This window comes from Coffea arabica, chromosome 9c (assembly GCF_036785885.1).
Source record: "Coffea arabica cultivar ET-39 chromosome 9c, Coffea Arabica ET-39 HiFi, whole genome shotgun sequence".
Taxonomy (NCBI): domain Eukaryota; kingdom Viridiplantae; phylum Streptophyta; class Magnoliopsida; order Gentianales; family Rubiaceae; genus Coffea; species Coffea arabica.
In genome coordinates this window covers 37,509,694-37,640,470 of record NC_092326.1, presented here as the reverse complement: position 1 = coordinate 37,640,470, position 130,777 = coordinate 37,509,694, and the positions used below count along the sequence as shown (strand labels likewise).

Sequence of the window (130,777 nt, the reverse complement as noted above, 5' to 3'; positions counted from 1 at the left end):
CTGGTGTTTGATGCCTACATCAAAGTTGTAGACCTATGTCTTAGCTTCGAAATGCCATCAAATTCACCTCGATCCGATATATCTAGCTACAGTTATGACCAAAACACCAAAGGATGACAAATCTGCCACTTATAATTTCTTCTTTAAACTGGTTTCCAGCTTTGATATCCATGCTGATAAGTTTATTATTTGATTTGTTTGGTTGGTTTTATGGCCTTGAATAGATGTATGTTGTTGGTTATCACTTGTGGTTGGATTGGAGGTTTGTTGGCTTGTGAATCCAAGTTGTACTTGGATGGGAAAAGTAAGAAAATAGGGGAAATGCTGCCCAAATTTTCGCTCGAAAATAAGCGAGTGAACTTGAAACTTGAGCGACGATTTGAGGTCGAAGTGAAGTTGGATTGTCTATGGTATTCAAGTTTCCGTTAGTAGAGTTATAAGCTGAAATTTTGCCAAAACTTGTATCTTTTAAAAGGTGAAAGTAGTGACCATTAGAAAGACGTTTTCCTCGTCTTTTAGACCAAGTTCTGAACTTAAATGTTTTAATTGCTTCTTTATCTAAACCAAACGAGCGAGCATGAATTTTCTAGAGTGTGATAAGTGAAATGAATATTACTTCAACGAGTTTCATTTATTTGCTTTTCTTTAAGCGAAATTCCTAAATTTCGAATCCTAGTTGATTTCAAGCTCTTAAATGATATTCCAAGGAATTGCACCTGAGCGTGATCTTGAAAAGCACTAAGTCTTTGGTGAGTGTTTTCAGGTGCATGATTGAACTTGATATTTAAACGAAATACTTGACTTGTTTGAACAGGTAACGATGTACTTTATCGCACTTGTCCTAATGTGATTTATTACTGTTTACTGGCTATGATTGACTTGATATACATGTGTACAACTTGAATACTACCTGAGATCTTGTACTTGACTTGTAAGTGTTGAGCGGTAGCATGTATCACACTTCATTCGAGTGGGAGGTCCCTCTCATCCCGCCTCACTACTTGGATCTACACCCTATTGGTTAGTTAGTCGAATTGAACCAGTAAAGGCTTGGTCGAGAAGACTGGCGAACCATAGGTACTACTGTTTATTGTTTATTGTATAATCCTTTGAATTAGGTCCACTGGATTCGGTACATTCGAGTATTACCACTACTCTTATTTTGGATTTCGGACCTGATCGGGGTTGATTGGTGGATGAAAATTGGTGTAAAGTGGAGATCTACGGTCATGGTTTTGCTTCTTCAAATGTTGACGGAGTGTCAACGGGTTCAGATCAAATAATGCAACGGAAATTTGGCTCTTGAGAGCCATTTGTATCCTTTTACTTGGAATTGTTGGATATCTAATGATTTATTAATTTGAATTATTATTGCCTACTTTTATGAACTCTTATACACGTTATTTTGATATTTTAAGTTTTACATAATGAACAACTTGCTGCATGGGTCTGCATGAAGTTTTAGAATCTCACTGAATTTTGGCTCACTTTATTCCGTTAAATTTGTTTTCCTTACAAGGGGTACGAGTGAGGGCGTGAGGCTGGTACAGGCTAGCATTGTCTAACTTTTAAATTTTTGCGATTGTACTCGCATTAGTGCTCGATTAGGGTAGAATGTATCTGGAATGTTAAATATTTTGAGATATTTGGGAATGTATGAGCCTTGGAGTTTAACTTAAGCATCAATGTAAATTTTAAGTTTGGAACTGTTTTTTTTTTCCTTTCGAAGTTATAACTTGTTTTCTTGAAGTGAGTGAGTAAGTCCTGACGAGAGTTGGGCAGGCGGTCTGCTAAACTTTGAGGTATTCTCTAGGGAGAGATGGGGTTGTCACAGATTCGACCCACACCTTCAACTATTTTTCGACCCTTTTCCACCCAGCATATCAGCGGGTCAACGGGTATCTGCCCTGCGGTACTTATCATTTAATTTTTTTAAAATAAAATTTATACTAATTTAATTTTGTATTTTACATATTCATCTAAGATTTAATAAAACTTTCTTCTCAAAAAAAAAGGAAGTCTCACACCAAGAAATAAATATTTAAAGAGAATACAAGAAAAGGGAAAAAATTAAAAGAATTCAAAATCACTAAAAATTTGAAATAAGTAGTACTTTTTTAATTATATATTCCATATTAATTAAACTCTTTTCTAAAAAACATAGGATCATGATCTCCATAAATGAATCTTGTAAACAAACTATAGTCTCCTATATTTGTAATGTAATTTATTCAATGAAATTGTTTATTTAGTTCTAAAAGTATTATTTTATAGTATGTGTATAAAAATATAAAAATAAAAAATATATATGCAAGACGAGTCGGACACCCACGAGTTTTTAATTATGTAATCCTAACTCATCTCGCATCTAAGCAGGTACCCGACTATCTTTCGATCCAGTTAAATAATACAGATTGGGTATCCAAATTTTTGGATCGAATCAGGTATGGTGAATTTTCGGATTAGTGGGTATTTTGGCCCACCCCTAGGTTCTGTTGCCTATACACTATTATGGTGAATCTTTATATGCCAATCAAATTTGTTCATACAATTAGTTCTTACTATGTATTGTTCCAATTTTGTTGGATGTACACTAAGGGACATTGTTTGATTTATTTGCCATTCAAATGAGAGGATTGTTTGATTAAAAGATTAAGGTGGCAACTTTTTTTTGATATTGATACATGGTACCAAACCATCAATCACTCTAACAATTAAGTGTCACCTGTGCTATGCAAAACCAAACCTCAATCTCAATGGAGTTTGGTTAGTTTCCAATCTTTTTGGTTTGTTTTGAACCTCATTGTAAATGGGTGGAACTAGTTTTTTTTTTGGCCTTTTGAATTTTTTTCAACACAGGAGGGGTAGGACTTAAGAAGCTGAAAGGAAACAAGGAAATTTTTATCCAAAACTTTTAATTTTTAGAATCTTAATATTAACCACTAAACCAAGAATGGAATAGTTTAGTTGTATATTATACATTCTTTTTTGAAAATTCAATTACCGGAACACAAAAATTTGGACCATATTCAAATGTCTTATAGAAAAAAATCAAAGAAAAGCAGAATTTTTTAATCTAATGTTTAGTGATAGGTCCTAATTTATTGCTAAATTTATAATTATTTTCCCTTGATTTTAGCCAAATATTATTTTAATTTTAAGATTCTACTTATATTTGGTTAATGGTGCAAATTGTAGGAAAAAGAGCAAAACATGACAAAAATGGACAATTTCCAGCTAATTTGGTGATGGCACATTCAAGTCCAGATTCTCGAGATTTATTGCACGTGGGTGGCTTCCAAAAATGCATCAAGTAGCTGGCTACAAATTAGGAAACTAGTGGGCCACTCCCAAGAAAAAGGAAAGCTGAAGAAGTTGACTTGTAATAGGGCTTTTTTTTTAGAAGTTGATTGGTATTAGGATACCAATCAATTAGGAGTCAAAGTAGGAAGATATCGTGGGACATTAATTCATCAATTGTGGTGGCTGCAAACGGAATAGCATAGCATTCTTGTCTTTCACTTTTCCTTTTAGGCGACTTTTGGGGAGACAACAATTATAAGCTTCGAATAGCTTTTCTGCATGGCTTGTTCTTCATCAATGGAGAACTAATTTCTTATTTCTAGTCAAGGGACAACTGAAGATTTGGTTCAATAATAACTGTAAGATCTAAATTATTTTAACTGTTTTCATCATTTATTGGTATTTGTATGTTTTCTACTTTTAATTGTTATAGCTGTTGTGTATGATTGAATAGTACGCAATATTAATTATTCACATAGTCTATTTGCTAATTGGAGGTAGTTGAATCTGTAATTGTTTGATTACTTCCGTCCCGGTAGCAACTGATATAATTGGGTTTATATCAGGAAAACATATGATCTAATTTAAACAAACCCTCATATCGTGTTTGTTAGTTAGGATTGGACTTCTCTAGCTTTTAATGCAATCTAGAAATTAAATCTTATGATCGTACTTAAGGTTATTTTTTGGTTAGAAAAATAGTTAACGGTCGTACCTTGACTATTGAAAAAGTAAGGAAAAGTTGGCTGTTTATCGCGTGTATGACAGTTATAACCAATCTATTAATGAATGTTAGAATTATATTTGAATCGATGATCAATTGCATGAACCATTTCTCCCAATTATTTCTTTGAATTAATTATTTTTTGCATTTAATTTATTTAGTTAGCAATTCATTAGCATTTAATCCTAAAACCTTCCGTTTGTTTTGATTCAAAAGGAAACAAACTTTTTCCCAATTCTTGAGGAGACGACCCTACTTACCACTGTCTAATAGTTAGTAATTTTGTCAACTAGTCAATTCTGGTATATCGGATTAAGCACACTCTTTAAAATCAGGGTGAATCAAGTAATCCATTGCACATCTAGAGTCCCTACTCCAGTACATGAAATTGATAATTGGCTACTTTTGGTAGTAGTTAGGTTATTATTATTATTGCATAGGCTCGGCACCTGTCATTTAGTGAATGCCTCTTAATAGGGGCAGAAATGAATTAAATGGTAAGGTAGGAAAGATTATAAATAGGAAATCTTGAGTTCAAAATCTCCCGCTTACCAAAAAAAGACTCTTAACAACAATGGTACAAAATTGCCAAAATGTCCTCATATGCATATATCCCAGATAGCTAGCCAAATCCAATTTGGGACATTGAGATATCCAAACACCGTATAAATTTGTTGGATCCTGTATTCACAAATCAGTAATTATCAACACAATCACAAAGATCAACCTAGTTCAGAAACACGAGTTAAGTTATTCATAATCTCACAAATTAAAAAATATGCATACGTAAGTTCACAAAATTGAAAGTACACTGGATTCCTGGACAAGTGCCATTCACCGCTCTATTGACCCATGCACCATCATAATCTTCTTCATAAAAGACATCGTTCTCTGCAAGTGTTAAGAAGTAGCTCATACACTTGCCTATCAACCGAAAAATACGCAGCACATTAATAAAGTCATTGAATCATAGATAAATCATATGACAAGTATACACTTGGCTCTCCTATCTGCCGTGGCAGAAGGGAAGGGAGTGGAGAAGAGGGAATGAGGGAGAAGAAGGAAGGAGGGGAGGGTAGGGGAGGGGAGGACTTGAAGAGGAGGAGGGAAGGGGAGGATGAGGAAGAAAAGAGAAGGAGGGAGACGGTGGAGGAGGAAGGAGGGAAAGGATGGTGGCGGTGGTGGATGGAAGAAAAAAAGGTCGTAGGATTTATTTTATTTGTTTTTGATATGTCTATGTAGGGTTGCTGTTTTTACGTGTGTTACTTATCGAATCGTGATAGTATATATATATTAACAGTATGTATAAAATTTACTTCTATAGTATTATATTTGAAAAACTTGTCTTTAAAAAATACTACTGGAAACAAATCCTATATAGCATCTTGTTTAAATCATACTTTTTTAATTGTTAAATGTCGATTATTCAATTAGAAAGCCCATCCTAGGTTGTACTTTGAATTTGAAGAAAACATATCTACTCGGAAGTCGTTAATGAATTCGACACAGCTACTGGGAAGTGGTTCCTAACAACGGGATTGGGGTAAACTCACAGTATAACAAATGACTTGGAGGAATAGAAATAGAATAAGCAAATTCATTTACCCTAATGCCCCTAAATATTGATATTACAATCTAAAGCTTTACTCTCTCTCTCTCTCTCTCTCTCTCTTTTCTTGGTAGATTTAAACCTTTAATTTACTAATGTTTATTGATAAATTCTATCTGTTGCTCTCGTGCTTGATATGTACATTTCTTTCTTTTGCTTAACAACATTGTTTTTTTTTTTATATAATTGTAATATTATAACTAAAGTATAAAAATATTCCACGTATATAACAACTCTGATGAAACATAACATTATCAATATTTGATATGTTAAGTTCAAACTATAAAATTTCTTGGTTTATTATTCAAATTTAATCCTTGGGGACATGTTAACCAATAAGGATGGTTTCAATCTCTTTCGGTTCAAAATTTTCTCTTTTCATGAAAACATATGGTTAAAGAAAATGGAATACGTAAAATTATTGTATTATCATGTTAGCTATTAGAATTTCACAAAAAAATTTAGTAGACTGTTTTACTTTTGGATAATATAATCACGTGCAAATCATGGGAGCGATTTTAGTCCTCTAAATCGCTCTTAAAGCTAATACTATTTGATGGACCACTGAATGTGTAATTAATTGAAGTTTAAGACAAACTTTGCAACATAAAATTCACTATTAGTACTAGACTACTAATATGTGTATTTGTGTCAATCAATTAATTGTCGGGGAAAAAAATAAATTATCTTTTAATAGCTAGTATGCACCATTTGAAGATTCATGAATGTTATTGATCCTTTCGTACTTAAACCCTAAAATCTTTCATATCTATTTGTCCAACATGTTGCATTAAGATTCTCAAGCTCAAATCTTCGAATGGGCAGAAATTGCCTCCTTGGAATATCCCGTTGCTCAAAGAATAAATTTCTCCACAAAGCATCTAAAGTCATGAAAATTTGCTTTGATTCCTTCAGAACAATATTTTTAAGCACGAAAAGCCCAATTCCTAGGAGGCCAGCCATGGGGAACAAAGTAGTTTTTATTCAAACTGCACACATTTTGCACTAATACAACAAAAAAACTGAAGTAAAAATATTTACACAACTCTATCAAGAAATCTACAGAGAATAATTGAAAACAACCACCAAAGTTCACAAATGACAAACTGTGAATGTTTTACTGAAAACACAGCATGAACAAATTGAAAAGAATAAATAACCTATGAATCTGAGAAAAAAATCTGCATCAATCGGTTCGAAATTTGGAGGAGAATTAGCCATCATCCGATAAATGTCTTCGCTTGTCAACTGGTTACCTTTGTTTCTATCCAATCCTTCATTTGACAATATTTGCACTACTTCCAACCACATTTGCTCCCCTGCTTGTTCATGGTGGCTCCAGAATCTCATTTTGCTGAATATTTTTTGGCTTTGGATTCTGCAGGAGAATTTGAGGTGCATCATTTTGTTTGGTAAGCTCCTTGACAATCTCCTCAATCTCTTCAAGTCCCAGATCATTTACACCGCTCTCAATGACCGTATCCCTCACATTCTTTTCACCTTCAAAAGTTCTGAGAAGGTTTTTTTGTGCCTCAGCAAGAAAGTCCTCAACGGCCCTCTTGGTTATAGCCTCCACAGCAACAGGAGTCGGTGGGAACATGTTCAGCAAATCCTCATATGCATTGGCTTAAAACTTTTCCATGCTCAGGTGTTTTCTGTTGTAAATAAAAGGTGTATTTCAAAATATCTTGTTCCACATTGGAAAACCAAAGGTACTTCTCATCATTTATAATGTTTAGTTTTTTTGAGTTTGTGTTAGGTTAGTAACTAGTGTGGGTTTGCGCGCATAAGAGGGAAGTTGAGTTGGGTTATTTCAGTACATACTGACGGATTCGTACCGTCGCGCGTGGGTACAAGAAATTAGGCATGTGTGCTTTTATACTACCAGAAATTATCAGGCACGTTTCTTCTATACTACCAGAAATTATCTCTTATCCTCTCCAACGTACACTTTCTAAATTTTATAAATAGCAGCTTTCTGTTTCTTCTTCTTCCACTCTCTACTGAATTTACGCAACGTTTGCTAGTTCTGATCCTTCTTGTTTGCAACAAAAAAAGGCTTGTTTAATCTTGAGGAAACATTTCAATCCCATGAAATAGTTTCTTAGAACAGTGCTATTAAACACGACTCAATCTACATTTTATTAGTTTTACTTATCATGTTTTGCCTATTTTTCCCTTCATCTTCTCCAATAGGCTCCAAGGAAACTTCTTCTTTGCTTGGATTCTGAGTTCTGCTAATTCCAATTGTTTTTCCTTTTGTTTTCCTTTGAGAATGATGCTTCCGATGGTTTAATCCATTCAGCTTCCCGCAATACCACTCCATTAGTAGACTTTATGATAAAATTAAGCAACTATTAATACCCTAATGCCTCCTAGAAATTGATATTACCATTTAAACCTTTACTTTAATAATGTTCATTGGTAAATTCTATCTTTTTCTTATACCCTAATGTACATTTATCTCTTTTATGTAACATTATTGTTTTCTTTATAAAATTTGTAACATTATTACCTAAGCATACTGATATTACGTGTGCAATAACTTTGGTAAAATATGATATTATCAACATATGATGAGTTAGGCTCGAGCTATTACTTATCTAAATAGAATAAAGATTTTAAAAAAAAGTTTGATTTGTAATTTCAAATTTAATCCTTACAGACGTGTTAACTACACAAGGATGTCTTTAGTTTCTTTCCATTCAAAATAATTTGTTGTAAAAACAAATGGTTAAAGGAAATGGAAAACATATAAATACTGTGTTATAGTGTTGGCAATTAATTAGCATTTCACAAAATAATAGTAGAGTATTATACTTTTTGGGTAATATACTCACGTGCAAAGTTCGTGAGCTATTTCTCACCCTGGAGTATAAATTTTTTCTTTTGCATTAATTTGCCCAACATGTTGAATTAAAATTCTTAAACTAAAACCTCTGAACAGGTAGAATTTTCCTCAGAATTTCCTATTGCTCCAAGAACAAATTACTCCACATAGCATGTAAAATGTCATGAAAAATTTTTGTGATTCCTTCACAACAATATCATGTAATGTTATGAAATTGGCTTAATTTCTTTTGGTCAAGATTTCTATTTGATGTGGGAAGTAACTAGTTTCCTAATTGGATTTAGTTACTTGAAATAGTAGTCAAGTAAAACCCTATTTAGCTAAAATTAGATGCTATTTTCTACTCTATATGAGTTTAGGAAATAGTATTGGTTTCCAATTGTTATTTGATATTTTGGCAGCAATGTTCCCTATAAATAGGTAGATTGACATATTACAAAAACACACAAGAAGACACAAGGGGGATCATGTAGCCTTATACATAGGGTGTGAGAGAGGGTTCTTGAGAGATGAGAGATGGTATATAAGGGTTGGATTTGGGTTCAAGTTGTATTTTTGTATAGGGTTTTCCTCTCATAATAAAAAACAGGTTTCTCTCCGTGGACGTAGACTCAATGGTGGAGTCAAATCACGTTAAATATTGTGTGTCGTTTATCTTTCATGCTTGTGGCTTATTTGCTATTAAATTGTTGTGCATTTGATATCTCAATATTGTTTAATTCGCGTTTGGATCCTAGCAAGTGGTATCAGAGTTTGGTTGTGAGACTGGGCTGCTCAAGGTTCGTAGTTGGATCCTAGTTAACTATTGAGATTAAATGGATTGGTAGCTGTTACCAATTAAACAATTTAATGAGTGGTATCTTTGTTTCAATGGCTTGGCAAAAAGCATTGATGGTGAAGGATGGGAAATCAAAAAGCACAAAAATACTTGACGGTGAATCTAGATAGGTGATTCAAGTGTCAAGAAAAAAATGGAGTCCAATTTTGATTTTGGACGTGAATCGGTGGAGATTTTCTCACACCTCCAACGGTTGATACTTCATCTCAGTGGATTTTAGATTTTGGTTATGTTCTTTGGGTGGTGTGGCACATGTCTCAAAGAAACAAAGAAATCTAATGGCGAGACATGAAAACTACTCATGGCGAGACAGTCCTGAGAATGAGAAGAAATATAGTGATTTTACTACTTGGTTGTCTCAATGGTTAGGGTTAGAGCCCACAGAAGGGGATCCCGGATTGCAAGTGATGGTGAGAAGAAATCCTGCAAAGAGAAATGGTGAATTGAGGCACCTTCTCATAAGTCAACTGGAGGTTGGATTCAGGGTAACTACACATGTTCATTTGCCGATTGAATCAATTTGGTATCAGGATTGTATTGATTCAGGTGTGTAGTTTGGTACCATATTATTTGGTAGTTGAAGGCAAATAGTTGTTAAAAGAAATTTTTGCCAAGGTGAAGATTTGTTAGGAAATTGGCTTAATTTCTTTTAGTCAAGATTCTTATTTGGTGTGGGAAGTAACTAGTTTTCTAATTGGATTTAGTTACTTGAAATACTAGTCAAGTAAAGCCCTATTTAGCTAGAATTAGATGCTATTTTCTACTCTATATGAGTTTAGAAAATAGTATTGATTTCCAATTGTTATTTGGTTTTTTAGCAGTAATGTTTTCTATAAATAGGTAGATTGGCATACTGCAAAAACACACAAGAAGACATAAGGGGTATCATGTAGCCTTATGCATGGGGTGTGAGAGAGGGCTCTTGAGAGATGAGAGATGGTATACAAGGGTTGGGTTTGAGTTCAAGTTGTATTTTTGTATAGAGTTTTTCTCTTATAATAAAGAACAGGTTTCTCTCCGTGGACGTCGGCTCAATGGTGGAGTCAAACCACGTTAAATATTGTGTCGTTTATCTTTCATACTTGTGGCTTATTTGCTATTAAATTGTTGTGCATTTGATATCTCAATGTTGTTTATTCCGCGTTTAGATCCTAACATGTAATAAGCACGAAAAGCTCAAGTCCTACAAGGCCAACCATGGGGGACAAAGAAGTTGTTTTTTTTTTTTTATTCAAACAGCACACAATTTGCACAGATATACCAAAAAAGACTACATTGAAAAATATATACACAACTGTATCAAGAAATCTACCAAGGAAACTTGAAAACAACCATCAAAGTACACAATAATAATAATAATGACAAACTAAGAATCTTTTAATGGAAACAAAGCATAAACAAATTGACAAGAAAATCTAGCCTATGAATTTGAGAAGAAATCTAGGTCAATTGGGTCGAAAATGGGGCGAGAATCAGCCATCATGCTATCAAGTCTTCGCATGTAAACAGCTTATCTTTGCTTCTATCCAATCCTTCACTTGACAACACTTGCGCTACTTCCAACTCCTTTTCAGTCAGTCCATTCCCCTCCTTTTGCTGAGGATTCAGCTATTCTCCATGGTTTAGTGGCAGAACATTTACACTGCTCTGAATGACTGTATCCCTCACATTCTTTTCACCTTCAAAAGTTCTCAGAAGATTCTCTTGTGCCTCAGCAAGAAATGCCTCGACGGCCCTCTTGGTTTTAGCCTCCACAGCCACAGGAGTCGGTGGGAACATTTTCAACAAATTCTCATAAGCAGTGGCATAAAACTTCTCCAATTTGATTTGCTCAGGTGACTTCTCGGAATAGGCTCCAAGGAAACTTCTTCTTTGCTTAGATTCTGAATTCCACTGATTCCAACTGTTTTTCCTTTTGTTGTCCTTCGATGAGGATGCTTCGGATGGGTTAATCCATTCAGTTCCCTGCAATATCACTCCATTAGTAGACTTTATGATAAAATTAAACAACTATTAAGCTAGTTTAAAAAAAAAACTCAAAGTTGATGTATCAGTATAACTGTGTGTCAATTAAGTAAGTACAATTTGTACCTTAAGCTGCTTTGGTTTGCAAACCTCTTTTGCATCCTCCAAGTTATTTTTACTCTTGATGTACTCTACGACTTCAATCACCGAACGAAACATTTTTGTAGACGTTGCATGAAAATAGAACTACAGAACCAAAAAAAAAAAAAAAAAAAAAAGCTCATTAGTTTCTTGGATCGAACAAGACGTATTAATTGGACAATCAATTCAGTTTCTATGCATGAAAAATTAGCTACAGGAGTTGTGCACATGGGTTGCACAAGTTCAAGAGTCAACTTCTGATGTGTTTTTTATTGGGTAAGTGACATAAGTCTGATGTGAGCGATGTTTTAAAAGAGGAAGGCTTTGGACGAGACGTTTTGACTCTACCTAGACGGGGCAAAAGCCCCGAGGCTTGGGCTGTAGGCTCTATAAATTTTTATTTTTAAGGTAAATTATACTTTACTCTCCTGTGATTTAGTGCTTTTCTACGTAATCTTCTATAATTTCAAAAATTATATATAATCCCCTCATAATTTGGATTAAAGTGTGAAAGTAATGGAAATGATCATTTGTAATGGAATTTTTAAAAATATTGAAATTATCCTTATAAATATATGACACACTAATCATATATGGTTTTCTGTTTTACCATATAACCTCTTTATGGTTTAATACTTTACCATATAACTCCTTTATGATTTTCAAAATATACACATAATCACCTTTGATTAATAAATAATTTTCAACTTTATATAAGGGTATTTCTGATATTTTAGGTAACTCCGTTACGAATGATCATTTCTGTCACTTTGATACTTTAGTTGAAACCATGAGGTGTTATATATAACTTTTGAAACTATAGGAGGATTATGTAAAAAAAACTAAACCACAGAGGGATAAAGTGTAATTTGCCCTCATTTTTTAATATTCTTTTTAAATTTTTTAATAGTTAAGAATATAAGAATGCAAAAACTGTGTATTAAAATTAGAAAAAAAGAACCATTAAGAATACAAGTAATTATAACAAATTGTGCAAATTAAGAAAAAGACACAATATTTTGAAATTGTAAAGTAACAGTTGTGTAGGATAATAAATTAAAAATGAAATTTAATGTTTTGGGACGTTGTAGAACTCTTAGTGAAAATTTGAACTTAGATGCAAAACGACCAAAATAAATAATCTAAGTCCAGACCACTGACCACCTTCATCTTTTTCACCACACCAATCAATATCACATCACCGTCACAATTTGGAAGAGTGTTCCTATCTATTTCATCTTTCCCTCACTCAAAAACTTCTCAACGCACAACTTTTTTCTGACTTTCTATGCGTTTCTCAGCCCCAAGGCATACGCCTTTTACTTCCTGAATTTCGCCCCAAGATTTGAGGCATTGTTGGGCATTAAATCCAAGTGTTTAACTGTACGATGTCATTTTATTGCATGTGTACATTTACTATACATGACAAGAAGTAACATTTATGTGCTTCTACTGATGAAAGTTTCGCCCTGTCGAAATGTGCACGATTCAAAGTTATACTGTTAAATGTACCATGCAATTTTTGTTTATCTATCGACAATAGTATGACAGCAAAATCAATTTTGTATCCATGAACTGAATTTTCTTACCTTATCTCTTGTGCCGTTTGGACGTTCCCTTGTCTCCCTCTTCCATCCCTTCAAGAGATGAGGAAACGGTAGTAGATGCTCTACGTCTATTTCCCCTTCTTCCATCTCAGGAGAAGATTCCACCTGCATTACCAGAGACGCAAATGTGTAAGAACTAGCACGCATTTGGATTTGAACCTGCTATATTTCTTTACCATTCTTTGATGCCTATGCTTTCACAAAAAATAAATAAATATTTCTCTGATGCTTAATTAGGAAAGACCGAGCACTGAACTCACATCAATCAATTCTAAAGCATGCTGGGGCGGATCTTCACCACGCTGCAGGAATTTGAAGTAGACGTACGAAGTTCCTACAACCTTCGCAGTGCATAAATGTCTTTTCTTTCCAGTGTTCTTTCCTTCACCAACTGGCACCTGACACAGGATCAGGTATTAGAAAGAGTTTTACATCAAACCATCTTCATGCCCTGCTGAATTCATGTGATGCTATGCAGAAATCGCGCAAGCCATTTGGAAAAGATCGAGAAGACAAGATTTACACCTGAGCACCCTATAAATTGTCGGTTGATACATCTACAGATTAAAAAAGAAAAAAAAAACTTACTTCAGTAATAGAAAGCTCCTTGCTTTGATGAACAACATCTTCTCGTCCAGTCAAGACAGGAAGGGGAACATACGGTATGATTTCCCAGCCGGCTACACTGCTGGAGTTCTGATTGGAGGCTGATGCCATTTCACAAAGATAGACAAAGTGATAAATATTACAAATGAAGAGCTTAAGGGTTCAGCTATTTGCCCTTGAATGTGCGTCTAAGGAAGAAGATCTGTGATATGTGTCCTAATTACATTACAGGGATACATATATATATTGCTCATGAGTCTTGGCAAATAGGGAAAAACTTTGATATTTGAGATGTGCATGAACATACCCCTCATTGCTCCAATGATTATTGGGTAAGTAAACGGTACTTTCCAAATTTTATACAGATATCCTTATGTAACAATGTCTGGATTTTTCTTTAATTGCATAAGCTGAATAATAAGGATTCTCATGATTACTAGCCTAAAGCTGATGATTAATAAAGATTCTCATAATTACTACCTGACTAATATTACATGGTAACTAAATGTACTACATATCTCTCTTACCATACTACAGTGAATAAGGATAAACCCGTATTTATTGGCTTTATTAGCTTAGAGATGTTGATGAATAAGAAAGTAGTTATAACAAATATTGTTTAACAAAATAATAAAATGTGCATCTAAAGTGCACTAGAAAAAAAATATAACAAATTAATGCATCATAGTATGAACTTCTCATAAAACACAAGTGGTCTCTATGTAGGCACAATAAAAAAGATGAAGAAAAGAGAAGAAAGCTCTTACATATACATGTGTTGGCATGTAGGCACAAACCGCACTTTTTTTTAATATTTTGTTTTCCAAGCTAAACTGCTCAAAGCAAAGAAGAAAAAAACACTTGAACAAGTTTCATTCTAACCTAGGTTGAATACTATAATTGAGGTTGACATGCCTCAGGATGACAACATGGGAATGACATTGGTTCGCCGTAAATAAAACATTCATCAGGGAATCCAAACCCTCTAGATGGGCAAGAATGCCTGCCAAACATATGTAGGAAACAGAGAAACAGTTTGTCTAGGGCCAGGTTTTCCTTTCAACGAGATTATTAAGGGTATATAAAAGCTAATTAAGTCAACCTTGGCATAAATTCATGGCTATTAAACAAGGCCTAGTGCTTGCACCAAAAGATAAAACTGATTTTTCCTCAGCTTAATATCAGCATTTCAAAATCAAAAATTCACCTCAGTTCAATTGTTCTTATATCTTGAAATGAGCACCATATATGACTTCCTAAAAGAAATACTTTGATCGCTATTAACAACCATATAAATATTTTGTTTTCATACAATTTGTTGACAAATTTTTTTTTTTTCATTTTTTCTTTCTGTTTTTTGGGACAATTTGTTGACAGTTGGCTGGCAAAGATTTTTTTTTTTTTTTTTGAAATAAAGTTTTGTGGTGAACTCTTTATAACTATATCAATGCAATAAACAGCACTAAATGAAAAACATAATATCATATGAACCGAATCTTATGAATGAAGCTCATTAACCAAAACAAAAGACATTGTTATAATGGACATTCTACTAATAATTGCTTTTGCAAAAATGGTACTTATGCACTTATCCTCAAAGAAAGATGTGCTAATCTACCGTATTGCTAACTATAAATACATACTCAACATGCAAAGCCATTGTATTTCTTTTTCTACACTTATTTTGGGCGATCGTAAACAATTTTTTTTCCCGATCTAAATGTACCAAAAGATAGCCATGCACTAATGCAGCTTGGATTAATTTTGACCTACCCTAGCCATAGGGCTTTTCCTGAAATTACTTGGTAAAAACGTATAATAGATTGACATTTTATATAACAAATACACGACAGTCAATTTGTTGGGAAAAAAAACTTGAGTGGAACATTCAACTGTTTTAATACAAGTTCAAAAACAACATTTCAACAAAAAAAGAAAAGCGAATCTCATGATTTTCTTTCTGTGACCTGAAAATCTAAAGCATCGCACTATAACACCCAAAGTTCAAACAAAGGGGAAAATCAGAAGAACTACTGTTGAGTTCAATATTTTGATGCATGTACAGAGATAATATTTCATAGGGAAACAACTTCGGTATTTATTCTATGCTACTTGGACTAGTTAGCATCAATCTATGTCCATTTGCATCTAGGAATCAGCAGAACTACAACACGGTCTTTGCAAAAACGTTTTCCTAGTGAAAATTCCAGCTTTAGACCTCAAAACTTGGTGAGGTTTAGCTTTTAAGTCTTGAATGATCCAAAGGTTAAGGCAGCAAGACATGATTGATAGAATTATTTAGGCTGCAAAGCTAATAAGTGTTTTCTTAGTAGAAATGCGTATTCAAAGTAGTCTACTTGTTGTTCCACATTTTTCATTAAACTTTCTCTTGCCAGTATACGAATTTAGCCAAGCGACTACTATTGTTTTGTTTATAGTTTCACAGCTTCCGCTAAGAAAGGGCACAAAACAAAACATAGCGATCACTTTATGTGTTCTAGGACTTCTTCATTACCGGCCAACCAAAGTTGGAGGAGAGTTAGATTGGACAGTACAATAGAAAGAGTTGTAAATAAAAAAATTTTAGATTCAAAACCTTTCATTTATCAAAAAAATTTAAAAAGACCAAACAAAGTCAAAGTTACGGAGTTCATTTGTAGGCACTGACTTGCGAAGGCTCATCAGTGTCCAAGTAGTGAACGAATAGGAAGTAGAGCGCTCTTTTCCAAATTGCAAGGTGTACATTTCCCACTCTATTTTAGTTTTAATACTAATAGGATTAGAGAAAATCTTATGTACGTATCAATGAGAGCAACGTATTCATCCTTCTGTCTTTACTTTTTTGTTAGCATGGATCTTCATGGTATGGCAATATTTCACTTTGATCCTTAAATTATGAATGCATTTTCACTTCTGTTCTTAAACTCTATTTTTAAACAGTTTACCCCTTAAAATATGAAATCTATTCAACTTTAGTTTGAGACACTTTATCCTCCGAAATATGAAATTGATCCCACTTTAGTTTTTAAACTTTGGTCTTCCCTTGCTTACGATTTATCTAATTTTGATAATTTTGTAAAATGAGTTTCACCCTTTAGGGGATAAAGTGTCCAAAATTTAGGAACAATTCTGTAAAATGAGCTTCACCCTTTACAATTAAAAATGACTTTTACAAATGAGAAAGTAGATATCTTGAAGATTGACCTTAAACAGTTCTTTAAGTCAATCTAGATTAGGAACAGAACCAAGGGTTGTTCCAAACAACTGAGAGGGTGAAGAATACTGGATAAATTATTCTTAAACCAATCTCGTCAAGTAAGAAAATGTATATTCTATTCTTGTTTTCTACACATCTATCTCAATCATACATATCACATTGATCACAAATCATGGTCATCCCACAATTCTTTAGCTTATCATTAGTCGTAAGCTTCCTTTTACACGTCAAAGGAGTAAACTGGTCAGGGGCTGCCTGTTTCGAATGAAACTAATATTTTATTGAAACAGCTTAACATTTTTTTTTTTGGGCCTGTTTCGACGGTCCACAAAATTTATGCAACTGGAAATTAACAATGGAGGTGCACAATTACGATTAATTAGTTAGTATTAAAGAGGCCGTACTTCTAAAACAATATCATATGTACTAATTGACGCGTGTAATGTTTACCTCATTTCAATTTTTTTCTTTGTAATAAAGAGTTCAAATTTACACCGTCTTCATTATTTAACAATCCCATTTCTCTGAAATCAACTTATAAACTTTGAACTGTTCAAGGTCTTGTGATTTAAGAAACTTGAGTACTCCTAGCAAAGACATGAGAATCCAATAGACCAGGAACAGGTGTAACTCATTTTTGGTAGAAAGAAGTGATTCCCTTGGACGTTGCTTCTTAGCTAAGTATACATGAGCTCTAATCTGCTTGAGAAAAAGTCAAAAAATCCTTGTTTTTGGGTACAGTCTTATACATTTCAATCATCGTCATTTTGTAAAGAAGTAAAGAATAGAGCCAACTTGCAACTGCTAAAGCACATTGCTATATATATATATATATATATATATATATATATATATGTAGTTTGTGCCATAAGGCTTGTCTTCATCCAGGATCTATTACTAAACCTCTTCTTCAGATTGCTACACATTTACCACTTCGTTCTTATAACTACTAGGACTCGAGAAAACTTTGTGGCACATCCATCCTTAGTACTGGTGATCAATGAGTTCAAAATACTTACCCTCCTCTCTCCTCTTCTTGTTAGCTTGGATAATCACCTTTCCTACATGCCCGACAATTGGATCATCATTAGCTAAGCCAGGATGCAATGATACTTGTGGCAATGTTCCCATCCCTTACCCATTCGGGCTGAGTCCTGGATGCGCTCTTCACAAATCATACATCATAATTTGCAATGCTTCCAAGCCATATCTGAGTAACCTCAACCTGGAGGTATTGAACGTGTCATTGCTAGACCAAACTGTAACAGTAAATGCACCATTGACTTATTTTTGCAACTCTGATCAAGCCCAGAGAAATGGTACCAGCAGCAGCAGCTGGATCAGCTTGGATCTTGCCGGAACCCCGTTCTTGTACTCACAAATACGCAACAAACTGATGCTATTTGGGTGTGGCAATGTTGTACTAACTCAAGAAGAGAACAAGGGTTTAGCAGGTTGTACGTCAATTTGTCAATTCAGCAGTTCTTATCAAGCGGCTACTAGTACCAGTTGTAACGGGGTTAATTGCTGCCAAACAACAATTTCTGTCTACCTCTCCAAATACAGTCTGAATTTCAGGAGCTTAAGTTTCAAGCGGTCAGGATACTGCCCATCTGCTTTCTTGGTGGATCAGAACTGGTCACCAGAGCAGTTTTCTGAATCTTTGCAATTTATTCCGGTTGTTTTGGTCTGGACTCTATCAAAAGTCGATGTCACAGTGGTTGATAAATGTCCATACTACAACTATAGTCTTTACTCAGACTCCGGGGTATATGTGGAAGCTTATGGATGTACAGATTGCCCAGCAGGAACTTATAATCTTGTCTACGGCGCTGCTATCAATCCATATCTACAATCAAAATCAAGATGCATCGGCCGTATAAGATTTTATATAATCCTGGTAGGAGCATTACTAATTGGTAAGAAACCCTTCAATTCTCTGTTTTACTGCAATATAACAATTTTGGTAACTTTAATAAGCACTAAGAGAACGTAAAACTTTTGACTCCAATTAGAATTGTGATAACGTGTACATGCTTAATTTTAACTTTTAATTTCTAAATGCATTTTCTTAAGCAATGTGAGATTTAGGAAGTGGGAGGGAAGGGGAGAGGGATTTAACCTTAAAATCTTTAATTCTTAAAATCTCAATCTTACTCTTTACACCAAGTACTCCGACAACTTTTCTATATGCATATTTATGGGCATTGCTCTTCTAAATAATTAAAAAATAATAATTTTTATGCTTTATAAGAATATTGTTGGATCTATTAGATGTGGATCCAAATCCAAGAATAAAATCTTTTGACATTTCTAATATTTTCAACTACATTATTACACAATATAGACTTCAATGTATAAATAACATAACAAAAAAAGAAGGTATTTTTTAACATAGAAGCTCTTTGATCATAAATCTATAATTAATTACTATATTTCATGTGGTATTAGAAAATGACCCACCTTACCTTAGGCACCTGACTTTGCCACTAATCAAAATTGTCACCTACAAAACTCAAAAGTCTACTTGAAAGTAAGATTAGCTATTTTTACACAAATTTGAAAGTGGATGAGATCAGTCGAATTGTCTTAGTTGAAGATAAGATTGCATCTGTTTACGTATTGAATGAAATTCAAGCTAGGGAAACAGTTGAATTTGGTTGCAATGTGAAAGAATAGCCTTGAATCTTTAGAATGAGAATGTTGGTATTGTTGTCTTTATTAGTGATCCTATTTAAAAGAGTGAATCTTGTCAAGCGCACTAGATATATTGTGGATGTTCTTGAGAAAGTACTATGTTAGGGCATGTGCACATATATGTGCATATATGTATGCATACATCTATATATATATACACACACATACAAATATATATATATATATATATATATATATATATATATATATATATATACACACACACACTAGTAGTAGTTTAGGTACTTTCACTGATTATATTAACCTAAATATAATATCTCTTAGATACATATTTTTGTGAAATTTGATTGTTTATCTGACAATAGGATATTTTATACTTTCAATTTCTTTAACCAATTGTTGTTCCAAAGACTGTCTAAATACAAACTCTTTGATCTATTGATTTTTTAATTTATTTTGAGCTTTCTTTCTTTTTCAAATTTATTTTGAGCTTTTTGGTAAATTATGGATTTAGCTTTGATAAACAATTCTTAATGCGATTATGTTTCATCAAAATTGTTGTATACTCAATCATAGTATTATTTTTTTAATATTGTACAAAAGATATCATTGAGTAGGAAATACAAGTAAACATGTCAAGTGTGAGTCTAGTAGATAGAATTCATAATTATTACCAAAATAAAGACTTAAACCATAAAATCAATTTTTGGAGGGGTATTAAAGTAAAAATATTGACTTGTTAGATTTTGTCATTCTAATTATTTTTACCACACTCATCTTTCCTTTACCCTTTCGAAAGCTCATTTACCAGTCAGAGTCCAGATGTGCCTTTTTTAACTTAAAAATAAAATCCATGGTTAAGTTTCTAATGAAATCAACAAATTTTAACAAATAAAAAAATTTATATCAACATTTCAAATGTTATTTGCCAACTTTTGACTGTTATTTTTTCCTTGCTAAGACAAACAAAATGCAATTGTACAATTAGAATGAATTAATTTTTTTAAGAATAATATATATAAACCATGCTATTATCCAACTTTGGGTGAACATTTTACTATTCTACTTTATATTTTCTCAATTGAACTTTTTATTTTTTTTGTAAATTTGAATCAAATAATGTGAGGTGCATTTTTTAATTTGGATTATTTACATTTTTTCTAAGCATTGTTGAATTTTGATTATTTACATTTTTCTAAGTGTTATTGAGGTCAGTAAAGAATGTAAATTATTTATATTTCTTAATTATCTTAGACTAGCAATTAATTGTCAATTGACATTCAATTGATAGAAATAGTTGGATTCTTTTATTTTTACTTTTCTTTTAGTATTTCTTCATACTAAGTAGAAGCACATAATTATACATCTGTCTCATGATATTCATATCAAGATTCTCCAAATGAATATCTATTTTTTTCTTATATATTGCTCTTTTATTCCAAGAGCATCTATTTTTTCGATGCTAATATTCTTTTACAATCTTAAAATTATGGCTAATGCAATTGGTCACATTATTTCGAGCAAGAAATTGCTTAAGGTAAAAAGCTTTGAAGTCCATAAGAATTGGAGATGGAGTGTAAGGATTGCTAAATAGTTTTAATAGGGAGTTTTTCATTTTAATTACCATTATTATTGAAATTTAATCATTTGGAATGTTTCATATCTTTAATTACTACCACAATTAAAACGCAATAAATCTAATTGACAGATGGCGGTAATATGGGCATGACAAAAACTAAAATTAAAAAGTGTTTACAAACTTACAATGCCAAAACTCATTATACTTTTAATATAGTAATTTAAGTTAATATAATTTTAGTAGTAGTAATAATAATAATAATTAATAGATAGATAGATAATAGATATCATAGAGAGAGATGTCTATGTACATGTGACATATGTACCTATATGTGTATGCGAATACATAAAGACATACATACATACATACATATATATATATATATATATATATATATATATATATATATATATATATATATATATATATGTCTCCATCAGCATACATCTTTTCTTCCTTCTCCTTCAAGCTTCCTTCAAAGTTGCATGATAAAAGAAATATGAGTGGCAGTGGTAGAACATTTGAATCACTCACTCAAGAGAGTCTCTAGTCCAATAATACTAGAATATATAGAAAACTAGGATGTAATGAAACAAAATTTGGGACAAAAATGGTGGCATTACCAATGTTTTAAAACCCAACCTGGACCGGCCGGTCGAATCGATTGAACCGTCGACCAACCTTCTTTTCGGTCTGGGTTTGTTTAAGAAACCAGTTTGTATCAATTTTCAATTAAACCAGCTGAATCATTCGATTCAACCACTGAATCGTTGACCCAGAACGGTTTTGTGTGAATCGACCAGTTTAATATCCAACCTTAATTAAGTCAACAATTTTGAATTTGGTCAACATTCCAAATTTAATATTTTACCAATTAGCCTTGCATAATTATCTCCAATTAATTAGACACCAACAATTATTGCCTTATTCTACTCATTTCTCTCTCCCCTCTATAACTACATATTAACTCTTGTTTAACATTTATAACATATAATTTGACTATGTTAGTTTTTTTTTTAAATCTTGAATGCATTTCATTTATTTGTTAATGCCTTTTAAGTGTTTCAATTTTTATCATATAAACTAGTACTCATATAATTTAGGAAACTTAAAAATATATGAAATAATACTATTTAAAATCCTTTAACTTATAAAAGCTATTTTTGAGTCTTAAAAAATAATACTCCCTCCGTCCCAGAAAGTGTGTCGCACTTCGGAACTTGTAATTATTATCAACAGTGCAAGACTTTTAAATTATATGTGTTTAAGTTCCTACAATACCCCCTTGACTTTCAACGTATCCATACGTGGTTGAATGATAAAAGGGCCATAAGTTGTGATAAGACAAGTGGGACCCAAAAGAATGAAATGTCTCCACACTACTTTACAGGAAAGTGTCATGCACGATTGTTATTTGCATTTCACGTGAGAGTCTCAAATTGTTAAGTACAGTGTTGGTACTTGGTAAGTGCATAATTGGGCCCACTAAAAGATAAGAAAAGGCTGTCACATTGAAGGTATGAAGCGGAAATGTGTGAAAGTTTTTATTGCCAATTTTAGTAAGTGACAATCATTTTGGGATGGATAAAAAAGGAAAGTGTGACACTATTAATGGGACGGAGGGAGTACTACTTAGAATAATAGAATGAGAATTGAAGTGATTACATTTAACAATATGACTTAAGTTTCTACAAATATTTGTTTTTTTTTTACATGTTTAATATTTATTAATAATATTTATAACATATTTATAACATCACAGGTTAATAATGGTCAACCCAACGGTTGAACCAATAACCCTTGACCCATTCATTTTTCTAGATCAATGAACGGTTTGGATTTCAAAACCTTGGGTGTTACCATTTCTGAATGAGTGCAACATTTAGTAATAAATTGAAATTAGTTAAAAATGACTTGTATAATTTTGTAAAACCAATCTTAAAACCAATATATTTAGCAACAAAAGTCACATGTCATTCGTGCAACACTTTGAATGGCAGTAAGTATCTGAATTGTACATTGTAAACTTTTACATTGTTGGCCAAATCATTGCCTTTCAAAGTTGGAAATGGTTCCGAGTGTCCACCGTCCTGCCCAGGTTTCGGTATAACATGAATAAATAATCAAGCCTGTCACCATTCCTTGTTTTCAAGCTTGTATACCACACAAAACCTTGATTTAGCACATCACTGTGCGAAAATATATTCAACTAAAAGCTGTATAAATGTAATGCCATCTACTAATTAAGTTGTATAACTACACTAGGAAATTTATCGAACTGATTAGGTCAAATTGTTCTATGGCACCAAGAAAACAAATGAAAAAAAAAAACCTAATCTAGTTTAGGACAAACAATAACTTCTAAACAATAACACAATTGTTTATACTTTTGCAGGTGGTATCTTAAGCACTTTTGTATTATGCCTCATAGCTGCTATTTTTACCATGTGTAAAATAGTAAAGAGGAAAAGAAATAGAAGGATGAAGGAGAAATTTTTTATAAGAAATGGAGGTGTATTGTTACAACAACAGTTATCTGCTGATGGTGTCATTGAAAGAACAAGGATTTTCACAAAAAGCGAGTTGTCCAAGGCCACTAACCGATTCAGTGAAGACCGAATACTTGGACGAGGTGGACAAGGAACAGTTTACAAAGGAATGCTTACTGATGGCAAAATTGTAGCAATCAAAAAGTCAATGAAGGTGGATGAAAGCCAGATAGAACCATTCATCAATGAGGTTATCGTTCTTTCACAAGTCAATCACAGGAATATAGTAAAACTACTTGGTTGCTGTTTAGAGACAGAAGTTCCTCTATTGGTCTATGAATTTATCCCTAATGGCACCTTCTCTAGCCTCATTCATAATCAGATTGATCATTCATTCCCCTTCACTTGGAACTTCAGATTGAGAATAGCAGGTGAAGTAGCAGGAGCATTGGCATATTTACACTCGGCAATCGCAATTCCTATCTATCATAGAGACGTCAAAACCAACAATATACTTTTGGATGAGAAGTACATAGCCAAAGTATCAGATTTTGGAACCTCAAGGTCCATTGAAGCTGATAAAACTCATACAACTACACTCGTCATAGGTACTTTTGGCTACTTGGATCCGGAATACTTTCAGTCAAGCCAATTTACTGAGAAAAGTGATGTCTACAGTTTTGGGGTTGTTCTTGTTGAGCTCTTGACAAGAAAAAAACCCATATCAGCGTCTGAATCAGAAGAAGACAGTCACTTAAACTTGGCCACAAGGTTTTTGACCCTGATGGATGAAAATCGTGTCGACAGTATTCTTGATCGTCAACTTCTACATGACAGCATGGAGGAAGAGATTATGGCTGTTGCCAAACTGGCTCAAAGATGCCTGGATTTAAATGGGAAAAACAGGCCAACTATGAAGGAAGTAGCCATTGAGTTGGAAAACATTAAAAGGGCAGCAAAAGGTTCAACTGTTCACAGCCAACTGTTCAAGCAGGAAGAGTGTGAATCTGTTTTGTTAGCTGATACTGAAACTTCATGGACAGCCGAAAGTGATAGCATTAGGTTAGCTCCAGATGCCGTTCCACTAGTATGGCATACAGTTTAACTTCGAAACCAATAAATGTACTGAAGTTTTCGTTTTGACATCTGTTATATTAGTCTTGTTACCCTAATTCTCTCTCCTTTTTTTTTTTTTTTTTCTTAAATTTTTATATTGTAAAAGCAAAATGGATTAAAGGCCCACTCACTAGTTTAGTTGAGCACATTATATACGACAATGTGTCGTCAAGAAGAAAGAATCTTGTGAAATGAAAAAACATTTTGGAAATGGATAAGATTCGTAAATTTGTTAGTCATAGCACATTTTCATTTTTCTTTTTTAAGAGCCATGAATGCTATTACTGCTTTACTCAATCCATAAGTATAATTACTGCTTTCATTCATATGTCATTCAAGAATTGAATCGGATTATAAACTAGTATAATTTCCTAGTTGACTCTTTCTGCTTCTTCAAACTTGCCTCAATATGAACAAAACATCACAAGTCACAAACTTTCTTTCTTATCATGTCTTCACAACAGCACTTAGAGGCTTGCCAAAGCCTAAAAGGCTAGCAATGAGAGAAATTTTTTATTTGTTATTGGTCAAACTCAATTTTCCATTAAGGACAATATGCAACCTATTGATTTAAGAAATTGGACAACAACTACCGCAGTTCACTAATTCGATGAATTTCTCTCATTTAAGAAACTGAAGTATATATAAAGGTAGAGAAAATGAAGAAGGTGGCATGAATATCTTTGCGACAGAACTTATCATGATATTATCCTTGATCTATCTAAACCTCAGGTAAAAATTTTATCTATTTCCATTTTTCCCTCACTCAGTCCATTGACCGCTCCTAGTATATCATCAATATCTAGATCAGTGAGTTTCCAAGATTTGGCAGTTCCATATTATTGGCTTGCTAAGGATTTGTGCGCAGCTGTAGATTGCCACCTTGCAGAAAGTTTGGTGGCTCTAGATGTTGGAGATTTTTAGGATTATCAAATGCTGCCTGATAAAGCTCGTTCGTCCTCTCTTCAATCATGCGCAGATCTATATTTTGCCTGATAGATTGCCACCTTGCAGAAAGTTTGGTGGCTCTAGATGTTGGAGATTTTTAGGACTATCAAATGCTGCCTGATAAAGCTCGTTCGTCCTCTCTTCAATCATGCGCAGATCTATATTTTTTGCTAGATGACGAGCATTTGGCGCCCCTGGATTGATCCCACCTTGCTGGATGTTTCGCGGCTCGGAATTTTGGAGGAATACAATTTCAGAATATCAGCTCCAATGTCGCGAAGCTCATTTATCATCTCCTCAATCTCCCCACGATTTTGATTACCAACAACCTCTTGATGTTTGCTCCTATTTCCTTCTTTTCCTAAACCTCCAAGCAATTTTTTTTGTGCATCGGCTGAAATGTGCTGGTTTTAATCTTCTTCTCAACCTTCTTAGCCTCAGATTGAGGTGATAACAGGTTCGTCAGATTTTCGTGGGCTGTAGCAAAAAATTCCTCCAAATGGAGTTGTAGTGGTGTCTTCTTTGCATGATCACGAGGGAAGCTTCTCCTCATCTTGGAACCCTTTCTTCTTCCTTTTACGCTTGTTTGATGAGGATATTTCCGATAATTTACCATAGTTGTGTCATCCCTGCACCAAGAGGCAATACAGAGATTAGTAGGATTTTGGACTGGTGAAAATTTTTTGCGAATTGTAACTACTGGTACTGCAACTGTAAATATTGTAGAGTATTTGAAGTAACTCAGGTTAATTATACCTGATACTCTTCTGTATCTTCCAACTTGTTTATGCTTTTTATGTAGCCTGCCACTTCAATTACAGACGTTAATATAACTCATAATTGCTTTTGCAAAAATGGTACTTATGTACTTATCCTCGAAGAAAGATGTGCCATATTTTCTATTTGAACTAATCTACCATATTGCTAACCATAAGTGCACACTCAACATGCAAAGCCATTGTATTTCTTTACAATTATTTTGAGCGATCGTAAACAATTTTTTCCAACTTAAATGTACCAAAAGATAGCCATGCACTAATGCAGCTAGGATTTTCAACCAACCCTGGCCATAGGGCTTTTCCTGAAATTAGGAGAACATTTTAAATATTTTATTACTTGGAAAAAAATGTATAATAGATTGATATTTTATATAACAAATACACACAGTCAATTTGTGAAACAAAAAAACTTGAGTGACGTTTCAAAAAAAAAAAAAGAATCTTATGATTTTTTTTCTGTAAGCAGAAAACGAAAAGCATCATACTGCAATGCCTAAAGTTTGAACAAAGGGGACAATCTGAAGAACTACAGTTGAGTTAAGTATTTTGATGCATGTATAGATATGGTATTTCATAAGGAAACAACTTTGGGCATTAAATTCTATGCTACTGGACTGGTAGCTAGCATCAATCTATGTCCAATTGCATCTAGGAATCAGCAGAGTTACAACTCGGTTATAACAGAAATGTTTCCCATTGAAAATTCCAGTCTTAGACCTCCAAACTTGGTGAGTTCTAAGCGTTGAATGGTTTACAGGTTAATGCAGCTAGACATGATTGATAGAATTATTTAGGCTGCAAAGTTAATAAGTGTTTTCCAAATAGTAGAAATTAATACGTATTCAAAGTAGTCTACTTCTTGTAATATTTTTCATTAAAGCTTTTTCTTGACGAGTAAAGGTGTCAATCACAATCCAATTATACTGATCCGTACAAACTCGATCACCAATAACTGTCCATTAATTTTGAATAGGCCTAGATAGATGCCCAATTTAATCCATTTAATTAGTGAATAGTGGATTTGGCTCGACTCACCCATTTATACCTATTTTATAATAATTATACATTTAAACTCAATTTTTTGTGAGTTTTAAACAAATAAATTTGAATGTTTTACCAATCTAATAACAACAAAATACTACTATTTCTTGTCAAACAACATGCGAAAAAATGAAAAAGAAAAATAAGTAGAATTTTAAGTGACTCATCAATGGGTAATTAGGTATATCTATACTTATTTATTAAATGGCTATAAATGGGTATCCATTTATATCTGAGTGACGGGTATTTTACATACGTGCAAGCTAAAAAATACCGAATTACACCCGTTCACTGCAAGTATACAGATCAACTAGTAGTTTAGGGTATATATCGGGTCGATCCCACAAGGAAGAGTGAACAATTACCGGTATTACTAAAGCTTCTCTATTATTTAGACTATCAATAAATTATAACAAATTTAACCTACTGAAATTATACAAAATAACAAATAAAAGCTCATTAGGTTGTGGTATCCCTAACTATTCATGCAAGTGCTATATTTGGATCATTGAGTACTACATCTAAGCTAGTTATGGTGTAATTTTCTTATGCATTTGAATCCTACTTTCGTAGTGAATCAATTATACTAATAACCAATCCATACCTATTCTCATGGTTATGAAATTAGTTACAAGTTCATTTCTTCAATGAAATTACATGAAATTAATCACCAAAACCCCATAGGTGCACCTCTACTCTCGTGAGTGTACTCCCCATGTTTAGCACTTATTGAACTAATGTTAAATCTCAATTTTCATTGCAGAAATAACACCTTAGATAATCACAATTAATGGTACCAGATTAATCATGATTTAAAGAGCCAAAGTGCTAAATAACTTGTTCAATTACTAGCAATCAAATAGCCAAATAATAAACACTAATAATCATAGGAAGTTCAACCAAACCCAAGGCATAAACTTTAGAAACAAATAATAAACATAAATTCCAGAACTTGCATTATAACCATAGTTAAGAATCCAATACAAAAGATAAAGAATTGGAGTAGAGATAACCCATGTCACTTGAGCTTCAACTCCTCCTTCTTCATCTCCATCTTCATCCTAATCTAGCTATTATACAAGAATGGATTAACTACACTTACTACACTATCCTACACTAAGGAAATGAAAGAACTACATTTCTGCACTTCAAGTTCTCTCCCGTATGATGAATGAATGAATCCCCCACAGACCACCCAAATGTCTCTGCATATAAACTGATGAAAAGTCCTTCCCTTACCAGTCAAAAATTTCTGCTATGATTCTCCAATCTCATTTTGTTAAGATAGTCAAAAACCATTGTTTTTGACTTGAAAATAAGCCACCTTGTCTGCCCTTTTGTCTTCTGAAGCATGTGCACCGAATTCTCTTGCAGATTGTAGCTGGAAAGTAGTTTGAACATAAGAGAATTGACTGAGCAAATTGCAGAATTGCGGCCAGAAAACGCGCCTACACAAAACGCGGTTACAAGTCACGTTTTGTGTACTCGCGTATTCACTTTTTCCTTACTTCAACTGTGATTTTCTCTATCATAAAGGCTGAACTGGCTTTTGTGCAAAACACCAAAGTTGTAGCCCTTTGAGTTAGCTTTCCAATGCTTCAAGAATCATCCAAATCGGAGCTTTGTAGACTGAAATATGATCAAAATACTATAGACTGGTCGGAGCTCTGTTTTCCACTTTGGACAGCTGAGTTGAATTTCGGTATTTCAACTTTTGGACTATGAAAACGGCTGAATTGGACTTTGACGTCTTCATACCAAATGTAGATCTCTTTCTTAGCTTTAAATTGGTATAAAGATCACCTCAATCCGATCAGTGTAGCTCCATATATAGTCGAAATACTGAAGAGTGTCAAAACTGTTTTGACTTGCATTTCCTTTCTTAAACGTTTTTCACTTCATTTTTCTTTTTACCACTTTGAATTCATCACCAAATCTCTATTTTTCACTTCACTTGACATCCTTTGGTGGTTGAATCATCATTCCTGCATAAAAATGAAGTTTTTACTATTAAAATCAATAGAAATGCAATATTAGCCATTTTAACATAAAATGTAGTTTTTTACCAAAACCTTAGTTATTTTAGTTATAAAACTAAATAATCAAACCAAAATTAACTAATAAAACACACTAAAAATACGTAAAATAAACCCTTGTCAAATACCCCCACACTTGAATCATTGCTTGTCCTCAAGCAATAAGAAATACAAAACCAACAATGATCCAAAATTTGAAAATAAACATATGTAGCATTTCAACTTTATTTCCTCAAAACGAAGTAAATAACCATTATGCAATTATTCAATTAAGTTCAAGTACTCATAATATCAAGTAAAGGAGAGCCAATTATGCCATAATTATAACAAGTTTAATTCCATTTCTCATCCTTTCCCAATTTCACAAGCAAGTAATTCATATGGTCAATAATAATGCTTCCTAAACTCATGATCATCTCTTTATTCTACTTAAAAGGATATTTATTCATATAACGTAGCTAAATATTACTTAAGATGTGAAAATGCCTTTTGACGCGAGAATCGACATTTTTAGATGAAGATCACCGGTTACTCAACACTTCACATACTCAAGTTGCTTTGCATACTCTTAATTTAAGTACCGTTTTACGCGAAAGTCGACATTTGTAGATGAAGACTCCCGGTTACTAAGTACAAGAATCATTGGAGTAGAATGAATCTTTTTTTTTTTTCTCTATTTTTTTTTTGTTTTTTCATTTTCTCTTTTTTTTTTTTTAACATAAATTCCTCAAAAGAATAATCATGAGAAGAGTTTTGCACCTATTGACCATATTTATCACTTAACTTATAAAATCCAAGAAAGAGAAGAAATTTCATCAAATATGCAAAAAAAAAAATATATAGGCATAATTTTCTCCACTTTAAAAGATATACTTTCCTACAAATGCAAAAATTATAATCACATAATAGTCATTTCCAAGTTAAATGAGAAAAGAAGTTTCCAAATCATATATATTTATCTCAAATGTGGAAGAAATTTGAACTACTAATGGTATGAAACTTGTTACCCCTTTGGATAAAATCGAAAAAAATTGAAATTTTTTGGGGCAAGTTTGCAATTTTGGACAAGATTGTAGAAAAATTTGAATTTTAACACAAGTCCAATATTTGCAACTAATAAATCAATCACATACAATGTATATAATCTCAATTCTTCCCCCCACACTTAACATGCACATTGTCCTCAATGTGTAAAAAGAAAAATCAAGATAAAGAAAAGTAATACTCCCCTATTGTTGCGATTGAATATGAAGCTTCAAAATCCATTGTCCATGTATCTCCAACGCTTCATGAGTTCCATTGGATAACCATTAGTGATGTAATGAAAAATGAGAAACAAAAGTGATAACAAAGGTTTAATAAACAAAATGTTGATCCGTAACTTCAATCCTTTGTTTTCGTGATGTACCTATAAAAAAAATACATAATCAACTCAAGGTACAAGAAAATATATGAGAAAAAGAATAAAAAGAGAATCAAGGAAGCTGCATTTTCGCTCAGAAAACGTGACTCATCAAAACGCGCCACCAAGCCGCGTTTTGTGAAGTCGCGTTTCTTCACATATCTTGCAGGATCGAAAACGCGGCTATGCTTAAAAACGCGACTTTGAGTCGCGTATTTGAAGGCGCGTTTTCAATTTTTGATCAGGCTGGAAAACGCGACTTGGTAGAAAACGCGACTTCCTGTCGCGTTTTGAAGGCGCGTTTTCTTCAGTATAGGCGCAGAATTGAAAACGCGATTATGGAAAACGCGATTCTAAGGCGCGTTTTCAGCCCAAGTGCGTTTTCTTCTGCGAAATTTTTGCAGAAAGCCAATTTTGAAAAATTACCATTTGTACCCCAATCATTCAAAATGCATCATAGATCATTTGTTTGCTAAAATTTATCAATGTGAACACATGTAAAACATTAAAAACATGCATTTTAGCCCCTTTTAACAGATCAAAAACAACAATTACTCAAATCGAGGGGTTGAGTTCCTTGATCAAATTTCGCCTTTTTCACCTCATTTGGTCACTTTTGCTTCCATTCCCAATACATACAAATGAAAAATAACAAAATAACTCAAACACATACTTTAAACATAAAATCACCCCAAAATAACATAAACTTAAACAAACATTGGGTTGCCTCCCAATAAGCGCTTCTTTAAAGTCAATAGCTTGACTATTTCACCTTATTTTTCAAGGAGGCTTAGTTAACGAATAATCCACCATTTTAGGCCGTGGTGGATCATTAAAAGGTGACTTTATCGCGAAAGCCGCATAATCTAATGATGTGAGAAATGAAAGTGACTTACATATTCCAAGTGTTTCATAAATATTACCTTGAATATGCACCACTTGAGAACTTACCAAAGGAAATGTCATGAGAGTATCCTGGAGAGCAATACCCTTAGAACCTATACTTGCAATGCACTCCTCAAGAGGGGTGAAAAATGAGTCATTAAAACTCACCTCTTGAGGCTCAAAGTTAGTTCCAAAGATATTATCATGTGAAATGGATATTTGCTCACTAAAACACTCTTGAGATTCATCATTTTCATCAAAATGCAACCCATTTTCACATACAACATTCCCACCATTCATGCTAGGATCATTTTGCACATTATTAGAGGAAATAACTTCACACAATGCACTCAATTGCTCATGTATTCGACCAAAGTGAGAAGCTAATTCATCTATTCTTTCCTCAATCCTATCAAAACGGTCGGAAGTTACATTTGCTAGCTTTTCTAATGCTAAATCAAATTGATTAGAAAAATTTTCTACAGCTAGCTCCCAAGATGCATTAGAATCATTAGCTAATGGTTCACTTTCTAACTCCCAAGGCAGAGGTGCATTAGCTAACTTCTCTATTGCCAACTCCCAAGATGGTTTTGATTCATATTGGACACTTCCAGGTTGGTAATCATAAAAACATGAATAATCACTATAAGTACATTGATCATCCCAACCATAAGCAGGAGAATTGCTCCAATTAGCACTATATTGATCAAAACAAGGATTGTAATGCTCTAATTCATCATAATAATCCACATTTTGTACTTGCATACATGTATTAGTAGCATGATAACTTCCACACAAGTCACAAATCACATGATAAGAATTAAAAACATTAGCATTCCTCCCTTGCTCAATTTCATGCATAATTGCGTCCATTTGAACTTGCAACATCATAACATCAAATTTAGCCTTTAAGCACCTTAAACCATCTTCAAAAGACATACATTCAGTAAATTCTTGGTTACCTCTATTGAAGGAGCTTTGCACTTGGTAACCATCCATTGTCAAACCTCCATTTCTCAAGCATTGTCCTCCCCTGTTTTCTACTCTCCTTGATCCCCTAAACATGCTCTCAAAGTAGCTCAAAAACAAGTTTAGTCAAGAAGAATAGATGACTTTAAACATACAAAAACAAGACATTAAACATAAAAGACTCAACAAGACTCAAAACAAACAAGACACTTAACCAACAAAAACAAGTGAAATTGTCTAAATTAATAAAGTTGCTTTTCACACCGATATTGCCAAATCTTCCCCGGCAACGGCGCCAAAAACTTGACGGGTATTTTACATACGTGCAAGCTAAAAAATACCGAATTACACCCGTTCACTGCAAGTATACAGATCAACTAGTAGTTTAGGGTATATATCGGGTCGATCCCACAAGGAAGAGTGAACAATTACCGGTATTACTAAAGCTTCTCTATTATTTAGACTATCAATAAATTATAACAAATTTAACCTACTGAAATTATACAAAATAACAAATAAAAGCTCATTAGGTTGTGGTATCCCTAACTATTCATGCAAGTGCTATATTTGGATCATTGAGTACTACATCTAAGCTAGTTATGGTGTAATTTTCTTATGCATTTGAATCCTACTTTCGTAGTGAATCAATTATACTAATAACCAATCCATACCTATTCTCATGGTTATGAAATTAGTTACAAGTTCATTTCTTCAATGAAATTACATGAAATTAATCACCAAAACCCCATAGGTGCACCTCTACTCTCGTGAGTGTACTCCCCATGTTTAGCACTTATTGAACTAATGTTAAATCTCAATTTTCATTGCAGAAATAACACCTTAGATAATCACAATTAATGGTACCAGATTAATCATGATTTAAAGAGCCAAAGTGCTAAATAACTTGTTCAATTACTAGCAATCAAATAGCCAAATAATAAACACTAATAATCATAGGAAGTTCAACCAAACCCAAGGCATAAACTTTAGAAACAAATAATAAACATAAATTCCAGAACTTGCATTATAACCATAGTTAAGAATCCAATACAAAAGATAAAGAATTGGAGTAGAGATAACCCATGTCACTTGAGCTTCAACTCCTCCTTCTTCATCTCCATCTTCATCCTAATCTAGCTATTATACAAGAATGGATTAACTACACTTACTACACTATCCTACACTAAGGAAATGAAAGAACTACATTTCTGCACTTCAAGTTCTCTCCCGTATGATGAATGAATGAATCCCCCACAGACCACCCAAATGTCTCTGCATATAAACTGATGAAAAGTCCTTCCCTTACCAGTCAAAAATTTCTGCTATGATTCTCCAATCTCATTTTGTTAAGATAGTCAAAAACCATTGTTTTTGACTTGAAAATAAGCCACCTTGTCTGCCCTTTTGTCTTCTGAAGCATGTGCACCGAATTCTCTTGCAGATTGTAGCTGGAAAGTAGTTTGAACATAAGAGAATTGACTGAGCAAATTGCAGAATTGCGGCCAGAAAACGCGCCTACACAAAACGCGGTTACAAGTCACGTTTTGTGTACTCGTGTATTCACTTTTTCCTTACTTCAACTGCGATTTTCTCTATCATAAAGGCTGAACTGGATTTTGTGCAAAACACCAAAGTTGTAGCCCTTTGAGTTAGCTTTCCAATGCTTCAAGAATCATCCAAATCGGAGCTTTGTAGACTGAAATATGATCAAAATACTATAGACTGGTCGGAGCTCTGTTTTCCACTTTGGACAGCTGAGTTGAATTTCGGTATTTCAACTTTTGGACTATGAAAACGGCTGAATTGGACTTTGACGTCTTCATACCAAATGTAGATCTCTTTCTTAGCTTTAAATTGGTATAAAGATCACCTCAATCCGATCAGTGTAGCTCCATATATAGTCGAAATACTGAAGAGTGTCAAAACTGTTTTGACTTGCATTTCCTTTCTTAAACGTTTTTCACTTCATTTTTCTTTTTACCACTTTGAATTCATCACCAAATCTCTATTTTTCACTTCACTTGACATCCTTTGGTGGTTGAATCATCATTCCTGCATAAAAATGAAGTTTTTACTATTAAAATCAATAGAAATGCAATATTAGCCATTTTAACATAAAATGTAGTTTTTTACCAAAACCTTAGTTATTTTAGTTATAAAACTAAATAATCAAACCAAAATTAACTAATAAAACACACTAAAAATACGTAAAATAAACCCTTGTCACTGAGCATGGATGAGTTGATCTAATTATACTTATTACCCAATTATAACTCTTGTTTTGATACCTCTATTTACAAAGTATACGAATTTAGCCAATGTTCCAAGGTACTACTATTGTTTTTGTTTATAGGCTCGTAGCTTTCTTTAAGAAAGGGCGCTAAACAAACATAGTCATAAACATATAGTCATGTGCACACTCCACGTGTTCCCAGACTTGGTGACTATTGACCAAACAAAGTCAAAGTTTAGTACCACTTTTCGGTATCAATTCAATGTCACTTTTTTTATTTATATCAAATATTCAATTTACTTAAATTATAATGCGTCCTTAATTTTTTAGTCCCTACACGCTTACATTTATTATACTCCCTACACACTCTTCCAAACCAATTTCACTTTTTGCCAAAAAGTTAAAACTAGAATCCCTTCTTAAACTGGGGACAGCTGCTTAATTGTGTTTAGGGTTGCAAACGAGTCGAGTCGAATCGAGATTTGGGCTAATCGAACCGACTCTATACTAAATTTTACCAATCTCGAACTCGAACTTGAGCTCGACGAGTTGGCAATTTAAATCTCGAGCTCGAAAAAAAATAAAAAATAATTATTTTATTTTTTAAAAAATAAATAAAATAATTTTTTTCTTAATAAATAATAAAATATTAAAGATATATATGTAATTTTACTATTAAAATAAGAAAATAAAAAAATATATATACTTAAAATAAAAAAAATTAAAAAATATTATATATATATACTCGAACTCGCGAGCCGATTAACGAGCTTAATATTTTGAGATCGAGTTCGAGCTCGTTTTCGACTCGAACCAGCTCGAGCTCGACTCGAGCTTGACTCGAGCCGTTCGATTCGTTTGCAGCCCTAATTGTGCCCCTGCAAGTCAAACCCCTGAAAAAAATGCAAAATAATTACAGCTATAACCGACTCAAACCATTAACAGCATTTTAAAGTAATTACAACCTAATTTGACTAGTTCAATGACATTAACGTATACATTATATATAGGTTCATAACATTATTATCTAATTTTATTGTTTTCTATATGACTACTCTTTGGGTCGTCGGGGCTTAGTAGACTCACGGAAACTCAGTCATGATGCTTTGTTTAATATTCTATTCATACCCATGACATAACCCCTTTTTGCTGAGACTTTTTCTTGAACTTATGAGGCCCTGATCCAATTTACATCAGGTTGTGGCTGCAAACAGAAAATCTGTTCAGTTGATCAGAAATGGATTTGAAAATTTATGCAATTGAAAATTAACAATGGAGGTTCACAACCATGATTGATAAGCACTAAACAGGGGGTACTTTTAAAAACATTATCATGTGTATTAGTTGATGGGCGTAAATGTCAACCTCAATACAAATGTTTTGTTTTCTCTATAATAAATTATTTAAATGAGTAAATCTTATATACACTGACAATGTATACACTATCACCGCTTGATTCATGACATGTTGCAAAAGTTGAATTTAAATTCAAATTTTGCATAGTTGTCATTCATCCAACGCTGATAGCGTATACACTGTCAGTGTAGGAAAAATTAATCCTATTCAAAGAGTAAATCTTATATACACTGACAGTGTATACAGTATCACTGCTTGATTCATGATATGTGTGCAAAAGTTGAATTTACATCATTTTCATTGTTTAACAATCCCATTTCTTTGAAATTAACTTATATGAACTTTGAAACGTTCCGGATTTTGTGGTGTAAGAAATTTGAATACTCCTAAACAAAGACTTTTTAAGGGTCCAATGGTCCTTGGAACAGATGCAACTCAATTTTGTTTTCTTTCGGCAGAAAGATGCAATTCCCCTGGATGTTGCTTAGGATCTGCTTGAGAAAAAGTCAATGTTCTTCTTGTTTTTTTTTTGGGTACATTCTTACAGATGTCAAATCATCATCTGGTAGACAAGTAATTACCAGATCTATAGTTTGAGCCATTACTGCTAGTCAGAACATTACTGCTAGTCTTCATTCAAGATCTACAACTAAAACTCCTCTCCTAATTGCTACACATTTACCGCCCACTTCAATCTTACAACTACTAGGACTCGAGAAAACCGTGTGTACGCAACATATATCCATCCTCAGTACTAGTGATCAATGAGTTCAAAATACTTACTCTCCTCTCTCCTCTTCTTGTTAGGTTGGATAATCACCTTTCCTATGTGTCCGACAATTGGAGCATCATTAGCTAAGCCAGGGTGCAATGATACTTGTGGCGATGTTCTCATCCCCTACCCGTTCGGGCTGAGTCCTGGCTGCGCTCTTAAAAGATCATACATCATAATTTGCAATTCTTCCAAGCCATATCTAAGCAGCCTCAACCTTGAAGTGTTGAATATATCGCTATGGAACCAAACAGTGACAGTAAATGCCCCGTTGACTAATTTTTGCAACTTTCATCAAGCCCAGAAGAACAGCACCAGTTGGATTAGCTCCGATCTTGTGGGAACCCCTTTCTTGTACGCACAAAAGTACAACAAACTGGTGCTTTTTGGGTGTGGAAATGCTGTACTAAACCAAGAAGACAACAAGATTTTGTGCGGGTGTACGTCGACATGTGAACTCAACAGTTCTGATCAAACAACTAGAGCTACAAGTTGTTACGGGGTTAATAGTTGCGAATCAACAATTCCTTTCTATCTCACCAAATACAACCTGAATTTCAGGGGCTCAACAGTTAACCGCTCAGGGTACTGCCCATCTATGTTCCTTGTAGATAAAAACTGGTTACCGGAGAAATTTTCAGAATTTTTGCAACTTATTCCGGTTGTTTTGGCCTGGACTCTATCAAAAGCCGATGCGACAGCGGCTTGTGATTGCTTCCCCTACAGTGACAGTCTTTACCTGAATTCCGAGGCATACGTCCAATCTTTTGCTTGTCCAGTTTGCGGAATTGGCATGTATTTCCCTGATACTAACCCATATCTATCACCACAATGCGTAAGGTCAGGTACGATGGAGTGACATTGCATTTAAACACTTTTTTTAAATGAACATCCTTTTTGCAAAAATAAATAAAGGGTAAATTACTTATTACCCCTTGTGGTTTTATAAAATGCCAGATGATCCTCCCTAAGGTTTTAATATAGCCATATAACTCTACTATGGTTTTATGTAAAGTGAAAAACAAATCAAATGCACAATGAATTACGGCGTTTATACCAATTGCTCTTTAAAAGTGCATATGATAAAATTTTAATGTCCATGTAATCCTTTTATAATTTGTATAAATATTTACTTTATCCTCTTATAATTTTTTTATTTATACATGTAATCTCGCTATACTTTTATACAAGATGGATAAACTATCAATTAATTTTGCATTTAAATAAGGGCATTATTAATATTTCAACTAATGATGTTACATAACTATTTTCGTCAAATTTTCAGTTTACATAAAACCATAAGGGTAAAATAGATATTTTGAAACGTTAGGAGATCATGTGGTAATAAATAAAACCATATGAGGGTTACATGTAATTTACCCATAAATAAGTAATAAATAAAACCATATGGGGGTTACATGTAATTTACCCATAAATAAATAAAAACCCTTGAAAACCCTTAAAATAAATAAATAAATACCCATAAATAAATAAAAACTCTTGACAAGGTTAGCAAAACCCTTGAAAATATGAATTCTTATTTTTTGGATTTTTTTACCCTTTTTTGCATCAGATTAAATCAAATCAGGAGTATCTTGTCTTCCAATTTCTTTTTGTCTGTGTAGCAATATCCATTGATGTTAACTCGACGACGAAGGACGCCCGGAAACAAGCTCTTGTAGGTGAGACACCCTTCAATTCTTTGTTTTACTTCAACAAAAATTTTGGTATCTCTTCTTTCATAGAATAAACCTTAAGAGAAAGCAAAATATTCGATCCATAGAGAATTGTGATAATATGTATATTCCCAACTTTAACTTTCCTAAATGCATCTTTAACCGGTAATAAATCCTATTTTCTCATAGAGTAGAGAGAGGGACAAAACCATAATTGTGGGAGCATAGTCCTTTTGGCCGTCCTAATCTTTGGGAGCAAAGTTTAGATTGACATATAGAAGTGAATGTATTCCTTAAGTTTTAGACATTATGTAGAATAATATCAGTTTTTTTTTAAGAAGAATTTGAAACTGTTTGAACTTCATGGGAATTGAAGTGTATATATACATACCCACATATAATTTAAAATTAACTTTATCAAGTTTATGCCAAAGTTGATTTGAAATATATTATTCCCTATAATGATTAAGTACCTTTTCATTTTTTTTTTTATATTTTTGATAATTAAGTACTTACTTTGAGTCTTTTGACTAATTATTCTTTTCCCCTTTTTCTTTTAGTATTTCTTCTTTTCTTTTTCCCTTTTTTTTTAATTCCTCTTTCTTTTTTCAAGCTTTTTTGGAACTTATGTGGCAAAGAATACCCAGATGAGGCATAAGAGGAGCATCTGTACTAATAAGAATTATACAGAACAAAGACACTATGCCTTGTTTTCAAACTTGTACCACACTAAACCTTTACTTGGCAAATCTCTATGGGAATATGTGTTGGTCTACCAATCAACTATTTGCTGCAAATTCGAAACGTCTTTTGCAAATAAGTCGCACAGCTATTTGCACTTGGAAATTGGTAGAGCTGATGAGGCAGAATTGTGGTCAAATTGTTTTGGCGCTGACCAAGAAAACAAATGAAAAAGCCTCAATTTCCACACTTTGGAACAAACCAAGGTACTGTTATGAATTTTGCAGGTGTTTTCACAAGCATAGGTGCGTTACTTATCATAGCTGCTAGTTCTACCATGTACAAACTAGTAAAAAGGAGAAGAAACAGAAGGATCAGGAAGAAAATCTTTAAACGAAATGGAGGTCTTTTATTACAGCAGCAATTATATACTGATGATAGTGCCATGGAAAGGACAAGGATTTTTGCAGAAAATGAGTTGGCTAAGGCCAGTGACCAATTCAGTGAGGATCGCATACTTGGACGAGGTGGGCAAGGAACAGTTTACAAAGGAATGCTAACTGATGGAAAAATTGTAGCAATCAAAAAGTCAATGAAGGTGGATGAAAGCCAATTAGAGCCATTCATCAATGAGGTTGTCATTCTTTCACAAGTCAATCACAGGAATGTGGTAAAACTACTAGGTTGTTGCTTGGAGACAGAAGTTCCTTTATTGGTATATGAATTCATTCCTAATGGAACTCTCTCTAGCCTCATTCATAATCATATCGATGACGAGTTCCCCTTCACTTGGAACTTCAGATTAAGAATAGCAGGTGAAATAGCAGGAGCTTTGGCATATCTACACTCGGCAATCTCAATTCCCATCTACCATAGAGATATTAAGTCCAGCAACATACTTTTGGATGAAAAGTACACAGCCAAAATATCGGATTTTGGAACTTCGAGGTCCATTGGAGCTGATAAAACTCATCTAACTACACTCGTCAAAGGAACTTTCGGCTACTTGGATCCAGAATACTTTCAGTCAAGCCAATTTACAGAGAAAAGTGATGTCTATAGTTTCGGAGTTGTTCTTGTTGAGCTCTTGACAAGGAAAAAGCCCATATCATTTTCTGAATCAGAAGAGGGTATTCACTTGAACTTGGCCACAAGGTTTTTGATGATGATGGATGAAAATCGTCTTGACAGTATCCTTGATCGTCAACTTCTTGATGAGAGCATGGAGGAAGAGGTTATGGCTGTTGCTAAACTGGCTCAAACATGCCTATACTCAAATGGGAAAAACAGGCCAACTATGAAGGAAGTAGCCATTGAGTTGGAAAACATTCAAATGGCGGCAAATGATTCAACTATTCAATCACCTATTCACAGCCATATGCTCAGAGAACCTGAATTTGTATCGTTTGCTAACACAAATCCTTCATGGACAACTGAAAGGGATACCATTAGCTTCGCTGCTGATGCTAATCCATTATTAGATTACAGGATTTAACTTTGAATTGGAAGCAATTCTCCTTCTCTCTAAATCAAATTGTCTCCTTGCAGAAAGACTAGCTTCTTCTTCCATGCGAGGGAGACCAACTGGTATCTGTCTTTCCCTCTTACGGCTTTCTTTTGCTTTTTGTATCATAAAAGCTCACCTAAGATGTCTTAGTCGAAGATTTCTCCTATCATATGTCTCCTCTCATTGTAATAATTTTCTTTCCTATGCTAATGGTCTACTACTCTTCTACAACCGCACCACTCACCATAATTGGAGCTCTTAAAGGTACCCTTGTGATAAATTTCTTCTCTTAGGGTCTGAGAATTTATTTTTTTCTTCTAGTATTTTTTGTGAAGGTTTCTTTCTCTTTTAGAACTTTTTAGTAAAAGGCTTTTTTTATTCCTTTCTAATATTTTATTTGTTAAATTTGAGTTTCAGATCTAAAATTTCTTGGATTTAATTTATTGCTGATCTTTATCCAAATTTGGAATAGTTTTTGGAGTGTCCTAGTGTAATCTTTGCTAATTTTTCAAATCTTGTTTATCTCTGTTTGATTTTTCACATCCATTTGTTTCTTCTACCTATTTTAGTGTATCTTACGCCTTTAGCGTAGATTTCATGGAACGAAATGAAATTATGGTTGTATTAAAAAATTTTTGAGATTGTAGAATTAATTGGAGATTTTGTCTAGATATCTCAGTTTTTTTTTAAAGATCTTACTCTAAAATTTTAGTCAAAAATCCAAGTAGTAACAGAGTGCATGTACAATTTACAATATGTAGTAAATTTACTAAATTCTTGCTATTTAAAATGAAAATTATCTATGTTCTTTATTGCCATATTACTCTTAATTTATAGAAATGGCACAATTTTACCATTTCAATCCTCAAATTCGTAAGTCATGATGAAAAATATCTGCTTGAGGAAAGTAAATGGTCCATGGCTGTTTAGCAACCCTGCCTGAAAACTATGAACCAAAGAAGGGAAATTTAGGAGATGATTTGTGCTTGTTTTGACCACTCCATTCCATGGATGAACCCATATGGAATTGCCTAGTCAAGAGTACACCATCTTCATCACATATTAGTAAAACTCAAAAGATTTACAGGTTAAACAAAGTCATAGTTAAGGATTTCGTTTATAGGCATATAACTGCAATTCTGACTCCCAAACTTGATGTGCATCTGTAACTAAATTGTTGTACACAGATATATATATATATATATGCTCATTGTACATAGAGTTACATGCATAGTTACATCACAAAACATTGACATGCATTTTTACCAAATGATTTGTTGCAAGTACAAAAATAAAATATTTTTAATCAGAGAAAGAGATCAAATGTAGCATTTTTGTATTGTATAGTATAGTGCAGTTACAAAAGTTGAATTCTTTGAGTATTCATTATGCTTAATTGTGCAATTATAGGATCATGATTACCCGGCTGCACATAAGTTCTAGGGCTATTATATTCGCTAATCTTTTTCCTTTTCTTTGTGACTCTTTGGCCTCATAAAGGAAGCTCATTCGTCATGTTTTGTTGAATTCTTATATGTAATAATGAGATATTTTTAAAGTATTGGAGAGAGAGCTTAAGGAATGTGGCCTCGAGTTTCACAAAATTCATGCAATTGAAAATTAACAAACGAGCTGCTCGATCGTATGATTAAATAGTGAGGAGGGCATATTTTTTAACTATTAATTACCATATGCACGTATTTGCAATTGATTTCAAAATGTTTTTCTGTATTATTGATGGTTCAAATTTGTGTCATCCACTTTAATTTTTTTTTTATAGCAAATCCCGTACACGGGGAGGGATGCGACCCCTTTAATTTTATTAATCGTGTCATCCACTTTTATTTAATCTGATTCGACCAAGCAATTGCTTCTTCACACAAATTAATTGTAGACTACTATGTTTTATCAAGAAGACATAATAGTTAGAAATGGAATGATGAAAAAGGTTCTTGAAAGGATAAATTTCATATAGCCCGCCTTGATTCTATATATTGCATATGACTCCCCTAAAATTTTGAAGTATCCACATTATCTCTATGTCAAGCGAATAAACGGAAAGCAACACTGGTTACAGTGTTGGACTACACGAGCCCCAAAACATGTATGTGATGGAAATCATGATATCCACTTAATATCCCTTATGATTTACATGACTATCCACTCTACCCCTTATATTTTTTATATTTATCCACATCATCGCCTTATGGATTTATGCAAGAAGGTTGGGTTGTTATCTGGTTTAGCATTCAAATAAGGGCAGTATTGATATTTCAATTAACAAACGTCTTAACACCCACTACAACAAAAATGGTTTTTCCTGACATGCCTATAAGGACACTTGTTGGTTTGTGTCATTATAGCACTTCAATTATGACATTTGTTATTAACTCAATAATATACACTCTAATTTTTTTTAATTTTATCTGATATAAGAATGATAATGTGCCTTTAGACTACCTATCATGACACTTGAGAAAATGTGAGATATACAAAAAAAAAAAAGGCACAAAACAACATCATATATAGTGAATTGGCGGAAGATTCATTTGCTGTGAAATATTCAAAACTTTCAATTTGCCGGCCGGCCAAAACACTTAGTCAAATTTTGCTTCTTCTGATCTTTCTCACAAAAAACACACTCTCTCCGCAAACTAAAACTCTCGGCAAATTATCTCTCAGCCAAGTAGGGGCGTTAAGATCGGAGCTTTTTGTAGATGGCGCAAGGTGATTGCAGATGGGTAAAGAAACCTGGAAAATAATAGATCACCGAGGTACTAAAGGAGACTTTCTTCCACTTTCTTTCCTTTCGCTCTTTCTGGCTCCTGTGACCAGTTAAAGTAACGAACAATCAGCCACGGGAACTGTGACAGAGTTCCTGACTCTCCTTTCTAAGAGTATCCCGCCTTTCCTAGCATGGGGAGCGATTACAACCAGGATGAGAAAGCCACAGCCGAATCCTTGATTTGTGAGTACCGATACCCATCCTCTAGCCTAGTCTGTTTGAGATTGAAATGGATATAGTAATTGTTTATAATTTGAGTGCACTTGTTGTTTAGGTTTATTCCTCTCGGTTGTCTACTTGGTTCATGTGACTATTTTGTTATGAATTTGTTGTCTATAACCTGTTCGATAAAATGTCTAGATAACCGAGAAGCTGGTGAATCTTAGAAAAGTGATTACAAATAAATCTCATGTGACCAGATACTTCGTGTGAAAGAGTCTTAAAAGGATACATGTTGACAATCCAGTGAAAGAGAGAAGCCTAGTTTATTCAATTTGAATTAATCATAGTTTACATAGTTCTGAGGGGTGAAACTTTTTAGTTATTTGCATGTTATTACAAGCTCGACAATTACATCTGCCAAGAAAAATAAAAACTATGACTCCATTGAATTGTGATTAATGGTGGCTTGGTTTGCTAAAGTAGGAAAAGTATGCCTGAGTTGGACTGGGACAAGGCCGAGACTGATAATGGGGAAGGCAGAGCTGATGAGGCTGATATTGAATGACAAGGATGGTCACTTCCAAAAGCCTCCACAGAACCCTCTTGTGGACCTTTTAACGCTGGGAGTCTCAACCTTGGAAGGTGAGAAATGGGCCAAGCGTAGAAGGTTAATTACTCCTGCATTCCACCATGAGAAGCTGCCGGTAATCCCTGCTTTCTTCTAGATTACTGTGGAATTTTTCTGATTTTTTCTGTCCCACTGCAGTGTAAGTAATGCTTCGTGGAATGCTTCATATCTTATTCTGGTAGGCTTTTGGCTATTTAGTTGGTGTCTTATAGACTAATGGTAGGAAAAGCAAGGTAGACAATTCTTTTTTAGTACATTTGACCAAAAAGAATGTGAAACATAACTGAACATTCTTTAATTAAATGCATTGCAATAAAAAGAACTTTTCTGAGGTCAACAAGTTATGCTAAGGAAGAGCAAAAGTGCATTATCTTGATCAAGTTGCATGCCTAAACTGTTAATATAAGTGAGCTTCATCCCTATGTACTTATGACTTAAAGAAAGCAGGGAATGGTGCCAGAGTTTTTAGCAAGTTGTTGCAACCTGATTGATCGATGGAAGATGTTGGTTGCATCCGATGGATGGAGTGAAATTGATATCAATCCTGAATTGCAGAGCCTTTCTACCGATGTGATTTCTAGAGCAGCCTTTGGAAGCAGCTATAAAGAAGGGAAGAAGATATTTGAGCTTCAAAAAGACCACCGAGTGCTGGATACATGTTGACAAGCCAGTGAAAGAGAAAAGCCATGTTTATTCAGAATTTTTTTTTAAAAAAACAAATGATTCAATCATTCCTTTCTTGTTCGGTTGTTTTTATTGTTTTGTAGTAAATTCCTTTCAAGTTTCTGTTTCTATTCCTAATAACTGGCAATAATCTTCTGGTGACTAGTTGGAGCTTTTGTCCTTCTTGATCGTTGAGTTGTGCCTCGTCGGGTATGAAATGCTTAGGTTCCCCCGTCTCTCTTAGCAGCTGCAGCAATCTTTACTGCACAATGCTCTGTCAATGGATTCAAGAAGTGGATTAAGACATGCGAGAGGCACACAAACTCCACTGAAGATCAGCTTTGGTAAGTGGTTCCTTATGCTTTTCACACATTAATGAATTTTATTGCTAGCTATGATGATCTAATAATCCCAACAAACTTTGTGCATAGGTGGAACCAGCTGAAGATTGATGGGGTATTCGTGGTTATGACTGAAGGCTCTCATTTCATTGGAAAGTTTGGAAGCTACTGCAAGTTCTTTCTACTTGTTAGTGAAGAGAATCTTTTAGTTTGTGCACATGAGGATCTTTTAGTTTGTGCACAAGAGAATCTTTCAAATTTGTACTTGTTAGGGATTTGCTATGTTAGTACTTGTTACTGACTTTTAGTTCAATAAATTATATTTGAGCATTGACTTTTGTTTTTAGATTACTATATGCATTCTGTTTTTTGGGATAATTTTACAAGTCCTTTGGGTTTCTGATTGACAGAATGTATAGCAGAGAGCACTACCTACAGGTTACTTCTATATAAAAAAAAAAACTCCTGACAATTAAAAGTGTCAGCATAGAATTCAATATCCTAATGTTATACTATAACTATCCTGACACGTTTGAATGCTACGAGCCTATCCCCACATTGGAAGGGACAACACTCGTCCGAAGTGTCAGAAAAGGTAAAGTGTCAGGTTAAATTATCTATACTGACACTTTTAAATGCCGTTAAAGGTCATTTTTGTTGTAGTGACCTCATTGGTTTTTGACATTTTCGTCAAGTTTTCATTTCACATGAAACTACAAGGGATAAGGTAGATATTTTGTAACGTAAGGGGGGTCATTTGGTAATTTGTAATTCCACAAGGGGTTACACGTAATTTAACCTTCTTACAATTGCTAGGCGTAGTATATTTTATTTCTCTTTTAAGTGACCATGAATGTTGTAACTGCTCTCATATTCAATTCATAAGTGTAATCAATTCCTTCAATCAGTTTCAACTCATTAAATCTCCTACTTTGACACTTTCTGCTGATCCATACATGGCTTAATGAACAAAACATCACAAGTCACAATAGTTCTTCCTCAGATTTTGTGATGTAAGAGATTTTAATATAGTCCTAACAAAGACTTGAGGGTCCAGTTGTCTGGGAACAGATGTAACTCTTTCTTTCTTTTCTTTTCTTTTCTTTTCTTTTCTTTTCTTTTCTTTTGGTAGAAATATGTAATTCCAGGAAAAGCCAATTTTCATTTTGATTCAGAGTACAGACGTCCATTATTATTATGTTGTAAAGATAGAAAGAACAGTGTTGACTTGCAACTGCTACAGCTCATTGCTGTCCATATATATTAGTTTTAGAGATGAGCCTTGTGTTCATCAAGGCTCTATCCCTGAAAACTCTTTTCCAAATTGCTACACAACTCCCACTTTATATAAACCAAAAACTACTAGGATTACATAGAACTTTTTTTTTGCACATCAATCATCAGTATTCGTGAGTGATCAATGGGTTCAAAAGGCTTGTTCTCCTCTCTCCTGTTCTTGTTAGCTTGCATCATCACCTTTCCTATATGCCCAACAACTGGAGCATCATTAGCTAAGCCAGGATGCAGTGATTCCTGCGGCAATGTTCTCATCCCCTACCCATTCGGGCTGAGTCGTCGCTGCGCTGTCAATCAATCATACATCATAATTTGCAATTATTCCAAGCCGTATCTGAGCAACCTCAATCTTGAAGTGTTGAACATATCGTTAGAAAACCATACAGTCACAGTAAATTCCTCATTAGCTAGTTTTTGCAACGCTGATCAAGCCCAGAGAAATGGTAGCAGCACCACCTGGATTAGCTCCGATCTTGCCGGAACCCCTTTCTTCTACTCACGAATAGACAACAAAATGATGCTTTTTGGGTGTGGAAATGCTGTACTAAATCAAGCAGACAACAAGATCTTGTCCGGTTGCACGTCCACTTGTGAATTCAACACTTCTGATCTAGCAACTAATAGTTCATCGAGGTGTTACGGGGTGAGTTGTTGTGAAACAATAATTCCTTTCTACCTCTCAAAATACAATCTGAATTTCAGGGGTTCAAGATTCAACAGATCAGGACAGTGCTCAACTACGTTCTTGGTGGATCAAAACTGGTTACCAGAGAAATTTTCGGAATCTTTGCAATTTATTCCGGTTGTTTTGGCCTGGACTCTATCACAAGCTGATGCGACCGCCGTTGTTAATTGTACTTACGTCAGTGGCTCTTTTTACTTGGATTCCGGGGAATATGTGGAAAATTTTTTATGTGCATTTTGCGGCTCAGATATCAATCCATACCTACAATCAGTATGCAGCAGCCCTAGTAAGATATCAAAATATGGGTTTTCTATTTCCATTCTTTTTTTGATACTATTTCTGCATCCGATTAAATAAGGAACATCTTGTGTAACAATATCTATTTGTTTGCGTATGAAGGAATTAAGACGAACGTGAAAGCAGGTGTACTTACTGGTAAGAAACCCCTCAGTTCCTTGTTTTACTGCGAGATTATAATTTTGGTATTCTTAGAACGATATTGCAATAAGGATTTTGATGATGTACATATGCTTGATTTTAACATTTCTAAATGTGTATCTATGGGGTAAAAGGTAAAATGATGTGTTATTCATTGACTTGACTCCTTTACTCCCTAGAATGATTAAGTCATTTTTTTTGGCTAAATTATATTTTACCCCCTTGTGATTTAGTATTTTTACATAACTTTCCTATGGTTTCAAAAGCTATACATAACCCTCTCATAGTTTGGATTAAAGTGTCAAAGTGACGGAAATAGTCATTCGTAACGGAACTTTTAGAAATGTCGTAATTACCCTTATAAATACATGACACACTAATCTCGTATGATTTTTATATTTTACTATATAATCCCCTTATGGTTTAATACTTTACCATATAACTCCCTTATGATTTTCAAAATATACACATAACCCCCCTTGGTTAATAAATAATTTTTAACTTTACATAAGGATATTTTTGATATTTTAGGTGACTCCGTTACGAATGATCATTCACGTCACTTTTACACTTTAATCCAAATCATGAGGGGATTATATATAGTTTTTGAAACCATAGGGGGTTATGTAAAAAATGCTAAATCACAGGAGGGCAAAACGGAATTTGCCCTTTTTTTAATACTTTTTTAGTAACTAGGTACTTATTTGACTAGTTCTTCTTCCCCTCTTTCTTTAATTTCTTCTCTCTCTTTACCATTTTCCATCTCCCTACCTCTTTCCTTCTTTTTCCTTCAAGCTTCCTTCAAAATCCTATGACCAAGAAACACATGTCATAATGGGAGGACAATTCAATCACCAAAGAAGAGTCTCTAGTCCAATAGTAATAGAACATTGAAAATTAAGATGTGGTAGAAAAAAATTACATGTCATGTATGTTACATTTACGTGACATTATTCAAACTGTAAATTTCATAGTTACTATTCTATTAGCTAAATCTTGATCTTTAGAAGTTTGGACCGGTTATTTGCCCCTGTTTAGGTCGAAAATCAATTAGTAATCAGGACTGAAAATATTCCTTGTTTTCAAATTCTACGCCTTCTTGCACTAGGTCGTAAGCACACACCAATAATTTAAAGATCTTTACATAAGAGAAAATATGCCATCGTTGACTTGAATAATTTTTCCTTAGATGGCCAGATTAGTTAAGTACTAGTTCTTCCTCTCCCATACCTTTTTATATCTTTTATCCTTTCTATTTTCCATCCGTCTACCCTTTCCAACTTTTTGCTTCAACCTGTGACAAAGAAGTACAAGTGGTAGGACTCGGGGCAACCTGCAACCGTCCCGAACGGTTTTGGTTATTTTCAATTGTGCGTAACTTTTTTTGTACATCGTGTAACCTTTTTTGCATATCGCGTAACTTTAGACCAAATTTTTGTGAAACCCACACATGACGTGGAAATCGAGTTACAATTTGTAATCTCAGCCACACAAATTTTTGAGACCAAATCATGGCCATTAACCGTGATGACCGTCCCTGCCCCATTTCCACAAGTGGTAGGACATTTGAACCAGTCACTCAATAGAAAACAAATTCCATGGGTAGAACATCAATTAAATACTAAGAAGGCGTTTTAAAACAAATTAAATTAAACAAATTCCTTGTTTTCAAACATGCACCATAGTAGACCTTGACTTATCAAATAACTGTGATAACATACATTAGTCTACCAAATTGACAAAAACAAACCATCATGCCATTATAAATTTTGCAGGTGTTTTTATAAGCATAGGTGTTTTATTTCTCATAGCTGCTAGTTTTGCCGGGTACAAACTGGTAAAGAGAAGAAGAAACAAAAGGATCAGGAATAAGTTTTTTAAAAGAAATGGAGGTCTTTTATTACAGCGGCAATTATCTGCTGATGATAGTGTCATTAAAAGAACAAGGATTTTCAAAGAAAATGAGTTGGCCAAGGCCAGTGACCAATTCAGTGAAGATCGAATACTTGGAAGAGGCGGGCAAGGAACAGTTTACAAAGGAATGCTAACCGATGGAAAAATTGTGGCAATCAAAAAGTCAATGAAGGTGGATGAAAGCCAGTTAGAACCATTCATCAATGAGGTTGTCATTCTTTCACAAGTCAATCACAGGAATGTGGTAAAACTACTAGGCTGTTGCTTAGAGACAGAAGTTCCTTTATTGGTATATGAATTCATTCCTAATGGAACTCTCTCTAGCCTCATTCATAATCATATCGATGATGAGTTCCCTTTCACTTGGAACTTCAGATTAAGAATAGCAGGCGAAATAGCAGGAGCATTGGCATATCTACACTCGGCAATCTCAATTCCTATCTACCATAGAGACATCAAGTCAAGCAACATACTTCTGGATGAAAAGTACATAGCCAAGGTATCGGATTTTGGAACTTCAAGATCCATCGGAGCTGATAAAACTCATCTAACTACACTCGTTAAAGGAACTTTTGGCTACTTGGATCCGGAATACTTTCAGTCAAGCCAATTTACAGAGAAACGTGATGTCTATAGTTTTGGGGTTTGTTCTTGTTGAGCTCTTGACAAGAAAAAAGCCCATATCATCGTCTGAATCAGAAGAAGATGGTAACTTAAATTTGGCCACAAGGTTTTTGATGATGATGGATGAAAATCGTCTTGACAGTATTCTTGATTGTCAACTTCTAGATGAGAGCATTAAGGAAGAGGTTATTTCTGTTGCTAAACTGGCTCAAAGATGCCTAGACTCAAATGGGAAAAACAGGCCAACTATGAAGGAAGTAGCCATTGAGTTAGAAAACATTAGAAGGGCGGCAAATGGTTCAACTGTTCACAGCCAAGTGTTCGAGAAAGGAGAGTGTGAATCTGCTTTTTTAGCTGATACTACAACTTCGTGGACAACCGATAGCAATAGGTTAGCTCCAGATGCCTGTCCACTATTGCTATGTGATACAATTTAACTTTGAAATCGTAAAATGTACAGGAGATTTTACCTTGAGATGTATAATCTTAGTTTTGCCATCATTCTTTATTTATTTATTTTTTTTTTTTACATCTGATTTATCAAAGTAAGTTGATTCACGCCCACTGTTTATGGATTTGAATTCCCATGAAAGCAGGCTTGTACACTTATAAGCAAGTTATATTCCAGACTAGGGAAACAAAAACATTTATGAAATTGAATGGGATTCTTAAATTTTCTAGTCATAATACCTTTTTTCTTCTTTAGGAGCCATAGTGTCGTGACGTTGCTTTAATTTTCAATCAGTAAGTGTAATTGCTACTCTCATGTTGATATGTCATTAAAGAATTAAAGGATTCTCATACTAAATACTGAATTTGATTAAATTTCCTACTTCAAAATTTCTCCTGCTTCAAACACGGCTTAATATGAACAAAACATGGCAATTGTCAACTCACAAATTCTTTCTTGTCAGATCTTCCCATTTACTCCTAATTTAAAGCATAAATAGTCTAGCTAAAGCATAAAAGGAAAGCTATGGGTAAAGAAATTTATGCTCAAACTGAATTTTGCTCAAGTTCCATTTTTTTTTTTGGAAGGACTATACATTCAGTTGAATATCCGCTATGAAAATGGAAACAACTACCAGAGTAACTATTCAATTGCATCCAATCTTTTATGAAACTGAAGCAGATATAAAGGTGAAGAAAAAACAGAATGGTATGAATATTTTTGTGAGTGAACTGTGAACTCATTATGAAATTAAACCTTGCATCTATCTAAACTTTCCCTAAGAATTTTCACTTGCTAGTTCTTTTTTTTTTTTTTCCTCAGTAAATAAAATCACTGCTCCTAGAACATCATCAATATCTTCATTAGAAAGTTGTTGAAAATCCGGCAACTCCATATGCTCGGTTTGCTAAGGATTTCGGTGCAGCTGTTGATTCCTAGATTGCAGAAAGTTTGGTGGCACTGGATCTTGGAGATTTTCAGGATTGCCAAATGCTGCCTGATAAAGCTCATCCATCTTGTCGTCAATCATCCGCTGGTCTATACTTTTAGCTTGGCAATGCCGATTTGGCACCTCTGGATTGATCCCACCTTGCTGGAAATTTGGCGGCTCTAAATTTGGGAGACATTCAATTTGAGGGATATCTGCTCCAATTCCCTGAAGCTCATTTATCATCTCCTCAATCTCCTCAGGACTTTGATTATCAACACCCTCTTGATGTTTGCTCCCATTTCCTTCTTCTCTTAAACCTCCAAGCCATTTTTCTCGTGCATTGGCTGAAATGGGCTGGTTGTTTTTCTTCTTCTCCACCTTCTTAGCCACAGGGTTTTTATTCTTCTTCTCAACCTTCTTAGCCTCAGGTGTAGGTGGAAGCTGGTTCATCAGATTGTTGTAGGCAGTGGCAAAGAATTCCTCCAATTCGATTTGCAGTGGTGTCTTCTCTGCATTATCACCTGGGAAGCTTCTCGTGATCTTGAAGTTTGATCCATCTTCGAACCCTTTCTGTTTCCTTTTACCCTTATCTAATGAGGATGGTTCTGATAATTTAACATAGTTGTGTCGTCCCTGCCCCAAAAAACAAAAAAACCAAGAGGCAATATGGAGATCAATAGGATTTTGGACCGGTGAAAATTTTTTTTGAATATAACTACTGGTACTACAAGTGTAAAATATTGTAGAGTACTTGAAGTAAGTAAATCAAGTTAATTATACCTCATGCTCTTCTGCATCTTCCAACTTGTTGATGCTTTTTATGTAGTCTACCACTTCGATTACAGATCGAAATGTTCTTGGGCTCGTCGGATGAGAATAAAACTGCAGTACAAAAACTGTTCATCATTTCTACATCCAACATGCTACAAAGTACAGAAAAGCCTTCACCAATTATTAGCTTTTCCGTTTATTTTTTTCCTAAAAAGTAATGGTATTGTAAAAACTAAAACCAAACCCTATGCAACTATTTTGCCAAGCCAAGTTTACACGTTAAGGCGTACAAAATAGTCGGTCCATAGCAATTGTATTTATCCTAAATCTATCCTAAATGAAAACGAGACAGAAAAACAAGAATAGTTGTATATATGCACAGTCCTAATTATCATTATATTGCTAATTTCTTGTGGTTAATTTAGACCTATAACTTTTCTGATACAAACATAATCCATAAATGGACAAATTTCTACTTAAGCAAAGCCTAGTGCTACTTGAGTTGAAAATGCAATGTACCTTATCTCTTGCACCATTGGGGCGTTGTCTCGTTTCCATCTTCCATCCTTTCAGCAGGTCAGGGAATGGTAACAGGGCCTCCTGATTCACGCCTGGTGCCATGTATTCCACATCATAGTCAGAAGACTCAACCTGTACACACATACACACACGTATATATAGTCACAGGGACAACAACGTTACAAAACCATGGCATGATATATTTTAACTATTTATGGTTTTGGAAGTCTTAAGAAGGCTGGCCTAGGGATGAACTCACATCATTGCATAACGCTAAGGCAGCCTGATTCATGGAATCTTCAGGTAGTTTGACAAATTTGAAGTAAACGGATGAAACAGCTACAATTTTTGCTGAACTTAGACGTCTTCCCTTTTCTTTCTTCTGTTGACGTTGTTCTTCAACCAGTTCAGGTGGCTGCTGCTGTTCATGGCTGGGAGGCAGCATTAGACGTTGTTCTTCAACCAGTACTGGTGGCTGGTGCTGTTCATGGTTCGGAGGTAGTATTAGTGAATATGGGACATTCGAAATTTGTGCAATTTTTTTTTTTTGGGGAAAGAAAAAAATAAAGAATACAATCATATTTCTTCAATCTCAATTTCAAGGCATGAAAATGAACTGTTTTGCAAAAAGAAGGGATCCAATTAACTAAATGGCAAAAAACCTTAAGAGACCATTAAACCATTGTGATTGCCAAATGACTTGCAAATCTACAAGTACAAATCCATCCCGAAGTGCCTTTTTTCTTTGCTCTTATTTTCCTCTCTCTCTATTTTCCATTTCTTTGCCCACATTTTAAGTTGTTTGAAATTTTTCTTTTTCTTTCTCAATTTTCAAAATCCTTTTAGGATGAAAATAATTTCACCTCAAGATAATAAAATCCAATTCATGCAGTTGACACGATTGAAAGAATGGTTATCACTGACAGATCTTCAAGTTGAATGACTTATTTGAGAAATTTTTCTTGTAATTAGTTGTTGAGTGAAAAAACCTCTTGTCACAGTATTAGCTTATTGACCTTTTTCGTCTAACATCAACTTAATATCATTTCGACTTGCTCAATATATATATATATATATATATATATATATATATGTAAATCATTTCGACTTTTAAAAGAAGTCCTTGCAACAATACCTCAGGTCTAACAGCATTTTCTGGCCACACAACGGAAACGGGATCGGCCATTACCACTGCATTTTCTTGTTGCACTGCTACATCCAAATGCTGCCAAATGCAAAAATGGTGCAAGTCAATTCCAAAACGTACAAGAAGAATGAAATCTATATCGAAGCTTAATGTAAATGAGAAGTTAAAACTTTAACAAATTCTAGATTTTTTTTCTATCTTTTAAGAGAAGGGAACAAGAAAACTACTTGAGTGTTAGAAAACCCTTTTCTTTGATTGTCACCGTCTCTTTGTTCATTCAAGCCAGGTATGGGAACAAAGGGTGTTATCGCCCAGGTGCTAGTGATATCATTGGAATTCTGACTGAAGTGAGATGCCATTTCTCAAAAGATACAAGAAGAGATAAATTCAAAAGAGCCCAAAAGCTGGACAGAAACGAAAGATTGCCAATTGATGAAGAAGGAAGAAATGACAACTCTTGAGAACACATCCCAGTTGGCTAAGAAGGCAGTATTTATAGTGCTAATTAATGAGACAAAATTTAGAGATTCAAATGTGAATGTACTCATACCTCAATTTAATGAGCATTTTGGTATGTAAATTAATGGGACTTTCCAAGTTTAATCTGCCTTATCTTCTGTTTTGTTGCTGTCTAAATTATTCTTTGATAGCACAAACTTAGTAGAGATTTTTTGTAATTATTACCTCAATAAAAGTTATATGATGTTAATATATGTTTTTAAAGTTTCCTTACCATATTACAGCTCCAGGGGAAAATCTCTTTCTACATTGCCTGGATTAGGATGGAAATGTCACCCCCTTTTGGAATGGCATTGCCTGGACTGTGGACACTTTATTGTACCAGATTAATAATACACTGTATATATGCATCATATTTGTGCATTCCATAAGGGGAAAATTTTTTAATGCATGATGCCACAATTTTTTCTTTAATGACATTTGGTCATGTACGTAGTAGTGTTGTGCCTTAATATGATGATTCAGCTAGCTTAACAAAACCACAATCAGTATAATAGGAAAAAAATCAGGCTCAAGAAATAGAGAGCTAGCTTTCAATGTTGATTATTATGTTACCAATGTAAAGAAAGAGAATAAAATGTCCCATGGCCAGAAATAATAGATATCCATATTCTATTTCTCCCAGCTTCATTGCACAAAATCTCAAACCAGATAAGAACAATTAATACTTGAGCTGGTTAATTTTCAACCTACTATTTTATGCAGAACCTAGCTAGGCCTGTCAAGTGTTTGCCTGCAGTTTATCAGAATGTGGATTCAAGGACTAGTTACAATTTAGTAAATGAACCACCAATGCCTCTCCTAATGATTGGCTGAGACTTTGGCCATTAAGATTGGCTGAGAATTTTGCCATCAAGATTGGCTCAGACTTGAGAGGCAGTCAATTTGGTGTATTTCCAAACGTGTAATTAAACTAATTTACAAGTATGGAGATTCAAAATCCTCTAGATAGGTAAATGATATAGGCTCACAGGCATCTTCAAACCATCGATATAACAGGACTTTTCAGGGTAAATACATCAAAGCTATTGTTTCACAATAAATTTTTGCATATGCTACAAAACAAAATCTAAGTTCTGCACAAATTTCATGGCCATTAACCTTAGGTTTAATTAGCGTTTGTGCTAAATCTTTATCCTGGCTTTAAGCAAAGCTAAAACTTGGAAATTTCAATAATTTATCTTAGGTTTTCTCCATAGCTAAAAGTGGCAAAAACTTGGGTAAATCTGGTGGTCTTATAAACCTAATGACTCAAATTTTGCCACATCTTCAATAGTTGAATTTGTGAGATAGTGTGATAAATTTTGAATCGTTAGATCTATATAAAACATCTACCCAAGTGTTTGCTACTGAAAGCAATTAAACTTAAGTTTATCAATATGAATATGGATCCTCTAAGGTGCTATATATTGTGCTCGGAGCTTGAAACTCGGAGCAAACTTTCATTACTTAAAATTCAAAAGGATAACCATGTAGAATTTTGTTGTTTGCCCAATAAGTGAATAGTTGGCTAGCTTATATATAGCTAGATTTAATTAAACCAATTTCCATCTTTCTTTATTATTATTTTTTTTTAAGCTTCCCATCCCTCCCCACATTTTTCCTACCCCTAATTGCCATATATAGGAGACCCTTTGAGGTATAATCTATTAAGTGGGTCTTCAAACTCTCGTTTTGTTCTAGTGAAAAAGATGTTTTCTTTTTGTATATAGAGCATGTCATTATAGTATATGTAGTAAGCAAAGGAAAGGAACACTACCCCCCCCCCCCCCCCCTCATTTCGCTCTCCCCCCTCCCAACACCCTCCCGAGGGTATCTTCTAACTCCTAGCTCAATAGCTCTATTGGAAGAATTACTTCAGTTAAGAGGAAGAACTCTTAAACTCTAGTTCAGTCGGGCACATCTATATCCAGCAACTCCAAGCTCTAATAGCTTGAACTTCTTTAGCTACTATAGTCGGCATTTGTGCGCTAGTAAGATTCTATTTTGGACAACATAGTACGTGCGGACACACGTATCTATTGATAATTTTCTATGAATCTACGAAGTTCGATATTTCATATCTCCTTTCGAGCTGTCTCTGTAGCTACAAAATGCAGGTGGAGCACGCCCGTAGGGCGAGCTGTCTCATTGATAGATCATACATTAGGAGATTAAAACTAAAGATCTTCTTAAGTAAAGTGTCAATTTCAGAAAGTTTTACTATGAATGAAATATCAAAAGAAATGGACATTCTATTCCACATAGATTTGGTTTCACTAAAATAATGGAGAACCATTTTGTTTCAGACCCCAATAGTTTCCCCAAAAAATGGAAAACAACCCAAAATGGTTTTTGGCCACAAAAAATTCAAGATGATTTTGGGCCGTTTTGGAATACAATAGCGTCGTATGAACAGCAAAATTTAGGGCAAATTTCACTTTATCTCCCTGTGATTTAATGTTTTTTTTACATAACACTCCTATGATTTAAAAAACTATACATAACCCCCTTATGGTTTGGATTAAAGTGTTAAAGTAACGGGAATGACCATTCGTAACGGAGTCATCTAAAATGTCAAAAATACCCTTATGTAAAGTTGAAAATTGTTTATTAACCAAGGGGGGTTATGTGTATATTTTGAAAACCATAAGAGAGTTATATGGTAAAGTATTAAATCATAAGGGAGTTATATAGTAAAATAAAAAAATCATACGGGGTTAATGTGTCATGTATTTATACGAATAATTTCGACATTTTTAGAAGTTCCGTTACGAGTGACTATTTCCGTCACTTTGACACTTTAATCCAAATCATGAGGGAGTTATGTATAGCTTTTGAAATCATATGGAGGTTATATAAAAAACGCTAAACCACATGGAGGTAAAATATAATTTGCCCCAAAATTTACACTCAACGTCTTCTTGGAGGTTCCCTAGTCTTCTTCCACTCAGGACCTTTTGTTGGAGTTTATTTATTTTAAGGCTCAACCACCAACAGAGAGTTTCTTGGTAATGTCTTGGTCCTATAGATGGACCTACATGCTAATTTCCGTGGTCCTGGCGGGTCTTCGTACAAATCTCACGTCAAATTCCATCCTCGTGGTAATAAGGTGTTCACACATTGAAAGGAAAGCTTTTGCTGTTTTGCATTTTTATGGTCGACACTCTGTTTAGAATTTCAAAATTTTATCATATTTCTTGTGCAAACTAATGACACAAAATTAATAATAGGTCTTTCAACATTATTAACACTTCGTAATTCCTAATTAAAAATCACATTGGCCAAGTGTTCAAAATTTAAGAGATTAACTATATTTGTTATGTAAACAAAATGGTTCACAAGAAAAGGGACAATATTAGAATGAAATTATATTCTCTATCCACAAATGAACTTTTTTAATAATATATTTTGAAATGGGTTGGCAATGTTACAAAAATTAAAAACAAGGGAGACAAGTGATATTTCTTAAAGTTCAGGGATGCTAAATGAAATTGTTACAAATCTCAAGGGAGCTTTTTGAAATTATCCCAAAAGAAATTAATTTTGGGATAGCGCAAACCTACGACACCATGAGACTTTTTTTATATTCTTAATGCATTTTTTCCTTCTTTTTTTTTTTTGTCTCAATTTCTTGAAATTTCAGACCAAATTTTAATGTTTGTAGATATGTCCCTTTACTTACAGGATCTCCCCATTCTACCATGCAATATAATCCTTTCTCTCTAGAGGATAACCCGTTTTATATTTGGAGAAAACTTTTTGCAAGAGAAGGACATTTTTAATGCAAACTGATCTCTTAGGGAACTTGACAAATAATTCCAACATCCATTTTGACTATTGGAAATGTAAACCGTGTTTCAAAGACGTAATCCTTTTTTGTTTCTGTTGGAAAGAAAATGAAAGGCCTTGCAAAGTTTTTCCACGTACGAACGTCCCAACTACGTTGCCACCATATCTAAGAAATGCCTGAGAAAGTATTACTTCTTCGTTTTTTGGATAAGGAAGGAGTAGCGTGTTCTATGGTGAGGATGGAATTGGTATGCTGATGCCAACATTTCCTGAGGTCCAAATTTGTTCTATCAATCACTTGTATTGTATGTATGAGAAACTATTTTACTTGCTCTGAGAAAAGTAAGCAAAAGTACTTTAATTCCATGAAGACTAGACTTTGGCTCCGGCATGAGGAAAGAAAAGGAGGAAGAAGATATAAGAAAGAAGTGATAGACTTTATTTTGGTTTGGAGAATAGCCAAGAAAGCAAAGGTTTCCAATGAATACCAAATTATCAGCTTAGTGTCTTTCATTCTTTGTTAAATTCATTATCTCAAAGCAAAAACCTACAAAGTTCTCGTATTTTCTCAAAATTTTCTCTCTTCTTTTTTTTTTTTTTTTTTGTAAACAACCACAAATTTTATTATCAACAAATGTCCGCATTAATAGCGGAAATAACAAAGTCAAGATTAGTATGACTTGAGTTAATATGACCCAATTAGAATGATCCAAAAAGTCTCAAAATCAATTTTATTTTGAGAAAAAAGTTTCTAAAAATGCCTTATCAGTTATCACCTAACTCGGTAATAGTACACAGAAAGGAAATTCCCAGTAAGTGACTTGGTTGACTTGTTCAGTTCATTTGCTCTATTAAACCTTTCATTCCTATGATCTCTAAAATGCTTTTGCTTCTTTTGTCAGATTGATTTATACTTGTGAAGTAAACGCAGGACTAACTTAACTACAAGTTTACCACGTTAAGCTTGTTGTTAAAGAAAATGGCAGGTGTGAGGAAGCTGCAATTGGAAAGAACTCTATCAATACAATCATGCTTCCCTGAGAGCTTCTCTGGTCCAGGCTCAGGAACTTCTGATCAGGCAACAGGCTATGCTACTGCCACCATTCCACAACATGTTGTTTCAGTTCAGCTTTCTTACAATGTACCCGTTGGAGATCAATCTGATCACATCATCCAGAATGGGATGGAACATGATAATAGGACTGTTTCTGCACAGATGCTCCATCCTCCATACTGGGAAGCCAGTTGAGTATTTCTTGTTCAATTTTTCTCTTGATTCTTGAATTTATGCTTCTGTTTCACACAATTTACCGAAAGCCCTTCTCATTTGTCTTCAATGTATGGCATTTTTGTTCATATTTTGCCTGTCAACACTATACATTTTTCAAGTCATATTGTATTATTAAGATTATGGTCGAGCATTACTTGTTGGAAAAAAAAAAAAAGCTAATCTTAATAGATTGTTAGGGTACAAAGATGCATGTTCTGAAGTTAGGAGCTTGGGAAGAACGATTAGTCGGATCACAAACAACCACTTGAGGGGTTGTTTTACAATTAACTCTCTTGCATTATCAAATGGAACAATGAAGAAAAGAGTTTCTATTCAAGTTCTTTTCTGAAGCGGCTGTTTGTGTGGCCAGTGTTTGCGTGGGGCTGCGGGCAGGAAAAAGAGTGGGAGAGGTGGAATTCATCACAGCAAGAATCTAACCTCATTCTAGGAAGAGGGATGAAGGGAGTGATAATTAGGATATAATCTACCCTTGGTGTATACCATTGAGTCTATCACTCTTGTCACAGACTTTTCATATTCCTGAGTGAGTAAAGTCTTAAAGAGTTCTTTTGCAGAACTTCTGACGCAACCTACTATGCTATTGGACGGTTAATGTTTTGAATACATCTCAGACAGGAGACAAGTAGAATAAATTCCATTTATTTCACCAAAATTTGATTTTTTCAGTTAGTCTAAAGAAAATTCCTTTGGCGTGTGTTTAGACTGCAACTTTGGCGCTCTTAAAAGTCCTAAGTTCCAGGATCAGTGGATAATATTTATGACTCTTGTGGTTTTGAAATGCAGGCACTCCATCTGCCAAAAATCTTACCATTTACGTACCCTTGTACCAAGCTGCGCTTAAGGGTGATTGGGAAAGGGCTAAAGCATTTATGACAAGGTACCCTGGGGCTTTAACCGCAACAATCACTAAAGGCTGGGAAAGAGCTCTCCACATTGCTGCTGGTGCCAAACAAGTCAAGTTTGTTGAGGAGTTGGTTGAATTAATGGATCCACCAGAATTGGCTGCACAAAACAAATTTGGTAACACGGCACTTTGCTTTGCAGCAGCATCTGGAATTACAAGGATTGCAGAATTGATGGTGGCAAAGAATAATGAATTGCCAATGGTGAGGGGTAGTAAAGGAGTTACACCCCTTCACATGGCAGCCTTACTAGGTTATAGAGATATGGTGTGGTATCTTGTGTCAGTAACTGATCCTCAATGTTTAACCAAAGAAGACTACGTTAGCCTGATTATTGCAACTATAAGTACCGATCTATATGGTAAGACAATATTATCATTTAATATTTGACTAATTCCAAGGGTAAGTGGATAAGGCTCATTTGGTTTCCCCTGCTGTCCTCAGATGTAGCTCTGCATATAATTCAATGCAAACCAGAATTGGCAGTTGAACGTGATCCTAACGGGGAGACAGCACTTCATGTTTTGGCACGAAAGCCTTCAGCATTCTGTTCCAAGAATGGACTGGGAGTCTGGCAGAGATGCATTTACCCTTGTAGGTTAATCTGTTCCCATTGACACCTTCAACCAGTCTCCTTTGTGTATTTTCTAGTAAAAGTGTTCGTCCAGCAAATCTATTAATTTTGAAATTTCAGGTTATGGAAGACTAAATTTGTTTTGACATGTTTCTTTTGTCTATGGTATAAATGAATAAGGTTATCAAGCATTGCCATTTCTACCGTAGTAAGCCATGCTCAGAACAACTTTCCTTTCATGCCAACTATAAGAAAATATTAAAGGAATAGAAAACTCTGAATAAGAATGCAAGGTCATGGTATGCCCTGCACACTCGCTTCCTCTCACACATGCACTGAAACTGCTAAAATGAAACCTTGATATGCAAGACAAAGTGTCTTTACACCAGTGCAGTTATCATGCAATTATTGGCATGGTGTTGAAGATTAGTTATGTGTAGGGAAAACAAACTAGCAGTCAGAATTTATGCATTTTCATGTGAACCAATTATACTAGTGGTCACCAAGCAGTTACATGTGCTAAGATATTTTCTCAGGGGTCAAACTGCACCTATGGAAGAAATCTTCTTATAAGTTTAGCAAGACGGTAGACCAGAATGACAAATGTACCAGAGGTGAGTAAATGCTGAAGCGTATACATTTACACCATATGTTGGAGGGGATAAAATTTCTGAATGACAGAATCTAAGGGAGAGACAAGTATTTTCTGCTCCAAGAAACTACTCTATTTATCTCCATTTTCTGGGAACTCAGCATTATAAAGTAAAAACTGAGTATCAGTCAGCATTTGATCTATTTTACAGTTAGTGAACATATTCCTAAATATATCTTTGCAGCGCACCTATTGTTCGATAGACTTCTTCATCGTGCAACAGAAAAGATAGGTAATGCATGGTTAACAACAGTTCTTGTTTTTTCTTTTTTGAGCAACTGACTTGAATCAGCTAAGTGGGCTAGGTTTTGTTTTACGAATGTTAGGAATCCAAGAAGTATTTGAGAGAAAACTGAAGCACTTCCAAGCTCTCGAGTTATTGAAATGCATTTGGAAACAGGTTATGTTGTTGGATGACTCGCAAATTGGGAAGTTACTCAGAGGTCCATCAAGACCTCTTTTTGTTGCTGCGGAGTGTGGAAACTTTGAGTTCATTGTTGAGCTACTGCGCTCCTATCCTGATCTCATTTGGAAGGTGGATGAACAAAGCCAAAGCTTCTTTCACATTGCAGTCATACACCGCCAAGAAAGGATCTTCAAACTAATTTACCAAATAGGAGCTCTTAAAGATTTGATTACATCTTACAAAAGCACAAATAACAGTAACATATTACACCTTGCTGCTAAGTTAGCAGCCCCAAATAGATTAAACATAGTTTCAGGAGCAGCCCTACAAATGCAGAGAGAGTTACTATGGTTTAAGGTAACTGACTTAGTTCACACATGTTGTCTCCTTTCCTAGATTTAACTTGCTTTCTGTAATTGTTTAACTATGTTATTACTTTGACCATTAAAAGGAGGTAGAGAAGAATGTCCAACCGTTGTATAAGGAGATGAGGGATTCAGAAGGACGAATGCCACATATGTTATTCACTCAGGAGCACAAGGCATTACTTAAAAGTGGAGAAAGGTGGATGAAGGATACTGCCTCATCATGTATGCTTGTTGCTACACTCATAACCACTGTGATGTTTGCAGCCATCTTCACAGTACCTGGAGGCAATAATAATGACACAGGCACACCAATTTTTCTCAAAGACAAAGCTTTCATAATCTTTTCCATATCCGATGCACTTGCTCTCTTCTCATCAGTGACTTCAATCTTGATGTTCTTGTCTATTCTCACTTCACGGTATGCAGAAGTAGATTTCATGGAAACATTACCAAAGAGGTTGATCATTGGCCTTATGACACTCTTCTTCTCCATAGCTTCCATGCTTATAGCTTTTAGTGCAAGCTTTTCAATTGTACATGGCCATAAGATAGCATGGATTATCATTCCAGTGGCACTAGCTGCTTGTATTCCTGTCTTGTTATTTGCATTTTCTCAGTTTCCCCTGGTAGCTGACATGTTTCATTCAAGTTATGGTTCAGGAATATTTGCCCAGGAACCTACAGATGTTCTTTTCTAGATCAGCTAAATGAAAATAATTATGGACTACTGTTGGATTCATATGTATTCTTTTCATTGTACTCACTACTTCAACAGTCATTCCATCCAATAAATCCAGGTCTTTCCATTTCATTAAATGTATTCTTCCATTTTAGCTGAGCATTAAAGAAGAATCATCTACTGAATGCAACACCTTATTGATATATATATATATATATATATATATATATATATATATATATATATATATATATATATATCTCTCTCTCTCTCTGCGTTTACAATTCTCAGGAATACTAGCCTCTTGGAAATCCATTATGATTTTAAAGCATCATTAAAGACCACTAGCATTCAAGCCACATAATCCCTTTATAGTTTTATATAAAGTGAAAAATGGACTGAATATATAATCAATTACGGCAATTAGATCACACGTGCTCTAAAAAGTGCGTATGATCAAATCATAAGATTCACTTAACCTCCCATAATTTATATAAATATCCACTTTATCGCCTATAATTTTTGTATTTATCTATGTAGTCCTCCTCTTATGATTTTGTACAATTTGGTTAAGTCATTGTTTAATTTAGTATTTAAGTAAAAGCAACATTGGTATTTCAACTAATTATGACATTACATAGACTATTTTTCATTAAATTTTTAATTTACATGAAATTGTAAAGAGGTGAAGTGAATATTTTGAAACGTTAGAATATAATACGATAATAGATGAAACTGCCCTAGAGTTATTAGTAGTTTACCCATGATTTCAAATGTTCTTGCACTTTTGTAAAAGGTATGTACCTCAATCACGTCGTCCCAATATTTCCAGTGACCGCAAGTACCGACTTTATCTGAGGGAGAAAAGTTGTTCCACAGCTTTGAAAAAACAAAAAAGCTAGGGGAGGGGTTGACTAATGAAGATCAAACTTTAAGAAGTTAGACCACAGGTGCAAGCTTTTCCCATAAACCCCATCTGCTTTGAAATTTTATTATCCTTTGACCACATGTGCAATTTCCACTTATTGGTCACTGGTGCCCCAATTGTGTACTGAAACTTGGCAACAGAGGATGAGCTCCAAAACTTAAACTAGGCATGTTGCATCTTATTTATAGCAAGGTAAATACAGAACAGTAACACTCAATAGAGGGATTAGAACTGGCTCAAAAAATACCTTAAGGGATAACCTGCGAATGAGAGTAAACCTTGGGGAGGCTTACTGCAATAAACTTAAGTAAGGTCAAATCCTATGGAAACTGATGGAATCGGAAACTTCACGTTTTCCATCATTCTTTGCCACAGTTTTTGAGGTTGTGAGCTAATCAGCACAGAACACAGTCTGAATCTGTTGCCTCCCCCCAAGAGAAAGTGAACCAAGAATTCCTAAAACTTTAACACCTGAAAATATGAAGAATGAGCTGGTCTTTGTTGCAGCACCAGGAAGAGGTCATATTGTTTCCGAGATCGAATTTGCAAAGCGCCTATCTGAAGTTGACCGAGGAATATCAGTAACTGTACTTCTCATGAAGTCATCATCACTAGATCTTGATTCCTTCATTCAAGAATTGGCTGCCTCTGTTAGTAGCTCTAATATACAATTCATCAGCTTACCTAAGGTAGATCCACCACCTTCCGAATTGAAGAGTTCAAATGAGAGCTACTTTGCTGCTTACATAGAGAAGCATAAGTGTCTTGTCAAAGATGCAATAATTAACCATGTTCTGCCCAAATCAGGAACTCATCTTGCAGGGTTAGTGATTGATTTATTTTGCAGTTCAATGATTGATGTAGCGAATGAGCTTGGTATTCCTTCTTATGTCTTCTGCACCTCAAGTGCTGCGTTTCTTGGCCTTGTTCTTTACCTCCCAATTCGTCATTCCCTGAGTGGAACTGAATTTAGCATCTCTGATCCCGATTCCAGCATTCCAGCATTTGCTAACCTTGTACCCTCAGGAGTTTTACCATCTTTTCTGTTCAATAAACATGGTGGTTATTCGTCATTCTTAAGTCACGGTACGCAGTTTCAAAAGGCAAAAGGATTCATCATAAACACATTTGCAGAATTAGAATCCCATGCCATTAATTTTCTAACAGCAGATAAGGAATCACCTCAAGTTTACACAGTTGGACCTGTGATAAACCTTGACATAACAAAAAAGCTTTCTGAGTCTGATCGAAAGATTATGAAATGGCTTGATGATCAGCCCTCCTCGTCTGTGGTTTTTCTCTGCTTTGGAAGCATTGGAGGTTTTGAGCCACCACAGTTAGCAGAAATAGCAATTGCTCTAAAGCAGAGTGGACATAGATTCTTGTGGTCTGTCCAGCCTTCACCACCAAAAGACTTCACTGCAAAACCAAAAGTCTATGCCAATTTTTCAGATGTTCTGCCAAAAGGGTTTCTGGAGAGGACGAAGGATAGAGGACTGGTGTGTGGTTGGGCACCACAAGTGGAGATTTTGAGACATCATGCAGTTGGAGGTTTTGTTTCTCATTGTGGTTGGAATTCTATCCTGGAAAGCTTGTGGAATGGTGTACCTATTGCAACATGGCCTGTTTATGGTGAGCAGCAATCTAATGCATTTCAGTTGGTGAAGGATCTGGAACTAGCTGTAGAATTGACATTGGATTACCGCTTTGAAAACTCTGATGAGATTGTAGTGGCAGATAAAATAGAGAAAGCCATTAACTGGTTAATGGATTCTGAAAATCCAGTAAGACAGAGGGTCAAAGATTTAGGAGAAAAGGGTAGAAAGGCATTGATGGATGGTGGCTCCTCATTAATCTCGTTTGGGCGCTTTATTGCAGATATTTCTGTGAACAGATTATGAACAACCAACTAATGCTCTGAGCCAAGCTTCAAGTTAGGTGGTTTAGTTTGTTTTGGTGATAGCAGTCCATCATCAGATCTAATGTTCTTGGTATTGATTGTCCTCTTCACTAACTGTTGTCAACTCAGTTAAAAATTACTACTATTATCTAGACTTTGCATTGTTTAATTTGTAACATCACTATTACAGGCATTACTGGTAACATTTCTTTACTTCCCAACAATTCCATATAAGGAAATTAAGTTGCAGGAAATCCACTCACTGTCTGGTTTTTGCACTTCGTGCTTTAGAAATCAACAGTATGTCTGATTTCTTTTCCTTATGATTGCAGTCCCACTGGACTGCTTGGATCCATGGAGAAATAAGTTGGTGTCATACATGATATCATATACCTCTAGTATCACATCCATTGAAGCCTAAACTTCATTAAATGACAAGCTACATAATCCAATCATAGGAAGCAAGGAAGTTCGTCAAAGAAAAAAAGTGCACTTTCAAGCCCTCGAGTTGTTGAGATGCCTAGTATGGAAACAAACTCTTGTTATTGGGTGACTCAAAAATTTGGAGATCTACCAAGAAACGTATGCTGGAAAAATAGTATGCTGCTGAAGTGTGGCAAATCAGCCCTTGGCTCTTGTAGAAAGAGTTTGAGTTGGATTAGATATGTTTCGGTACGATACAAGTGCCCTATGAACACCCGTTAAACAAACCATTTGTTTATTTTAACGACTCCAAGTTAAGTTATTATTATGTATATAGTCAAATGCAGAAATAATATGGTCTCAAGTGGATTGTGAGTTAGTGGCTTTATGACTATCTATTTGAAAATTTAGGATAAATTGGTTAACTTATGCCTTGCTTAAGATCAAACATTCGTGTTTAACTAGCAATGAGCACAGATCCTCTATAATCCACTCTATTGCTTTTCATGGTCCTATCATGCATCTTCTTAGGCCAATCTGAACCGTTAAATTCAAGATGAAAAAAAATTAAAATAGACTCAAATTGGACTGAAGGGATGCAATCAGATTTGGACCGTGATAAATACATATAGGGATGGCAATTGCGGGCATCCGCCCCGCGGGGCCTAATGGGGTGGGGGTAGGGCAGGGCGGGGCAAGGGAATTTTTTCTCCTTGTTTAGAAACAGGGCTGCTCCACCCTGTTCCCCGTCCTGCCACCCGTTAAAAAAATTAATACATATAAAAATACATATATATGTATGTATATAATTATTATATAATATTTAATTTAATTAGTTATAAATTTATAATAATAATATTATTAGTTATATATATTATATATTGTATATTAGTATATGTAATTGATATTATCAATTATACATGTCTACTAATAGAAATTATTAATTAGTTATAATAAATTTACTAATATATTTATACTAAATTCCTAATTACACTTGATACAACAACACTTTTTTGTCAACAAAAATACAATAATGATTTAGTGATTGTATTTGTATCAAAAGTGAAAATTTGACTATTTTAGTTGTATTTGTTTCATCATATTAGATTTATTCAAATAGTTTTTGTTTAATTATTTTTATGAGTTGCAATTGTGAAATTACAATAGATAATAATTTTGAGATGTATTGATATGTTAGTATTTGATTATTTGTCAAAATTTGACTATAATAAAATTATACAACAAATTTTTATTAGTCCCGCGATAGGGGTGGCAATCACCAACCCGAAACGGGTCAGGATACCTGACACGAACCCGAAAATTTCGGGTTAGCGGGTCAACCCGAAATGACCTGAAACTTAATTTTAATTTATTAATTTATCACTGTAATTTCTAATAAAATCAATTCCTCACAAAATTAATTACATAATCAAGTAATAAAAATTTAAATAACTAATTCCAAACCAAATCCAAATAAAATTAAACACCGTAAAAGTGTTTTTATCCCAAACCAAATATAAAATAAATTAAAACAGTATAACAGTAAAAAATAATATAATATATTATTTGTTCAAATATAATAATTTCAACTTCACACAAGTTAAATAAATTCATTTAGGATTAAGTAATTAATGCCTTTGAAAAAAAACAATAACTTAGTTTAGTTAGATAAAATAATTTTTATGTTTATTAAATTATTAATTCGTAAACGGGTCATATCGAGTCATATCACGTCACCCACGAGTTGACTCGAAATCGACCTGTTTTCTTTTCGGGTTCATCGGGTTCAACCCGATTCTGACCTGAACCCCCGAAACCTCAACTCAAACCCATTAATTTCGTGTTAGATTCGTGTCGTGTTTTCGGGTCGTATCGGAAATTGCCACCCCTATCCCGTGAGGGATGGGAGGCGGGGGCGGGACCGTTGCCATACCTAAATACAGAAACATTGAATCTATTTGAATGTACACTCACTATATATGACTCTCATTTAAATACTTTCCTAATTTAACATTGCTATCTACTATTACTCTTGTTTAGCCACTTTTCTAATGTAACATACATTTGTCACACAAATCCTTTTAAAATTAGTGTTTTTCTAACAGATGCCTATTAGCCACTCGTTAACATATTTAAAATTCATTCACTTAATATTTACTTAACCTATCATATATATACACATACTAACAACCTCCTTTGCATTTAATTTATACCTTCTTGATACGATTTTCAATATGCCAAGACAAATCAAGAACATTGACCACAAGCCTGGATCTAGAATTGAGATTCAATGTTTGGGATGGATATTCTTAATCAATCTTGGACCGCTCAAAAAAGATTAAAATGGTTATAACAACACCACAATCAAGATGATTACTTGATTGATAAGTCGGAAATCACCTTAGGACTACTCTAAAATTCTCAAGGTTGGCTTTCACAAGCCAAGAAAGTTCTTTCTCACAAGAAAGAAATCTGAAAATTTCTCTAATTTTTATTCCATGTCTAATAATAAAAATGTAAAAGAACGTGAAACTTATTTATAGTCTTTATAAGACTCAAAAACCTAACTCCAGTCCAGCTTAAGCTAATAAAACCTAACTCTAAATCGGCTCAATTATTGTCAACATGACCTTAGCCGCGTATTTCCATCAAACTAATGACTTGAGTTAACTCTTAACTAACACTAGTTATCCAACTAATATTGCTGGAATTAACTCAAACAAATGACACTAAGAAAACACTCAAATATGATGACTTAATAACAATTATAACTAACATAAACACACTAAAACTAAGGAAGGGATGCGGGTTTGTTGAGCTTCAATGGATCAACCAAACGTATGACTTGAACATCATTGATCCCATATTCTCGCCGTTCCCCTCCTCTTGAAAGCAATTTGCTCACAAATCAATATATTGGAAAGAATGTAACAGCTCAGGCAACACCTTTGTGAGAACATACCAAGTTGCATGTCGCTTATGTAGTTGCAAGAAGCACACAAGTAAAGTCTTCAACAAAGGTATGAACCAATGCGCACGAAGCTGGTTATAGAGCCACTCTGCTCTTTGTCCCTCATAACCATTTTCCATAAGCGCTCGAATCAGCCTTTTGGAATGGTTTGTGAAATCTGAACCTATGCAAGAAGTCACCCAATAAGTATTAGTAGATGTGAAATCAGTCGAAAATTTACCATTTGCATCTACTAGTTAAGGATCTTCATAACAATACTCAATTAGGCTAGCAAACCCTCAAATCTGGTTGTGCAAAGTTGTAAAATCCACCACTAGTTGTTGTTTAGCCGTCACAAATTGCACAGGTGGAACAAGACAAAAATGGAAAGCTTTTAAAATCTGCAAATAAGAGACAAATTTCATCATGTAAAGACAAAAAAATTGACAATGAAAGTATGGAACATCATTATCTAAATAATATGGAAGTTTAGAACAAAACTCAAGTGTAGTTACGCCTTTGAAATGACATTTGGCTTATCAACAAGTAAACTAACCCTAGATGAGAGATTAATTATATGTTGATAGCAACAAGAAACAACACTTAAGACATAAACTCCATGAAAGTTCTTTAACTCTCCAATGAATATAGAAATGGAACAATTTAAGATTAATGCGATTACACTTTGCTTAACCTACACAAAATAAGAAACACTAACCAAAGCAAAGTTAAGATCGTTAGTAAAACCATAAGCTCTCCTCACATCCTTAGATTTTGCAATAAATATTTGCTTTCTCTCATTTCTTTCCACTATGGCCGATTCACTTGTAGGATATTCTCCACTCAACTCTTTTGAATGTTCACTCTCTTTTGCTTTGTCACTTCTCTTGATTTTTACCTCATGCCCCACAATCTCATTATCACGCTCAACTCAGTAGAAATTTTTGGAACCTAGAGATGACTCTACCTGATTGTGTTTGTTGCTAGAAATTTTGGAAGCTAATCCAAATGGCTTTGGATTCAATCCTAAGAAGCAAGATACTGTTTTAGGATGTTTTCTAAGTATATTTTGGATTTGTAGTTGGAAAAAGTAAACCAAACCCAACAAGGATTAAAAGTCCTGAATTTGGAAACAAATTTCAAGTCAACCTTGGTTTTCCAATCAAATTTGTCTTCTTGTTTCTAAACTCTAGGTTGTGGTCCGATTGTGTTTCCCTTTTGTTTTAACTGACCAGATTCTTCTTCCTTTCTTTTCTTTTCACTTCAGATCACCAAATTTTAAGAAACAAGAATGCCGCAACTTCAAGTTCAAGAAAATGAGCTTAGGATTTTCAAAAGTTCAAGATTTGGAAACTTTGATTCAAAATTCTCAAGAAACCCTACTTTGTAACTCAAGAACTTCAAGATTTTCATGAAGTTGTTCAAGAAATTCAAGATTTTAGGTCTAGAAATCCAGAACTGCAAGTACTTCCGATCAACAAGAGAACCAGCCATAGATTACACTTGAAACATAAGGAAAATAGCCACAGATTATCTAAGAAAAGAGGTACAACCAGAATTTTTTTGTTATTTTTGACTCTAGACAGCACAAGACTCCACGAAACAAGACAATCAAACACCAAACAAGACAAAACATGATTTGAACAAAGAAACAACACACGGACAGCAAGGGAAGAAATGCGGACAACTAAAAAAGATGCAAACCCTAGCGACTGAACACAAGGTACTTCGGACAGACTTTGACACAAACAAGACAAGATACAGAAACGGACAAAAACACAAAACAAGACATGAATGGAACTACACAAATTCCAACAGCGAGGTTGAAACAAACGATACCCTAGCAAGAAGGCTAACGACACAAGCAAAACAAACGCAGACAAATTTGAAACAAGGAAAACTTACGAAGACAACAAGAAAATAAACAATACAAAAAAGGATATAATGTTGATACCTCCAACTAACTCTGATACCAACTAATACGATTCTCGATACGTCAAAATGAATAAAAACGTGAACCACAAAGCCAGATCTAGAATTAAGGTTCAACATTTGGGATGGAAGTCCTTAATCAATCTTGGACTGCTCAAGAAAGATTAAGACGGTAGAACGACGCCACAATCGAAGCGATTACTTGATTGATAAGTCGAAGATCATCTTAGGTCTACTCTAAAATTCTCAAGGTCGGCTTTCACAAGCTAAAAGAGCTCTTTCTCACAAGAAAGAAATTTGAAATTTTCTCAAATTCTTATTCTATGTCTAATAATAAAAACATAAAAAAAAAACTTAAGACTTATTTATAGCCTTTACAAGACTCAAAAATCTAACTCTAGTTCGGCTAAAGCTAATAATACCTAACCCTAAATTGGCTCAACTATGATCAACATGACCTTAGCCGTGTATTTTCATCAAACTAACGACTCAAGTTAACTCTTAACTAACACTAGTTATCCAACTAATATTGATAGAATTAACTCAAACAAAAGACACTAAGAAAATGCTCAAACACGATGACTTACTAACAGTTATAACTAACTTGAACACACTAAAACTAAGGAAGGGATGCGGGTTTGTTGAGCTTCGATGGATCAACCAAACGTATGATTTAAACATCGTTGATCTCATGTTCTCATCATTTCGTATCTTATCTTATATATCTTCTTTCATATTTATTTATTTTTTCTAATTAATTTTATATTTTTAAATAAAAAAATGATACATGAAGTATACGTTGAAATATATGTTAACAATTGCCCATTTGGATAGAACAGTCGTTAGACAAACCCTTAAAAATAACCTAATTTTGGCCAATCTTATGCCAAAACTTGCCCTCTGCGAGGCCATTAAATTATAAGTTATTCATGCTCGAAAATAAGAAACTGTCTCCAATACAGGACGCCTTCACTGCGGGGATCAGTGTCGTGGTGTGGATTTTACTTGCAACCAAACTGCCTCAAAACTACAGTTGCAAGATCTGATTGTCTGAATTTCGCCCAGACAAAAGAACTTTTACTACTATGAGATGAACCCAAGGCCCAAAATCAGATCACCTCCTCCCAATTCCAAATCCCCCTTCTTCAATGTTTTCCCCAATTCTTCTTTCTCCTCCTCCCACAAGATGCCCCGCAAATCCTTCATCAAACCAACCCTAACCTTGGCTTCCCTCCTCTCCTTCTCCCTCTTTGCCCTCTACTTCGTTCTCTCCTCCCCCAATTTCTACATCCAGCAGAAAATTCATGATGGTTACGTTGATGATAAGGCGAACAAGGTGAAGGTTTACGTGTACGATTTGCCCAGGAAGTTGACTTACGGGGTGATTGAGAGCTATGAGAAGTCCAGGGGAGGTGAGGCTAAGACCGACGATGCGTTGCTCAAGTATCCCGGCCACCAGCATTCTGCCGAGTGGTACTTGTTTAGGGACTTGAATCGGCCGAGTCATGACCGAGTTGACTCGGCTGTTGCTCGGGTTTATGATCCTGACCAGGCTGATCTTTTTTACGTCCCGTTCTTCTCGTCGCTCAGTCTCGTGGTTAACTTGAATCGGCCGGGGACTCTGGGTGCGGCGGCTCCGTCGTTGTATAGTGATGAGGAAATGCAGGTGGTTTTTTTTTAAAAAAAAAAAATGCTGTTTTACTATTGAGTTGAATTTAATTGAGTTTCTTGACTTTCAGAGGAGATTAAGTTGAAATGTCTATGTAATGTTTTTTGCTTTTGGCTCGATTTTGTGAAATTTTTTTTTGCGATATTTGTTCTTCCATTGACCGTTTTTAAGAGGGTAGATTTGTTATCTTAGTAATCTCAATTGAACTACTGGCTGTTTTTGTTGGAAGAAATATGCATTCTTAGTCGTCTTATGTAAACTCTTCAGCTTTTTCCAGTTTAATCATGATTCTTTTAGTTTATCTAATCGAGCTATTTATAGCCTGAGTTTGCACCATTTTATCTGAATGCTTGGCTGTTTGTCAGGGATTGTCGGGTACACAGTATAATCGCTGTTAAATTTGCTGTTAAATTTTGCACGCATTTAGTTCATTTTAAAAGGTGAAGGCATTGATTGAGGCAACCATGACATTGAATGGACCAACAACATGGAGTTTTCACTGTCTATCTACAAACTTGTACTTGAATGCTTATGCTGGACCTAATATGTGCAACATTTTTTTTTTTTTTTTTTTTGTATTTCTGAATTTCTAGGTTCTATTTTGTCGACTTTTAGTTGATAATTTTGGGTTTTTTCCTGCTTCTAGAGATATTGACTCAGCAGTAGTATGTCTTCCACTGAGTTATTAGCTCAAATGGAGATAAGCATTGAATTGGCTTTTCTATCGGGTTGCATTTTATCTTCTGGATTTTTTTTTTGTGCCAATAAATGCTTATTTGTTTTCCTTCATTGATCTTTCTTGTTAAGTCCTTCTGTAATCTGATGTTTATTTCGTTGTTGTTACAGGAATCTTTAATAGAGTGGTTGGAAAATCAGGAGTATTGGAAGAGGAATAATGGGTGGGACCATGTGTTTATATGTCAGGATCCTAATGCTTTGTACAAGGTGGTGGATAGGGTGAAAAATGGGGTGTTGTTAGTTTCAGACTTTGGGAGATTGACACACAATCAGGGATCACTTGTGAAAGATGTGATTTTGCCGTACTCACATCGAATTAATTCATATTTAGGCAATGTTGGGGTTGAGAATCGTGATAAACTGCTTTTCTTTATGGGGAACAGATATCGAAAGGAGGTAACTTCTTTACAGTTGTTTTTCAAAAGGTTTCATATTGTATTTCCTGTACTACCACCTATTCTGAAGACAGAAAGTAGATTTTTTTGTTTAGACGGATCTTTTGTTTATAGACTGCTATTACATGTAGCAAGCTTGAGTGAAGTAGACTAGCTATTGTTGCACTTGCTTGGAATGAGTTAGCAGATTGATAAGTATCTTTTGTGTTGATTAATCTGAGTGGTCACCGTGAATCTGAATTTATCACTGAAAATCAACACATGATTTGTGGTGCATTTTCAGAATATCTCCAACAAGGTTCAGCTTACCTGATGTGTGGTAGTTAGGGTTGTTGAGCTTGTATTAAGTAGAAGTCCCAAGGTAAAGCCTTTTTTCAGTAGATTTTTTATGACACTCTACAATTTGTTTGTGCTTATTATGTGCACCATGATGCAAAAAGTTTCTGGAAACCAGAAGGTGTAACATTTGTTTTGCTGATTTTGTACTTTAGAATCCATGCTTCAGGGACTGGAGAAGTACTCTTGTAGGTCAAAGATTCTTCCTATTTCAACACTAATGAAACACATACTTTTTGGTCTTCATATCTATTTTCCATTAACCACTCTGAATTCCTCTGTATTGTTTCAAGTTCAATTGTTCCAATTGATGCATCGCTTATTTGGTTGACTGAAAGATAATCCATGTCGCTTCAAGTGAATATTTCACCTTATAAATGTCAGAAGAACAAGATTCTTTCAGTATTTAATACAAAAGAAGATTTTGGGCTAATTACCATATTTGCTTTGCTTTACATTTGACTACATAATAATGCATACCCGACTAAATTTCTAGTTTTGCTCTAATCTAAATTGTTAAGTTGTGAAGTTTTCAGGCTTCTTTGGTCCATTGCTTTCATATAAGAGAATTATGAATCCTATCATCTCAGCTTTGGCTAATTTTGGATGTAAAATTTACGCTACTTAAAGATGTTATCCAATGCATATGGGAAAATATATCCCGTGGAGGGAGGTGCTTTATTATTTTCTCGTATGGTAAAAATTTAGTTGGAGAAGAATGCAAAGTGTTGCCTAACATTTTATATGTAGTTATAACATATATGCATAAACTCTCTCATAAAGCTTTAATTAGTCAGTCCAAACATAAATCGGACAAATTTATCTGAAAAGAATTAGCAATCCAAAACTATTGGTTGCATGACACATTATTCTGTGGGTGTTAATTGCATCTTATTTGGTCTGTGTTCATGAGTAGCCCTTAGATTTGGATCAATATCTTCGTAATTAAGTTGGTAATCTTTTTAAACTTTAAAATCTTCCGATAGTGGCATTCTTTTACTCTTCTAGGGACCCTTTTGAATTTTATACATCTACATAATATCATATGAGGAAAGCTCATTTGCTCCAACTAAATAGATTAACCATGGTTGACCCATGACTTTAGCAATAGGATGGTAAATTTTTACTTCATAAGTACTTTTTCCATCAATTAAATAGCCAGATCCACCAGTTTAACACATATAACTTAAAGCTTGGATGAAGTCAGATATGGACTGATGCTCATTACCTGAGAATGACCATTCACATCTTTGCAACTCTATATCTCCCTTGCCCTCTTCTTGAACCAGAATGGGAACTTGGGTCTTCCAAATTAGTCGTTGCAACTTACATGGTAGCTGCTACTTTGCATACAAGATTCTAGAGTGGGATTTGGACTTGGTGATGCCAAATTCTGCTCCTTGTGGATCCTAGTGTTTGTAAGAGGTCTATGGCTCATTAATAACCAACCCCAATTGAAAAGAAGTTCAAGTCCAATGAAGGATGCAAAGTTCCTTTGTGTAGTACTGTAGACTTTTGCTAATTTTCATTGCTCATGCAATAGTTCTCTGCATGTTGTGTGGTTTTTTTTTTTCGCTTCTGTTTCTTTTGATAAAGTCATGTCTGTTGATTAGCGTTTGCTAAGCTTTCACTAGTTTAATTCCAGGGGGGAAAGGTCCGTGACTTACTGTTCCAACTGCTTGAGAATGAAGAAGATGTTATTATAAAACACGGTGCACAGTCCAGAGAATCTCGCAGAGAGGCAACAAGAGGGATGCACACTTCAAAGTTCTGTTTGCATCCAGCGGGTGATACTCCATCAGCTTGTCGGCTTTTTGATGCTATTGTGAGCTTGTGTATACCTGTTGTTGTAAGCGACTATATTGAGTTGCCTTTTGAAGATGTCATAGACTACAGGAAAGTTGCAATTTTTGTCGATACAAATACCGCTGTGCAGCCAGGATACTTGGTGAAATTGCTTAGAACAGTAAGCACAGAGAGGATTTTGGAATTTCAACGGGATTTGAAGAAGGTACTCCCTCTCTGTCCCTCTCTCTCGCTCTCTCTCTATCATAAGTAAAGAAAAACTTGTGGCAGAAGGAGAAAGGGAAATTAAAATTGATATACCTGTTTAATGTCATAATGCGTTCTGTCATTAATTACCGCCAAAAGATGAAAGCAAGAAGAAAATATAGAGAACAGATATGCAAAGTACAAAACCTGCCCTCAGTATTTTGTTTAGAGATTTGCTGAACAAATAGGCTAGAGTGACATACTTTTGTGTAAATTGTGCAAAACTTGTTCTCAAAGTTATTTCTCTTTCAGGTTAAGCATTACTTTGAATACGAAGATCCAAATGGGACAGTGAAAGAAATCTGGCGCCAAGTATCACAGAAGCTACCCCTGGTTAATCTGATGAAGAACCGTGACAAACGGCTTGTGAAGAGGGACTTGACAGAACCAGATTGTTCTTGTCTTTGTTCAAACCAGTCAGGAATCCAGACGACACTATGATTATTGCCTATTGGTGAATTGCGTCACTGGAATTGTGGCAACTGTACATCAGCCCGGAAGCACCGCCTCTCATATGGTCAGGGGAGTGACTATTCTTTTCCGGAGACTGATCTAGTTATCCTGTCTGATTTGTTCATTCTTTCTCCGCTGTCACTCCGGTCTCTTATCAAATGTATTATGCCTGATATTTTTGTCCTTTGCGCAAAATGTTGAGTTAATAGAAGCAGGAATTAGTTGTTTATGTAAAGAAATGAGTTGTACATTATGACATTAAAAACCACAGCAATTAAATCAATTTGGCCTTGATAATTATTTCTAAGTCATTGTGTAATTCATAAGTTTTCTGGGGCAAGGATCAGGGTAACAGTTGGCCTAGTGCAGTAGTCGACTTTCTGATACAAACATTTTGAGTGCTCTACCATTGCCGTTGCCTTCCTCTCTGTTACCCTGGTACCCATCTGAGGTAGCTGATCTATCTTTGTTTTGAAGGATGTGGATGGGATGGGATGGGATCATGAGAGGGGTGGGCATTGGGCTAAGTTATGGTCCCTCAAGGTGCTGTATGTTTGTATTCACTGCTAGACCTAAATCTTGTAAAACATCAGGTATTGATTGATAGAAGTCGCAACCAAATGCAAAGAAGCATGAAAAATATTAAGTTCAAAAATCGGGAGGTGGTTGATGTCAGCAGGACTACATGAGATATAATTATGAGTTGCGAGTTCATAGCTCAAAAGTCAGAATGGATTAGAATATGTGGTTTGCAGCAAAGAGGAAAGCTAAGAGTGACAAGCAGTTGAAGCTACATTACCAAAAACACAAGTAAAAGCTGGAGATAGATAAGTGCTTCTGCAGAGAATTTGGAAAGCAATCAACCATCTCTGTCTGTGAGAAAGCTGGCCGGACTAATCATTAGAGAGTAATTAATGCGTTATGGCTTAATAACAAAGAAAAGTTAATTTAAGGAAGATCATTGTTGGAAGGGTTGAGCAGAGTATCCCATTAAGCATCTAAAGTTTCACATAGACAAGCAAATTCAGATGGATACTCTTGCAAACAAGAAAATACAAGATAAAACTGTCACAATCGGGATACTCTTTTCTTGTGCTCTTTTGGGATCAAAGGAGAGGAACATCGTGTTACAAGGAGGGAGGAAAAGATCACAAAAGGGAAAAAAGATGTCAAAGCATATCAACCTGATCTCAGCCTGGTGGCCATGCCATCTGCCTTCCACCAAGTACGTGCAAGTGCAGATGGTAGACAGATTGACCTGTATATATGGAGAAGCAAGTCAAAAAATTTTGCGTGAGGGAGCAAATGAAGTTGTGATTGGTAAGAAAAAAGCAGTTTGGACTTAAAACCATGCCTTTTAGACTTCCATTTGCTTGGGTTAGAAGATTTAGAGAACCAATTTTTTCTTCACTAAATTGGCACTAGTGTACTTGTTTCAATTAAAACACAAACAGAAAAAGCAAAACTATAAATGACACTTACATGCTGTTGGCCCACTATTAATAACAACACGAAAACCATCGACAATGCCTTCTTTTTCGGCCACAATTTTGGCTGCATAGAGAAGCTCACCCAGTATTTCTCCATGTCTTTTTTCAGCCTGCCAAAGTGTTGGAACTCAGCCAATGAATCTTTTGTTCACTACATAAACTTTCCACCACATACAATGAATTCATGAATTTCTTTGAGTGAAAATACAAGTTATATCAATAAAAGGGGCAACTTAATGTTAAGCATGACACTGAAGGTATTCACTATCAAGCCTAGAATGACTTGAATCTATAGCATGTATAATTTAGGAAATCAAGCTTGAAAAGCAAGGATAAATATCTGATTACGGTAAACATGCCGATATGTTGCCTCCTGGCACTAATAGGAAGTCATTCTTTGCGCCTTTTACATGCATACATGCAAACACATACAAAACTAATAGATAACCAAACAACATACAAATTCTACACCATGGGAAGACCAGAATGACATTCCTAATAAGTAATTGCAGAAGATATTTTCCAAAGATTGGGATACCAGCAAATACGCCGCATATCTTATGATCTGTGGGATCATACATTGAGCTGTCTCCTGGATAAAAAATATAAATCTGAAAAATGTCCATGAATGCTTGGCATGTAGTAAATCGGTTTTGGTGAACCAATTCCATGTTATCCTGTTGTTATATCGTACAAAGAGAATTTTTTTTCTATTCTTGCCCTGCAACTAATTTCTGTATTTCATTTGTATTTCTCTTCCAATGAAGCAATCAGCATGGCAGCAACCCTTACCAATTTCCAGAATCTAGGCATTATTTCTTCAAGAAAGTAAAACAGTAGTATTCTTGTATACTTCATCAAATACCAAGCAAAATGTATATCTTAAAATAAGCAGCAAAAGTCCTTTTGTTGAAACGACAGATGAAAGAGAAGGAAAGAAAAATTACCTTGCCAAGCTGTGTTAACCCATCCCTTGATTTTGGTATGACTAAAACATGCACTGGAGCCTGTGGGTTGATATCTCGAAATGCCAGTACCTTGTCATCCTCATATACTATGGTGGAAGGAATTTCCTTTGCAATAATCTTGTCATATCTGATGAAGAACCATAACCAAAGAATGACAGATGGCAACAGATTATAGCATCAATTTAGAATGTGTGGACACTAAAAGCCAAGGAAATTTCCTTAACAAACAATCTGAACAAACATTTGTTTCATCTTTCTACGTCTTTAGACATGAGAATGAAAGAATAGATATCTCAACTTCATCCTTGTTAAGATATCTGTGGTGTAGCTGATATGAATCATATTAATTGAGTTCATCAAGAAATAGATTTTTTCAGCATTATAGAACAGGAACTGTCCATTCATGTTCTTGAAAACTACTTTCCTTTTTCAGACATGGTAAACCAGATGTTAAACAACCACGAAACATCTGTTTAATACTTTGTTTTCTGGTTTCTAAAAATAAAAAACTGACACTATCTGAAACATTATAACTGGTTTTGTTAGCTCTAAGAACACTGACAAGAGAGCAATAATTTTCAGAAAAGTTTCCAACAGATTTCACTTTGCCAACCATTCTGTTATACAGGGCCAAAATCTAAAACAGATGCATTAGTTTCTTATAACCTTCTCCAAAACTCTACCTAAATTAACCTACAATTAATTGCTTCATTCTTTAGTCCACTTCTTTATTTTTCTTCTGTCCTGGACAAGTCTAGCATTGGTGGACATAATAAGGTCAAGTACATAAAAGAAGCATGTAGCATTCAGCTTCATGCTCTATTCTCCAATTCTAGAATGTATCCGAGGCATTTAACTGAAATAGATATGGTTATGAAGACGACAAAAAAGAAATACTTTAAATTGATATAGAAGAAGAATACATGGTTGGTCCTCCAGTATCAGCATCTGCTGCAGCTACTCGAGCAGAAGTTTCTTCATCATTTGTGGCACTGGTAGAGGACATGGTTCTTCCAAATTCCAAACCAAAAGAAAAAACAAAAAAGTCAAACGAAAGAATGCTTCTAAGGTGAAGATGCATCAAAAGTTAGTCACATTCAACTCGGAATTGAAGAGTACAAACACTCCCATTAAAGACACACGAGCAAAATTCAAAAAACTGAAGTCAGAATTCAATTGATACTCTATTCACATTCAACTCAGCTAAATGTGAACTCCCTTTTATCCATAACTACTCCAAGTTATGCAAATTATCCATTATTAGACCAACAATCCCATAACAGCATCAAAATTCAGATGATAAAATGCAAAAGCTTCATGCTCCGGCTGCAACCATATAAATAGACGACAACGGCTGTTAATATAAAGTAATATTTTAATTCTGCTTTCTTGACCTTGGTAAGTCCCATGGGGCTAAATTCCACATCTTTTTGCTTGCCTTTTCTTTTCTTCCCCAGATAACAGAACCCATTCTATCTTTTTCCTTCCCCTCCCTCCCTTCTTTCCTTCAACACCCCCCCCCCCCCAAGGACTGCATTGCTCCAGACAACACGAAGACAACAAAAATATGCTATTATCTATTAAGTACATGAAAAATGGTCTAAAAACAAGGCATTTCCCACCACAACTTCTTTTACAGCATAGAAAAAAAAATAACAAAAGGGGAATTTAATGGAAAGAATTAATCTTGCCAGTGGGCATCTCGTACCTGCGAAAGCTAAAAGGGGGGCGATGAAATAGAGGAAGGCTTCTTATTGGGATGGAATTGGAAGCTTTGACAAAAGCCAGAGCTCTTATAGTCAGAGGGCCACTGTAGAATCCATTTAAAATCAAGAAAGCAAAAAAACCAAATAATAACAAAGAGCAGAGAATGGATAGAGATACTTTGGGGTTCTTCAAGCATTAAGAGACTTACCGGAACAGGAAGAGGGAGTTCATGGCAGCCACCATGGTTGGGAGTGACTTGGGACTCAGTGGACTTGGGAGTTGGATGCACCAAAACACTGAAACAGTTTAGTTGGACTAGTTTTTTAGATTTTGAAGAGAAGGGGGGTTCTTTAGGTAAAAATTGCCCATAGGGATATGGATTTTCCTGAATTTTCATTTTACTCCTTAATGAGTTCTCTGTTCGTGAATTACACCCATACAGAATGTTGAATGCTCAATAGGCCACACTAGGTTGATGGTGGGAGCCAATTTATCTGGCTTTTTTATTAAGTTGTTGAATATAAAAGTTCATGGTAGGTTTGTTAATTAACTAAATGAAAATATTTCTTGATTTTTTATTATCACTTTGATGGGTCAAAATGATATTTACCTATAAATAAGAAATCTAGATAGATTTGTCAATTTATAGAACTAAATCACAATATTGCTCAATTTTTTTATTATCTTTTTTTCTTAGCTTTTTTGTTATCAATTTGATGAGGCTAAAATAATATTTACCTATAACTGAGTCAAACTACTCCGAACTTTGATTGACAAAAAACTTATTGACCATGATTTGAATAGTATTTCAATCAAATTTAGATGTAATTTTACGCACCCTCACGAAATGAATCAAACTTGAACTACTTTTGAATTGGAGTCGATCGACTTATTTATCACTTTAGGTCTCTATTGACAAGGAGTAGGGGCATAATAACAAAATAGTTTTGTACTTTTAAAGATGTCATCGAAGTATTATTTATACACAAACCATTTGCTTTAATACTTATAAGAGAAGAAGATTTAAACGATTTAAAGTCTTGACCTCTATAGAGCAAATATTCCATCATTGAGCATATGTAATTTCAATTTTTGTCTAAATAAGAAGACTATTTTCTTCTAAATTTTTCCTGCTTAACCTTAACAAAATCCATCATACTATAGAAAATAATATTGAAAGGAAAGAACCTTTAAGGAATTGAGTGCCTAATCTTCTACATTATTAAGCACATAAGTTTATCATTCCCAATAACCACAATCATAAAAAGAAATCATTATTATGATTACTTTTGCATCAAATGATTAAATCATGAAATTTAAATTTTTTGATATTAGGATTCATATGTTGCATCATATGCATGATTTATGCCAAAGAGATTGAAATGTTAAAGAAAGAAATAAGAAAGATATCATTGACAATTGACTACACAATTATAGATAAAATGAATTCAATAGATAAATTAGAATGATTCAGTATCTCTCGTATCCTTTTGAAGGAGAGATTGAATTTCTGTTTGTTCTATATACATATACAAAATATATCTTTTATAGCTTCTTTGAGAGAGAAGAAATAGACAAAAAAAAAAAAAAAAAGTTTGGACACAAAGCATAATCTTTTCTTTTGTTTGAAAGCAATAGAATGAAAATACCAAAAAAGGAAGGATCGTACTTTTCCTTTCAAACCAAAATGTATGCTGTGCTGCCCAAAAATAGGCTGATGTGAAAAGAAATGAAGGAAGTTTTAATTGATGTCCTAATATGACAATCTTTACCCTTAGTAATCACTATATATGACCCATAGAAAAGGCACACTTATAAAATTAATTAATTAATACAAAATCATTTCTTTTTTTCCCTTTCCTAAACTCTCAAATAATTGTAAATGAAACTTGGGTCTTTCTTTCTTCTCTTTCCTAATCAATCTTTTCTTTCCTATTTCTATCCTAAACACCCAAACTAGCCATTAACATATGATATAACTCAAATGTCCTAGTTGTGCACTCTTATAAGTTAAAATGCTTCACATAAAATTGTCCCAAACTCTTGTGGAATTCATGTAAATTGGTTGTGGTTCAAACATAATTAAGCAATAGTTGTGGATACCTACTTGAAATTCTAACCACTTTCTTTTATTTTCTGATGTTCTGATTATCTCTGCATCATCCTGAATTCTGATAGCCAGAATAGGAGATGGCAAACTTACTTCTTCAAGTTTCTAGCAATCTCAGGACCTTTGCTCTCTCAGCCTCCTCTAATGGTAAGTTTGACACTCCTTTTCTCTGAAAATTTATTGATTCTTAACTTTTCTTGTCTCAAATTTGCACAGCATATCAGAATATTTATTTTAACCTACAGGTTAAATTTTCCAAGATATTTAGCTATTCCTTTAGTTTCTTATAAAATAGAAAATGATGGGATTGCCAAGTTTTAATCTTTTAAGCCTTTAGAGTTCTCTTTTTCGGTATGATAATCTGTTACCAGGACAAATAATGAGAAAAATCAAGTTCTTGTGTTGGACCCTCATGAAGTAGTTGTGGTATTATTTCCATATCATAACCCCACAAGATTGTTATTCTGCACTGAATTTCTTGTGAAAGACTATCATCGTCGATGTAACCTAACGTCGAAAAATTGTTGATGCTAGCTTTAATTGTCAAAGTAGCCATACTCGAGTGCAAAGTGGGATTACTCTAGTGGAAAGTGGAAAGCATTTCTTACCACCACCACCACAAAAGCCCATCCAAAAAAAAAAGAGCGGGATTAGTTCATTGGTACTTCTTCAACTGGGTAAAATTGGAAGGGTCATAGAATGCTAAACTGCAATAATATGTCTCAAGTATAACTTTCAGATGTAATTTATAGAGAAATAATGGTTCAGAGGTGCAAAATTTCACTAATCGAGTTTGGAATATGAATTATGTTCTACCTTTTCTGTTGTTTAGCATGTAATTGTTTTGTGGGTTCAGGTTCACCTCCTGGTGCACCTCAGTCAGGAGGACCAGCGATTTTGGAGCTTCCCGTTGATAAAATTCGAAGACCCCTTATGCGCACCAGAGCAAATGACCCACAAAAGGTGAAAGAACTCATGGACAGTATCAGTGAAATTGGCCTCCAAGTCCCTGTAAGACTATTTTTCTTATTTGTATTTTCAGAATTTAATTCCATGATTTCCTGTCTGGCCAAAGTTTATAGTGAAGCTTGAATTACAGAGTGTCAATTTCTTTTGCTGTCCTCATTGTCTGTGTTAGTATCTCCTCATAAACATGCGTTCCTATTTACCCAAATTAAGGTTGCTTATATCGATTTAACAAATTAACCTATGACTGAAGGTGGTTTTAGAAGTTTTCAATGAGGAGAGGCCTGTATTTAGCGAATGTAATCTCCTTGATGAAACACTTTCTGATTAAAGTTGTTGAACTTTTTGGCCTTTCGTGAATAAGAAATCATTAACCTGTTGAATCTGCTCTTAATGTGGTTCTTTTTCTTTATGGAAGATCTCAAATAAGAATCAGTAGTCTTGGGGAATATGATTTGATGGGTTAATAATTGTCCAAAATATATTCGGAAAAGAATCTGTTTTTCCACAAAGCATTTGCAAGCAGCACTTCAGTTGATTATGTTGAGATGGCCAACTGCAGATGCATAGTTGTTAATGGATTTAATCATGTCTACTTGAGATCTCAATTTTCTTGAACAGTTTACTTTACATGGAATAAACTGCATGGGGAGTTTTTACCTCCATAAAATGATCAGATTGATGATTGGATCCAGAAGGTATTTAAAATTGCAGTCTCAATAGCGAAATGGAGGACCGGTTGAAGTTATTCTGCATTTATTCAAAGCTTTCATTTATTGGTGCTTAACGGAGCCAGAGAAATATGAATGCATAAACATATAACCTGTGCAACAGCTTGAAGTTGTGTATTGTGCTATACATCACTTTAATGTGAAATTCCTTGACTGTGCTCCTATTCTAAATGCTTCAAGTCTTTTCTCAATTTTTTTATAGACATCTCATTCATATTTAAGAAATAAGGCAGACAACATCAGAACGCCATTTTTGAATGGTAGAGTACATATGGTAACCCAGAAAGTTAGTCAAGAAACTAGCAAACTCATATTCTTTAAATGACAGCAGCAGCAACTCATGCATGAATCACTTCACTTGTGAAGTGATAAGAACTTCCATTGTATTCATTTCTACTACAAGCTCTGCAACTTAATTTGTTATTAGGCAATCAATCAGCTCAAGAACCTCTGTGCTTCCTGAGTGGTTTAATATTCTTTCCGGATTAAAAGGACTGAAACACTTCACCAAAGGTATATTTATGAATTTTCTCATGGTATTTAGATGCATAAGAAGATGAATATAAGGCTTCATGCATACATTGCCAACTAAATATAGGACTAAGGATTTCTGATAAGCAGAAATGTCATATTTGATACAGAACCACAGCATGTGATGTAACCTCTTCAAGGAGGTATCACGACTGAAAGATTTTGGTAGTCAACTTTACGTATTACTGAACACTTATAGTAACCAAAGGAAGTTTAAGAATTTGCTTTCATCCATCAACTCCATTTACTAGTCCAGGTTTTTGCTAATGAGCCACAACTATTTCCCCTGCTCTAAGCATCTTCTAACTGCTGGCATTCTCTATTTTGCTCTTCTTTTTATACTTGTTTTTGTTCAATTCTAGCCTCTGGAACTTTGTGATTCTTGGTTGTACAAATTTGGTGCAGATTGACGTGCTTGAGGTTGATGGAGTCTATTATGGTAAGCACGAGGCTTGAATTTCTTACATATCCAGACATTTGGGATTCCTTGACATAGATGAATTTCCTTTAATTTGTAATTCAATCCCCACCAAAATTTATTGTAAATATTGCATTCCGTCAATTGCTTAAAGTTGCACAGTTACCTCTGAAACATGATAGGTTTCTCTGGTTGCCACCGTTACGAGGCTCATCAACGCCTAGGGCTCAAAACTATCCGTTGTAAAGTGCGTCGAGGAACCAAAGAAACTTTGAGGTTCCTTCCTATACTGTCCTTTCACTTCTTGGTTTCACCATTTTTCATGTCACTGAGCAATGTGCTTAGTTTCGCTTCTGCGCAGATCATAACAAGGTTTTGTCATCCATTTTCTCACAGGCATCACCTACGATGATGAATGCTGGTAAATTGGTCCAATAGGGCGATAATTGATTGATGAAAGGCCTGTGTATTGTGAGTCTCATCCAAATGGAATTGTTGCAACAGGAGCAATAGCTCATGTTAGATAAAGGGATGCTGCTCTGATTCAACCTTTATGCTGCTCTGATTCAACCTTTCACCTTTTCTGTCAATAAAAAGCATCATATATAATAGTAGAGTGTGTCTAGTTCTTCCTTCTCTCGAGTTTTTCTCCTGAAAATGCATGCCAGCCCAAGGAAATGAAGGAATAGCTCAGCTTTGGAAGTATCTTCCTGCTGGTTTCAATAATTTTGGTTTATCTTCATCGACTTTCCAGTGTCTTTGTTCCATTTGCTTGGAAGAAAATCGATTAAGAAGCCCAAAACACAAAATTAACCGGTAACAACTCCTAAAACCTTCATACTTCAGTAGCATATTCCTCACTATCAATAGCTTTTTATACCTTCCTTTTCACCACGAGTTGAACTAACATTAGAAGTTGAAATTTCAATCTCGACGACATAATTCGTCTCTCAAAATATTATATGAAGAATTATTAATTTTTTTTTACAATAACAGTAGTGTATACACTATCAGTCTTGAATGAATGATAATTATGCAAAATTTGAATTTGAAATTCAATTTTTTGTACGTTATTATGAATTTAATGGTAATAGTATATGCACTGTCAGTTTATGTAAAATTTATTTTTATATAAACGATAACTTTACCTACGTGTAGATGCAAATTTTAATATACGATCACTAATTGTGGGAGGATGGATTTTTGGCACATCATGAGTTATTTAGTTAAAATGTAAGTTAGAGGCTTAATAAGCCCATCTTTGTCTCCACCAAACTAATAAATCTTGGCAATTAAATTTTAATGCTGAAGATAGGTGCATAACAAATTAGAAAGTAGACAGTGTTCAACTATTCATATAAATGAAAGAATTGGCCCTAAAATATAACAAAGTGCATACTTTAATTCATTGAACACAGTGATGAGCTCCTATAGTCAAATTAGGAATAAAAATCAATGTCACGAGCAGCTGATGCATTGAGTTTTGTTCTTAACTAAATAATTAACAGTCCCACATAAAAATCCAAACCCTAATATTTAACTGCATAATTGATGATCACATACAAATACAATTAAATATAGCAATATGATGTTAGATTAAGCGATGAAGCAACAAGTATTGCAAAATTAAATACTCAAATAAATAAATAAATCTTAACTTCAAGTTCTACTAACCTTATAGTTATTGAGATCAAATCTGGATCATTTTGAGAGTTTAGAATTTTTTTTTTTCTTCTTCCTCCTAGCAAGTTGTTCTACGGTCTATCAGTTTAGTTTTGTCTTAGACCCTTGATTAATCTTTGATTATCTTCCATCTTGTTGCCTTCTTCTTTCTGTTTCTATCATTTCTTGCTTGACCTTTTTTTTTTTCCCCTTCTAACGGATTTTCCTTTTAGTTACTGTTGCTAATTTTTTTTCTTTATTTCACTTTTACTCCACTAGAATTACTTATAATTCAATAACAATTCTTATATACATTGAAATGTCGAGCCCCATCTCAATTTTTTTTTTAATTATTTGATATTGACCCTAGTTTTTGTGTATATATATATATGTGTGTGTGTGCGAATTTAAAATTTTAGTGGAGTCAATTGACCAAACTTGGAGCTATGTAACTTTACTTATGTATCAAACTTTTACAAGTTTAAATCATTCTCTTACTATATATCTTTTTTGTTTTTTTTTTCAAGTATAAGTGAGAGGTCTCGAACCCAAAATTTTGCCCCTCGTATCATCCAACTCATCCCTCCTCCAAAACTCTAACCATATCGAGTAATCTTACAAGAGTAATTCGCATTCTAGACCTGTTTACTCAGGATTCAAATTAACCATTAAGTACCCTCTACCCACAATTTAAACTTATCAAAACAGTCATGAAACCACAATACAACAACCTTAAAAGTTTAAAAATTCTAGAAATAAGCTTCAGCTAAACTGAAATTTTAGTACATCAAGATTAAAACCACCAGTTACAGCCATGGCTTAACAATCCTTTCACTTTCAACTTCCAGGATCATGTCCAGATGGTCAAAATGAAATATGAACAAAATGATATAAAAATGCCTAGGAAGATAAAATTGTACATTCTGTCGCGGGTTAACCCATCAATCATATAATCGGATTAATCATCGGATTGGATATTGTGAGTACCAAGTTTTACTCTATCCATTGCCATCCCTATTTATGACAGCATACATGCCCCTGAGAAGAAAAGTAACTTACTTTCATTTTTACACGAGGCAACAAGTATTTTATCTAGGAAACTGAAGCAATTATGCAAAGCTTACAAGAAATTGATTCATAGAGGAAAGAATCTCAACTACATATATAAGCATTCCCAAAATTGGTGTAAGCTACATGAGTAACTCTTACGCCCTGAAACAAGTGCCAACTAACAGCAGCAGATATACAAAACTTCCTATGATCAGGTTCATGTTTCTATTTGTATGACATGGGACCAGACCTTGACACAGCAAACCTTGGCAATGGACTAGGACCTGTGCTCCCTGAGGTCGACCCTTCAACATATTTCACTTTGCGACTAGAACTATAATCCAATGGCCCAGAGCGCCGAACATTCCGATGTGGCTTATCCACGCTTCTTACACTTGTATTGCCAGTATCATAGTGTTGATCACGACTAGGGGTTGTGGATGCCTTATAATACCCTGAATCATGAACACTGAACTGAGGAGTTGAATCACCACGTGGCCTCACCACTGGAGATGCATGTGCTAATGTAGCAGGAGAATGGCGGGGAGATACACTTAGTAATGCCAGCGGTATAGAAGGAGAATTTGCATAGTACTGGCTGTAGATTGAACGAAGAATGGGATACGGGATGTGGGATTCCAGTGAGCTTCTTGGCAGGTATGTTGCCATTTCACAAAATTGGTCCAGGAAGATCAGCTTTGCAACGAGATCAGATCTATGCAGAAAGCAAATGAACTGATTTAAAGGCATCTTGCATGTTAAAATCATATATTAGCAGCAAAATCATATAAAGAGAGCGTAGATTGGTACTTTCTCCAGATACGCCCATGGTTGTGTAATAGCCAATCTAAATAAATCAGTATGACACACAAGCTTTGCAATTCTAGTACACTAAAGACGTCTATCTTGCCAGAGAAGTTAGGCGAGCTAGGCTTGTAGACATTATACCTATAATATATAACCCCATTTTAAAGCCTATTAACCAACAAGTTCATCATTCGGACAGTATCCAAATCATGATTCATAATTTTCGTTTAGCAATTATCAAGACCAACATCATTTGTTCTCCTCTAATACTTGGTGTGGGATAGATGAACCACCTTAAAAGCATCTGTAAATTGCAATTGCCGATTTTAATAATATGCTAAAAAGACAATTTGAAGCACTTGAAAAATACAGATTGTACACAAGACAGGCTATGTTCCTAATTTCAATTGCCCAAGTAGATCTAGTAAAGAACTAGCATCAATTGACTACTATAGCTCCCCTTACCCTGAACCAATAATGCTAAAACATTCCCAGGCATTGACTTTCAGATCAGCTATTTGTAGTTCTCTACCTTTACTAGATATTTCAGGCTAGTTTTCAATTTACCAGGAAAAACTTACCTATTGTTTTCCATCCAAGAGTCAAGAACTATTCCAGCAGAAAATTTCACAAAGAGCTGCATTGTGGTCTTTATATTGGTCTCTGCTGATAACCGATTTTGATTCTCAGAATTCAGTGTCTGGTCAACATGGCCATTGGAAAAAGACTGCTTCTGTTGATATTCCCTCTCAAGTCTCACAAATTCACTTCCTGCTATTACTGCACAGATACACCTGCCAAGAAAGCCTTTCGAGTCAAAGAATCTTGAACTCAGAAACCAGAAAGTAGAAGTATTGACACATTCATTCCAGTTCCACATACACATGGGCGGCAATGTTACAAGGATTTATAGCATTTAATCATTGACCAATGCTGGTTAAGTAACCAACGTGCACAATAAACGAAATTGTTTGTCAAGTAAACTACAGGAACCATAGGGGAATGCATCTTTTTTTATTTTTTATTTTTTTTGTGAGCAGATTTTCTATATCATACCATACCAAAAGCACGAATATGCTGGTTTGTAGAAAATAAACTCTACAAGTTTGTGAATGTAGCAAACAAAAGAGTTCTTGACCTGTTTTTCTAGATTACCAGAAGCAGCAATTGTTCGTACACAAACAACTAATCCATGTTCACAGATCATTTTCTCTAGATTCCAAATGAATGTTAGCTCAAACTATAGTCTGAAATATCTGTAGATACTTCAGTTCTTCAACACAACAAGAGGTAGTAGGGAACCGCATCATTAAACAACTATTGCAGCAAATAAATCATCGGCACATACTTATTAACATCTTTTAGAAAACCACTGCTGCTGCTATGTCAGACAATATCAGGAGTCAAATTCTCCTGCTTGCTTTCACATGCAAAATTTTCAAGAAGCAGAACTTGACACCTTATTTCGTTTTCTGAAACACACAGTATTAGACTCGATAAAGAGGGAAAATGTTTACCTTGCCAAGCAGTGCATATTATTGTTGAAGCCTCCAGTATCAACATTGAAAGCAGTAGTGTTCCAGATATTAGATGTCATAAATGTGGCAAATAAGTATGGCAACAAATTCCATGAGCCATCACTTGCACCCCCAACCTCTTCAAGTATGGATCTGATCCACTCGGAGTCATGGTCAGGGAATACATTAATGGAGTTTGCCACTCTTCTCATCCTTCTGATCTCCTTCTTCTCAGGTATATCATCAGGTAAATGCTTAGAAACTCCAGCTAGTAATGAATGTATCAATGGTGCACCTTCTTCAAGCACGGCACCAGCAGCTTCTGCCAAAAGGCCATCAAACGCGATTGCTTGCCCAGCTTGGATACAGAACCCAATCATGGTGTCCATGTCAATTTGCTTAATATTTGCTTCTCTCTCCATCCTGTCTCCAGAATGCATGCTTCCAGCAACTGCCTCCAGATTCTCACGGTTTGCTCGCAATGATGTGTCAATACAATTTAGAAGGGCAGCTGTATGCTCTTTTATCATTTGATCCAGTCGGTCAACTCCATAGCCACCAAAAATACGAATGAACGCTTTCAATTCCCTAAGATCAGTAACTGACTCAGCAAAATATCCCCCAACAGGCCTTGTGCTTTTGAAGCACCCATGCAATGGTGCAAATAGGATACCAGCACCAGATACATCCTTGACAATATTTTCTATGTACCAGTTACACACAGATTCAACAGCAGATCCAGTATGCTGCTCTGCAGGCTTTTCAAACAAGTGCAAGGAGGAAACTGGGCCAGAAAAGGTTTCAGAAAGTATAATTTCTCGAATTCCAAGTGTAAGGTCCATGCTAACATGTTGCTCTGCCAAATGGATTATAGCTGTATGTCGGTGGATAAGTGATTCTAGAACAGAAGGCCGTTGAAGATCATTGTCAGTTTTCAGCACAGCAAATAATCTTCTTTTGAAGTTCCCAAGGATGCACTCTCGCATGTACTGCAACAAAATTACAGGACGTATCAGACAGAACCCTGCAAAAGAAAGTTCTTATGCAAGGGGCAGAAAACTGTCAATATTCTCATCTGAAGAAGAATGTGGAATTGGCCTACCAACACAAATTTAAATAAGTCAAATTTCAAACTGGTAACTAAAACAACCTAGACACCAAAAATGAAATGCCTATTTCTGTTTCATAACAAATTTCAAAATGGGCACCACAAAATGGTCTTTCTGTTTAATACAGTTTTCTGAAGATTATCCTTGGCAATAAGATGTACTATTAAAAGATGACCTTGGATATCTGTGTGAGAGAAAGGAAGATGCATTGTGTGGTGGAAAATGCAAAATCAAATCAAGTAACACGCAAACAGACGCGGAGATACACTCTTAGCCTCCCTCTCTCTCGTTGTATGTGTGGAAATTATGACAATGCACACTCATCATCATAGTGATACTGCAATTTGCAATAAATATTTTGAATATTATTGACCTTGTCTTTTCCTCGTTCTTTGTGGCCATAATTCTTTAGTATCCCTTCTGACTAGAAGAACAGGCTTTTGGATGTATTTCATTAGTGACCTAACAACATTGATTATTGATAACTAAAAATATCAGGCTTACAGTTAATGCAATATTCAACGAAATGATACCAAGACAAAAACCAAAATGCTACATTTCAAATTACTCTTCCAATCTGTCTTAGTACCATTGCATTCTGAATCAACTAACCCCATTTGGAATTTCTTTCCTTTTGTTTTTTTTTTCTCTTTCTTTTTTACCTGTGAATATCTACACTGCCATCAAATGTTCAGGGTATTTTACTGGCCACAGTACATATTTATTTTCCTGATGGTTTTTCAACCTCATTGCTTTCTCTTTTCTGATGATTAATGGTCAGTTTATTCCATAATTGTCTTTTCCCTTTGTGAGAGCATGAGAGAAGGGGGGGGGGTCATTGGTATGGTTTCCAGGGTCAATCTGTGAAAGGTGCAACTAATTTTGAAACTAGAAATAGTTACTCATTCAAAAACTTTCGCAGGATTAATAAGTACGCAATTTTAGGCAATAATTATCATGACCTACAGGGTAAGCTATTCAAATGACCACAAACCAGAATACTTGGTATTTTAGAGAGTATAATAAAAAGGAAAATGATGTTTTCATCAGACATGTTATTGCAGCTGCAAGCAACTTTTCTATGAGCAAAGCAGAGAGTGTGAATGACATACCTCCCTCAGAACAAAGACATGGTTTAGAACACAGATAGGCTCCATGTCATTTAAGACTGAGCAAAGATTTGTTAACCTCTGCATTGCTGCTTCTAGCCTGTCAGTAAAATAAAGTTAAACAAACTAATATTTTCATAAAACTAAGACTCCTTTACATGAGAAAGGATAAGTTGCATATTAAACCATAATGCCATACATTTTTATAGATTCACTGTTGGCAGGGTAGCTCTCAAAGCCAGGAAAATGAAAACCAGAAACAGGTTTTGGAGACTTAAATGATTGACTGGAAAGTCTGGATGTCAAATTCATGAGATTTGCTGCCTGCTCTGGAAGAAGCTGAAATTTTCAATAAATTTAGCCTTCAGCGCAAAAGGACCTTTTATTTCCCAAGAAGCAATTAAAACCGAGAAAGAATAACAACCTGCATTTCTAGAGATCCAAATCCTCCTTCAGAGTCAAGAATGTTGATTAACCCCTCTAGTCCTCCCATGATGGATTCAATAAGGGATTCAACATACAGAACTGCATCACGACCAATTTTTGTTACCTGTATCAATGAATAAGCTCGTTTTTTTGGCTTATGGTTAATTTAAACTGATGGACAAGATGCAAAGTAGTAGATAAATGCTTCATTGATGTAGGTTTGGCATATGGCAGAAACTTCAGTGCAACTAAGCATTCTCCCACTAATATATATATATGGAGAACAGAAAATGGGCTGTAAAAAGTCAAGCATAATAGCAAGTATGTCATTGAGTAATGTTTTGTCACATCACAAAAGGCAAGAAAACTGGGTTCATAAACATAACTATGGCAAGCACAAAAGGAGATGCACATGCGACATAGCAACTGTATCTCAATTTCAATAAGGTCAAAACAATACAGCGAGAAAAGGACTGGAGAAATGCAGGGAGATTATAACCAGGACAAGTTTTTATGCATAAAATATGCAACTGTTCTTCCAAAAATGTTCATTCAATTTAGCAACATCTTCTAGCACCAGGTTAACAAGTTCAACTGCTACTGTAAACTACAAATTTCAGTCACAGAAGACTGAAGTTTCCTCTCATGTGCTCACTTACTATTGATTTATATAAGGTCTAAACAAGTTAACTTCCTAAGCAAGCCAGACGTTAGCTAATGCAATTGTAAGGACTTCCTTCATTGGCTTGTGGTTCATGGTGAGTGGATTTGCAGTTGCTATCAAAAAATTATAATGTTAGGGCAGGTCAATGTGACTCAGTGAATAGATGTCTGGATTCCCAAATTCAGTAGATAATAGGAATTGACAACAAATAGATGTTTTTAATGAGAATAGTTATCATACTTCCCCAAATTATAGAAGATTGATAAGCAAAGATTAGCCTAAAGATCATTTCCAAAGGCCAAATTGAAACTTTGAGCAACACTACTTTGGCTAATAATTTGGATAAGCAAAAGAAGAAGAGTGCAACCAAGTGAAAGTTGAACATTTAGACATTAACAAACTTCCCTGGTGTGCTATCTATGAATATATGAAGAAAGAAAATACAAGAAGTACCAAGAATTCTAGATGAAAAATCTTGATCGGAGTTAAAGTGATGAATAGAGTAAGGTAGAAGGATAAAAATAATCAAACTTATTTGGTTCCCTAGTAGTTACTGCTTATTTGTCTTTTTACAGATTGCAGTTTTTGGGCTAATGAAGACAAAGCAATTATCACTTAATGTCAATAACATTATTATAGGCACAGAACCACAGTAGGAGTGATAAGGAGACCACCCATGCTCGAGCAAGCAGTTTATGACAAGTGCAAATGTGCGGATGCATCTATACAGTTGAATTAGTAATTAACTACCTCTTCAGAAACAATTGGAGAAGCACATTCTGGGAAGCTGCTGGCAACACCAAGCCATGCGCAGCAATGTTGTGGACGCCCCTCGGGCCCAAACATGGTGTTCCGGAAAACCTGCATCACACTTCAAGTAAGGAAGGAATTCTGCATGTTTAATACCAGTAATAAGAAACATATTGAGGACAATTGTGTCATTCCAGAGAGAGAGAGAAAGAGAGAGAGAGAGAGAGATGGCACAACTGGTACAGGAACAGTCACAACTTACCGTTGTTAGGTGCTGGTGATAAAAATATAGTTTCTTCAGACTCCCATGTTTTGACAACTGAGATTCAAGTTCATCAACACATCTGCCTTGACAAAAATGATTTTCATTAAATACAAATCTTGCACCAAGTTATCAGAACAAAACGAACTTCTTGCATAACCAAGTAATCCGAATTCTTTATTGAACCAAGATTGCGGTGAAAAGACGATAATTACTAAAGCGACTCAGAGTTTAAGTAAACTATTGTCACTTGAATACAATAAGGCGGTAATTTCAACACAATCATTAAGATGATAGGCATTCGGGTATCAATGGAAAAAATAAATAAATAAAACACGAAATATTCTGTTTTGAAAAACAAAATCTATACATTGTTGAGAATAAGCATGCATAAGAGCAAAAAAACTAATAAACAATAGGTAATTATGCTAACGGCAGGTACCTAGACCAATTATAAGCAGCATTTCCTTCTGACAGTAATCCCTCCTTTCCAGTGGATACAGTAGCTTTTTCCAAATGTCTAATGTTAATAGATGACCGAGCAGAAGTAACAATCATCAATATTGATAACCAATCCTTCCGCAATTCCTGATACACAACAAAACACTGTTTTTAAGACAAGACAGATTGACAGTAACACAAACTGCAATCCCTAAAACAGTAAAAACAAGAACACGTGAAAATAAAGATGTCATTTAATCATTAAGAGTGTCTCAGGAAAAGGCCTGCTTATTGTGATGTTGAAAAACACAATGTAAATATCTCTTCACCCAGATCATTGCTCAAGAAAAGTCATGAATCTTAAAATCCACATGCTACATGAAACAGAGAAAACCCATACTCTCAAAAAACCTAGACATCTTCTGAAGCAGATAAGCCTTATACTAAGAACCACTGCATATATCACTTCACATCTAAGAACTACATCAGCAGAAGAACAATCATATGACAAAAAATCTCGTACTAATTCATGAGTCATGACCATAGTGCTAATTTCATATCCATGAGTACTGAGATGTTGGTATGCATAAGATAGCCAAACAACACAAGAATAATGCTTTCACTACATATTAGAGATAGGGATATAGGGATACAGAAGCACAGCTTTAATTCAACTCTTGCGAAACACTCCAATGGATAAGGACCTATCTGTTTACAATCTTATCAAAGACGCATGCTGGCCGCTCCAGCAGGAACATTATGAATCAGATGCCACAATTGATAATATCTAATTGAAACAAGGAGCATATCAAAAGGTCCTTACAGATAAATCACAAGTGATGGCAGATATATTTTCACCCTGTGGCTTCGGTATGTTTTCAAGGTGCTGAACAATCTTCTGGAAGAGTCCTTTCAAGGTTGCATCGAGGTCAAGTGCTACCATTCCAGGTGTTCCCAGAAGAAAACGAATTCTACCAGCACATGATGACAGGTATGACAAGGCATAGCCTCTAATAGCTGCAAATAGTGACAAGGATTAACGGTTCAGTCATCAAGACAAATAGAATAAAAACATCTGCCTAATTATTTGCATGATTATAAAAGATATTGTGCTACATTTGACTCTTGAATATATGCAAAAAGAATATAAACCAAGATAATATGCATAGAACTAGAGGAGTTAATTCTCACAAACCTTCCCCCTTAAATAGGTGTCAGAAAGTGAAACATGGGGCTCACAGAACGATTAAATCTTCTTTTTGGTATAAAAGTTGATCGATCCCAAAAAAAAAAAGGTAAAGACATGGTCCTAGCATCAGCACCACAGGAGTGAGATTCGTAATCTCTATTAAAGCTGTGCATAAAGACTACAGGGTTTTATGAAGTGGCAAAAGTAATACCAATCTTCCCTATTTTATAAGAAACAAGAGTAGACACAGCTCACTAGTAACAAAATTAGGTTTTCAAAATATATGAGAATGATGACCCCCTGTTCATTGTGAGCTTGTGCAAGTGATGAGTTTGATATACTACATATAACTTATGAAGCACTAGTATCCTCGAACTAGCTATATCTCAATTGGTAAACAACTGCAGCCAAATGCACAGACCACTAGGCAAGGGTAAAAGCATTTGGAGGTTTTACATTCACCACAAAAGTGTGTAAAATTGACCATATAAGATACAATGCAAAATCTCCACCCTCTTTGAAAATTGGAATAAGTTCCACCACCCCTGTTGAAAATTTTCCCCAAAATATAATGGGGTGGCGCAGTGGAGCAACTACCTAAAAACATTTTGTTGAACTACATGTCGATATGAAACTGATCTGATTATGAGTCAATCTAACCTGCAATATATTTGCGAACTAGACAACAAAGGCGGTCCATTCCATCTAATAAGAACCCAATAGTTGGATCATTTGGATCCTGTCACATCAACAAAACAGTAGTCCAGAGTAAGCCCTTCAAACAAGCAAGTTAATAACAAGTATCAGAGATTACATTGTAAACCTGTAATGCTAACAGACAAGTTAATTGCATGCAAAAGCATTTCTTACAATTTCTACTGGCACCATTCGACCAGCTTTTGATCTTGGTGATGCTACTCCAACATGTTGGAAATAGCATAACACCTCACTTTGAGCGAAGGCCAATGCAGAGAATACCATCTACAGTAATCAGCAAATGTTAATAGTAACCAATGACTTAAGGATGACACAGCAGTAGAAGACAAGCATATAAAATTCCAGTAGAGTCTCTATGCTAGCATAAGCCAGAGTCAGTCAGTAGACAGGTATGCAGCATGGATGATTGACTAAAACATAATGTACAAGTTAAAACCAAATTCCAGGTATTAGTATAAATTAGGTAGTGCATTTGACAGTGCCTTGATATTGTGACATACTAATATACACACCTGCATTTGCAAATAAATGTCCTACTTTTCTAGAATGAATAGATGTTACTCTAAAAGACACAAAGATTCCATTTGCATCTCCTTCTGCATGTGGATGTTATAACAATTTGCAATGTAACTTGTATCGCAGAGGATTCCAACTTTCTCATAATACAGGCAGATACTTTCCACTTGCCTTCATCGCATTGCATATTGATTAGTTAAAATAGGATCTTTAAGTTAAAAAAAAAAAAAAAAAAAGTGGTGCTGTTGCATAGTATAAGTGAATAAAGGTATTTAAGGTAATTAGCCATAACATATGTGCATCATAAATTTAGGTTAGGATTAAATGGGGATGAAAAAAAAAAAAGAAAAAGAATCAAGTAAGCAATTTTAGCATTGCACAGCTCCAAATGGGTGCCATATTACCATGTTGTTTGAAGGAAAACAGAGAACTTTCTTTCAACTACTGGATAAGTATGCTTATTGAAAAAAAAAATTGATTTGCTTTCTGTTTTTGTTCACTGATTTTATTCTACCAAATTAGAAACTGCCATCCTGTTGACCTACTATAATGTTCTTTATAGAAAAAGAGCACCCCAAAATCATACTTTATCTGTTTATTTTTCTTCTTAGAGAAAGTCAAGACAAAAAGGCTCTAAAATTCCTACACCACACTCTTCTAATGACTTTGTACTTCCAGGCTCCATGATAGCAATCATTCCCGTCAAAAGTCAAGGTAAAGAATGATTCAATACCCTGTTGGGCATAAACTTCTAAGCTCAGCTTATACACAATCAGAAGTAGTTGATTAGCAAGCAAAGGCACACAATTCATCTTTGTTTCTCCAACTAACCTATTTGAACAATATTCTTCTCCAACAAACAAGCAACGCTTTTCTTCATCTTTACTCTGACAATCATGATGTCTTATTCTAGGCAATTTTTTCCGACTTTTGAGAAAATTTACTAAAATACTGGAAGCTTCTAACGTCCATAATTTTGTATAAGCATTCAATAAAGGCCTAACAATTTTCAGAAACGCTGGAAGCAAAATCTTGATACTTAAAGTACCTGAATATTAGGAGCTAACAAGCTTGGTTGATCTGTGAAAAAAAGAACCATTCTTCCAATCTCTTGCTTCAATAGTATTCTTCGCTCATGGTGTATAACATCACAGGAAAATATCGCTTGCTCATGTACCTCACTATGGCAATCAAACAACCAAGTTAATTTTAACAGCTGAGGTGCTACATAACCATTAAAGTTTATTTTCAGTGTGCCCTATAACCACCAAGATGCAATGCATATCTGTCCCAACTTTTAAACATCTTTTTAATTTCACAATTACATACATTTAATTGATGGAAATATTGACTCTAAACACAAACTAATTATGACTATCAAATTTATCGATTTAGTGCAGTCAATCAGTGCAAGGGTTCTGAAGTTTCATTAAGGATAATGTCTTTCCCATATCCAAAGAAGTAAGAAACTTGGGGTTTCGTAGCATCTAGAATTTGGAAAAGTTTAGCTGCGGCCCCCTTCAATTGTGTTCCTGTATATGAATTCATTTCCTAGTCATATATAATTTGCCAATTGCAGACTATATGCCCATTTTAGAATCCTGTTACTTGAAAAATAGGCAACAGGAAAAACATTTAGAAAATTAAATTCCATTTCTGAGGTAAGTACCTTATCATTTTCTCAACCTGCTTTGCAACACTATACTCCAGATCTGCCTCTTTCTGTCTCGTCCGTCCAGACTTAGCCATCTTCTTGGATTCCAATATCCGTGGTAAAACATACAACTGATAATCCTCATGCAACAATATATACTGAACATTTAATAGACAGGCAGATATTAGCCTCCATCAAATAATATTTTCAATTGTAATACCAATTATGGACGGAACTGACCTCATCCCTAAATAAAGTAAGAACCAGGTTTTCCTTCAGCACAACCTGAAAGATACCTCAGAACACAGATAGCAAAATCGAAATATTAGCAATATCAGCAAAATAATATTCAGAAAGTTCAAGACCAGTAATTAATGCAAACTCAAGTAATAAACCTTAATATCTATGAAGATGGTCAACCGTTATTATGAGATCTATTTCCTCTCAAAGAGTAACTTTGCACTATCAGATCATAAAGGTCTTGATTCTGAAGTTCCTGAGGCGCATTTTCAAATAGAACCTCCAAAAAGAAGATGAAAATTGAAGGCAAGGGACAAGATTTTGGACAGTGTCTAAACCAAAAAGTTCTTGATCAAAGGAAGAAAGAATATCCAACAATCAAATTGCATTTTATCAAGCTTTTGCCTTTTCGCATCACACTTCTCGTTAGTGTACCCTCCTCTATTTTGTTCTTCTGCACAAATATGGTCTGCATATGATGTCCCAGACATTCAAATCCATTTATGCACACATGTAATGTGTTATGGTTTCATAAGTTAAAACTATGCCACATAACTATGGAAACAACATCCTAACTACGGAAATGTTACCAAGCAAATACTTCAGAAAATCTTTTGACTCATTACCAACAAAAAGGAGAGAGAACATGGCAGTGCTTGGAATATACCAGCGCAATGTCTATGCTGGTTACTCGGAGAAGCTCATCAGGACAAACAAGATAACCAAACAGAACCCATTCTCGATAAGCAGTAACATTTGCCAAGTCTTGAGCCCTCTATAGATAACAATAGAAAATTCTAATTACAGCCAGAGAGTGAGAAAAAGCAACATGAAATTACTGATAATACCCAAAGTAAATGAATTAACAGTCATTACCATGGGATGTGCAGAGTTGGTGAGTATGTCAGGATATCGAGGGTGAAATGGACTGAGAAAACCCTCATTCCTCAGCTTCCTTGTATCCATAGATAAAAATATTATGGGACCAATGGCCTCTAGAACCTGGCAAGAATAATGGTAAAAATTGAACAAAATGTCAGAGTAACCAGTAATCCAAATTTACGAAGATCAAGCAGATTTTGTAATACAGGAATACAAAATTCTAATACAGGCATAGTAGCAAAATCTACAGTTACAGTGAGAAACAAGAGTAGTTAATTTGGGGCTTTTTGAATCATGTTAAAAAGTTCCATATAATGCACAGCAAGCAGATTTACTAAAATCACATATTCACTTTTAGTCCCAATAAAACACAAACTTAAATGGCAAACAGAGATCCTTCTTTGTAAATAGAAAAATACAGTAAACAGGGTTCTAAGTGCAAAATTTCTAGTCTCCCACTATAGTAGAAACATCTAAAAAGCAAAAAACCAACACTGTACAAAAGTTGTAAAGAGGATGAGAAAGGTAGAGAATCAATAAAATTCACCTTAAAGGAATAAATAAATGATCAGCTAAAATTTTCCCAAAGATCCCACAACTTAGCCAAGACGGCCAAAGTTGAGCCAAATTCTGGAACTGGCAGAAATTTTCAGGTACTTTGAATGATACAAACTATTATAGCAAAGATAAAATTTGCCCAACACAATGTTCCAGCAGCTAGAGGCTGGAACTAAACCAATTTTATACTGAAATTTTGTGTTAAGGGGAATACAAAGTCCTTGTAGCCACCCAATAGGCTGACTAAACACAAGTATTGTCAAAGCATCCGCATACACAACATAATTCGCCTTGTCATACGATGTTGACAAAGAATCACTGTTTTCATTAAGCAGATAAACATTTGGTGACAAGTTGGTTGGCAGGTTGCAGAAGCAAAATTGCGTGCTTCCCACCTTTCTCAAATTTCACACTACATACTTCAAATGCACGAGTTTGACCAGACAAGACAAAAAGTATAGAATGGTAGAACAAAAGATTTTTCATGATATAAAAGTGTGGGGGAGTCTAAATAGGGCAAAACTTTTTGAAGAAATCATGCAGCTGCAATAAACTGAGAAAGAGAAGTTCAGTATAACACCATTTATCAGTAAGAGCTAGAGATAATAAGAATATGACCTCTCCAATTCGAGGGCTCACAAAATTCAGGTCTTCATGTAATCCCTTCAATGGCGGATCATAAGAGTCCACAAATTGAAGCAACCTGTCATTCAGTACAAAGGAAAATCAGCTGTCAATAATTCTTGATAGTGTAAATGGAATAGATAAATTATGCAATTATAATCACAAGCTCAACTTTCATAGCATATGACATTGGTAAATAACAATTTACAAGCAATGGCACTCCATGCATTCTGAATCAGTACTAGAAACACATTGTTTATCTTACGAATAGCTAATCTTACCATACACATGCTTTAGCCTATTGGATAATATACTTTTTCTTGATTATTTGATTTGATAAAAGTATTTAAAAAAATGAAATAGAAGCACTAGGGCCCATACATCTACAGTGGAATTTACATTAGCTGCTCGTTGTGCTATCATTAGCTACTGAACACATAACTATGATTAATCAGAGTGGTACACTAACCAAAGTAAACCATGATGTAAAACACTTAAATTCAAATTGTCTAAATGACACCACTGCTGACCTCTTACACTAAGCCCCCCATGTCACCAAATGATATGGGGTCAATAAGTATTTGGCATGCATGCAAACTCACTCAGCATTAGCGACAGTACTTGACGAGGCTACGCACACTCAGCTGCAGTATAAATTTTCTTTTCTGCAGCTCAATTGCTAGGGAAAAAGTAGAAGTCATATCAGCCATTCCAAATGTGTTACTTTTTAAACATGAGAGTGGTTATTCTTTAACTTACCCTTTAAATCCTCGTGTGAGGGCCAAAATAATTTCACCAATAGAGTATGCACCAACTCCAAAATGTGTCCTCTTTTAATTTCCAATTGACATCAGATAACATTGACACCTATTTCCTCACCCTCTTTTTGTCGTAATTGCAAAACTGGGGTGCAATGTTTCAGGCTTCATTTGACATCAATGAGTGGATTTGAGCTATAAGGTCCACAGGACATCATTAATTGGATACAAGATACAAGGTAAACGATATTCTCATCTTATAAAGCCTTTTAATTGGTATTTGTATAACTAATTGTCTGATTGCTTTGTAATGTTGTATCCCAATACTTCACTTTGATCATTTTCCTCTTTGCTGAAGGTGCAACTCCATGTATTATCCAATCTTCGTCCCCTTAATTATTGTTACTAGCTAGTTTCAGTTCACTTTGTTACCATCATCTTTAAATATTAACACAGTCAGCCATTTGAACTGATAGTACTATTGCCTTTTAGAATGGATTCTCAATAACTCAAATATGCATTAGTATAAAATTAGTAATTTGTAAGCAAATACATAAACAATTTCAATATTGCAAGTTCAATATTAAGTAACAATTGTATAGCAAAGCAGGCAGTAGCCATGCCCAGAAAAAAAACTGATGTTTCATGGAGAAAAGAAATGTTATTAATCCATAATGATCAACCATGGACGGAAGAAATGTAGTATAAAGAATGAAAGAACAAAAGATGCATTAAGCCATAAATAACGTAAAAATAGTCAAATCAGTAACATAATTATTCACAAGACAAAAACGGCATATTATAATCTCACCGATGATAAAAATCACAGTCTCGGTCATTTCTTGACATTGCATGCAAAAGATTATAAGTTTGCAGCATCATTTTTCTTGGTATCTGTAATAAAGAACAAATAACAAGGTTAATGGCATCATATTTGGTAACAAATAGCAAGGACATATACTGTATGATTGACATATTAATTACAATACGAGTTAAAATCTAAACTGGAAAGATAGTTAAAACAAGAATGAATATTTGAAGTGTGAAACTTACCTTCTCAGACAAGAGATTGACACGAACAAATGAACAAAATAGGTCCATGAATGCGTGCAATATAAGAAAGTTCTGATGGGGCTGCATGAGAAGTGACCAAACCATTAGATATTCAAGGTTTAATAATGAAACAGTCATAACTATAACAAACATCAATTTGTTCACTAGGATAATCATGTGTAAAAAAATTTTTTCTTAATTTGGTAATTTAGTGACTGCAAAATAAATGATAATATGTAATGGCAGGACCATTATCACAGATAAAAAGCAAGATTAACAGAGACATTTTTAAAGGAGGTACCAAGACGACAAACAACACCATTTTCAACAATAATTGAAAAGCCACCCCTGTAGAATCTCATGGAAACTATGACAATGGAATGATCACTCACCAATAGGGTAATCACTGTACTACTGAGATCCAATATGAGCCGTAAAGCTTGTTCTCGAAATCCCATCAGGTCATGAAGCAGCTGAAGAAATTTAGGTAGTAAGTCTTTTTGACTTTCAAACCACAAACTTTATGTGAAATATCTTGCAATTGCATGAGCAGATTTGAGAACAAGATAACACACACATGGCAAAGGGGAAAAACAAATCTATTTCCTTCCATCTTCCACCTCAAACATCACAAAATGAAATAATGAAACAAAGAAGATAAAAACTTTTCGGGAAAGCATCAATACTTTTGAATAATCCTTAAAGCGGATACTTTCCAACTGAAATGGGTAAGGTAATGAGAGATCTTTCCCTTGTAACTTGACGATTATCATCTAATCTATTCCTATTACTTGGTGATTTGCACGGTGCCTCTTCTTTTACCTATGAATAATATGCCACTTCTCCTTTAGCTACACTTCCTGGCTATATCAAATGTGTTGACACCATCTTAATCTATATTTTCTTAATTTACCCGACTTTAACCATCTTTATGATGTGTTCATTTCCAACTATAGCATCACTTACTTTATCTTCTCTCCGCATAAAGAAACTTAATCTCAACAGTTTAAAATTCTACCAACATGCTCCCTCCTTTTCAGTGTTGATCACTTCTCTGACTGGGAAAATCATGCTTATTTTACTTTAGTCATTAATTCATTCGTAAAATTAAGAAAATCTATGTCTTTCATCCAAAAGAAAAATCTTAGACATGCACCTCAAAAAGAAAAAGTAGCCACTGTAGTGTCATGGGCTACCATATGGTTATGGAGTAACTTGCTTCATTATCAATCTCAAGGACTTAAAAAATACCCCCACTTATAAAGTAAAATAAAGTACCTATCTCACTATCCTCATTTAAAATCCTACATTCTTAGCATATGTAAGAAAATGAACATAACACATCCATGTTTAAAGCAATCATGTCAAATAGAAAAAAGATATCAGAGAGTGTTAGTTCAACTTTGAAAAAAACCAACAGAATTGTTCTTGTGCAGTGAAGAATGAAAGATGCTTCATAAGTTAATCAAGGTGACGGAACATATATAACTGAAATGATGTGCCAGTGTTTGTGCACATATAAGTGGTTGAAAGCAACCAAAGTGAAACAGCTGTCCTTTTACCTGAATCCATGGTTCCAAACTTTGTAAATGAACTTCAGCTCCATCATTCATAGCATCCAAAGCAGCCTTATCAACCTACGCCCAAGTCCCCATCATCATTAACGTAAATATTCAAACATCACTCAATCACCAATAATAAGACACCAAGTCCTTTACAGTATGCAAAATAAAATGACAAACTCGTACTCGCTCAAGCTGTAGTCGGCTGTGGTGCTCAGGAAACTTCTTGGCGACCAGCACACAAATCTTCGGATGGTTAGGGAACACGCCTGACTTCCAAAATGCTTCTGAATATGCATGACTAACAACATCAGGGTAATCCAAAATCTGATTCAACCTATACATCTTGGCCATCAAACCTTCAGCAACTTGAGTGAGCTGGTAAACCCACTGCAAGTTCAATCCCTTTGCACTCAATCCAATCGGCCCCTGAACCGATCCTTCAGGCACCCCATTTGAGTTCCCTCTAGAAGCTTTAAAGGCCACATCTTGACCCAAGTACTCTGTCCACCTCGATGGACCTTCCAATTCCCTTGCCCTCAAAGAAGTGGGCGAGGATGACAGTTCGTCTTCTTCTGAATAGTGTTGCCTAGACTTTGCCATTTTTTGCGCTCATATGCAAAGTTTTAGACCCAATTATTTACCCCCTTTTCTGTGCAAATAAAACATGGGATTTTCAATGCCATATAAAATCTCACAGCATCTTGAATATTTTGCATAGTCCATCAAATTTTGTGGTCCTTACCATCAACTTACCTATTAAATTCTTCCTTCCTCCCCCACCCCCCAACAAAAAAATATATATATATTCAATCACATGTAGCCATACTCAATTCACAAGTCCCAAAAAATCCTTTCTAATTCTAATCCATCCCAGTTTGAACTTTAATCCTAAAGGAATGACGATTGGAAAAAGGGAAAATTTTTATCGGCAACAATTTTCTTCCCCACAAGTTCTTCCTACAGACAAAATGTGACTGCATTCAAATTTTTCAACGTAATTTCAGTATCACAAGTTGAACTGAACCATAAAATCCAGTCAATTAGCAAACTAGAAAACAACATATCCTACAACAGTTACAATTAAAGAATTCAAGTAGAAGCAGAAAAGGGGGAGTGGCAGCAGAAGTTACCGCTGAAAAATGAGAACTAGATATATAAGTTTTCTTCTACCCCGAGGGCATTGGAGTTAATGATCAGAGCTGGAAGTGTCAGATCTGAGAAGTGAAATTCAGCTCCAATTCGGAATTTTCAGTAGCATTTCAACAACTGCTGTTCAAGTTCTTCTTCCACTTGGGGGAGCTGAAGTAAAGAAGAGAGAGAAGGGGCCACGGAGGACTTTTCATTTCTTTTTGTTTGTTTTTTCGGTTTTTTTTTTTTTTTTTAAAGCTTTTTACGGCCTTTTTGCGGGTTGTTTGTCTGAGAGCAGAAAACGGAAAACTCGCGAGCACGACAATAGGACTACTCCACTACTAAAGGTCCACTAAAGTCGTGCTCTGTCATTTTAAATTTAAGATATATTTTAACATACATCACGTACTATAATATTCCATTTGATTCAAAATGAAAAAAAAAAATTTCTAAGGTTATAAATTAGTTTTTTCTACATTAGTGTAAAAAATTCTTTTTAGACGAACACGTGTAAAATGCATGATATTCATTCAGATTTTATTGGTTTTATAGTTTTTTATGTAGTCTAAGAATTCGACGTTATTTTTGTTTGTGATTTTTGAAAGCAATAGTGAATAAACAATGTATAAATTGGAATAAAAAAGTAAATAATACAAAGCCAATATTCATATTTTATTTTGGGAACGTCTTTCCATCTTTCCCTCTCTCTTTACCCTTTTTTGTGAAGGGTGAAAGTTCGCAGTTTAAAATTTAAATTGTTATTACAAATGACACGATGATAATGGGTGTAACTTTTTTGGGAATTTTTTTTTGTTTATCAAATAAAGTTGCAGTTTCTTTTTAAACTCCGTACCCTTTCGCTCGATTTGAAAATATTTTTACTTTTGTCACATGAATTTTGAAAAGTATTTTTCGAAATTCACATAAAATTCGAGAAATTTGACAGTAAAAATAAAAATCTCCCTTCTTCTTATTACCCTCAAAATTTGTTCTTGTTCACATGTAAAACAAGCAAGCTTGATAGGCTGCTCGAGGCAGCCGTACATCATTGCTAATGCGGCTTAAATAATCAACACAAAATAATCATTTGCCTTCATTGAGATAAATAGTCCAAACATTTGTGCGATCCAATAGTACCCCTGACCATTCGATACAAAACAAATTTTCAATGATGATTTTGTTGGTCAACAGATTTTATTCAAAAATTCCTATAAAAAAAAAAAAAAAAAAACTCGATCGGCCGGCGCTCGAAAAATATATGCAGTAAAACCTCGATAAATTAATAATCTTGAAATCATACAAATTCTATTAATTTAAAAGGGTATTAATTAAAAGATTATATGCATCAATAATGCTCTTCTTGATGAAAAGCTCAAATGAACTCCTATTATGAGTTGAATCATATCTATCTATCCAATAAAATGTTACAACAAGACAGTGGAAATATACTTGTAAAGTTGACCTCACTGAAATCCAAATACAAGTCATTATCTTCTTGTTAATGACTTCCTAAAGGTGATTCTTATTGCATGTTTGAGATAATTATCTAATCAAATTTACCAAATGATGGTAATTATATTATTGTCATACTCCTAATTTTCTCAACTGAGGCAGTTGACTAATGAAGGATCTTTTTTAGACACTTACAATAATATTACATCCAACATATTCTTGCAGCTTTTGTATTTACTCATCTCAACTGAAAATTCATTTGCATTTGTACATGCACATATGTAATATGTCCTCTTTGGGTAATCATGATAACAAGTTTGGAGAGTTTTTCATTATTAATAAGTCTTTGAAGTCAAAATGCCACATTCAAGAGGGGGGGAAAAGGGGGAGTCATTCATAATATTACACAAAAAAAAAAAATTTTTGAAAAGCAAAGTCTTGTTTTAGAGGGTCCTGCCTTGTTTGGATTGTAATTTTTTCTCAAAAAATTTTTACATTTTTCGTGAACTATTTCCTAATTACCTTTTTATCTCACATATATCGAGTTGTTATAGTAAATGTTTCTACAAAAAAAAATACTCCAAAAAATAACAATCCGAACGGGAAATTTCTATTTTTCCTACTGTCAAAGCCCCACCACCATACTCAGCCAATTAACCAATAACAGATACTATCTAATTGCATCTAATTTTTTTGAGTTGGTAGGGGTCTACTCCTAACCCTCACTAATCATGGCTGTCTAAATTTAATAATAAATGGGCAGGTAATACAAGTAGAATAATCTTTAATAATGTACATAAGAAACCCAAGAAAAACAAACAAAAAAAAAAAAGCATTAAAAGTTGTCATAATAAGGTATTGTGATATTCATCCAATGTGAAACATTTTTCTATGGAAGAAAAGATATACAGTGCGCAGCACTGTGAGCGTATTTTAGAAGGCTGTGATATGATATGGAGGACATACTTAACTTTGACAGTAAGCTAACATCATTATCTCTATACTACTGCTGCTGCTGAGACTGCTCCAATAGGGCGCTGCTGTACGGCTAAAATTATGCATGTTACTAAGTTTTAGTTTAGTTTATAGACATGCAAATCTTCTCAAATCTGAGCATCATAAGAAATTCAGTACAAGAGAAAAACATGAACAAGACTGTGAAGAGACAGTAGTGGTAGATTTGAGACAGTTTCAAGAAGATTACTATATTGGATGTAAATGAAATGTGTTTTTTGATAGATTCATCTTTGTTTTACAACAATGATTAAAGGGTTTTTTTTGGTTAAGCAGTTTGTTGGAGTTCTGCATTTCTTCTATGTTTTGTTCTATTGAAAGCCTATATATATGCAATGACAGAACCAGAAAATTTATATACTTTGGAGGCATTTCATATACTTTGGAATCAACATGAGGGCATTTAACATTTTTGCAGGCCAATGAATTTTATATATGAATAGCAGATTTGAAATCTGTATACAGTTTTTAATATCAAGGGGAATGGCCAAATGGGGTATCATTATCAAATATTGATCACTTTGGGAAAACTTTAATTAACTGCTTTCAACTGTGACCAGAAAGGCCACACTTCAACAAGAAGTTAATAAAGCAAATTCATGCCACGTCCATAACAAATCCGTCCATATCTTAAAGGAAAGTAGGTGTTATGAGTTATCTATCAGATCAGATGTAAAGAAATACTTCTAAGTTTCTAACAATGCATATTTTACTAAATGTCATCACTTAGAATTCTACACAAAGGTATCACAAACAACCATCCATTGACCTTTGCAAAGGGCTATAAATATATTGTTGTTGTTTGAGGGCCATTCCTTAAAGTCCACAATCCATGATTAAACTCAAAGAAAATTACAACATCGTACCAGAAGTCAATTGTTTATGGCTTTGTGCACCAACCAGTGTAAGAACCTATTTACTTTCTCATACCAAGAGAAGTAAAAGTTCTTCAAATCTTGCTTTCGAAGATCCTACATAAATGAAGTTGCTTCAATTGCACATATACTGTGAATCAAGAAAACGAATGAACCTCCTAACTCTTTCAGAAGCTGGAGTTGATCTACAATCAGAGCCTTCACCATTATACATGAGAAATGACTTTAGGAATACGGATACCATTTTCCCTTTTGTTGTTATCCTGGAGATTTTTACTAAGAATGAAAACCTCCGGATCTTCAGCATAAATGTTCACCCAAATGAAACAGTACACGAGGACAAGCATTCGGTGGATATTCCTTAGCTGCTCTCAGAATATTGTTTCTCCTATGTTAGATTATGAAAGACCTAGGCAGAGAACACAAGTAAATTATCTTGATGCAGCTAATCTTCAATCTATAGTTTGTCAAGGGTAGCCAGTCTTAGCTGAATCCTGAGCCAGAGGAATGATTCAACAAACGTTTGTACTGAAGTGGTGTAAATCTTCTCTTGCTACGTTGAGAGATAATTTGAAAAAAAAAATACCCACTTTGTCATCATTCATGGTGATATACCAGGAATATCGGGAACAAGCGGCTTCGGTTTCTTTGTTTTCTCAACCAGTATAGCTTGGGTACTTAGGACTAAACCAGCAACAGAGACAGCATTCTGAAGTGCATACCTTGAGATTTTACAAGGATCAACAACTCCAGCCCTAAGAAGGTCTTCATATTGTCCCGTCAATGCGTTATATCCAATTTGCCAGTCACAGGCTCGAATTTTCTCCACAACTACAGCTCCATCAACACCTGCATTGGCTGCAATGTAGTTTGCAGGAGCAAGAAGTGCCTGAAATTCATTGCAACATATTACATAACAGTGAAGGTGATCAAAATGAAGTATCTACTTCAAAAACTCTTTTGCTCCTCAAAATCAAACAAATCAACTTAAAACCCATCTTAGAGATTACGATTAAACAGTCTCTGCTGATTGGTGAAATGAACTTTCAGACAAAACAAATATATGCAATCTTGGAATGGTCTCTTACATGATACCCATCATAAATAAAGGTAAGAAAGCAATGGTTTTAGCATTTTTCGATTTGTTGTTTACATAGATTGCATTTGAAATCGGCCTTTCTCATTCACAACATACTCATCCAAGGAACAGAAAGCTGACATGGCAAAAGAATACAGTTTTATGCTTTTTTTAAATATCATAATACCATAATGTTATCTGCACTGCATCTGACCCAAGACCAGGAAGCTCTATCAAAGTCCAAGAAAACACAACTTCAGCACTCAAGAACTGACACCATTGCCACTTACATAAGCATCACGCACAAAAGAAGGAAGAAACTAAGTCATACCATTTGTATAATCTCAGCACCAAGCTGTTCATCTGGTTCTTGAAACTGTTCCTTAATTATTGGTACTTCTTTGGAGAGGTGTATGAATGCAGCTCCTCCACCAGGCACAATGCCTTCATCCATAGCAGCAAATGTGGCGTTCTTTGCATCCTCAATTCTTAGCTTACGATCTTCAAGTTCCACCTCAGTGTGAGCTCCAACCTGATGCCAATCAATAGCTTGAGAAAACAAAAACAGGAAAGAAAAATTTTCTTTTGGTTGAATCTGAAAAAAGAATGATTGAATCTGAAAGAAAACTTCAGCCCCGAAAACATCAGCAATATCCTATCCCAATTGTGCTGAACAAAGATAATAATCCAATACTTAAATACAAACATATAGAAATAGCAATCACACTAAGGTCTGCTGCAAGCATCACTAATTCAAACATATCAAACACAGCAAAAATTGCCACAGATCTAACCTCAATGTCTTTTGTTAGAGCTAGTTATTGTATGAGAAGATAACTAAACGATCTACCCAAGCATTTATATGTTGCACTCCCTCATTGTCTCTTGACAAACATATTACCTTCCCAAGAAAATATATCATGAGGTGGTAATGTTAACGGTATCTTCATGAATGTGGCAAACTCACATTGATACACAAGTATTTAGTACACTTTCAAGTCTCAAGGAAAAATGCCGCAGAGAGAGTCCCAACTATTTATCGAAACAATCAACTATTCAAGATGACATCTCTTCTTTTAAACCAAATTTAGTTATAATAATTTCTGATAATAATCTCAATGCAATAAATAACAAAAAGTTGTTAATTGTTAAGCAAGAGCATAATGCATAGGCCAACTTGATGCATCATAAGCCTTCTGTAAAATGACAATTTTATGAAACCTATCACACTCCCTATAATATTGAATGTCATACTCTGCTTGGGATGGTTAATTAGGAAGAGCTGAAAATGTAACACTACTTTTGTCAAAGAGATAGTAGAAGAGAAAGTCAGACAGAGCAAAAAACAAGGGAAACATGTGGATGCTGTTATATTTGATGTGATATTCGGAGAAAAGCGAACAACACTGCTGGGCCCTATTTTCAGGTGTTTCGAGTATTTAATATAACCCCATATTCTCAACGTAGTTTTGGAGAACTCAAACATGTAGGGCGCTGTTTCTTAGGTGTTTGAAATACTTAAGTATACAGTCAAACGAAAGAAGAGATTCAATTGACAGGTAGTTTGACAATTATAGCTGGATAGAAGGTGAAAGAGGCTTAAAATTATGCTTCAGCTACCTTGATTACAGCCACACCTCCACAGAGTTTCGCAATTCTTTCAGAAAGCTTTTGGGACAGGTATTTACTATCTGTCTCAGCAAGATTCTTCTTTATCTCCATAATTCTTGCTTGTATTTCGGCTTTAGTAGAAGGATCAGCAACAATGGTGGTCGAATTACTTGTTATGCTTACTTTTCGTGCAATCCCAAGCTGATCAGAGGTTGCACCTTCAAGAGTGAGACCCAAATCTCCAGAAAGAAAATCAGCACCTGGTTGTCATGGTATAGAGCCAATCCAGAAGGAAGAAAAATCAAGCACCAACAAACCTTACAAACATAACGTACGAAACCTTCATGATAAAGAATATCATGACTCCACAAATAATTCTCAAATGTACATATCATTGTAGGAAAATGGTTCACTCTGCTTGTTATGTATCTTGAAAAAATATGCTGCAACTTAGCAAAAGGTCTATTTTATTCTTAGTTAATTATTGGAATTGACAAGTATCAATTGGGTGTATACTTGCACAATCTCATGAAAGAAGAGTGCTATATGGAATTTCATTAGCCTAAATACTAGGTTGCTCTGGCTGTTAGCGACTTTGGAATTGTCCTTCAGTAGTGTATTAAGTGCTACTCAGACATCCAATTTAATGGCAATTAGCACTCAAATTCTCTTGAAACACAAACTTGGGGTCTTGCAAATTAAAATAGATAAAATGAAAGCATTGGAAACATTTTATCAACATGACAGAGTTTGACAAATATCATGGAATATGGAAAACTTTTGGAACTTGAGACTAAAACATCTTGTACATCCTTGTCGTTTTCTAGGAAAATATAATACTTTTGATATAGAAACATCATCCAACCTCACCTGTCATAAGGGAGATATCTTGCAATAGAGCTTTCTTCCCTTCTCCAAATCCTGGGCACTTAACAACAGCAACATTCAGTATGCCTTGACTTTTATTCACAACTAGCATTTCCAGCACCACCTTTGAAATATCTTCCGCAATTATCAACAGTGGCACACTCAACTGGGTTACTTTTTCCAGCATAGACACAATCTCCCGTGCACTTGATATCCTTTGATCGGTAACCATAACTTTAGCATTTTCAAACTCGACTAGAGATTTATCCACATTTGTAATGAAATGAGGAGACATGTACCCCTTGTCAATCTGTAGGAAAAGAATGCCTGAATAGAAATCAAGAAAATTATAAAAACCCAATAAAAGCAGAGAAAAGAAAAGTGAATGCATGTGTTCATGAACAGATATACGAAACCAAAACAACATGAAATTAAATGGGTCCCCAAGAATAGAATAGTCCAAACTCAAAAAGGGAACCCCAGGGGGGGGGTGGCGGTGGGGGGGTTCAATAGAAACTACTGTTGCACTTTGGGACCAGACCTGATGAAAAACATAATATGATGGCAATCTGAACTACATCAAGCACCTAAGGCTATCTTACTCCTTTCCTCCATTTTAAGTTGAAGGGTGAGTTCGATAGTCGATTATAACACCACATTCATTATTGTTTTGGATATTTCCAATTAAACAATTTGACGGACTCAGCACTAAAAGAAAACTAAAGAACTGTCCTGAAAAGTTCCAAGATGGCAAATGTATCCTCAACTAACTGCCCCAAAAGCCATCGTACAGTGCACAAGTTAGAGTGGGCAGAAACATGCTCTCAAGCAGTCCCAAACTATTGCCATTGAAATGAAAATGTCTATGAAAAATGAAATTATGAACAGAAAAAAGTAATTGAGCCCCGTATCCTCTTCCCAAGGCAACATTTCTACAATCCAACTGTTCCCCTTGTCTCAATTGTGCAAAGCCACAAATCCTAGCCATTTAGATCACCTGGGAGAGATCAAAAAGGAAGCCAAAGCTGCTTGAAGCAACCGACTACCAGTCTGCAGGAATCATTCCAACTATTGCTGTCTGGATCATGAAGTCTGTACTTAATCTTCCCGAGGATGATTGAAAATAGAGGAGGGAAGGAATGCAAAGACAGGAAATAGAAGGGGTGAAAAACTAAGAAAGGAGACAAACAATTTTACAAGAAAATAGAAAAATATAAAATTATTTAGTGTAGCAGTGTTTGTTGCACGTGCTACAAAACTCGTACTCTGTACAATGCATTATGTTTCACCTCACTTTTGATCATTATTTTGCTCTAATCTTTGTCAATGTTCATATAAATTATACACAAGATTTCTAATTGCTACACAAATTGCATCTATAAGTGGTAACATATTTCAAAGGGTATAAAAGTTTATAATTTTGCATGAATCAAAAGAACAGATTGGATGGACTTGCAACATCAATAAACTTTCAGGACATGGGTCAAGCATGCCCAAGTTAAAATTAGTTGAATGTATGGATTTCAAAAGATGAAGTAGGGATGATACCCAATAAAACAGAAGCACATGGAATCAGAAGGTACTATTTTCAACTATCTACCATTATAAAAAGATATTTGTAGGTCCACATCAACTTCCTAAAGACATAACCAATCAATTAATGCAAGTGGAAATACTTCTCAAGACACCAGAATAAAAACATAGACATGTTATTTGGCTTTAAGGAGGACGTGATCCTAAACTTGAAGATTCTGCAACATATAAACCTTTCTGATATCGATTCTGCAACATATAAACCTTTCTGATATCAATTCTGAACATTACGATGAAGTAAATGAATTCCAAATGTAATCAACTGCTGTACGTCTTCACGCAAAAATGTGAGCTTGAAATGAGTATCAGTTGTATTAAACCGACTTCAAAAAGGGAACAACATCTACACAGAGATCAACTTTTTCAAAAAGTCTTGTTTTGGCCACCAAGTTATTTTCTGCACCAATTTGGTCAACTGATTCATCCAAGTATCTTATGTGGTTATTTCATCTAATGCCTCTGTTCAGTTGAATGAAGTGCATGATTGCATTCAAACAATTACTTATGTCCACTAACTGGGGATTAATTCGTACAGCTCAGTTCTTTCAAAACCCTGACCAATTGACCTTTACAGCTTAATGCATCAACCTAGCTGCCTGTGGTTGTTGTCTTCATCTAGTTAAGAGGAGTATCTGGATTGTTTACAACACTAGACTTAGCTATTGAGTGGCCAAATTAATTCCGAAAAGAACAAAGTGGCCAAAATATGTCCTTTGGAAAAGCTAAACAGCCGTTTTGGTACTTCCATTCTCTAAGTTTATTTGCTAGCGTACCAACTAAAGCAAATGGATTAGCCAGAGGAAGTTTCCTGTAATGTGTCTATATTTGCCAAATTTGAAGAGAAATCAATCAATCTTTAACTACAGATGGCAAATAACAATTTGCTATCTGGCCCAGTCAAACTACAACATAATCACAAGCAAGCAACAACTTACTACTTAGACAGTATAGTTACCTTCATTCCTTCTTCAACTGTAACAGAGGTTTCGAATGTTGGGGAAGATTCAATGGATATTACTCCATCAGGACCAATCTTATCAATAGCTTCAGCAATAATATCGCCAATATATTTATCATTTCCAGCAGATATAGATGCAACAGCTGCAGCAACCAGAAGAACAGTAATAAAAACTAAACAACTTTCAGTGAATAATGAATCCCTAGAAGTGAAAAAGAAATGGTACCTTGTATATCTTTCCTTCCTTTTACAGGATAGCTTTTCTTCTTAAGGATCTTAACTAATTCTTTTACTGTCTTCTGCATCCCATTCTTTAAAGATTCAGGGTTTGCCCCAAAAGAAGCAGCTAACAACCCTAGCTTGATCATTTCTTGAGCCAAAATAATTGCAGTTGTTGTACCATCCCCAGCTGAATCATTCATCTTAGTTGCAACCTACAGTGAAGTTATATAAAAAGTTAATAATCAATGAATCCAGGAAAGTTGGCTAAATGATGAACAAATCAAAGATTTCAATTTTTGCTAAAAGATACACTGTCCGAAAGCATGAGAGACCTCTTGGATCAGCATCGCTCCAGCATTCTCAATTGCATCAGAAAGCTCAATTGCACGGGCTATTGTTACACCATCATTTATTACTTTAAGCGTGTCAGATTCCAAAAGAACAACATTGCGCCCTGAAGAGCATCACAAAACTAGTTGACAATTGGAGATAGATTAAAGCATAATCATGAAAGTACAATAGAACCTATAAACATGTAAGTAATAGCGAATACTTAAACAACAAAGTTCCATTTTCCAAAGATGATGCCTTTTTCATCCCAAAGGAAACAGAAGGGAATGATGAATATGAAAGTTACATAGTACATTCCAACTATATATCTTCATCTTCCAAAGATTGTTCCTTTTTCATCCCAACGGGCCAGAATAGAGCGATATTATAAATTCTATACAGCATAAACAACTGATTTCATTTGCTAAAGGCATTTAATTCACCATGGTTTATGATGACTCCTCCAAGATCAATATGCACTGCAGAAGACCAAACCCAATATAGGATACTCAATCTAACATAATACAAACAAAAGTGAATAAACCGAAAAAATTGAACAGAATTATTGGAGACATAAGTAGATAAACAGAAAAAAGAACAAAGTAAAAGAAACCCATTATACCTCTGGGTCCTATGGTAACTGAAACAGCGTCAGCAACCTTATTGATTCCTTTCAGTAAGGCCTCTCTGCACTCCCTACCTTGGTTGATTTTCTTAGGCCCTGCTCTGACTATCATCATTTTTCTATTGATCTTTTTCCTCCAATTCATGTTCATGATGAGATTATCAACTTTGTTTCTTCTCCAAAACCCAAGTGCATTTGGCTTTTCAGTTATTCCCTACAAAAACCATAAATTAGAACAAAAAATATTAAGCAAAAAAGGGATTAATTACAAAATTGCAAATCTCAAAAAAGAAAGAAAAAAAAAGAACAAGGAAAAGAGATGGACATTCTTACAGAGAAAGGAGGAGGCTTCAGACTGAAGGATAAGAGGGACATTCTTTCTTTTCTGTTTTCCTATGTGATGGAAACAACATAAAATTTGGTGAGACTGAGGCTCAGAAGATAATGGGATTGTGTTATTTTTGCCTTTTCCTGGGGTTTGGAAGGGTTTTAGAGGGAACTGAACGAACGAGTTGACAACTTGAGTCATCGAGTTATAAGTTATAACTCCTGACTCAAGGGTTGCTGTCCGAGTCTGAATGGATGATCAACCTATTTGAACTTTTTTAAGAGAAATGTTATTTGCACTCCTTTTTTTTTTAATTGTACTCCCACTGTTTATTTTATCATATATTCTAGTTTAATAATTAAAAATTATATGATAAAAATAATAGTGAGATTATGATTAATAAAAATGAAAGTGCAACAATTTTTTCTTGATTCACTGATTGAACTACCGGATCATTAACTGATCAACGAGTTTATTGCTTAACTAGTTTAATTAGTAATCCAATCCGTTTCTATGATCAGTTCAATTAGCAATCTAGTCCGATTCTATGATCGATTCACCGGATTGATTGATTCGACTACTAGATCAGATTCTATGATCGATTCACCGGATTGATTGATTCGACTACTAGATCAAACCGAGTTTTATAACTATGACTATTACTGTGCCTTGTTGATTGTTCAATAAAATTGCCCACAAGTTTCAACCCCTATGCTGTAATTCTGGGAAGACTTCAATGCCCCTCATGGTAACTTGCTCAAGTGAATTGGTTATTATTTATCAATAAAGTGAATTGGTTATTTAGAGATCTTTATAGCTAGGTTGACACATGATCCTAGAAAGATTATTAGGGTGGAAAATGTCCATAAAATGGTAAAAGACACACCAAGTCACTTAAGCTAGCATCTGATGATTTAGGTGGTTAGATGTTGATTTCTGTTTAAACTAGTTTAGTCCATCTGCTAAGCCCAAAAGTGATAATTGCTTGCAGGGTTGCAAAGAATATATGATACAGTAGTAATGTGCAGCTCAGCTCAATCAATTTTCCACTCCTACAAAATGGAATCCCCATTGGAGTTAAAAAACTAAACTTGGTTTCATTAATCAGCGGAGAAAGTTCTTGATTCTAGAAACAATTTTAAAACTTGTGCAAGGCATAAGAATTTTACATTTTCCACTCCACTCATCTTCTAGTTTGTGCAAATCAACCATTTGCTACCATTTGCTAAAGATTGAAGTGACATTTTCTCCCCCAGCAAGCTATTCAGTTCAGCCCCTTGGCTCCAAATCATGTGCTAATTCAAAGGGAAAAGGGTTTAAAAGTGAAGATCAAAAGGAAAGATGCTCAGTATTTGTGAAAAGAGATTTGGTTGTTAGAACAGGCTGTCCAGTTCCTATAATTATTTCCAATCACATGTAGCATCCCATTCAGGTAAATACATCCTATTGTGCTACATAGAGCAGAGTTCATCTATCCTTAGGACAACCTTCAGGCGATTGAGAACTCAAGGAAGCAGCCAACTGCAAATTAAATTCGCGATCAGTAGCTTCTGAATGCAAAACTCAATGAAATGGAACTAAATTCTAAACCTAGACTAATTTTCAATGCGTGCGAAATGCTTTAACACGGGAAAGCAAAAGATTGAACTTCAAAAGCAAATGCAACAAATGATCCAGGGATCATTTTTGAAATGTTGAGCCACTAATGCTTCTGATCTTCTGCTTCACAATGCTTGGTGTATTGCTCAGAGTCCAGTAGAGAGTTAAGTTCATCCTTGTTACTTATCTCCACCTTCATGATCCATCCATCTTCATATGGGCTTCCATTAACCTGCATTTAGACATCTACTTGTTCAGTATAAAATACCAAACATAAATATATAAGCAAATAATTGATGTAAACATTTTATAGGATACTTGACAGTTAGAAAAATAAGAATAGGACGATAGTAGACCCTTGAAAAGCATATGCATAACGTAATCAACTCTAAGAGCCAAAGACTATGCCATTGTGCTCTCTCTGGTTATAATGAACTTGCAATTCAAAAGAGTGAAAACATTAAACAAGAGTGAGGCAGGGGCAAGAGTTGAACATATTTCCAAATTATTGACAGAATGTAGAGTATGCGGGCGTAAAAGCAAAGCTTCATATGCCGACAAATTAGACCAACCATGAAGTTTAGCAGATAGGGAAGAAGCTATTGTGGCAGATTAGAACAGGGAACAGTATGCTTTGCTCATGAACTATCTAATTCCTAAACAGAAAGGCGAACGTACACAAATAACTTACAATAGAAAAGGGTAATTTAGAAGATTAAATTGGGTGCATAGAAGAATATATGTATCTTAAGGTGGAATTAAAACAAATAAACTAGCAACCCAACTATTTTTCTCATTTGACAACCAATATGTTTCTTGCTATTATCTCTCATTGCCAACCAGCCTTGTTTACCCTATTATTTGCAAAACAAAAATGGACGGAGTACAGGAAGTTACCGCTAAGCCATTGGCCTGCCAGGGGGAATTTAATCTAACCTCATATTTGGAACACAAAAGCAGCAATTATAGATGTACAACATCATAATAAGTAATTGATAGTGTGTATTAGCAGTATCAACAGTACTTGCCATAGACACAATTTTGGTAAAATCTAGTCTAGAGAGAGAAGGAAGAAACCAAAGAGATAATAGAGCACAGTGTTTGTAAAGACAGAACCTCGTCTGGCTAGCACCCTTTCTTATATCAACCAAAAATCTCCACAATCAGTTCTGACAAAACACGTTTGAAGCACTTTCCTGCTGTACCATTTGTGTTCTCATTCATAATGCTTGTTTTGAGAATGCTTGAACAAAAATGACTACATAAGGTTTCACAACATATGCAGGGAGAACCAGAGTCCTCTATACTAACTATTGTATGGTTAATATAATAAATTTGTGCAAGTATTCTGGTTGCACATGCTTGGTCTTTTGAGGGGAATAGACTAGTACATTTATACTCATCTTTTTGTTTACTTCCTTTAAACACCCTTGATGTAGTATTGATAAAGAGTAAAAATCTATATCCACCTTTGATCAGTAGGAGTATAATTGTCTTGGATCAAGGGCTGTGATCATGAGTGCAAAAAAGATGATTCAGCATGCAGGGAGTTAAATGCAGATTTCATCAGAAAGGATTAATCTGACAAAAATATTTGGTACATAATTTAGAGCACAAGCAAGAAAAATTTTGGCTCTTTCTTTCTATTTTTGTTTGTGTGGTGTGTTTCAGCCAAAGTTAAATCATCACTAACAGCAGGAGGGACAAGCCAGTAAAGATTTTTTTTTACCCAACATTGCAGTTAATGCTTAAGGTATGCATAAAAACATTCTCAGGGGGATAACTGTTGGGAACTTACCAAGCCAGGAGAATCACCAAGCTTTTCATTAACATCGACAACTTTCCCGGAAACAGGAGAGTAAACATCACTAGTGGCTTTAACACTCTCAACAGCACCAAAACTATCCCCCTGCTTCACCTCTTTCCCAACTTCAGGTAATTCCACATAGACAACATCACCCAGATGATCCTGAGCATGGTCGGTAATGCCCACAGTAGCAGAGTTACCATCAACTTTCACCCATTCATGAGAGTCTGCATATTTTAGATCCTTGACAACTGCAACAAAATTTCATACAGGGAAAACATCAGGATCAAATACTGTGCTTTAATTATATGCTAATCCACCAAAAGTAACTTTTGACCAAGCATTAGGCAGGAAGGAGAACAATGCCAGAGTTCATTTTCTAAGACTAAACCAGTGTCCACGTAAATTAGAAAAAGTGAAAAAATGTTTCACAATTCAACTATAGAGACAGCATATGTAGAAAAAGCAACTAGGACATCAAACTCTGTAGCTCTGAATTAAAAATAAGCTAATTTGAGTTGATTACTATCAATAAGGAAAAAAATTACATCTAGCATGCCTGATGTAAAAGAAAATGATGACACTCATCCTATGATTTTCTTCACAATTGCAAATGCTCTGACAATGCCAATTTCACTGAATAGCTCTCACAATCATCCTCGCAAGGTCTCAGAAAAAGAATGCATGTTACTGGAATATTTGTTTTCCATGACAGAAAAGAAAAGACAAGAGTATTTTTGGTCCATCTTATACCTCCGTTTTGGCTCTTCTTCTGATATTTTACCGGCACACTTTTTGGCTAACTTCAGAAATTCCTAATACTTTCCCAGATAAATTTTGAACATATAAAACATAATTTACCACATAGATCAAGTAAGCGATCAGAAAAACTACAAATAAAACTGACGAAAATGCTAAAGATTTCAAGAGCTTAGCATCTAAATACATGTAATCTACAGCTTGATACATCATAAACTATGCATTTTTCCGGTTCTAATGCAAAGATGATGAACTAAAAAACCCACAGGATATGAAAACTCATGTATCCCAAGAATCTTTTACTGATCCAAACTCGCAAAAATTCCCAGAAACCATGTTCCAAAATCAGAAATGGAAACTCAAAAATCTCCTATGGTTTTCAGCACACAAAAATGGCTACAACCCACGTCCAAAAATCATATCTTTCTTCAAAAGAATCACAGATCAAGCAACTTTTCACATAACCAACCCATAAACAAGAATCGTAACACGAAAAATATCAGAAAGAAATGAAAGACATATTACAAATACACCAAACACATTACCAGTGGCAAAGCCTCTGTGGAATACTGAGATCCTAAGGTAGGAAGCGGCCTTTGATGCCCACAATTTTGTAGCCATGGCTTCAGATCAACCACCTGAATAACAAAGAAGAACCAACCTACCGTTCACCACTGTTTCTGCGCTCTTTAATAACACGCACTCACACACCGCTGTCTCGCAGGTTTCTAGTATGGAGGCTCTGTCAGTTAAAAGTTGGCAAATTGATTTATTATGTGGAAAGATTTTCAACATCAGGAATTTACAAGGATACTCCCGAAAGTTTTCAGTATTGGTATTCTGCATCAGCTACTACCGTTCAAAGTAAGAAAGCACCTCAAGAATTATGTAGAAGGTATAATCAAAAGAAGTTGTGATAGTATATAATGGACGAGATGTTTGGCTACATATTAAATACGCCAATGTTTTGATTCATTTTATCGATTAAGTAAAGAATTCTTTTTCACTGTTTTATTTATTATGTGACACTTAATAGAATAGAAGTTGATCGTCACATTATCTATCTCACATACAGTTCAAATTTTGTCGATACGATTGTCTTAATTGTTATATTATGGCCTTGGTACTAAATTTATATATCTCAAAATAAATTTCTTATAAGTTAGGAGATAAAATCATGGAAAATTTTCAAATAGTTTGTTTGATTATTGTCATGTATAACTTATTTCACAAATGTAAAATGACGTAAATCCAACAAAACATGATAACTTAAATGGTTTTATATCATCAAAGAGTTTTTATTTTAAAAAAGTATATCATAAAAACTGAGAGAGGATTGGTGGCAATATTATATGGACCTTAAAAATTGTAGATTTAAAATTTTGAGCACTATCAAGTATTTACTTTTTCTAGTACATATGTGAAAGAAGATTTACGTGGTTGAAAAAATGCATAGACAATAAATTACTTTAAATCAAAAAATGAGATCGGAACAGAAAAGAATGAAAATTATTATTAGAAGTAGTCATGCCATAAAGGAATGTTGTAAATATAATTGTGAAACAGAGTTTTGACGCATAAAAAAGAAAATATTCTTGAAGACTATTGGACTATACTAACTTACTAATTATTTTTTAATATGTCATCTCTATATATATATATATATATATATATTTTGGTTAGGAATATGTCATCTCTATTAGGTCATCATATTTGATGCCAATTAAAGAGGACTAGAAGCGTACCTTTGTTTACTTCACACATGAATTGCCGTTATTTTCTTGATATTTGGGGTTCTCTTGTAATTATCAAAACATAAACCCAAAGCAGGAAAGCCAACAAAAAAAAAAAAAAAAAAAAAAGAAAGAGCAGATCCTACACTATTAGAAATTTTTTTTTTTAAAAAATATTAGGGGGTGGTGGGTCAATGTGTCAACAACCCCATTCGGCAGAAGTTGGTATGTTGGTGACAGGGGCCATATTTTGTCCTCTAGGTTCTTGATATCTTTACCCATGGTTTCACAACATTTTCATGCTCCCTAAGCAAATAAATTGCAATAAAACCTGCAAGCCTCTGGAGTTTTAGAGTATAAAATATTTATTGGAAATTAGGTAAAAGGAATTGCTCATTTGGCTGATTTGTTCCATAATAGGTTTCTTGAAACAAGATAAATAGAAGAAGCTCAAAAAGTCAAATCTGCTATACCTTGTTCTTGAGACTAATTTTTTTTTTTTAATGAAATTGATTAGTTAAAATCTCATTGGCAAGACAGGGACAATAGAAAATTAAAAGCTCGTCTGTATTAGAGTTTTTAGGAGTTTTGATAGAAAAATATTTTATAACGATGCGGTGCATGTAAAGAAAAAAATATAATTAAAAAATATATCAAAATAATATTCTAAAAATTTTTATTAGGAAACTCGCAAATTATTATGTTGAAATGTGACAAGATGAGTTAATTTTCTTTGCTTTGTTACTCGATGCCAGCTCAATTTTGAGCGTGCTTGGCGATTCATTACCATTGGTGTAATTTTTTTAAAGATTCGGTGTAAAAAAAATTAAACATTTTTAATGGAGGAAAAAACCTGAGAAGCCCTTAAACTATTGTCGTTGTCATCTTTTGGCCCCCCATCTAAAATTTGTTTTCGATTGATCCTTAAACAATTAAAAATGCATACTTTGAGGACTTCTGATGACTTTAACCACAAATCTGACCGAAAGTAAAGGGCATTTTTGTCTGTTCATATTTGCACCCTCAGGACCAGCAACTAAGTAGCGTAAAAACAGATTGAAAGATGCAACTCTTCAATTCTTAAGCAAGGCAAAATCGAAACAACGAAAATCCTTTCCAAAAATCGAGTTTTGCCCATAACAAAATCCCATTTCTTGTTAAAATATCATCTAAAGTATAAGAATGGCTAGATAATCTTTCAATTACAGCTATTGAAGGTTGCATGGGAGAAATTCTGCATTGAAAGCTACAAATGGACAGAGAAATGAAATGGATGATCAGAAGGAGGGATGCATATTTTGATCCATATCTCGTATACGGTAATATGCCTCTTGATTTGTAAGCTTATATCGTCGGGGTTTGTGTGTGTAATTGTTGTGTTATTTTTTGAACGATTTAAGGGCTGTTAAAGAATTAGATGTTGGTTGATAGGGGTTTAGATATACTGGAGTTTAATTAAATTAATTGATTGTGCAGAACATGGGAGTGAATATTTTACTATTAGATTGCACTATGGGCGCAAGTTTAATGGTTTGGATTACAGATTTTATACTGGTGGTGAAGTTTTTTTTTTTTTTTTTTTAGGTGTGTCCCGCAGGGAGTGGACCCCGCAGACTATTCACCACCCTCAGCAACTTGCTGGCAGCAAGGTTCGAACCAGGGACCTGAGGCTCCATTTTCAGCAACCTCAACCCCCAGACCAAGCCCCTGAGGGCAATACTGGTGGTGAAGTTGATCATATAGATTTGTGTGATGGTGATAGAATGTCAGTGCTTAAGATTAATGCAATGTTAAAAAAACTGGGGTATGGGGAAGAGGAAGCTGTGTTGTACTATTACCTTGAGCCGACAAGTGTTCTACCTAATGGATTGAGGCAATTACAAACTGATCAACATGTTAACCAGTTCTGTAGTTGGGTACAGGAATATAAGGTGATGGAAGTTTATTGTGACCATAAGACCATTGAAGAGATATTGAAAATGCAATTCAATGAGCCTGTAGAGACATATGCAGCACCACCAAAATTTGGTGTTTTGATAGAAGAAATAGATGATGAGGGCAGAGTTATAGAGGAGCCTTGTACTGATATGGTATTAACCACAAAGCCTTTGAATGCTGAAACTCAAAATAAAAAAAAAAAAAAAAAAGTGGTGCAAGTGTAGGTGAAAATTTAACAGGAAAACAGGTGCAGAAAGACATTCTTAATGAAAAGATTCCAACCTCACAGGCTGAAATTGAAGGTGGCAAACAAAATACAACAACTAAAACAGTGGGAGGGGTAGATACTAGTAAGGGTAGAGACAATGATGCTGCTGATGACAGGACCAGCAGCTCAGATAATGAGCAGTTCAGTGCTGATGAGAATTTCTGCAGAGATGACTTGATGTTTGAGGATGCAGGCAGTATAGATGAAACAGAAAATGACCAGCAATCTGTGGGAAGGCAGCAGCAGGAGCATGAAGATGTGACTGGAACTTCTAACATTCCTACCCAACAATCACAAAAGAAAGGCAAAAAAAATAAAACAAGACAGCCTGCAACTTTTGGTTCAAAATCTATAGATGTTGGAGCTGCATTTGATGGGGACAAAATAGATGATCAACTAGATAGTGGGGAAGAGTCATCTGAGGAAAGGGGAGGACATATCCCCAAATTCATTTACTTTATCCCAGAGAGGTACATGAAGAATCCAAAATTCTTTAAAGGGCAAAGATTTGCTGATAGCAGGGAGTTCAAAGAAGCTCTTAAAAACTATGCAATTGTTAATGGTAAACCTGTGAACCTTTGCAAAAATGAGAGAAAAAGAGTTAGAGCAAAATGTAAGCACCCCTGTAGGTGGTTTGTTTTTGCCTCAACAGTAAATTGTCTAGGCACAAATGACTTAGTGGTAAAGTCAATCTATGATAAGCATGAAAACTGTGGCCATGCTTGGAAGAATAGAGTTATTACCTCAAAGTGGTTGGCAAATAGGTATGAAGAGAGGTACAGATCCAACCTACAACTGCCTGTGAAAGAGTTAATACAAACAGTTGATGAAGAGTACAGGTCCAAAATCATTAGAGCAGTGGCATATAAAGCAAGAGCACTAGCTACTCAAACTGTGAAGGGTTCAGCTGAAGAGCAGTACAAACTTTTGGGTAGGTACTCTGAGGAGCTTAAAAAGACTCATCCAGGTACAACGACTGAAATTGTATTCACTCCATTCAGAAAACCTGGTGGTAATCCAACATTCATGCGATTCTATTACTGTTTGGGGCCACTTAAGAGGGAATTTTTTAGTGGTTGCAGGCCACTAATAGGTCTTGATGGTTGTCATATTAAAGGAACTCATCGTGGTCAATTACTAACAGCTATGGGTGTTGACCCTAACAATGGATGGTGGCCCATTGCATGGGCAGTTGTTGAAAAAGAAGCTGGAGAGCAATGGAAATGGTTCCTTCAACTCCTTGCTGATGACTTGGATATTGACAATCAACATCATTACACCTTCATTTCTGATCAACAAAAGGTAAGAATATCAATATAGTTTGAGTGTTAACAATTGTTCCAATAGAAACGATATCCTTCATATTCATCAGTTTGAGTGTTGACTCATGTTTTTTTACCTTTGTAAAGGGATTGGACAGAGCTATGTCTGAGATACTTCCTGGGAGTGAGCATAGATATTGTGTACAACATATATACAGAAATTTTAAAAAGAAACATCCCGGTAAAGCTTTAAAGTTCAAGATGTGGAGTATAGCCACTAGTACAAGTATGGAAGAGTTCAACAAGGCCATGGAAGACATGAAAGATTTTGACTGTGAGACCTTTAAATGGGTGGAAAAAGCACCTCATGCCAGGCACTGGTGTAAGGCATTTTTTCCAGTCCATACGAAATGTGATATGCTGGTAAACAATATTTGTGAAACCTTCAATGCGTTCATTCTTGAAGCCAGAGACAAACCAATAATATCAATGCTTGAACAAATAAGAGAGAAGGCGATGCAGAGGATCCAACAAAGAAGAGAAGGGATATCTAAATGGACTGAACCAGTAGGGCCCCTAATCAAGGAATTGATTGAGGATAGAATTAAGCAGGCCTGCCTTTGGGAGCCAATCTGGAATGGTTTGTATGGTTATCAAGTGAAAGGTCCTCGGGCAGCTCAATATGCAGTAGATTTCAGAAAAAACACATGCACGTGCCAACTTTGGGAGATAAGTGGGATTTCATGTATTCATGCCATTTTTGCAATGCTGGTGTCTGATAGAAATCCAATGCAGTTCACAGCCCCATGCTACTCAAGAGAGTTGTTTGCTAAAATTTATGAGAATGTCTTGGAGCCAATTAGTGGGGTCTCACTTTGGCCTAATTCTGAGCATTTGGAAATGGATCCTCCAGTTGCTTGTGTACAACCTGAAAGGCCAAAAAAGGCTAGAAGAAGGGATATAACAGAGGAAAAGGGAAATGGTACCAAGCTGCGCAAGATAGTTGTGATGCACTGTAGAAAATGTGAAGAGACTGGCCACAATGCTGCAACTTGTTCAAGAGATAGAGGGGCTGAGCAGCAACAGCAAAGCCAAAATTCAGAAAAGCAACAGTCCAAACGAGTATGAAATTTGAATTTTCACTAACATTGTTTGTACATTAATCCACATATTGATCTGGCCAGATTTACACTTTCAGGGAAGGAGAGAAAAGCAGGTTGTACCTGAATCTTCTCATGCAAATAAAGAGCAGGGACAACAATCTAGACAGCCTACCCAACGGCAGAATCAATCACAAAACAACCAACAACAACAGCCATCTCAGGCTAGACAACAACACCAACCACCACCCTTCAATCAGTCAACACAACAGCAAAAGCAACGGCAACCACCCCAGAATCAAGCCTCCAGGACAAAGAAAAACAATACATTGACTGATGCTGAAAAGGGAAGGATAAACTCCAACTATGCTTATCTTGGAAAGCAGCCTCCTTTTACTGTAGGAAGATGGAAAGGAAGATGGGGCAAAGGTAGATCCACAAGAAGTGGTATTCAAAATCAAAGTGAAAGTGCTGGTGGAAGAGGAAGAGGAAGTGGGAATCCAAATCAGGATGAAGTTGCTGGTACAGGAGGAAGAAGAAATGTCAATCCAACTCAAAGTGAGGGTGCTGGTGCAAGAGGAAGAGAAAGTGGGAATCCAAATCAGGATGAAGTTGTTGGTACAGGAGGAAGAAGAAATGTCAATCCAACTCAAAGTGAGGGTGCTGGTACAAAAGGAAGAGGAAGAGGAAGAGGACGTGTACCTTTATCTTCAACTAACTATTAGATTTGTTGCCTAGTCAATGGCATTGAATGCCCTTTTACTTTTGCTTTCAGAACATGACTTGTCTCGTGCTATGTCGAGCATGAAAATGACTTGTCTTTTTGGTTGTTTATTTGTAGATGTCATACAGTTGAACCACCTTTTGTTTGTTAATTAAGTGGCTTGACTCTTGCTATTAATGATGTAATTATATGTTGGCAGTTGGTATTTAATCAAAAAGGTTTTTGGTTTCCTTATGTTCTATCATAATCCAATTTTACACTATTCTAGCTTTTCCATTGTTAAACATGTTAAAATGAACATGTCAAATATACCATTATTTCAATTGTACATTGCTCACAAAAACAGAATAAACCAATATGATGCAATCATTAAAGCAAAACATGCTTTTCCAATACGTTCTGTGTCAAATTAAAGCAAAACATGCTTTTCCATTCACCCATAAACTACATTTGTACATATTACATTCCAGTTCCACTTTCTTCATTCCTTTGCTTATAATACATCTTTCTGGGGTAATTGCAATAGATCATTATTTCCTAAATTTCCAAACACCCAGACTACAAATCCTGCTAACACAAAGCCATAGGTGATTGCAAGAGCTGCAGCAAACTTCCTATCCCTTGATGCATGTTGTTGCATCATAATTTCCAACCTTCGAACCTTTGTCTGTAATTTTGCTGCTTTGCACTCCCACTTTTGTGCAGACTCTTCGGTATTTGTGAGCTGTTTCTCCATTTGATTGATTCGCCGAAGCAACCCAAGTATAATCTCCACTGAACGCGGACACATTTCTTCATCTATCCATTTCCAATACTTGCATCCCTAACCCAAATTCAAATTCATAACAAAATAGCAATTACTAACAACTTACCTCAGCAATTACTAACAACTTCACTAAATTACTGCTATCCATTGCCTGAGCAACTGGACATTCTGCATATCTTTGACCTGGATTCCGTGGAGTCCATGACGTTTTCAGAATGGTACTCAATCCGCAGCCACACATTGGAGGTATTGGATTTGATCTTGGCATCTTCCACCTCGTCGTTTCCAATGTTATACGTGCAAGAAAACCCTAATTTTTCTTTCTTTTGCAGAAGAAGATGATGAAATTTCAACAAATGGACAAAACTCGATTTTTGGAAAGGGTTTCCGTTGCTTCGATTTTGCCTTGCTTAAGAATTGAAGAGTTGCATCTTTCAATCTATTTTTACGCTACTTAGTTGCTGGTCCCGAGGGTGCAAATATGAACAGACAAAAATGCCCTTTACTTCCGGTCAGATTTGTGGTTAAAGTCATCAGAAGTCCTCAAAGTATGCATTTTTAATTGTTTAAGGATCAATCGAAAACAAATTTTAGATGGGGGGCCAAAAGATGACAACGACAATAGTTTAAGGGCTCCTCAGGTTTTTTCTTCTTTTTAATGTGATCGTAAACTTTATTCGTGTAAATAATTATACCTACTAAACACTAAAGTGTCAAAATCACGGAGTTTGCATTCCATTGTAGAGTTAACTAAAATGTCAAAAGTACCTATTTGTAAATTTGAAAATTATTAATTAACCACAGGGGGTTAGGTTTATATTTTAAAAATCATAAGAGAGTTATGTGATAAAGTACTAAACGATAAGGGCGTTATGTGATAAAACACTAAATGATAAGGGGGTTATGCAATAAAACATAAAATCATATGAGATTAAATTGTCATGCATATTAAATTTATATATTTTAGTCACTTCCGCCATTTTAG

General features: G+C 34.9%; 12 protein-coding genes, 1 long non-coding RNA gene and 1 pseudogene across 16 annotated transcripts; 9 read left to right on the top strand and 5 right to left on the bottom strand.

Annotated features, from left to right (window-relative positions):
• The first annotated feature begins 17,811 nt into the window (after nucleotides 1-17,811).
• On the top strand, nucleotides 17,812-18,893 carry LOC113708151 (wall-associated receptor kinase-like 6). The gene has a single exon (XM_027230620.2). The coding sequence runs from the start codon at nucleotides 17,862-17,864 to the stop codon at nucleotides 18,855-18,857; it is 996 nt and encodes a 331-aa protein (XP_027086421.2). The 5' UTR covers nucleotides 17,812-17,861; the 3' UTR covers nucleotides 18,858-18,893.
• Nucleotides 18,894-23,508: 4,615 nt separating this feature from the next.
• LOC113708152 (wall-associated receptor kinase-like 1) lies at nucleotides 23,509-24,728 on the top strand. Its single transcript, XM_027230622.2, has one exon. The coding sequence runs from the start codon at nucleotides 23,544-23,546 to the stop codon at nucleotides 24,690-24,692; it is 1,149 nt and encodes a 382-aa protein (XP_027086423.2). The 5' UTR covers nucleotides 23,509-23,543; the 3' UTR covers nucleotides 24,693-24,728.
• A 12,058-nt stretch (nucleotides 24,729-36,786) lies between these two features.
• Nucleotides 36,787-41,219, top strand: LOC113708153 (wall-associated receptor kinase-like 1). 2 transcript variants are annotated; one of them, XM_072064306.1, is made up of 4 exons: nucleotides 36,787-37,079; nucleotides 37,160-37,969; nucleotides 38,750-38,806; nucleotides 39,769-41,219. In XM_072064306.1, the coding sequence occupies exons 2-4, from the start codon at nucleotides 37,180-37,182 to the stop codon at nucleotides 40,974-40,976; spliced, it is 2,055 nt and encodes a 684-aa protein (XP_071920407.1). In that variant the 5' UTR covers nucleotides 36,787-37,079; nucleotides 37,160-37,179; the 3' UTR covers nucleotides 40,977-41,219. The 2 variants fall into 2 exon arrangements, with proteins under 2 accessions (XP_071920407.1, XP_027086424.2); XM_027230623.2 differs by having other exon boundaries at nucleotides 36,787-37,969.
• Nucleotides 41,220-43,491: 2,272 nt separating this feature from the next.
• On the top strand, nucleotides 43,492-45,897 carry LOC113707927 (cytochrome P450 CYP72A616-like). Of its 2 annotated transcripts, none has more exons than XM_027230327.2 (4): nucleotides 43,492-43,956; nucleotides 44,416-44,639; nucleotides 45,011-45,570; nucleotides 45,658-45,897. In XM_027230327.2, exons 1-3 carry the CDS (start codon nucleotides 43,905-43,907, stop codon nucleotides 45,224-45,226), a joined length of 492 nt encoding a protein of 163 aa, XP_027086128.2. In that variant the 5' UTR covers nucleotides 43,492-43,904; the 3' UTR covers nucleotides 45,227-45,570; nucleotides 45,658-45,897. The 2 variants fall into 2 exon arrangements, with proteins under 2 accessions (XP_027086128.2, XP_071921313.1); XM_072065212.1 differs by having other exon boundaries at nucleotides 43,497-43,956; nucleotides 44,419-44,639.
• Nucleotides 45,898-46,745: 848 nt separating this feature from the next.
• LOC113708154 (wall-associated receptor kinase-like 1) lies at nucleotides 46,746-51,025 on the top strand (annotated as a pseudogene).
• Nucleotides 51,026-59,323: 8,298 nt separating this feature from the next.
• LOC113707962 (uncharacterized) lies at nucleotides 59,324-63,642 on the top strand. The gene is made up of 8 exons (XM_072065328.1): nucleotides 59,324-59,445; nucleotides 59,536-59,877; nucleotides 60,708-61,187; nucleotides 61,271-61,420; nucleotides 61,937-62,014; nucleotides 62,237-62,284; nucleotides 62,379-62,815; nucleotides 62,910-63,642. The coding sequence occupies exons 2-8, from the start codon at nucleotides 59,613-59,615 to the stop codon at nucleotides 63,522-63,524; spliced, it is 2,073 nt and encodes a 690-aa protein (XP_071921429.1). The 5' UTR covers nucleotides 59,324-59,445; nucleotides 59,536-59,612; the 3' UTR covers nucleotides 63,525-63,642.
• A 1,158-nt stretch (nucleotides 63,643-64,800) lies between these two features.
• Nucleotides 64,801-66,587, top strand: LOC113707963 (UDP-glycosyltransferase 71K1). The gene has a single exon (XM_027230374.2). It carries the CDS (start codon nucleotides 64,913-64,915, stop codon nucleotides 66,332-66,334), a length of 1,422 nt encoding a protein of 473 aa, XP_027086175.1. The 5' UTR covers nucleotides 64,801-64,912; the 3' UTR covers nucleotides 66,335-66,587.
• Nucleotides 66,588-72,585: 5,998 nt separating this feature from the next.
• On the top strand, nucleotides 72,586-77,588 carry LOC113708066 (probable arabinosyltransferase ARAD1). Its single transcript, XM_027230520.2, has 4 exons — nucleotides 72,586-73,304; nucleotides 74,154-74,441; nucleotides 76,422-76,787; nucleotides 77,081-77,588. Exons 1-4 carry the CDS (start codon nucleotides 72,729-72,731, stop codon nucleotides 77,267-77,269), a joined length of 1,419 nt encoding a protein of 472 aa, XP_027086321.1. The 5' UTR covers nucleotides 72,586-72,728; the 3' UTR covers nucleotides 77,270-77,588.
• A 654-nt stretch (nucleotides 77,589-78,242) lies between these two features.
• On the bottom strand, nucleotides 78,243-81,773 carry LOC113708067 (14 kDa zinc-binding protein). The gene is made up of 6 exons (XM_027230522.2): nucleotides 81,655-81,773; nucleotides 81,448-81,549; nucleotides 80,663-80,749; nucleotides 79,719-79,866; nucleotides 78,764-78,881; nucleotides 78,243-78,539 (listed from the first exon to the last, which is right to left on the bottom strand). The coding sequence occupies exons 1-6, from the start codon at nucleotides 81,687-81,689 to the stop codon at nucleotides 78,472-78,474; spliced, it is 558 nt and encodes a 185-aa protein (XP_027086323.1). The 5' UTR covers nucleotides 81,690-81,773; the 3' UTR covers nucleotides 78,243-78,471.
• A 1,776-nt stretch (nucleotides 81,774-83,549) lies between these two features.
• LOC113708068 (sulfiredoxin, chloroplastic/mitochondrial) lies at nucleotides 83,550-86,944 on the top strand. The gene is made up of 5 exons (XM_027230523.2): nucleotides 83,550-83,703; nucleotides 84,413-84,567; nucleotides 86,190-86,223; nucleotides 86,385-86,478; nucleotides 86,599-86,944. Exons 1-5 carry the CDS (start codon nucleotides 83,637-83,639, stop codon nucleotides 86,612-86,614), a joined length of 366 nt encoding a protein of 121 aa, XP_027086324.1. The 5' UTR covers nucleotides 83,550-83,636; the 3' UTR covers nucleotides 86,615-86,944.
• A 2,029-nt stretch (nucleotides 86,945-88,973) lies between these two features.
• LOC113708065 (protein NAP1-like) lies at nucleotides 88,974-107,112 on the bottom strand. The gene is made up of 24 exons (XM_027230519.2): nucleotides 106,886-107,112; nucleotides 105,939-106,404; nucleotides 105,753-105,827; nucleotides 104,583-104,663; nucleotides 104,191-104,271; nucleotides 103,949-104,031; nucleotides 102,374-102,458; nucleotides 101,192-101,317; nucleotides 100,983-101,090; nucleotides 100,316-100,360; nucleotides 100,091-100,233; nucleotides 99,470-99,602; nucleotides 98,059-98,169; nucleotides 97,849-97,927; nucleotides 96,823-97,016; nucleotides 96,001-96,146; nucleotides 95,559-95,640; nucleotides 95,297-95,407; nucleotides 93,881-94,006; nucleotides 93,656-93,795; nucleotides 93,460-93,556; nucleotides 91,239-92,227; nucleotides 90,303-90,515; nucleotides 88,974-89,629 (listed from the first exon to the last, which is right to left on the bottom strand). Exons 2-24 carry the CDS (start codon nucleotides 106,353-106,355, stop codon nucleotides 89,140-89,142), a joined length of 4,155 nt encoding a protein of 1,384 aa, XP_027086320.2. The 5' UTR covers nucleotides 106,356-106,404; nucleotides 106,886-107,112; the 3' UTR covers nucleotides 88,974-89,139.
• Nucleotides 107,113-110,094: 2,982 nt separating this feature from the next.
• LOC113707939 (chaperonin 60 subunit alpha 2, chloroplastic) lies at nucleotides 110,095-118,067 on the bottom strand. 2 transcript variants are annotated; one of them, XM_072065168.1, is made up of 10 exons: nucleotides 117,842-118,067; nucleotides 117,506-117,722; nucleotides 116,886-117,007; nucleotides 116,558-116,765; nucleotides 116,329-116,474; nucleotides 114,080-114,090; nucleotides 113,784-113,995; nucleotides 112,923-113,173; nucleotides 111,634-111,834; nucleotides 110,095-111,113 (listed from the first exon to the last, which is right to left on the bottom strand). In XM_072065168.1, exons 1-10 carry the CDS (start codon nucleotides 117,881-117,883, stop codon nucleotides 110,826-110,828), a joined length of 1,698 nt encoding a protein of 565 aa, XP_071921269.1. In that variant the 5' UTR covers nucleotides 117,884-118,067; the 3' UTR covers nucleotides 110,095-110,825. The 2 variants fall into 2 exon arrangements, with proteins under 2 accessions (XP_071921269.1, XP_027086149.1); XM_027230348.2 differs by having other exon boundaries at nucleotides 113,784-114,090.
• A 1,120-nt stretch (nucleotides 118,068-119,187) lies between these two features.
• LOC113707750 (glycine cleavage system H protein 2, mitochondrial) lies at nucleotides 119,188-122,753 on the bottom strand. The gene is made up of 3 exons (XM_027230063.2): nucleotides 122,547-122,753; nucleotides 121,234-121,493; nucleotides 119,188-119,667 (listed from the first exon to the last, which is right to left on the bottom strand). Exons 1-3 carry the CDS (start codon nucleotides 122,620-122,622, stop codon nucleotides 119,539-119,541), a joined length of 465 nt encoding a protein of 154 aa, XP_027085864.1. The 5' UTR covers nucleotides 122,623-122,753; the 3' UTR covers nucleotides 119,188-119,538.
• Nucleotides 122,754-129,328: 6,575 nt separating this feature from the next.
• LOC140014386 (uncharacterized) lies at nucleotides 129,329-130,246 on the bottom strand. Its single transcript, XR_011821159.1, has 2 exons — nucleotides 129,976-130,246; nucleotides 129,329-129,849 (listed from the first exon to the last, which is right to left on the bottom strand). It is a non-coding gene; the product is annotated as an uncharacterized lncRNA (long non-coding RNA).
• Nucleotides 130,247-130,777: the final 531 nt, after the last annotated feature.

Coding starts and splice junctions, on each gene's coding strand:
- LOC113708151 (XM_027230620.2), top strand. CDS start 17,862: ATGAGTTCAAAATACTTACCCTCCTCTCTCCTCTTCTTGTTAGCTTGG.
- LOC113708152 (XM_027230622.2), top strand. CDS start 23,544: ATGTGTAAAATAGTAAAGAGGAAAAGAAATAGAAGGATGAAGGAGAAA.
- LOC113708153 (XM_027230623.2), top strand. CDS start 37,117: ATGAGTTCAAAATACTTACTCTCCTCTCTCCTCTTCTTGTTAGGTTGG. Junction 37,970..38,749: donor ACCACAATGCGTAAGGTCAG/GTACGATGGAGT, acceptor TTGTCTGTGTAG/CAATATCCATTGATGTTAAC. Junction 38,807..39,768: donor CCGGAAACAAGCTCTTGTAG/GTGAGACACCCT, acceptor TGAATTTTGCAG/GTGTTTTCACAAGCATAGGT.
- LOC113707927 (XM_027230327.2), top strand. CDS start 43,905: ATGGGGAGCGATTACAACCAGGATGAGAAAGCCACAGCCGAATCCTTG. Junction 43,957..44,415: donor CACAGCCGAATCCTTGATTT/GTGAGTACCGAT, acceptor GGTTTGCTAAAG/TAGGAAAAGTATGCCTGAGT. Junction 44,640..45,010: donor TCCACCATGAGAAGCTGCCG/GTAATCCCTGCT, acceptor TAAAGAAAGCAG/GGAATGGTGCCAGAGTTTTT.
- LOC113707962 (XM_072065328.1), top strand. CDS start 59,613: ATGGCAGGTGTGAGGAAGCTGCAATTGGAAAGAACTCTATCAATACAA. Junction 59,878..60,707: donor TCCTCCATACTGGGAAGCCA/GTTGAGTATTTC, acceptor TTTGAAATGCAG/GCACTCCATCTGCCAAAAAT. Junction 62,015..62,236: donor GAATGACAAATGTACCAGAG/GTGAGTAAATGC, acceptor ATATCTTTGCAG/CGCACCTATTGTTCGATAGA.
- LOC113707963 (XM_027230374.2), top strand. CDS start 64,913: ATGAAGAATGAGCTGGTCTTTGTTGCAGCACCAGGAAGAGGTCATATT.
- LOC113708066 (XM_027230520.2), top strand. CDS start 72,729: ATGAACCCAAGGCCCAAAATCAGATCACCTCCTCCCAATTCCAAATCC. Junction 74,442..76,421: donor GGAACAGATATCGAAAGGAG/GTAACTTCTTTA, acceptor GTTTAATTCCAG/GGGGGAAAGGTCCGTGACTT. Junction 76,788..77,080: donor TTCAACGGGATTTGAAGAAG/GTACTCCCTCTC, acceptor TTTCTCTTTCAG/GTTAAGCATTACTTTGAATA.
- LOC113708067 (XM_027230522.2), bottom strand. CDS start 81,689: ATGGTGGCTGCCATGAACTCCCTCTTCCTGTTCCG. Junction 81,550..81,654: donor AACTCCCTCTTCCTGTTCCG/GTAAGTCTCTTA, acceptor TGGATTCTACAG/TGGCCCTCTGACTATAAGAG. Junction 79,867..80,662: donor GATACTGGAGGACCAACCAT/GTATTCTTCTTC, acceptor GTTCTTCATCAG/ATATGACAAGATTATTGCAA.
- LOC113708068 (XM_027230523.2), top strand. CDS start 83,637: ATGGCAAACTTACTTCTTCAAGTTTCTAGCAATCTCAGGACCTTTGCT. Junction 84,568..86,189: donor AAATTGGCCTCCAAGTCCCT/GTAAGACTATTT, acceptor AATTTGGTGCAG/ATTGACGTGCTTGAGGTTGA. Junction 86,224..86,384: donor GGTTGATGGAGTCTATTATG/GTAAGCACGAGG, acceptor GAAACATGATAG/GTTTCTCTGGTTGCCACCGT.
- LOC113708065 (XM_027230519.2), bottom strand. CDS start 106,355: ATGGCAAAGTCTAGGCAACACTATTCAGAAGAAGACGAACTGTCATCC. Junction 100,361..100,982: donor CCAGCATAGACATTGCGCTG/GTATATTCCAAG, acceptor GGTATCTTTCAG/GTTGTGCTGAAGGAAAACCT. Junction 97,928..98,058: donor GAATGGTGCCAGTAGAAATT/GTAAGAAATGCT, acceptor TTGATGTGACAG/GATCCAAATGATCCAACTAT.
- LOC113707939 (XM_027230348.2), bottom strand. CDS start 117,883: ATGTCCCTCTTATCCTTCAGTCTGAAGCCTCCTCCTTTCTCT. Junction 116,766..116,885: donor GAGCGATGCTGATCCAAGAG/GTCTCTCATGCT, acceptor ACTTCACTGTAG/GTTGCAACTAAGATGAATGA. Junction 113,174..113,783: donor AGATATCTCCCTTATGACAG/GTGAGGTTGGAT, acceptor CATGACAACCAG/GTGCTGATTTTCTTTCTGGA.
- LOC113707750 (XM_027230063.2), bottom strand. CDS start 122,622: ATGGCTACAAAATTGTGGGCATCAAAGGCCGCTTCCTACCTTAGGATC. Junction 121,494..122,546: donor CCACAGAGGCTTTGCCACTG/GTAATGTGTTTG, acceptor ATTTTGTTGCAG/TTGTCAAGGATCTAAAATAT. Junction 119,668..121,233: donor TTGGTGATTCTCCTGGCTTG/GTAAGTTCCCAA, acceptor GTCTAAATGCAG/GTTAATGGAAGCCCATATGA.